Source organism: Bubalus kerabau, chromosome 20 (assembly GCF_029407905.1).
Source record: "Bubalus kerabau isolate K-KA32 ecotype Philippines breed swamp buffalo chromosome 20, PCC_UOA_SB_1v2, whole genome shotgun sequence".
Classification (NCBI taxonomy): Eukaryota; Metazoa; Chordata; class Mammalia; order Artiodactyla; family Bovidae; genus Bubalus; species Bubalus kerabau.
The window spans coordinates 19601368-19745546 of NC_073643.1; the positions used below are offsets into that span (position 1 = coordinate 19601368).

General features: G+C 46.7%; 1 protein-coding gene and 1 non-coding gene across 2 annotated transcripts; both read right to left on the reverse strand.

Moving 5' to 3' along the window:
* Positions 1 to 24189: 24189 nt before the first annotated feature.
* On the reverse strand, positions 24190 to 81323 carry LMCD1 (LIM and cysteine rich domains 1). Its single transcript, XM_055557949.1, has 6 exons — positions 81038 to 81323; positions 51700 to 51788; positions 45303 to 45558; positions 40340 to 40669; positions 26962 to 27177; positions 24190 to 24868 (listed from the first exon to the last, which is right to left on the reverse strand). Exons 1-6 carry the CDS (start codon positions 81077 to 81079, stop codon positions 24710 to 24712), a joined length of 1092 nt encoding a protein of 363 aa, XP_055413924.1. The 5' UTR covers positions 81080 to 81323; the 3' UTR covers positions 24190 to 24709.
* A 12165-nt stretch (positions 81324 to 93488) lies between these two features.
* Positions 93489 to 93561, reverse strand: TRNAG-CCC (transfer RNA glycine (anticodon CCC)). The gene has a single exon. It is a non-coding gene; the product is annotated as a tRNA-Gly (tRNA).
* Between the last annotated feature and the right edge of the window lie 50618 nt (positions 93562 to 144179).

Consider the following 144179-nt stretch of genomic DNA (forward strand, 5'->3'; position numbering starts at 1 on the left):
TCTTGTTCTCACGACCACAGGATCACTGGGATTTGGAGAATTATTCAGGAATCTTCTGCTTGGAGCAAAACAGTTAATTTGCCCATTCTTCCGGCTTCTTTGAATTGGGTACCTACTGTGTCCCACTCAAAATACTAGGAACTGGGAGTGTTGCCTGGAATAGAACAGATGTGGGCCTCCCAGGAAGCCTGAGTACTCTTTTACCGTGACTCCGGGTGTCACAGCCAACAGTCTCGGATGGTACCCACAGCAAGGACGTAGAGAAGGAAGGGATCAGTTTTTCCCATTTTCCAGGTGAGGAAACAGAGGTTGGAGAAGGTCCAGTGACAGTCACAAACCGGTATTGAAATTGGGTCTTCAAAGCCACAGTTTTTCCTTAACCCTGACCCTGAATGTCTAAACCAATAAGCTGTGCAAACTTTAGGAAAGGTACTTAATGTTTCAAAACCTCAGTTTCCCCTGTGATACGACAGGGTTGAGAGAATCAGTTCTGCAGAGTTGCTGAGATGATTGAGTTAGATGAGATAGATGGGTGCTAATAGATAGATATATATCTGTAGAAAGAGAGGAAACATAATAATATGCTTATGGCCCTTGATATACTGCTGAGAACATAAGAATAACCACCTTTATAATAATAATACTAGCTAATAGTTATCAAATGCTTCCTAAGTTCCAGTCAAATTCTAATATTTTCTCTCATTTTACAGTTGAGAAAAACTAAGTGTAAGAAAGTGAGGTAACGTGCCTAAAGTGACATGGTTTATAAGGTGATGAAGCAAATATTTAAGATTTACAATACATACAGATATATTATATATATCTCCTTTGCCTCTTATTTCTCCAGTGGAAAGAAAAGGCAATTATTTTGGAACCATGAGAGGAAAGGCTACAACTTTTCTGCAAATAGTTTATAATATACATCGATCTTCCAGTGCTGTGTGTAGGCTCCTGAAGGAAGACCAAGGCCTGTTTTCCTCTCTGTTCAGTAGGGATTGCTATAATTCTCTCAAGGTGGTTTTGAATATTAAGTGAAAATGCCTTGTACCAGATGTCTTGTCCAAAACACAAATTGCTTGTCTTCAAGCATTGCTTGCCAAACTCCTGGAACCACGACATTTTGTGTTCTAAATGGGTAACAGTGACATTTGACACAGAGAGAAATCATTCTTCTGAGTCTGCAGTCCGAAAGATGGAATCTTACTGGGGTTAAAGGACACCCAGCTGACCACCCTGGGAGAGTTCAAGGAACTATTGAAATTCAATTATTTCACCCTGGGCTATTGATGACCCACTGTTCCAAAGGAAGATCTAACTTTTAACTTCATTTTAAAAAGACTTGTTCAGAAACTGTTTTCTCTTTCTAATTTTGCTTTTAACAACCTCTCTCTTATCTTAAGGGCTTCCCTGAAAAGTCAGTTGGTAAAGAATCCACCTGCAATGCAGGAGACCCTGGTTCGATTCCTGGGTCGGGAAGATCTGCTGGAGAAGGGATAGGCTACCCACTCCAGTATTCTTGGGCTTTCTTTGTGACTCAGCTGGTAAAGACTCCACCTGCATTGTGGGAGACCTGGGTTCAATCCCTGGGTTTAGCAGGTCTCCTGGAGAAGAGAAAAGCTACCCAGTCCAGTATTCTGGCCTGGAGAATTCCATGGACTGTATAGTCTGCAGGGTGGCAAAGTGTTGGACACAACTGAGTGACTTTCACTTTTCACTCTTGTCTTAAAATAATGGTGTCACTTGGTGTCAGTATATTGAGGTACAAAGGTGGAAAAATAGAAAAGTAAAATTTCTTCTCAGGAAACAAACAAAATAGAAATGCTCTCTACTACTCCATCAATTTTCAGATGTGAAAGAAACATAGGGTAATAATTTCTTCCTATAGATTTTTTATAGAAGTATTCTTTTTTATTATGGTAAAACATGCATAACAAAATTACCATTTTAGCCATATAACCCAGTGACATTAAGTACATTCACAATATTGGACAACTATCGTAACTATCCATTTCCAGAACTTTTCATCATCCCAAAGACAATCTGTGTAACCATTCCACACTAACTCCCCATTCACTCTCCCCTCAGCCCCTGTTAACCTCTATTCTACTTTCTGTCTCTATGAATCTGACTGTTTGGGGTACCTCATATAAGTGGAATCGCATAATACTTGTCTTTTTGTGTCTGGCTTATTTAATATTTTCAAGTTTTGTCCATGTTGTTGTATGTTAGAGCTGAGTTTCGTGTCCCTCCTCCCTCCATCTGTGAAAATTTATATGTTGAAGTCCTGACTGTCAGTGCCTGAGAATGTAACCGTATTTGTGGAGTGGGTTTTTACGGAGGTAATTCAGCTGAAATTGGGTCATGTGGATGGGACCTGATCCAGTGTTACCAGTGTCCCTAACAGGAAAAGGAAATTTGGACACAGATTTATACAGAGGGAAGACCATGTGAAGATACAAGGAGAAGACCATCTAAAAGCCCAGGAGATCCTTTCCTCGCAGCTCTCAGGAAGAATCAGCTCTACTGACATGTTGATCTTGGCCTTCTAGCCTCCAGAACTGAAGAAAATAAATTTTTGTTGTTTAAGTCACCCAGTCTGTGGTACTTTGTTTTGACATCTCTAGCAAACGGCATGTACCAGAAATTCCTTCCTTTTTATGGCTGAAAATTACCCCATTGTATCTAGACCACATTTTGTTTATTCATTCATCTGTTGATGGACACTGGGTTATTTCCATCTATTGGCTGTTGTGAATAACGTCACTTTCAACATTGGTATACGAGTCTCTCCTTGAGTCTCAGCTTTTGATTCTCTTGGGTATATGCCCAGGAGGAGAATTGCTAGATTGTATGATAGTTCTATGCTTAACTTTTTGAGGAACTGCCAAACTTTTCAGCAGTGGCTGTGCCGTTTTACATTCCTACCAGCAAAGCACAAGGGTTCCAATTTCTCCACATCCTTGCCAACAGTTGTTATTTTATTGTTTTTTATATGTTTCTTTTTAACTTTTTTGTTCTATCAGAGGTGTTAAGATCAGTAAGGAGTTGCACTTATGGGATGGTAGACTAGGCTCTTAACCAGCTGATCCTCCTTCAGAGAATAACTATAAGCTCTGAATAAGATAGAAAATCAGGACCTGAAGACTCTGTAAAGTGCACAGAGTAAGTAGATTTTGAAGAGGGTCAAAACTTGAAAGAAGTGACCCAGCATTGAGTAGTTTGCAGCGTTTATGGCTTTAGCTTGAAGGTAGGGTGCAGTCATGGTGCAATAAACCGTACCTAAAACTCCAATAGAAATCCTGCCATATCTTTAGCCAGGGGATCAGAGCTTGGTTCTGGGGGCTACTGAAGTGTGACAATGAAGTCCTGGGCAGGAGAGAGAGCTGGAGGGGGAACCCCTACATTCTCCATTTTCTCCACATGTCTCTGGCTGAACAGTGGAAATGCATGTTCAGGGTAAATGTATGTGGCTTCCGGTTAAGGCTAATCAAAGTCAATTGTGTTTTTATGTATTGGCAGTAAACAATTAGAAAATGAATTTTAGAAATTATATTACCACTAACAATTTAGGAATACATTTCATTAAAATAGCCAAGACTTTTTACAATGGAAGTCATCTGCAATAAGAGAAAGAAGACCTATATAGAGTGGTATACCATAATCATGGTTTGAGATACTCATTTTTGTTGAGATGACAGTTTTTCCCAAAGTGATCAACATAGTCCCAATCAAAATCACAGCAGGCACTTTTGTAGGAATTGACGAACTGATTCTAAAGTTTTTGTGAAAATGAGAATGACCTAGAATCCACCAAAACAATTTTGGAAAAGAACAAAGGTGGGAAACTTAGCTCTTCATGGTCTCAAGACTTACTATAAAATTAAAACAATCAAGACAGTGTCGTGTTGGTGAAAGGTAGACATATAGACCAGTGGGACAGAAGAGAGTCCAAAATAGACACATGTATGATAACTGATTTTCAACAAGAATGCCCAAGCATTTGGACCAGGAAAGAATGGTCTTTGCATTCTATTGGCCAAAGTAGGTCCCAACGATAGTCCAGATTCAAGGAATAGGGAAATAGACTTTGTTTCTTGGTTGGAGGGTAGCCAAGTTGCCTTGCTGGGAATATGGAGACAGGGATACAGGAAGGACTGAAATCCTTCATAATGAAGGATGGATGAAGATCCGTCTTTAAGATTCATTGGTACCAACTCTATTCATGGGAGTTCCAGTTGAAAGGCCACCTCCTCTGAGAAGCCTTCCTAGATTGTTCTACCTCTGGGTGACCCACAGGTATTGCTTATCACACTGCCCTGTTCAGCTCTTTCATATCTCCACAGTCTCATTCATCTGTTTCTTTGTTCATTGTCTGTCTGCCCGGTTAGGATAGGATTATAGTTTAAGATGGCTCTGAAGAAAATAGAAAGAAATGAGGTCGGAAAAGTACCCAGAGGCTGGGCCATAGAGGCTTGGAATGTCCCAGTAAGGAGTTTAGTCATGAAGTTGTAGAGAAACAAAGAATCAGGAAGTTAGAGCAAGGGCATGACATGCTAACCCTGATATCTTCTAAAAGATTCTTGTGCCAAGGGCAGTGGGTAAAATTCTTTTCTGGGAGGTGTCTGAAGGGAGAGCTAGAGAGGGTGGAAACAGGAGCCTTTGAGGGTGTGACAGTCTGAGTGAACGTGAGCAAAGGGTCCGTGGAGTTGGAGAGGTGGGTCTCTGAACTCTGATAAGCGCAGCCCTTCTTCTTTTTTTTTTTTTTTCAGCAGAATATGGACATTTAGATGTTCTCTGTGGAATCTCACAATTTTTCATCATTGGCAACTCATAAAAATGCTTAAACTCTTGCTGGTGTGGAGGGGGTGCTATGGCCTGAGTCCCACTGGACAGCTCTCTGCCAAGCATAATATAGTCCTGATTTCAAAGGTGTAATTGTAGCTTAATTTGAATGCCTGGAACCCAGGTTATTGCGCCAAATGACTTGTGTGTGCAGCCCAAGGAGGGTGGGCAAGAGCCAGAGTGGGCTGTGGGCCCCACGGTGGGAGGAGGCCCAGCTCTCCATCCTGACTGGAGGAAGCCTGGATTCTAACACACGATGAGTGGTCAAAGTACAGTCCCGCCACTTCTTCACTTCAATCTCTTCCTTCCAACATAGAAACAGTAATCCGTCCTTCTCAGAGCTGGTTGGCGGAGAAAACAAGGGCAGGTGATTACATCTGTGGTGATGACCGTCTGCCACATGTAGCTCTCTGTTCTCTGCCTAAATGAATGCATTTAACACTCACAGCGATTCTCTGAGGTCATTATTATGTACTACATTTTATGTGGGTAAACTGAGGTGCAGAGAAGTAACTTGTCCAAGTCTGCACAGCTGGGACGTGGCAGAACAGGGTTTCCCCAGGCTTTGGTGCACGCACCCACCATGCTATCCTCTGAGATGTGGACGATCCTGACACTTCGTAGGCCCTCAGCCAAGTTATTCATTTATTCAGTTGATGTTTATTATGCTCCTGCTGTGTGCTGGGCAGTGTGCTAGGCTCTGGAGGTAGAGCAGTGGGGTGGGTAGGCGGGACTCCTGCCCCCGTGTGATCTTTGCATGGGGTTTGCTGAGTACCAGGCTCTGGTGGTTCAGTGGTAAAGAATCCGCCTGCGATGTGGGAGACCTGGTTTCAATCCCTGGATTGGGAAGATCCCCTGAAGGAGGGCATGGCAACCCACTCCAGTATTCTTGCCTGGAGAATCCCATGGACAGAGGAGTCTGGTGGGCTACAGTCCATGGTGTGGCAAAGAGTCAGACACCACTGAGCGACTGACACTTTCACTTTCACCTGTGAAATCAGCCCATGTGGTTCAGGGGGCGACTAAGCACAGGCTGTGTTTGCGGATAGGAGACTGTATTCAAATGTAGGTCATTACTATTTATGTGTCATGAGGCCAACAGATCAGGAGAGGACAGCCCTTGAAAAGAGAGTCTGTTGCTCATTCCCAAGAGGAGGGACTCATAATGCCCTGGGGGGCCATGCAGGGAAACACCAGGGTCCTCAGGAGGCAGGAAGAGAGAGGAGGAAGAGTGGGCAGGGGCCTTTATTGTGGTTTTCACAGGAAGGCATGGGAGAGGCAGGGTGAATAAGCTGAGCTGTCTAGGGCTGGGTAGTTTGGAGAATTTTATGTGAGCTCTGGACTTAGAGGAGAGTCCTTTCTCCAGTATGCAGCCTGGGGGTGACTTAGGGCAGGGGAGTAGTGTCTCAAATTGCAGGAGTCTGATCAAAGGTGATGGATGCGGGGCAGGATCAGATTGGTTTCCATATCAAAGGCCTGTTGTTTAAGATCTCTAAGGAGTGACCAGCCCTGGGAGAGACAGTCAAGAATACAGAAAGTAAGAAAATGCAGTTAATATAAAGACACCTTCTCTGAGAGAAAGAGATATGGTTCTGCTCTGGAGAAGCTTTCAGGCCAGGATGGGAGGACAAAACAGTAGCAAACTCGAATATAGGCTGTTCATTCCTCTGTCAAACAGGTATTCATTCATTCAGCCAGATTTATTGAGTGCCTACTATGTGCTGGACACTGTTGACAGTCTGAGGGATAAAGCATGAACAAGGCCCCTCTTTAATGAAGCTTACATTCTGGTGGAAAAATAAGAAGTGATGAAGAAAATAAACATGATCCACCACTATATGTTGTACACAAGAAAATAGATTTTTAAGTCATATAAGAAATACATGTGTCTTGGTCTCTGCTCCTGCTTCCTGACACAAAATTCCTAACACCCTTGGAATTTCCTAGGTGAGAGGAGATAAATCTTTGGTTCTAATGAGGCCTCCCTGGTTGGGCTCCTGAATGGGGCCGGTCAGCAGAAAGACCAAATCCTGACCAAATTAGTAGCTTGGGGCTTTCAGCTCCCTCCCCCAATCTAGAAAGAAGGGAGAGGGGCTGGAGGGATGAGGTCCAAGTGATGAAGCCTCCATAAAAATCCGTAAATCATGGGGTTTGGAGAGCTTGCAGAGTGGTAAACACATCCTGTGTCGGGCGGGGTGGGAGTGACGTTCTCCAACTCTGTACTTGGGACCCTTCCAGACCTCGCCCTGTGTCCCTGACTATTCATCCATATACTTTATTGTGTCCTGTAGTAAACCTGTAAGCTTTACTGAGTTCTCTGAGCTGTTCTAGCCAATTATCAAACCCATGGAGGCGGTCGTGAGAACCCTGATTTATGTGTGATTGGTCAGAAGTACAGGTGACAAGTGGGGACACGTGATTGGTGCCTGGAGTGGGTGCAGTGTTGTGGGGCTGAGCCTTTAGCCTGTGGGGTCAGTGTCAGAACTGAATGGTTGGACCATTCAGAGAATGGGTGAGTCTGGGAAAGACCCCTGCCTCTGGTCACAGAAGTGTGCTATGAATAGTGACCATACTGGGTTGGGCAGAGAAGGGTCTTCCCTTAGTCAGTGTGGAGAAGTTCTTGTGTCACAGGCAGGGTTGTGACATAGAGTGACTGGGGATGGGCCTTATGGATCAGATGGTTGGGGCAACGTCTCTGTAGAGCTGGCATCCGAGTCGATGCTGGATGGCAACGTGGAGCTGGTATGTGATGACCTGGGGAAGAGGCAGCATCCCTGAACCCAGCAAGTGCAAAGGTCCTGGGGCTGTTATAGCTCAGCACCGTGCAGAGGCCTGTGTGGCTGGAACCTAATGAGCGAAGGTGGGGGTGATGGAGGGTGAGATTCGGGAGGTTGGCAGGCACTGAATTATCCCAACCACAGAAAAGAGACTGGACTGGATGCTATGGGAGACCCCACCAGGCTGTGAGCAGGGTGGGACTTGGGCATGTCAGCACCAGCTGTGAAGCATGGGTCATGTGGGGACAGGGGTGCAAACCAGTTGGGAGGCAAGTGCTGGGTGCTAACCTGGGCAGTAAGGGCACCCTGGGATGGGTCCTCAGGGATTCCCTGTGTAGCGAGCAGAGAGCACTAGAGACCAGACCTCACAAACCTGGGACAGAGCCCCCCACCCCCAACACGTTGGCCTCTTCCTGGGGTTTCGGACCTGCTCTACTTTCCCTTCAACATTTCTGCTGTGAAACCAGCAAAGCTTCTTGTAAAGTGGCCCCTTGTGGAGCCTTGTTGAGGCGTGGCAGAGTCAGGCATCACCCTGAGTGCTGGGGAAGAGCCCATGATGGATTGTTCTGGACCCTGAGTTTCCCTGTCTGTGAATGGAGCGCCAGGACCCTGGCCCCTGCCTTGAGCCGGGGAGCGCTTCTAGGGCCGTGAGCTGTCTGTCCGACCTCCTCTTACACTTCTCGAGTGTTTCCCAGGCCAGCCAATATTTTAACATGGATTCTGTGAGAATGGAGGTCATATTTGCCTTGCAGTTCATTGAATTGCAGTTAAACCCTGATTCACACCGGGTTTCTCTGAGCCGGCAGGATCCAGGCCGTTGTGGATCAAACTAACCGGGGTGGCGGGATTCTGTTTGCCTTTAAACTGCCTGCCCTGCAGGCAAAATATATGGGCAGAGTTACAATAAAACAAAAATACGAGTGTTTGTTCAGGATCAATTCCTCCTTTGCTGGCCAACCTCAATTACCTTCTCTGACCTTAGGCAAAAAATGACAAGGAAAACAACAAAAATAGTGGCAAAAACAGCCTTAGTAACTGCCGCTTGCTTCACCAGTTACCAGCGCTGCTTTTACAGAGGAGGTGAAAGGCCTCAGGACAAGGAACCAGGAGAACAGGTGTCCAGTCCCAGTCCTGTTACTTCCCGGCTGTGTGGTCCCGAGGCCTCAGTTTCCACTCAGGTTATCATCAGCCCTGGTTTGCCAGCTGTCTGCCAAGTGGCCCTAGGCTTGTTCCATAACCTTCCTGAGCCAGTTTCATCCTGTGCAAAAAGGAGACGAGTAACCTGCAGTGCAGGCAGGACTCGGGCTGTGTGAGGGTCCCCAGAAATGCTGTTTCTCAGCTGTGTTATTGATACGATATAGTAATGTCCGCTTACTTGAACAGTCTTGACATTTCGCCCGGAATAATCTTCCTCGGCTCCACACTGGATATCTGGCAATCTTCAATGACAGTCAAAGAAATAAACACAGTGGTTTTGAGCTTGCTTTCCTAAGAGCCACAGAGTCAGTCGGTTTAGGGGAAAAGCAGGACAGAGCTAGTCCTTGTAGTGATGTACGACCGAGAGCCACAACCGTGTTTTGCGTTTAGGATCTGTTGTCCCCTGACGGAGGCTGAGGTAGGTCAGACAGAAGGGGGCACCCCCAGAGCAGCTCCAGGTCCTTCTCAAGGCTGGGTGCCTTCCTGACGTCAGCATCTCGGGTGGGCTGGGCCCCCGACCTTTACCTGCAGGACCCTGAAGCTGGCCTGGAAACCAGCTGCTCAGGGGCCATGATGCAGCTCCAACTGCTTGGCCAGTTAAGCAAATCGAACGTGTGGAAACTTTCCTCATTTCGCCTCCCATCCATCACCATGTGGGTTGTTTGGACAAGAGTTGGGGTGGTGGTTTCCACTTGCAGCATGTAGTGAGGCTAAGCTTGACAGAAACTGAAGGAGAGTCATGAACGTGACCTTTCCAACCTGGGCCCAGATTGCCAGCCTTGTCTCAGACCACTGGCCTTGTCAGAGTCCCCTGCCCCAGTGAACCCCTGTTTCCTGCCCTCAGACCTGAACTGTGTGGTCAAATAAATGGTCTGTTTTGCTTTCTCTTCCCTCCTAATGCCCTTCTTTAAGGAACTTCCAGAAGGAGGGGGGTCTGGCTTCTGCTCCTGCCTCAAGGATGAGCCTTAATGTGGAGAGCCCCTCCCCGCGCCGCCCCCGTGGTTCCTGGGAGCCCTGGGGTCTGTGAGGCGGCCTCGTCGGTTGCTGTCAGTTGAGTGCATACGTGGATTGGGGGGGTCTCTGGCTGCCTTCCCCCTGCTCGTGCTTACAGCCCTGCTTTCCTTTATTTCATGTACGAGGAAGCTGTATAAACTTTATTGACATAGAGCGTTTGGACGGTATTTGCACATGCTGAGTTAGGCCATCAGGGGCTGCCGAGAGAAAGCTCTTCTCAAACCGGATTAGCAGAAAGCCGATGTTTTCTTCTGAGAATGTCAGAGAAGCAGGCAGGGCATGACTAGTGCTCTTTACAATATGCACAGACCATTCCCATCCCACCTCTCATCCGGTCCGCAGCAGGGCTGAGGGGTGGGTGGAACGGATGCTCTCGGCCATCACCCGCCAGTTTTGCAGGTGATACTGAGGTGAGGAAAGCTCTCAGGGAGCAGGAGAGCCCAGGACTGAGCTCCAGCTTTCTGCCTTCTGGGCCAGTTTCCTGTCATCCCCTATCTAGAGCCAGCCTCTCAAGAAAGAAGGCCCTGACTAGAAAAAGTTTAGGTTAATGACATTTGTGGGAATACACCACCCCCAAATGAATGAAGTTCATGGAGAAGCAGCAAATGTAGGCAAACCTGTAAAAACAGGGCACAGGAGGAAATTTAGATTCACAAGAAATTTCTATTTGTGAAGATGATTCCCTGTCTCTATATTATCAGTGGGGGACTCTTTATCACTCTTATTCACAGAGAAAGCTTAGACTTGAACCTGCCTAACAAACCCTCCTAAACAACCCTAGTTTACTGTACTTTTGCTGGTTACCTTCCTGTAACTTGACCAGCTCCTGCATCTCGAAGCCCAAACCCCCTTTCCTTTGTTGAGCCTGAAATGTGCGCTAGAAATCTCATTCATCTAGCTGTCTCTTTGTCAACTCCTGGGCACAGGTATGCAATTAAAAGCTTTTTTCCTTTTGTTAATTTTTCTTTCAGTAGTTTGATTGGTGAGCCCCAGCCAACGAAAAAGAATTTTTTCCTCCCTGCACTAGCCTGCCAGCAGGGCCCAGATCCCAGGTTGCAGAGAGATGGGTGCAGAGTGGTGTCCTTGTCATCAGGAACCTTGCAAAGTTCCTCTTTCTATGTAACAACTGGGACTGACTCCTCTGATGGGTCTTTTGGTGCTAGAGTGTCATGTGCTTCCTCTTCTGAAGCTTTTTCTTGCCGCACTGCAGTGTCTGGCCTCAGGTTAGTACTGAATGCAAGTTCATGTGCCTGATGCACAGTGAGGCCATATAAACCGAAACATCATAGTTTGAGGTAGAGAAAGGTTTTTTGCAGGCCCATGCAAGGAGATGGAGTGGCTTGTGCCCTCCAAGCCTCAAAATCTGTGCAGGGTTTCAGCAAAGCCCTTTTTATGTCTCTAGCTATCTATTTTTGGTTGTGCTGGATCTTCGTTGGTGCATGTGGGCTTTCTCTATAATTGCGACAAGGGGTGACTACTCTCGAGTTGCAGTGCCCGGGCTTCTCATTGTGGTGGCTTCTCTGTTGCACAACACAAGCTGCACGCACGTGAGCTTCTGTGGTTGCAGCACTCGGGCTCAGCAGTTGTGGCCTCTAGGCTTAGTTGCTCCGAGGCCTGTGGAATCTTCCTGGACCAGGGGTTCAACCTGTGTCCCCTGCAGTGACAGATGGATTCTTATCCACTGTACCACCAGGGAAGTCCAGCAAAGTTCTTTTTAAGGGAGAACGAGGGAGGGCTATGGTCGGTTGTTGCAAGTTTCTTGATGTTGGAATCCTTTGTTCTTGCAGCTGTTTACCTGGGTCATGTCATGATGTTCCTGTAAATCTCCAACAAGACAAATGTTTTTCTCTGTTCTGCAGCTTTTTACCTCTATATGAATGAAAAAGTGTTATACCCTTGAGAATGGGTTATCCTGTATATTTCAGGCTATAGGTAGTTTTCTTAACTGAGGCAAAAGTATTAGAATACAAACTTTAAAGTAAAAGAAACAGATTCAACATGGAGTCAGATTTGTTCTTCCCTATTACAAAGTTGCTTCCCGGGTAGCACAGTCATAAAGAATGTATCTGCCAGTGCAGGAGACGGAGGACACGTGGGCTTGATCCCTGGGTTGGAAAGAGCCCCTTGAGTAGGAAGTGGCAAACTACTCCAGTATTCTTGCCTAGAGAATCCCACGGACAGAGGAGCTACAGCCCATGGGGTTGCAAAGAGTCGGACATGACCAAGAAACTGAGCACGTACCCGCACATTACACGGTTACCTGGAGTGGGTAGGGACAGGATGACGAACCGTCTTCCTCTTCCCCAGTGACAGGAAGACCAGTGGGGCCTGCATCTCTAATGTAGTTATTCATACTGCTGCCCAGGGGCCTGCAGATGACTTAGCCTTTTAAATAAGAGTCATCTAATTTTAAAGAATGATGGAAAATTTCTCTGGTTCTCCATTATAAATGGAACAGACAAGATCCACCGACTCTAAATACTATTCCTTTCCTCTTGGCAAATTTCCTGGCATGGAGGATACCACATGGCGTCCTAATGGTTGGAACTGGGTTTGCCTTCGGAACAGAAGGAAGTTTCTTAGCGTGGACAGCGCCCCGGCCCCAGCGTGAGATGGATCCCCACGTCGCTCTCTGTCTGAAGCCGATGGCTGGATTTCAGGGCCACGTGTGCGTACTCCTGTGGGATTCCCTCGCCAGGCAACAGAAGGCAGTCTTGATTTGGGCAAAATCTGGAAGATCTCACTCTGACTGACAGATGGACAGCCTGACAACAACCGAACGGAAATAGACGCGTGTACCCATCAGAAGGCACTTGAAACTCTGAATATGGAAGAAGAAATAAGAGTTAGAAGAAAAGCCGGCCTCCGAGGCCATGGCAGGCTGCCAGCTATTTTCTGACTTCACAGCAGTTCAGAGGACGTGTCTCTGGAGCCACGTAAACTGTTGTTCGTCCTTCCAGCATGCGGTGTTTTCATTTCAGGCTGTGGGTGTTTCATCTAGAATGCTTGGTATTTTCTTCCAGGCCTCTATTTTAATAATCTTTTGATTTTTTAAAAATGTTTTCTTTAGAAAACGATGACTACATAGGTATAATCACGCCTCATTCCCTCAGACCCACATGCTCATTTGGAATTTGTGATAATTCAGCTCCTACAGAATTGACTCCCTTTAGGGAAGTTGCATGCTTGCTCAGTTATGTCCAACTCTTTGCAATCCCATGGGCTATAGCCTGTCAGGCTCCTCTGTCCATGGGATTCTCCAGGCAAGAATACTGAGTGGGTTGCCATTTCCTCCTCCAGTTAGGAAAGTTACACCAGTCATATATGGTAGGGAAACCACTTTGAGGATAGTAGGGGGGTTTCGGGTAGTTGGTGGCAGGGAGACATGTAACTTCTGAAAGTAAATTACAATTTTCTTTTTTTAATTGGAGTGTAGTTGATTTACAATGTTGTGCCAATCTCTGCTGTACAGCAAAGTGACTTAGTTATACACATAAAGATATTATGGCTTATCATAGAATATTGAGGGTAGTTCCCTGTGGCATACAGCAGGACTGTGTTGTTTATCCGTCCTATATATAACAAAGGTCCGTCTAGTCAAGGCTATGGTTTTTCCTGTGGTCATGTATGGATGTGAGAGTTGGACTATGAAGAAAGCTGAGCGCCGAAGAATTGATGCTTTTGAACTGTGGTGTTGGAGAAGACTCTTGAGAGTCCCTTGGACTGCAAGGAGATCCAACCAGTCCATTCTGAAGGAGATCAGCCCTGGGATTTCTTTGGAAGGAATAATGCTAAAGCTGAAACTCCAGTACTTTGGCCACCTCATGCGAAGAGTTGACTCATTGGAAAAGACTCTGATGCTTGGAGGGATTGGGGGCAGGAGGAGAAGGGGATGACAGAGGATGAGATGGCTGGATAGCATCACCGACTTGTTGGACGTGAGTCTGAGTGAACTCCAGGAGTTGGTGATGGACACAGAGGCCTGGCATGCTGCGATTCATGGGGTCGCAAAGAGTCGGACACGACGGAGCAACTGAACTGAACTGAACTGATACAATAATTTATATCTGCCAATCCCAAACCCCAGCCCTTCCCTCCTCAACCATCTTCCCCCTGGGCAACAGCAATCTGTTCTCTGTGTCTGTGAGTCTGTTTCTATTTTGTGGACAGGTTCATTTGTGTCATATTTTAGATTCCACGTGAGTGACATCATATGATGTTTGTCTTTCTGTGACTTCCTTCACTTAGTGTGGCCATCTCTCGTTGCATCCATGTTGCTACAATTGGTATCATTTCATTCCTTCTCATGGCTGAGTTGTATTCCATCACATATAACATTTTCAGTCTCTGGTTCCACATGAATCCCATCCGTTTACCAAAGTTTGGCCATACAGTTTCTCCTAGATGGAAAAGCGCTGGTTGCCCTGACCTAGAACTCGGGCTTGTCACATCCTGCTGTGCTGTGATGGGAGCCAGAGAACACCGTGTCCTAGAGTAGACCCTCAGAGGAGGGTGTCCTCCACGAGTTGATCTGTCGTGTCCTCCATGGGTTTTTGTTCACCGCTCATACCATTCCCTCAACTGACAACTTTGTACGGGGCTGCGGGGCGGAACTCGACCACTTGTCAGCCCGAGATAAGTCCCCATCCTAGGAATGTGATCTTTTCATTTCATGTGTACTTTAGAACCAAGAAAGCAAGATAGTTAACCTCCACTGCCTGTCCCTGCACACGCACAGAGGACAGCACTTTACCAGCTAGAAAGATGCATGTTGCATTTTTAAAAATCCTCTTTTAGAAGGGATAGTTGGTAAAGATAGAGAGCACTCCCCCTGCCCCCTGACCCTGTTTGTGTAATTAGCTGAGTGAACGCTGGCTCCCTGGCCAAATCCAGCCTACCTCCAGTCAAGCTTTATTGGCACCTGGGGTGCTTGTTTGTTTCCGTGTTGTCTGTGGCTACTCACCCGGCACCATGGCAGAGTTGAGCAGTTGCAACAGAGGCCATGTGGCCTGCAAAGCCTAGAATATTTACTGTCTGGCCCTTTACAGAAACATGTTGCTGAGTCCTGGCCTTAGGTTGGGGCGATGCAAACTGGCTGCCTTCAGAGCAGTTGTAGCAACAGGTATGTTTTGTTGGTGTGTTAGACAGCGAAGTGACAGGCAAGCCACAGAAGCAGCTTGGCCCCTGCTGTTGGCATGTGGCCTGCCTCACGGATGTACCCCATCACCTGGTCCCTGCAGGCGCTGGAATCCCATCCCTGGTTAGCGGGTTCAGGAAGGCTGTTGGCTTTGAAGCCAGGAGACCTGGGTGGTGGTCTTGGCCCTACCTTGAGCTTGCAGTGTGACCCTGATAAAGCTCTTCTTTGCTATGGTCTCAGTTTCCTCACTTCTCAGGCAAGGGGTCAGGTTGCCTGGCCTCAGATCAGCCTTCGCAAGTCTAACATGCTCCAGCCTGGCTACACCAAGGGTGGTCCTTAGACCAACGGCATCGCCACCTGGAGCTTGTTAGAGAGGCAGCGTCTCAGGCCCTACCCCAGACCTACTGAATCGGCTGTTCAGTCGCTAAGTCGTGTCTGATTCTTTGTGACCCCATGGACTGCAGCACGACATACTTCCCTGTCCTTCCCTGTCTCTGAAACTTTGCTCAAACTCATGTCCATTGAGTCAGTGATGCCATCCGATAAGAACTGAATCAGAACCCACATTTAACAATGTCATTTCGATATATGGCAAAACCAATACAATATTGTAAAGTTAAAAAAAAAAAAAATCTCCCCAGGCGATTCTTCCAAACACTACATCCGAGAGGCCTTCCTCAAGAATGTCACCTTCCTGGTGTCAGCAGTGAACGCATGCTTAGTCGCTTTAGTCGTGTCCGACTCTCTGCAACCCCGTGGACCATAGTCCGCCAGGGTCTCTGTCCATGGGATTCTCTAGGCAAGAATACTGAAGTGGGTTGCCATTTCCTTGTCCAAGCAGTGAATACTGGGCTCCATGTTTTAAGTCAGAGGCCTTTGGGGATTTCAATTCCTGAGCTATTTTCACTCCTTGACTGAGTTAGGTGAGACATAAAATGTATGGCATTTTCAGAGGAATGTTTCCCCTACCTTTTCCCAGGTATTCCCTTAAGACTTCGTGGAACTCATTGTCGTGAGTCTGGGGGTCAGCAGAGCCACTCACTATTCTTGTTTTTGTTTTTAATGTTTAACTGAATTTTAATGTTTAAATGTTTTTGTTTTTAATGTTTAAATAGTTGATTTACAAAATTGTGTTAATTTCTGCTGTACAGTGAAATGACTAGTTATATCCATATTTGCATTTTTTAAAATATTCTATTCCATTATGGCTTATCCTAGGATATTGAATATAGTTCACTAAGCTCTACAGTGGGGCCTTGTTTAACTATTCTGTATGTAATAGTTTGCATCTTCTAATCTCGAACTCACAACCCATCGCTCTCCCCTGCCTCTGCCCCTTGGCACCCACAAGTCTGTTCTCCGTGTCTGTGAGTCTGTTTCTGTTCACAGATGAGTTCCTTTGTGTCTTATTTTAGATTCCACATGTAAGTGACATCGTGTGATATTTGTCTTTCTCTTTCTGACTGACTTCACTCAGTATGATCATCTCTAGGTCCATCCGTGTTGCTGCAGATGGCGTTATTTCATTCATTTTTTTGTGGTTGCCACTCACCATTCTTAAAACGTGCATGATGCAAGCACAGGGCAGGCATCACTTGGCTTTGAAAAGGTCGACAGGCTTCACTAGCAAAGAGGGGGTGTCTGCATTCCCAACTCTGTGTGTGTAGGTGTGGCAGGATGCCGAAATAGCTCTCTCAGTGGGGATGTGGGTTATATTTGGGCATTTACCAGATGGTCTCAGAGATTAGAAATAAGAAAAGGAAGTTTGCTGATGAACTTTAAAAAAAAAATTAGGAAAAAAAAATTCTTTCTAAGAGTAGAGGTGATTTCAGTTAAGCCATCTTCTTCCAGGGTCCACTGTTGGGTAATACAACCAACACTTAACTTAGTTCAGTAATTACTGAGCACTTACTGTGGACCAGGAGCTGTTCTACATCTTTTAATGTGCACACTCCCATTTAATTTTCAGAAGAGCCCTATAAAGGAAAGGCTATTACTACCCCCATTTTATAAAGGAGAAACTTGGGAACAAAGTGAAGTGACTTATCTAAGTGCCGCAGTGGAGGTGGTTTTAACATTGAGGCATCCAGCTGCCGTGCCCATGCTGTCAGTAGCCAGGCTGAGCTGCGGGACATGTGGGATCTATTTGGTGACTGAGTGAGGAGGGTCAGGCCTACTACTGGCCTGTTTTCTAGGAGGCTGGGGAGACCTTGGCAAGGAGCTCAAGCTGGAATTCTGCTAGGATGCAGGTCTGAGTGGATAATGGTGTTATTGGTGGCTCTCCTCTGATAAATTTTGACTCTGTTGGTGCAGAAACCATGTCTCTTTCATCCACTATTGTATTTCTAAGGCCTAGCACAGTGCCTGTTTCCTTGTAGGCATGGTGAGTGAATGAATCAAAGAATGAACTAATGCATGAGTGAGTTGCCTTTTCTGAAGACAAACGTGGAGTCTGACACATGGAGTCTGGTCAAAGGCCACGTCAGTTGCATGGTTATCTGAGACTCTGGACATCTGGAGGAACCAGCAAGGGCTTCCTGGAGGAGGGAGCATTTCTGCTGAGCCTTGATGTGGAGGTGGCAGAAGGGTGCCATTTGGGGCGGGAACAAGGGCTGAAAGCTTCGTGTTTGCAAGCCCTGGCCCAGATGTCACGGACACCTCTCCTGCAGAGGGGACCACACAGGCACCGTGTTGAATAAACACTGTCTTCCTTGGTCTGGGACTCTGGTGGGAGCATAGTCCTCTGTCCAGCTTTGGCACACATGGTCCCCTTGCATTGGCCAAGGATGTCTGCCCACCCGTCACCTCCTGTTCCCTCTCCCCTTATCAGCTGAAGATGAACTTCGTGGAGCTCTCCTGTCAAACAATGCACAAACTATTCCCTTGTAGGGCAAAGACTTGTGGATCTTTGCAACAATTTTTCATAATTTATATATTTGATTAAAAACCGGAACCTGTGCCAGCAGTCTGCATGATCTAGCATATTGGGATCATTAGCTGCTTGGGTCACTCTTCTATTTTAAAACTTTCCATATTTGAACTTGTGCATGTACATCCTTCACATTTATTAAACTTTTCCCATAAAAACAGCTTAGTAAGTCTCCATCATCTTTCATGGAATAAAAGAAAAAAAAAAGGTCCCAATAAAACCCTGCAGACATTTCCTTTAGGGAATACCATTTTATTTGGACCTTTAAAAACATTTGTCTATTCTTGCCAGTAATTAAAAAAAGTGCCAAGACAAATGAGAGTTTTAGTAGCACGATAATTGCTTCAAGATGAGCTCTGTGACTTGGCTTCCTCCCTGGCTCTTTGCTGTACTCCTCCCAGGAGTCTGCATTCCCCAATCCCGGATGGCCTCATCCTTAGATTCCTTGGCTTGGTTCTCTTCTAACTTCTTGAAGTGCTCCTTCTCTGTGATTTGCCCCTGTAGTTTTATCCACCCTCCCTCTCTTTGCCCAGAAGGATTTCCTTTGTCACCTCCAGTTCTAATGGGACCTGTCTTTTCTACAAGGGCCTGACTTATGTGATTTAGGGGTGGCTGATCCCTTCTCTTCCCCTCAGGGATTGGCTGGTTAATCAAGGCACTGCCCATCAAGGTACCCTGCCTGTCTGGGCATAGTCATTGGTCAAGGGACTAGTTACATGACCCACGTTGGGCCATTCCCAGAAAGCCCAGAAAAGGGAGCCCTTTCATTAGGCTTACTGGCTCCAAGGACGAATATAAGCTTTGTTGCTTCTGGGTGAACCTGCTTGAGCATGAAGTCGACACTGAGAAAAACAGAGGTGAGAGATGGAAAAAGGAAGCAGGTTAGTAGATTCTAGAATGTGGATTCCCTCCAATTTTTTTCTTTTCATTGTTGTTGTTTAAACTGGTTTGCGTTGGACTTCCCTCACTTGTGAGAGAAGCCTGGATAATATTTCTTCTGTCTGAAAGTCCAAATCCTTCCTGTTGTTCAAGAACCAAAGCTGTTCCAGACTCAGACCAAAGAAACTCATTATGCTGATACCCTCAGATTCTATCATCATAAAACCGAGGGAATCAGTCCAAGAGATCATTTTGCTTGAAACTAGTAGAATCTGGCTGAACACACATCGTGCTTGAGAAGAAGGAGCAAGCACACTTCTTCCTTCAACAGCATCATCTCCAGTCTCAGGTCAAAGGCAGGGAAGTGTGAATGGTCTGCATGCATGCCATGGCACACTCTCAGCTTCCATGGAACTGTCTCAGATTTGAAGCCAAGCTTTTGGAGCCAAAGTCTGATAACCTAGTGAGTCAAGCACTCATGTCACTATTGCCTGTGTTCCCCTGGACAGACTTGACTAAACGTCCAGATGAACCAGGGGGTGTAGTGGCTTCAGAAATGTGTCAGTCAAGCTGAAACGTGAGACATCTTGGGTACTAGTCACATTGTTTCTGGCTACAGTGAACAAGACCTCACTAATGAGAAACTGTATGGTGAGGAAAGGTATCACACAATTAAGGAATGTGTAGTCCAGCACAGAGTAGAAGGAGAGTGTCTCATGTAACAGGAAAGGCGGAAGTGAGTTCACTGGCTTGATGACGCAACCAAGGATCTAGGTACTGTTTAAGTCTCAGCTCCATCTCCCTCAGTTTATTAACTTGGTTCACGTGTCTCCTCATGGTTCTAAGATGGTGCCAGGAGCTCCCACCCACCAGCACCCAACTTAAGAAGATGGGACTTCCTGAGAAACTGCTGAATCCAAAGCTGGGGCAGGAAAAGCATAAAATGAGCTGAGAGCTCCTTGTGGTACCAGAATGTAAAATTATGTTCAAGGCATGATGGCAACCTGTAGAAAGAGTATAACAGCCTGCTTGTAAAAGTCTTTGTTGGCCATATTTGGGACAGTTTGAGCATCAAAAGTAATAATGAGAATAATAGATAATAAGCAATTTAATAAAATAGACATCTGTAACTCCAAACTGACAGAACAGTGAATAAATACATAAATAGGGAGAAAATAAATCTTTCCCTTATAGTAGAATGCTAACTGATAAATATGGAAGGAATGATTGAATTAGAAAAAAATCAGCATTTGGCAACTATTGTAGTGATAATTAAATCATTCAAGAAACCTCAATGGATACTGACAAGCAGTGGGTGGAATTTTGATGAGGAACCAGGATATTAACATAGTCTCAAAGTATCTTCCCACAAAATAGTCATTAAGTACAAAGAGAAAAGGAGTAACTTTATAATGAAAGAATCTAGTATAATCAAGTGTTGAAAATTAATATCAACACTAATGGAACAAATAAGAATCTTGTATTATCTTATAGGATGCAATGAAAGGAAAACAGCATCACTCCTGTGGGCTTCCTACCAAAAAAAGCATAACCTGAATCTAATTATAAGAGAATATCAATTCTTAAACCCAATTTGATGGACAGTCTACTCATTAAGTAACCTTTAATCATTTAAGATGTTAAGATGGTAACTGTCACGGCAAGAAATGGGATTATTTCCCAACTGAAGAAAGCTAAAAGGGACAAGTTAAGTTAACTGCAGTATGTAATCTTGGACTGGATCTTTTTGTTATAAAAGACATTATTGGAACAACTGGTGAAACATGACCAAGATCTGAGAATGAGAAGGTAGAATGCTAATCCCTATTTTTGATGTTATTTCATGCTTAGGTTAGAGAACGTCCTTGTGTGTAGGAATCACACGCTAAAATATTCAGGAGCAGTGGGGCATTGTGTCAGCCACACTCTCACGAAGTTCAAGAAGTCAAGTTCTTTGTTCTCTTTTTGAGACTCGAAGTTTGCAATTATATCAAAAGAAAAGGAAAGCAGGACTGTTTCCTCCAGAGCATCTCTTTTCCTCAAAGAAGAAAGTATTCTTAAGTAGCTTCCCTATGGCGAAGCCCCACTGGCCTGGCGCAAGTCACATGCCTGTCCTCCAGCTGCCAAAGAGGCTGGGAGAATGAGTGTATGTGTTGGGAATGGGCTGTCCCCACCAAGAAGAAGGAAGTGGGGCCAGCAACGTCTGCCTCAGACTGAAGTTCCCATATTTGATTTTGGCGCGTTTGGAACCCACTGCCATTAGCAACAGTGAATCATCCCAGGGCCCTCTGCAATTTGTTCTTTGATTTAGTTGCTAAGCATTATTCTAAGGATTGGAGACCAAAGGTGGTGACAGCATGTATTGTCTCAAGAAGCGCATAGGGGAGCCTTTCTCTAACTATTATTTAGAGCACAATAGAGTCAGTGCAGTGATCGCTGTAAGCCTAGGGGGTTTGGGGAACACGGGTGAAGGGGAAGGGCACCTACAGCGCTCTTGGAGGGAGGGTGAGGCCGGGGAATGGCAGTGATGAGCGTGACAGCGCTCTTCCTGCTGACATAGGGATAAACCAGGCATGAGTTGTAGCACTTTAGAGCACAGGTCCTTCCAATTCTGATGCAGAATCCCGTTCAGCTCTGGCAGCCCCATGGGCCAGGCAGTAATAGGGCGCCGTGTGGGGAACTCCGGGCAAAGGGAGCAGCCGGAGCAGCCAGCAGAGATGGGGGAAGCTGGGGTGTGTGCATTTGGCTTCTGAAAGGAAAGCGGGAAGTAAGGTGGGTTGGGGCCAGGAAAATTAAGAAGTTTGACTACAAAGCTAGGAGTGAAACTCTCTGTCATGTCCGACTCTTTGTGACCCCATGGACTATACAGTCCATGGAATTCTCCAGGCCAGAATACTGGGGTGGGTAGCTGTTCCCTGCTCCAGGGCATCTTCCCAACCCAACGTCAAACCCAGGTCTCCCGCATTGCAGGTGGATTCTTTACCAGCTGAGCCACCAGGGAAGCCCACAAAGCTTTCCACCTTCTCCTGTATGTGAACAAGGTGCCCCTGTTTTGTAGAGGAGACTGCATGGCGGGGCTGTGTTTCTGAAAGGTCTAGCTGAGCAGTGTGTGGACAGGGTGAGTTTGTGGCAGGAAGACTCACTAGGAGACCATTGTCAATCTGGGCAGAAAACATACAAGGTAAAGTACAGCCTTGGGGATGGAAGGAAGAGGTGATGGGAGAGAGGGCTGCATTGAGTGCCCATCAGAAGGGGGTGTCAGAGGGGATTCGGGTATTCCAAGTGCAAGGTCAGTGTCGTTAGTGGACACTGGGAAGGCAGGAGCATGCTCTGGGTGGTGTCCACCAGGGTCTGTGGGGGGCATCACTCCTGTCCACAATAGTGTAGACAGAGGCACCAGGACAAACTCAGGCAGGCATCACTCTGGGGCTTCATGTATCCCGTGGTCTCTCTGTCCAGCCATCACCAACCCCTGCTGAAAACTCTTTGCAGGCTTCCTATTGCTCTTAGGACAGAGACCGGTCTTGTCTGCTGCCCACAAAGCTGATAAGCCCCTTGTGCCTCAGCATCCGTGCTCCCTCTCTGGACCTGCCACACCTGTCCATGGACCGTGGTCACCGCTGTGTCTCCAACAGCAATAAATAGGTGCTGAATAAACTGGTGCTGCTTCAGCCACAGGGCCTTTGCACATGCCACCCAGGCATCCATCTTTAACATCTTCCTTTCCCTCTTCAGATCTCAGTTCACATGTCGCTTTTCCAGGAACACCTTTCCAGACATCCCTGATTAGGCCCAGTCTCTTTCATTTGCTTTATAGAGACACGTTTCCCCACCACCGCCTTTATAGTACCCATGAGTACATGCACGCATGCTCAGTTGCTAAGTCGTGTCTGACTCTTCGGCCATCTCATGAACTGTAGCCTGCCAGGCTGCTCTGTCCATGGAATTCTCCAGGCAAGAATACTGGAGTGGGTTGCCATTTCCTCTTCCAGGGAATCTTCCCGACCCAGGGATGGAATCTGCGCCTCCTGTGACCCCTGCATTGGCAGGCAGATTCTTTTCCACTGAGCCAGTTTTGAAGCTATAGCATCTATAGTAGCAGTAATTTTAAATCTACTTGTGGGAATATTTGCCCAAGGCCCATTTCCTGCACAGACTGTAAAGTCCAGGGGCGTTATTCTTTCTGTGAGCACCATCCCCACCTGTACTCAGCAGAGGAACTGGAACTCTATAGTGCTCAGTGAATATTTGTGAATGAATGAATGAGGGAATGTATGAGTGAATATTCCATTGGTGCTATAGGAAGGGCTGAGAAGGTTATGTTTCAGAAGCACCTTCTAGAACAGAATTTCAGTGGGGAGGAGTTGGCCTTCAAGGAACCAGCACAGAAAAGGGATGTGGGGAGAAGGGGAGGTCTTGATCCAGAGGAGTTTCCTGAATGTTTAAGAGAAATAAGGAAATTGAAATCTAGAGAAAGAAAGGTTTTAAGACCAGAAAGACAGTTAAGCCAAGTGTTGGAGGGATTTACATGTCAGGGTGAGGACTTTGTTCTTGAGAGGCAACTGGGAAGCAGGAAGAATGCATCTGGAAGCTTCTCTTTGAAAAGGTGGACATGGAAGAGAAGCAGGGTGGCTGGAGAGAGGAGCTGGACACAGAGGACCACCTGGGAAGGGCGTGGCCATAGCTTCATCGAGCTTGCAAGGCACGTGAATGGGGCTATTGTAGACAAGATGATGTGAGTGGAAGTTGAGTGATGAAGGTAAAGAAATTGGGCAACAGATGGGCAGTTTAAGAAAGGCCATGGTTGCCTTGACTGTGAGCTACTAAGACTCGGGTCTTTTTACACTTAAATCCCCAGTAGAGAGGGAAATGTCTTTTTTTTCCTGAAACTGTGGGAAGGAAATGAATTTGGAGGCTGTAAGTGCACCAAGGTCATAAAAGAGAAACTAGCCAATGAGCTAGTCTGTTTGGTTGGCAACATTTACAACAGGGAGTGATTTCTCATGAAGTCCATATAACTCAGGTTGGCCTGCACTGGTCACCATGTCCCATGTGGCACCCATCGGTTGAGCTTAGGTGAACCCTTAGGTGTTCACTCTACCTGGTCTCACTCCCAGAGGGGCTCACTCATCACCTGCCTCAGCTCTGAGAGCATTGAATTGCTGCTCCTAAGTTTCTAGGAGGCTGTTTTTAGGTTCCCGTGAAACACAGCACTCTCATTTCCATCAGTGCCCTGGGGCTACCTGGAACTGGGCCATGGAGGGTCCTGCCCTGAGGACCTACAGTCCCCAAAGAAGTCTGATGAGACACAGCTGAAGAAGAGGCACACCAGCATTTCCGGGGCCTTCTGCCACCAGCGCCAGCATTCAGGGTCTTGGGGCAAAACAGATGCCCTGAAATGCTGGCCACGTGGAAATAATAAGATTAAGGTGTATGCGAACTTCATAAAACTTTTATTGGTGTATTTATCATGCCAACATTATTTTTTTTATTTAAAATTCAAATTCCATTTGAAAAGGAGGAAACAAAAGATCGTTGGGATCCCAGGCTGCTCCTGGAGGAGCCTCCGCACTCACGAGAAAGTACGCACACCCTACAGCTACAGGATTTGATCACTCAGAGTTGCATTCTGGTAAACTCCTCCTAGAGAGCCCTGGCAGGATGCCTTTCATTGGTAGCAGGGAAACAACAACAACAACGACAAAACAACTGCATCCTAAGACTTCTCAGAACATCTTTGGCTTTGAAACTATTGACCCTGAAGGATCCATCACCACCCAACCTAGAATATATGTGTGTATATATATTCCCACTGAAAAAAAGATGACTGTTCTTGTTGCTGGCTGTCTCACCAGACCCTTAGGATGGCCTTGGTGCACTGGGCTCCCCTCCTCAGCAGGATCCTGTGGGTTCCGGCCGTGGGCAGTCAGCCCTTCAGGAGCGTTTGGACTTGCTGCATGTCGGGCACAGGAGCTGACCCTTGGTGACAATGTACGCCCGGCCACCCAGCTGCTGCTCGCAGCCCTCGCACACAAAGTGCTTTCGGTGCCAGGCCAGGTCTTCCACACGCTGGTAGTCCTCTGAGAAGATTATCTGGGGAGGGGAGCAGAAGACACGTACAACTCAGGTTCTATCCCGAGGAGACAGGGCATGTGAGATGGTGGTCCCTCCTCCCCCATTCTTGTTTTGTCCTTTAAATGCTTCAATGGAGAAATCTGACATAAGTCTCAGGCAGTTAAGTACAGTATTTGATGAAGATCATGGTTGCATCTTAGCATCTCGGATGGAAAAAAAACCCCACAACCCTCCGCTATTGGCAGGTTTTATGAATCTGGCATCTGTGATGCTCTGTGGGTCAAATCCAAAGCCCAGTTGTGCTCTGAGCTGGTGAAGACCGCCTCGCTACAGCCAAGTGGCCAATGGCCAGTCTGTAAGAGGCGGCACACCCAGCGGTACTTGGGCTTGGAACAAAGTGAACTTTGGAACATCTGTGCAATCTGGTGAGGAACCAGAGAGCGGAACAGCAAACTGGTTAAATGTGCCTTCTCATCTCGAGGTCAAACAGGGATCAGGTGTGAATGTTCATTTACATACTTAACAGCTGCATGACTAGGGGCAAATTTCTCAACCTCCCTGTGCCTCAGTTTCCACATCTGTAGGATGGGGATATAAATACCACCCAGCCCAGGGGGTTTTATGAGTGTTCCAAGTGTTGCTGCAGATGGAGTACTTGGAATGGTGACAGAGACAAAGTCAAGGCTGTGTGATTAGCACTGACCCCTCTGAGCTACACTTTTCCTCAGATGTCAAATGGAGATAGTGATTCCCTCCCCTTAAAGGGCTGTTGTAAGATGTAAACAGCACATCACGGAAAAGTCTACAGCACATTAGGACGAGGAGGGGTTACCACGAGCATACTGTGGTCCTTAAAATGTAAGCTGGGGCCCAGGCCTGCTCACAGCCCTTTTCCCTTCTTAACGCTCTTGCTCACACAGTTGCGATACAGGAGGATTACAGGGTCTTAACTTCTTACGGTGTTGGAGAAGACTCTTGAGAGTCCCCTGGACTGCAAGGAGATCGAGCCAGTCCATTCTTAAGAAGATCAGTCCTGGGTGTTCACTGGAAGGACTGATGCTAAAGCTGAAACTCCAGTACTTTGGCCACCTCATGCGAAGACTTGACTCATTGGAAAAGACTCTGATGCTGGGAGGGATTGGGTGCAGGAGGAGAAGGGGACGACAGAGGAGGAGATGGCTGGATGGCATCACCGACTCGATGGACGTGAGTTTGAGTCAACTCCGGGAGTTGGTGATGGACAGGGAGGCCTGGCATGCTGTGATTCATGGGGTCACAAAGAGTCCGACACGACTGAGCGACTGAACTGAACTTCTCACAGAGAGCAACATGTGGAAGGTGGGAGGGGAAGATCCTAGCTCAAAGTGAAGAAGGCATTTCTAACCCTCATGTGTGCCAAAGGTGAAGGTAGCGAGTTTCGCGTCACCAAGGGCATGCAGACAGTAGTTGCTACTGCCATAACTGTTCCTGTCACTATTCACACACCTGTGAGTGCCTCTAGTCTAAACCCATATTGGAGAGCTGCGCCCCTTTCCTAGCATCTCTAACTGTTGGCTTGTGTTATGCTGATGCTACACGTTACAATAATACTGTTGTCTCATTGTGTATTACCTGATTCTAAGAGTCATGGCAGCTTCTATTTTTTTAGTCACTAGGTCGGGCCCATGCCAAGCATTTTAGGGCACGATCTCGTTTGTCCTCACAGCAACTGCATGGGGTGGGCACTGTCACCCTCCCATTTTGTAGGTGATAAAACTGTGACACAGGAGTTAGGGACCCATATGCAGAGCCAGGTATGACCGTGTTCTGTCTGCCTCCGGGCACACCCCATGATGTTCTGAGCACTTACTAAGTGCCGGGTCTCCTGCCTAGGATAAGATTTGACAGGTGCTGTGTGTCCCACGCATCCCAACAGACCTGGGGGCAGGAACTAATTTCTGCCCATTTTGCAGATGGGAAAACAGAGGCCAAGAGTGTGAAGGGGGCTCTGAGCCCCAGTTTTCCTACCTGTGGATCACATCATTGGCGAAACCACACCCTCCTGGGCCTCGGGGTCCTCTCCTGCAGTCAGAGGTATGCCTACCCCACCGTCCACCCCTGCAGGTCCTCACCTCATCGCAGCCGGAGCACCGGGGCCGCAGGCTCTCGCAGTAATGACGGCCACACCAGGGCGCCCCGTCCTTCCAGAAGTAGATGAGGTCCACCAGCGGCTCGGAGCACTTGGTGCACACGAAACAGGCAGGGTGCCACTGCTTGCTGTAGCCTGCCCTGTCTGAATAGACCACAGGGCTGTCGGCAGGGGCCACGCCCTTGCAGAGCTCACAGACCTGGAAGGAAGGGTGGGGGCGGAGCCCCAGGACACAAGGTCGTCAGGAGTGCATCATGACCCGGGTTCCAGTGTTAACGCCAGTCCTCTGCTTCCTGAGTGATCTTGAGCAAGCTACGGTACCTCTCTGTCCTTCAGTTTTCTCACGTGCAACGTGGAATAATACTACTACCTACGTAGCAGGGAGTTGTGAGGACTGAAGTATTTGTTTAGTACAATGATTCTCACACATTTTGTTCTCAGGGCCTTTAGACTCTTAAAAAATTATTGAGAACCTCCAAGAGTTTCTGTTCATATGGGTTAATAGCTCATGGTATTTACCATATGAGAAATCATAACTTAGGAAAAAGTTAAATAACTACTTATTAATTCATTAAAAATAGAAAACCAACAACATGTCAATATAAATATTTGTAATTATAAATAACTGTATTTTCCAAAACAGGAAAACAGGAATTGAGTCAGAGTGTGGACTTGTTTACATTTTTGCAGACCTCTAATGACTGGCTCAGTAGAGAATTTCTCACTTTCTGTGACTGCTTTAGCTTTTCATCTTTTGCATTATGGGGTTTTCTGAGGAATTGAAAAAGGCATTTTTAAATAGCCCTTCCAGATAATTGAACTATTTTTCTTTGCTATTAATCAAAATTTGACAAGCGGCAGTTTCTCAGAAGCAAGTTAATGTAGAGTCTGAAACCATACCAACCAGACTTTCATCCCTGTTTTCAACACAGTAAAACCCACTGGTCCACCTTGCACTTTGAATGAATCTTTTACCTGCGCAGGGTTTGCCTTTTTTTTTTTCCTTTTTGATTTGTATTTCTTTTTTTTTAATTTTATTTTTAAACTTTACAATATTGTATTAGCTCTGCCAAACATCGAAATGAATCCGCCACAGGTACACGTGCCCCCCCATCCTGAACCCCCCCTCCCTCCCCCCTCCCCACACCCTCCCCCTGGGTCGTCCCAGTGCACCAGCCCCAATAATATCATGTATGAAACGAGTCGCCAGTCCAGGTTCGATGCACGATACTGGATGCTAGGGTTTGCCTTTTAATAGACTTAAAATTTTAGAAGTTTTCGATTTGCAGAAAAAATTGTACAGCTAGTGCAGAGGACTCTTGCAGACCCCACACCCACCGTCCTGTTTGCTTGGCATCTTACATGAATACGGTGCACTTGTCAGAATCAGGTAACCAGTACTGGTATGTTATTATTAACTAAAGCCCAAACTTTCTCCAAATGTGCTTCGATTTTACCTAATGTCCCTTTCCTCTTCTAGGATCCCATCCAGGATCCTGCATTACGGACAGCGACCATGTCTCCTCAGGCTCCTCTGGGCTATGATAGTTTCTCAGACTTGCCTTGTTTTTAATAACCGTGGAGGGGTTCTGGTCAAATATTTGGTATTTACCACAGAGGTAAATGGCTGTTCCCATCACATCCTATCCGGACGGCATCCTCAATCTGTAAAATCTCTCCAGTTGTTCTGGAGTTCTTGCCCACTCCCCAGAACGCCAGTGATGAGGGTGATACTGGTTGTCATCTCCCGGGGGCAGGTGTATATCCAGTATTATGCGTGGGTGTTTTCACTCCTGCTGCTGCTGCTGCTAAGTCACTTCAGTCATGTCCGACTCTGTGCGACCTCATAGACGGCAGCCCACCAGGCTCCCCCATCCCTGGGATTCTCCAGGCAAGAGCACTGGAGTGGGGAGCCATTGCCTTCTCCGTTTCACTCCTGACTGATACCCTTATGGAAACCCAAGATAGTTACTTTCCCTTCTCGAGTTATTTTCCTTTTAGGGAGACCTGTATGTCCTGCTCCCTCCCTCCCCCTCCCCCCCACCCCCCAAACACGGCAGAACCCAGGTTCACAGAGATTCAGTCACTGTCGAGTAGCAACGGTTGATGGGAGGCAAAGCTGGGATTTCAACACGGGCCCAGCCTGACCCAAAGCCGAGGTTCTTTCTACTCCACTGGGTGGTCTTTCCATCAGTGCTGGCACAACTGTGGCAAACACAGCTTCTGCCTGTTCTTGTAGGAACCATCAGCTTCAAATGCATCTTACGTTTGAACTCCAATTTACTGGCATGTTTTTCTGCCCCCGGAGAATTCCATTTTTCACGAGCAGGCCTGTGTTACAGACTGAATGGTTCACCTCCCCCAGTTAATATGTTGAAGCCCTAAAGTGTGACTGTATTTGGAGGTAGGGCCTTTAAGGAGTTCATTAAGTTTAACCGAGGTCATTAGGGTGGGACTCTAATCAGACAGGACTTGTGTCCTTAGAAGAAGAGAGACCAGAGATGGCTGGCTCTCCTTCTGCTGTTCTCTCTGGGTGTACCCACAGGGAAAGCCATGTGAGGAAACACTGAGAAGGGGGCCCTCTACAAGCCAGAAAGAGGGGTCTCACCAGAACCCAGTCGTGTCAGCACTTTGAGCTTGAACTTTTATCCTCCAGAACTGTAAAAACACACATTTCTGTTGTTTAAGCCCCCTGGTCTGTGATATTCTTTATGGCAGCCCGAGTTGACTAATACAACATGTACTGTAAAAGCCTGTCTTAATTATCCTACTTTATTTTGAATTTCAAAAAGTTGTGGACATTTATTTTCTCTCTTGCCACAAAAAGTTCTTATGTGATATCACTGATTTTAACTCTTGGCCCATAACACCTAATTAATTGATTACCTGGCCCTCTATAGAAATGCTTGTTGACCCATGGCTTGAAATGAACATACTGTCTTACTAAGCACTAATTATATGTCAGCCCAAATAGAGATATTTATTGTTTTGCTATGTAAAGATGAGTAGGCATATAGTCAAAGCCTAAACACTTTGTCTTATTTATATACTTTAATTGCATACTTAATATATTCTTTTAAATGAAGAAGAAATACAATTAAAATGGTGATAATCAGGGAAAGAAAACCAAGTGACAAAATAAGCCCATGTACTGAGAGTGGTCCCTAAGCACAGCTGTGGCTGAGCGCGTGCCCAGATAGGAACGCGTTTGATTAATTAGTCCTGGCTGCCTGATGACGTGCCTTGGACCATACTGGATTTGTGGTTTCATTTATGCCCACAAGAATGATGTGTGTTAGTTCCTCCCCAGAGCGAAACCCTGTCCCTTGCACGTGACTGAGCCCCAGCTCACCTGGAACTCATCAGAGCCTGCCTGTGTATGACTGCTCTGTCATGTCCAACTGTGCGACCCCACAGACGGTAGCCCGCCAGGCTCCTCTGTCCATGGGATTCTCCAGGCAAGAACACTGGAGTGGGTTGCCATTTCCTCCTCCAGGGGATCTTCCCCACCCAGGAATTGCACCTGCATTTCCTGCATTGGCAGGTGGATTCTTTACCACTGAGCCACCTGTGAAGCCTTATGGGAAAAACAGATAACGCATCCACATTCATTGATTGTCACATCTCTTAAGCATAGCTGCGAAGTGTCAGCTGTCTGGCGAGGGCTGTTTGAGAACCAAGTGAGTTTCCTATCCATCTGTCTTTCCATATTTCACAGAATGACGTGTCCAGCCCCTGTTCTCCCACACAGAAGGGCTTTCTGTCCATCCATCATGCCTGGTCAGGTATCACCAGGCAACATCAGTGGGGCTCCCAACTTCAAATTTCCAGCTGTTTTTCTAACACAGAGGTGGGAAAAGGAAGGGATGTAAATGCGCCCGGGTGTGCCTGGGGCGGGGGGGAGTGGTGGTGCTGGTAGGTGCCTGCGACCCACAGAAGGAAGCAGAGGGATGTGAGTCAGAGAGGCAGTCTGGGGTGATCACGGGTGACTCCGAACTGTGGGTTGGGACCTCACTCTGGAGGTAATGGGGAGCCCGTGCTGGTTCTGAAAGCCAAGAGTGCTGAGTTCTGGTTCATGCCGTGGGAGAATTCTGGAAGCACTGTCTGAGAGGGCTCTGTCAGGGCCTCTTTGGGGAGTGTCTTATCCCTCGTTGTCCCCCAGCATTCCTGCTCTGCACCCCATTACTACCAGTAGCCAGTCCTTTTTCTTTTAAGCCGATCCTTTTTAAAGCAAACAGTGTCACTGCCATTTTACGAAAACATGATGTTTGATTAGTAAGTCCTGTCAACATGCGTCAGGAACCAATTTCTTCTTGCCTCTGAACTGTTTTCCATGCCCCCTTCCTGTGGTCCCAAAGGATAAGAGATCTGATAGTGTCCTGGCTCTATCAATCTGGCGGCCCCTCAGCCACCAGGGGCATCCTGGCAACCAGGAGTCCGAAGGCCCAGCCTGCCTGGGTCCTGTGATCCGGGGCCTTTCTTTCCATAAACTTATTCTATCATCCTCAGTACTGAGGGTTACAGTTTCTAAACTGCAGTGGATGCTTGAGGGAGGAGGGGGCTAGCTGTGTGACCTTGGGCAAGTTAACCAACCTCTCTGTGCCTTAGTATTTTCCATCCGTCAAATGGAAAATACTACTAATGATACTCAGAACATCATAGGCCTGGTACATGGATTAAGTGAGATCCTAGAATAATGAACTTTATAACGGTTCAGTACTAATTAGCTAAAATCTACTTTCATCCCTACCCAGCCCTATTTATAAAAAGCTGAGGCCTGGAGGAGCTAAATCCATTTCCTAAGATGACAACGATGTCTCAGGCAGGATCTGCTTCTGGTTTGGAGGCTTGGGTTCCTTTCAGTAGGACCATGAGCACGTGGAGTGTGAGGAGGTCATTCCTCCCACCCGCGGGCTCTGTGTTTTTCCATGTCTGTTCTCTCTCTCTGTACAAGGCCAGAGAATTAAGTCAGGCGACTTCCATCCTGTCACTACCCCAGACTTGGCTACAACCAGTCCCTGGCTTGACAGGCCTGCTTGTCTCCCTCTCCCATCGTACCCCCTCTAAGACCGTGCTCTCCGGTTCCAGACAGGGAGGTGCAGCACCTCCCCAACCCTGCAGGGTCTGATGAGTAGATCTGGGGGTGGGGAAGGAATTTGCAGACTCCTAGGGGATGCTGGGGTAATCAGGGGGCCACAGTTCATGAACCACTGTCATACAGCATTTAAACATGACCTTATATATATAAACTCAGCAAAAATGACATCACCAGTTAGGTTCAGTTGGCCCAAAAGCCAATTTGAATTCCTGGGATGCTTCAGTTCTATACTGTTCTGAAGAAAGCTCAATATAGTCATTCCCAGGCGATGTCCCCTCTGGAGGAGACAGCGTGGTCCAGTAGAAGTCCTTTGGGACTGGTTAAAAGGAGCAGAGAAGAACATTGATCATTGGCATGTCAGTGGGTTCTCATTCAGACTTCCAACTGGCTATAATCAGAGCTTCCTCATGGGAATCCGTCCATGTTCTGGTTGCCATGTGACCTAGTTTTCAGACTGTTGTCCCTTGGGGAGAGGAGCTGTCGCACAGACCTCTCTTTTCTTTTTTTTTTAAAATATTTATTTATTTATTTGGCTACTCTGGGTCTTAGTTGCAGCATGTGGGATCTAGTTCCCTGAGCAGGGATCAAACCCAGGTGCTCTGCATTGGGAGCATGGATTCTTAGCCCCCAGACCACCAGGGAAGTCCCCAGACCTGTCATAAGTAGAACACACGTGACATTTCTCCCGTGAACGTCTCTTTACGCAGAAGGTTCGCCCTGTCCCTGTTCAAATGGTGAAAGTATTTATCACAAGGGTCTAAATGAGAGGCTTTTGTCTATCCCGTACTTCGGGTCTTTGTAAACACCTGCTTTGAGAAAGCAGAGGAGCATGCTAGGTTCAGTTGCCTCCAAAGCTCAGACCCTGTAGGGCTGGGTTCCGCCCACTGTGATGTGTGGAAATGATGCTGGTGGCTCTGTGCACCTTCCTCCCACCAGTGGGCGTCTGATTCCTTTGTTCACATGGGTCCTGCCTCAGTGACTCATTCCTGTAGAACCGAATGTGGCAGACGGGATGCTGTCTATTCCCGAGGCAGGTCATAAAAGGCAGCTCAGCTTCCACCAACTCTTCTTTGTGAGTTTAGGTGGAGGCGGAGGCGGGGGACTGGGAAAAATTCCCGAGGCCCCCTTTCTAGGGAAACTACGCAGAGAAAACACAGAGATAGGGAGAGGCCAAAGCCCCTGCTATAGTCCAGCCCCAGCCTTCTCCGTCTTCCCAGCATCATGGCTGGAGACAGGCTAGCCCGCTGAGCCCTACCCAAACTGCTGATTTGTGAGCAACACAGACATCAGTGCTCTGAGCTGCTGCATCCTGGGGTGGTTTTCTGTGTGGCCCTAGGTAACAGGTCCAGCTCATGCGGGCACACAGAGTCATTCAGGCTTCTGAATGGAAGTAACCAACACACAAAGCGTTTCAGGAAACAGCAGGTCCAGGCCAGTGGCCCCAGGTCCCATGGCCAGAGAACTACCTCCAGGGATGAGACACGCTAGCCTTCAGAGATGAGTCTGCAGGCACCGAGAACCTTCCAAACCAGCCACAGCCTCTCCGTCAGGGTGGCCAGCAGTTCTGTCCCAATCACGCCCTTCCCTTCTGGAAGGCTCTTATCCAAAGGCCTCCCCAGTCTAAACTCAGATTACCTCGTGAAAAGCTCACCACTATAACACAGTAAATATTAACACAAGGGCCTTGAATCCAGGCGCTGGCTTCCCTCCAACACAAATACTCAACAATTTATTCATAAACAGCATCTCCCCATTTCCTCTTATGGCGATTATTCACCATCTTGGCTTTGCAACCTTGTGCATCCCAGAGTAGTTTGGTTCCCCGCCCCGTCTCTCTGCTCTTTCCTGGCCCGGTGTTGTGGCGGGCATCTTCCGCCCCTTGTGCTCCAGGCCCCCACACTGTCATCTTCCCGGGCTCCTTCAGGTGCAGACTGCATGGGATGGTGCAGGCACGGTGGTCAGGGTCCCGGGCTTTTGTATGGAGTCCCAGCATCGCTTCCTCTTGGGGGCACCTTGGATGACTCAGCCACCTGTCTGAGCCTCAGTGTCCTCCTCTGTGACACAAGGTGGGCCCTGAAGCTGGCAAGTGCTTAGCCACCCCGTGCTTTGCCTCCCACGTCTTCTCAGCCCAGGTCCTTGGGGAGGGGGCGCTCTGCCAAGCGAGGTAGAATGTCAGGCGTGTAACCAAGTCTCCCTCACTGGTGGTCTGCTGAAGGGGGAGGTGGGAGCCACAAAGTCTTCTTAAATGCTACACTTGGAAGAGAGACTGTCGGCCTGGGGTGTTCTTGGTCCCCCTTTGACAAGCATGTCCTTACAGAGGGAGAGTAGGGACAAGGCTCACGTGTGGCCATCTCCACTGCAGCAGCCTCGCATGGTGCCCAGGCCCCCTGGGAGCTCTGGAAGTCAGGGAGCTCCCATTGTTTGGAGTCTGTGCGGGGTTTGGGGTGAGGCTGACCCGCGTTCCAGTTCTGGCTTCAGCGCTCACCAGTTAGACGACTAGCTAGGGGAGAGTCTATTTTGTCGAGTAATTCTTAGAATTGAATAAAACAGCCATGAGAAGCCCCTGGCGTGGTGCTTGGCATGACATAGGCCGTCAGTGAGTGGCAGACGACACCACCCTCCATGTCATCGTTGTCACGGAGTAACCTCCAACAGGAAAATGAAAGCCCTGTTTTAGTCAATGGACTATTACGCAGCCCACTTCAAGGGGGGTAGGGCGGGGCAAGATACTTGTGAAGCCTTATGTGGCAACACGGAGAAGTATTTATAGTATCAAAAGTGGGATGAAAGGAATTTTCTGTGGAAAAGAAAATCTCCTTTAATGTCATTAAAATATCTCCGCCGTAAAGGAGGAGGCAGGCGGATGTGGAGGAGCCTGGTAACCGTGGCAACTGGGAGGGCTGCCTCTTGGGCCTTTGACCCTCGGTCCTCAGCTCAGATGGGGCTCTTAGGCATGGGGTGGTGGTTTCAAGTGTGCAGAGAGAGACTGGCTCTCCTGCCAGCCCACAAGCCAAACATCTGCTCTGACCAAGCTTTGGAAGTCCCTTGCCCACAAATATGTCCCCGTCGGGGCTGGAGTTGGGCTGAGCTGCCAGCTGCTGTAAGTTTCCATCTGCGAGGCCGGCTCACGGGAGGGAGGGGACCAGGCCTCTGGTCCCTCCTCTGTGCATTCTTGTGGGGAAACGGGGTCGGGGGAGGTCCACTGTCATTTGGGACCTGAGGAACACATCTTTACGACTTCCAGAAATGTCTTCGCTTCTTTCAGTCTGTTCTTCTTTTAATCTTCTCTGGGACCATGGCCTGGCCTGTGAGGCAGGAGCTGGGGGGCTCCTGGCAGGAATGAAAAATACGGAAGGGTGGAGATGACATTAAATGCTATGTCCTGGCTTGCTTGCTTCTTTCTTCGGTTACAAGTTTGGGGTGTAGAGAAGGGAGGAAATTCCTGGGCAGGATGACCATGCCCAGGAAATCTGTATATTTAATTTCTGAGAACATATCCTGTAGGCTCTGTGAACGCAGGGCAATGGTCTGGTAGAGCCGTTCACGGTCAGTGCATCAAGGTCTGGTGTCTGTGGGATCCATCCAGGTGGGAGGGGTTGGGAGCTGGATGCGGGGCCCCGCCGTGCGGCTGTGGAGTAGTCCAGGCTGCTGGGGTGGGCAGTTTCCTGACCATGGGATGCTTCAAAGCGCCCAAGACCCCTGGGAACCTATGGCAGGTGGGATTGGAGTGGGGCAGACAAGCCCTTTCCTTGTTCCGGACCTGCCCCTAAATTCTTTGCTGGCTGGGCTGTGAGTCCACACATCTCCACTCACCCCAACAAACAGAAGTGCACATGCCTTTGCTTTGTCCCCACCCTGCCCAGACCCCACAGGGCTGGTGACGCAGAAGGACCTGGGCTGGAATCTCACTAGCAAACCAGTTAACCTCTCCGTGCCTCAGACTCCACATCTGTAAAATGGGTATAACAACCCCACCCTCTCTCACCGGTTGTTCGGGTGATTCAAAGAGATGAATGAGACTGCTGTGCAATACCAGCTCCCTTCCCCACTCCACGTACAACTCAGGGAGAGAGAGGGAGGCTGAATATTGGGGGGTTTACTTGGCCTCAGTGATTTAAAGGGCCTGCTTTGAGAGTGACAGCCGACAAGCTGGTACCTGGGATTTTCCTGTGTGACTTTTCCTCACGAAGAGGGCTGACTCTCATGGGCATTTCCCATGCTGCCACCTCTCCTAAGCACAGCGTCAGAGTGGCACTTCCAGGGACCTGCTGCTCCCGCCATGCCGCCGCTCTCCGGCTTCACCCAGCACTCAGCCCGTGGGCAGGGATTCCATACGGATGACTCCGAACAGGCTTTGGTGGGAATGCTCCTCTGGTCTGGTCAGTCTGGTGGAGGGAGGAGTCGGCAGTCCGACCCTGGCATCGCTGCGGTCCCGGCTCCTCCCAAGGTTTCCAAGGTAACAGGCTGCCCAGCCTCAGGACGGAGCCGAGTGAGCGCCGGGGAGGACCACCGTGGGGTGCAGGCTGTGGAGGCTCTGAGGGTGGGGCCCCTGGCCTCTGGCTGCTGAGAGCAGAGTGTTGTGAGCTCCCGGCTGGGGCGATCAGGGCCGGGAGAGAGCGGGGGGGCTGTATTATCTGCAAATGTTCCCTGAACTCCCCGTGGGCAGTTCAAGGAATTCAAGAGTTCTGACAGTGTTCTCAAAGCTGGACGCCGGAAGCTGGGCCGGGGGAGGCCAGACACGTCTAGAACACGTCCATGTTAGCATCTCGCGGACCCTCATTGGCGATATCGTTTTGGCTGAGCTTATACATCAGGTCATTTTCAATCCTCTATAGCAGTGGTTCTCAAAGGGTGGCCCCTAGCCCAGCACTGGCATCAGCCTGGGGACTTGTTGGAAGTGCTGGGTCTCAGGCCCCACCTGCACCCACTAGTCTGGGGTGGGACCCAGGCTGCTGGATTTTAGCCAGGGTGCCAGGTGCTTTTGGACATTGCCATAGTCTTCTGCAGGCTCTGAGAAGTCCAGCCTGAAAGAAACCCTGATGTCCCCTTTACACGGCCACGTGGCCCTTTAATAGCTTCATATCCATGAGCTTTCTGGGCAATAAACCTTGGGAAACAGGAAGATGGGCTTGGGGGCTGACAGAGGTTGGTTTGAACCCCACAGCCCCACCTCCTGTGGCTGGGAGCTCTACATCAGATGCTCCCTGCTTAGCACTGTCCTTGGTTCAGCAAAGGCCAGCGATGGCACTGACGCTCGCCATCAGGATGATGAAGCACGGTGTGTTACAGTCGTGCCATCAGGATGATGAAGCACGGTGTGTTACCGTCGTAGCGCCAGTGCACTGCGTGGCACATGTCCCTCCTTTTGCCTCCTCTTTCACACATCACTGATTTGGAGTGTCAGTTCTATGCTTCCTCCCTGTGCCCAGGTTCTTAGGTTGAATGCTCCGGTGGCTTCTAGCCAAGTTCGTTTCCCTCCTCAGGGGAGGAGGGTTTGTGCCTGACATTTGGCTTTGGAGGCTGTCCTGCTGCCCTTTTATGAGAACAAGGGGAGCCCGGCACACAGGCCGGCCAGCACCCACGTCCCCTTGATATGCTGCCCCCTGGGTTGGGGCTGCCAGGGACACAGTCTACAGCCTGGCAGGATGTTAGTTTCCTTAATAGAATTTGCTCCCTGGCTTTGAGGAGATAAACATTGAGTTAAATACAGATAACAGGCAGGGTTCTATATTCAGCATCACACAGTAGAAAGAGTATCAGATCCGGAGTCTGACCACCCCACTCCCCCCCAGAAACGATGGGGCCTCAGACAAGCTACCTATCGTCTCTGAATCCCTGAGTCCTCACCTGCAACACATGTGTGCATAGAGTCATGTCTGACTCTTTGCAATGTCGTGGACTATAGCCTGCCACGCTCCTCTGTCCATGGGATTCTCCAGGCAAGAATACTGGAGTGGGTTACCATGCCCTCCTCCAGGGGATCTTCCTGACCCAGGGATTGAACCTGCCTCTCTTGCATCTCCTACATTGGTAGGTGGAGTCTTTACCACTTGCGACACCTGGGAAGTCCCACCTGTAATACAGGGGTTGTGAAATCCACCCACCAGGTAACGGTCTGAATTAATCCGAGACCTGAAAGCGGTGAACGTAGCATGTAGCACACAGAAGATGATCAAGGCATGTAAACTTGAAATCTCATTGTCCTCTCAAGCAAAACAGCCACCCAAGTGGTCCCCATCTTTAGAGGATCAACTTAGTTTCAACATTCATTCATGCATGCATCACATAATTATCAAGCACCTTCTCTGTGTATTATATCAGTGGTACCTGCTGCAGAGATGGGGTGGTTTGATTTGTGGCCCTCGGTTACGGAGATGGACAAGACAGGACCTCAGTGTCTAGAGGGGGTAACGGATGTGGTCTACTAGTGACACAATTAGTTATCTAATGAAGATCGGGTTTAGGAAAAGGAAGGGGCTATGGTGCTGGAGAAGACTCTTGAGAGTCCCTTGGACTGCAAGGAGATCAAACCAGTTAATCCTAAAGGAAATAAATCCTGAATATTCATTGGAAGGACTGATGCTGAAGCTCCAGTACTTTGGCCACCTGACGCGAAGAACTGACTCATTGGAAAAGACCCTGATGCTGGGAAAGATAGAGGGGAGGAGGAAGATGGGGAGACAGAGGATAAAATGGTTGGATGGCATCATCGACTCAATGGACACGAGTTTGAACAAACTTTGGGAGATAGTGAAGGACAGGGAAGTCTGGCGTGCCGCAGTCCATGGAGTCACAAAGGGCTGGACACGACTTAGCGACTGAACAACAACTACAAGGGAAGGAAAAGTCTGTCTTCCCTAACCAGCTCAACCCACCAATATCACCTTCCTGTGGATTCTCTATTTACTGTCTGGTCTTGTTTAAATGCTTCTAAAGTTTCAGAGCCATTTCCTAGAGCTGACTGTTGCCAAGGACCTGGGATCTTAGGCTGCCTCTGCCCTACTTCCACGCTGTCCAAACATGTGGAATCCAGGATGAAATACGTTCTCAGATCAGCATTTCTCTCCTGGGAATGGCAACTGGGAGATGTCACAGACTTAAAGAAGCTGCCTTCCAATTTGGAATTCCACAGTACTTAGTTGTTAAGAGGCGATGGCTACTGGAGGGTGGATAGAGAGCAGGGCTGGGTAGGGGGCTGGTTTCTGAAAACATGGTCACTGCATGTAATTTTTAAAAATCAATTCCTGGGGTGTGAATTCTTCCTGAGAAACAGGTCTTTTCAACACCAGCACTAATTTGTGCTAAGGAAAATCAGTTTCATTCTTTTGTCTTCGAGTTCATCAGATGGCAATCCCAAATGAATGTGCCCATGGGGTGGGCGTTGGAAATGCAGGATGCAGGTTTCGGATAGCAAGTGTGAGTTACAGAGAAGAGAGACCCCTTCTTGATGTAGTGACAGCATCATTTGGGTGGGTATTTCCCTGGGGTTCCTGGCTCACGTGGGTGACTCTTGCCTGTTGCCAGCAAGGCAGGTGATTTGCTTGATGGACTGGGACTCATGTTTCCAATGTCACGTAGAGTCACAGGGCCTCTTGACTGATGGGGGTTGGGGTTGGGGGTCCCATGAAACTTAGCAGATAGCCCCACGTGGCCCCCAGTCTCAAGCCCACCACTGTTCTCTATGGCCCTTGGAGTAAAGTCCTAAGTCTATGACATCCCAGTATGGGGACAGGGTCCTCTGCTTGTTTAATTTCCTGGATCTCGGCAGACAGTACAGGCTAATGGATCCTTGAGTGATGGATGGATGGAGTGCATGACTCTTCAGGAAATGTGCCTCTGCTGACCTTGCCAGCCCCCCAGTACCACACCATCAGCCACCTGCCACTTCATTCAGTCCTTTGACTGTGCTGTGCTCTGAGACTCTCACCTCTTTTAGGGCATGCTCACCTCTTGAAGGCAACACAGGCCTCCCCTGAAGAGCCCAAAGGCCTGGGGGACTCCTAGTGACTCTTGCAAGGCCAGAGGGGGCCTCCCCTCCTCCCCCAAGCCCACCCTCACCATCGAGCAAGGAGAGATGCCCTTTCTCTGAGCTGGTGGGGTCTGCTTGTCTGTGACCGCCTCTGGACCATGACCACAGATGGATGCAGGAATGAAGGAACAGGGCCTGGAGCTGGGGCCCTAACCCTGCAGCCCTGACCTGGGCATTTTCATCCAGACCCGAGGCATGAATGGATGGATGGACGGAGGGGTGGGAGAGACTTACGTATTCCTTGGACGGGTCACCGATGCTGCCGTTGGTGGTCGGGGGCGCGGTCTCGGCTCCCTCAGGCTTCTCCTGCTGCTTCCCCTCCTCCTTGGGCAAGCCGCCCTGCCCGGGGAGGGCCACCTCGCCCACACCTAGGGCCTCGCTCTTATACTGCTTCACAAACTCTTCCATCACTTTCAGCTCGTTCTCCAAAAGTCCGCGGCAGCGAGAGGGGTCCTGATCGTAGATGGGGAGCTGGTGCATGAGCTGGCGCCGGCGGTAGAGGGCGCCCTCGGTGCCGGTCACTGGCTGCTTCTCCTTGGGGATGAGCTCCATGTACTGCAGGCCCTGGGGAGGGGGAGACCCAGCACCGTGATTCCCATGCACCCGGGCATGGGAGATCTGAGCCCTGGCAAGACCTGTGGTTTCCTGCAGGTTTCCGGAAAACCCAAGGATTAGTCTCAAGGAAGAAAAGGGGTGAATTTTGGGGGAACACCCAAGGGAGGCCTGAACAAGCTTCCACTCTCCCCCAAGCCATAACCACAGCTTCACATGCTTGATGAGAATGGGATAATTTCAGTAGACTTTCATTTTAGATCCGCCGGCTCTGCAACATGGATTTTGTTTCCTTAAAAACAGAAGATTTTTACCTCGTTTACCTCATGGCAATGCTTCTTATAAAAAAAAATTTTTTTTAAATCGCTTTTCTTAGCAAAGTATAATTAAATCCTTATAGGCAGAAGGCATTTCATGGTTTATTAATTTTAAAATATGCAAGGGCCCCTTCTAATAGTAGAATCGACAAGGTCTCAGGTCAATAACATTTCCACACTGATAAGGCTGGGATAGATGGTAGACCATCTGACTATAAATATGGCCATGGATAACTGTCCGATTGGCCTTTCATTAGTTTGCTGGCTTGCTTTTCTTTAAAATGAGTAGAAATCTTACACTTGGGTGGGTCCCAGGTATGGGGAGATAAAGGTCAAGGCCACACAGATTGAGAAAGTGTGAAACGAATATTGTTTATACTCTGCTACTGTTTGCCACCTCTGTGCCCAACCCTGACCCTAACCCTCCCACCGGATGGCCTGATGCCCATGGCCCGTGGCTGCTGCCTTCTGTGGAAGCATTGCCTGGTGCCAGGATGCCCAGGCCCTGGGTCTCTGTGTGGCTCCCACCTTCTAGGGCCTGCACCCCTCCCTGCTTGACTTTATAAATCAACCCTGTGTTTGAGACCGTGTGTGTGACCTGCAGAGCTAAGGGGTGCCTGGCTGGCATCCTGGAGACAGAGACCTACTTTTCCTGTTGCAGCTTAAAGCCCCAGCTGGGTACCAGCTCTCTGCCTTTGCACTGACAAGGCCCCAGCATCTGGTTGCTGCTGGTGTGTGTTTCGTGATCCTGGCTGACTTGAGGCCTATGCTACCACTCCCTACTCACTCACACATGGCAGACATTAATAATCAACCCCAATGAGGGTCTCAGAACCCACCTCAGCATAGCTCTCAGACAGTTGCCATCATTGGCATGGACTTGGGAAGGGGGCGATGGAAAGAGAGATTGGGTCAGAATCAGCAGTCTCCCTAGGAAGCCAACCAAGGTCATGTTCCCAAAACCTTTAGCAAGAGGCCTTTTCTCAGATCAGTTGGGAAGACTGCGTTAGGTCCTAAACCAATCTTTGGTGTAAGACTGGATGACCTTTCTGAATCATTTGGTGCTTTGCCCTCCGGTGGAGAATTCTTGGGGAAGAGGTTCCCAGAATCAGGCTTTACCAGGAGACAAATCAAGGATCAGAGAGAAAAGTGGAGGAGAAAGGTGCTCTTTCCCAGGGTTGGGCAGTAGGAGACACACGGACTCTGAGGTCAGAAGGCCCAGTCCCGATTTTGCTTTTCCTGATCTTCTCCAGCTGTCAGACAAGGACAGTAAATGGGCTTCACATTCCATGCAAATCCTGGTCAGTCCTGGCAGCCTAGAGTGCGGTGTTGAGAAGGATGCTGAGGTCCAATAGGGCTCAGTGGGAAACTGATCAGTGGGAGGCTGAGCAGTGGTGTCTGCCCTGGGTTCAGGGGCAGATGATGGCACACGAGAGTGCCAGGCCTGCATGGACTCCTCCACAGGCTCTGTTTGCTCCTCTGTAAAATGGGAGCAATAATGCACCCCCTCCCCCAGATGGCTCAGATGGTAAGGAATCCGCCTACCAATGCTGGAGACCTGGGTTCTTCTATCCCTGGGTTGGGAAGATCCCCTGGAGTAGGAAATGGCAACCCACTTCAGTATCCTTGCCTGGGAAATCTCGTGGACAGAGGACCCTGGCGGACCACAGTCCATGGGGTTGCAAAGAGTCAGACACAACTGAGCGACTAACACTTTCCGTGCATGTATAGCTCTTAGCATAGCGCCTCGCTCACAGTATGTACTCAATAAATACTAGCAATTAGGTTTATCATGACTTTAGTCTTTAAAAGCTCAAGCATTTCTCTGGTTTTTATTCTGGTTGGGAAGGGTGATAAAGAGCAAGATTCAGGCCATTTCCAAAATGTAATCTGTCCCGATCACTTGGTAATTTAAGGAAAAGTCGGAAGGGTGAGTGGGAGGAGAGTCATCCAATCTCAGAAATGCGACTTGCTCAGGCAGGCCAGACACAGGGCAGACAGAAGGGCCTTTATCCCGTGCGGTTTTATGAGCCGGCATTAATCACGGCCCGACGATGCCTTCCTCTGATTAGGCTGGGGCCGAAGCATTTGAGGTTTTCACCAGCCAGTTCCTGTCGCCCACAGCCGGCTCTTTTATGAGCTTCTTGCTTTAGTTTCCACTAACATCTTGAAGACCCAGTGATGGTTCACCCAGGCCCAGGCGCTGGAGGCAGACCTGTGTTTGGAACCACCGGAACCCGACACTGCTGTTGTTCAATGCCTCCCTCTGTGGCCCCCGACCTGCCCCTGCCTATCCCCTCATGCTGGCAAAGGGCAGTGAACCATTCTGTGTCCCCTCACAGGTAAACTGACCCCTACCTCACCGGGTGGCTAAGCTCAGGCACCTCATGCATGCTGAAGTGTTCTTTGAAAGTATGCTTCTCAAAAAGCAAAGCTTATAAAAAAAAAACCAAACTTTGTCTCTCTTTACTTTATCTAGAAGGGATTTCTGCACCCCTCCTTCCTTAAACTCCAGGCTTGAACCTTCTATGGTAAAGAATCAAGGTTTGTTTGGGGGTTCTGTTGGGTGGTTTGGATCGCAGGACGATCTGTGGGCTCACTGTGCCTGGTGAGACGGTTCTCAGGCCACAGGAGGCTGTGCACACAAGAGCTTTGTTTGGCCATCACGCACTTGGGTGTCAGTTGCCACAGAGGTTTCCCGATATTTATTCTCCATTCCCGCACTTCTGTTTGTGGGCCACTCACAAGGGTTTTTACGGAGCAGGTCCAGCCCACTCACTGACCACTTGTGGTGTGTCACTGGCTGGGAGGTCACGTGGGCATAAATACTCATCAAGCCCGCTGCACGCTCTGTGCAGTGTGAGGCGAAGGATGCACCATGCACAGGACATGTGTGCGTATGCTCTGGGTGATAATGAAGCATAGGCTTGCATGAGGCAAGGACAGCTTGAAATAAGAGCTTCTAAGGATATACCTATGGCTGTTCATGTTGAGGTTTGACAGAAACAGCAAAATTCTGTAAAGCAATTATCCCTCAATAAAAAATAAATAAATTAAAAAAAAGAGCTTCTAAGGATACCATGGAGAATGGAGAGAGAGAGAAAAAAATTTTAGTGGGATGAGTGACGTCAACTGTAGATGGGGTAGTATGGTGAGGCCCGTCTGAGGCTTGATTGACAGAAGGACCCAGCTATACAGAGAGCCAGGAAAGGATGTTTCAAGTAGAGGAAACAGCATGTGCAAACCCTGCGGAGGGCAGGAGCCTAGAGTGGTCCAGGGCAGGAAGGCAGGAGGTCAGCGCACTGCCCGGTACTGAGTGAGGGGGCAAGGCAGGAGCTGCGGGAGGAGCCTGCAGGGCCAGGGCCGCACAGGACTGGAAAGGCACTTCTTTTCTCCCAGGAGAGATGGGATTCAATGGCAGGTCTGCATTGCTAACCTTGTAGGGCTTTTTAAAATCTCATTAACCTGTAGAAATCACCCAGGTCCTTGCTACTTCAGATGTGGTCTAGGAGCTGGCAGCCTCAGCATGACCTGGGAGCTTGGCACACCAGCCCCGAGCCTGCTGGATGTGTTTCTGCAAGCTCTCCAGATAGTTTCTGCACTTGTGGAAATCTGAGGGGCACTAGCCCACTGCTCTGGGTCTTGAAGGGGCCTGCATGGGATGCTACCTGGGGCTTCATTTAAGTCCTCATGTCTGATGATTCTGACCCTGCTGTCTGGAGCTTCCCAACTTAACTGCCTGGGGTAAGGCCTGTTCACAGGGACCTTCCTTGGGTCCTTTTAGTTGGAAGCTGAAGGGGGGTGACTTGTGCAAATCACCTGCTCTCTCTAGGCTTTGTCCTTCTCTGGGTGCCATTTCCCCAGAGTTATGTAAAGTAAACTGGCATAACTCCCTTCTAAGCCCAGGAGTTAGGGAGAAGAGAGGAGTGTTCCTGTGTTCTCCCCTAGCCTTGCAAAGGGCACATCCCAGATCACTCTGAGGGAAAATGAACAACTTGTGGATGAAGAAAAGCACTCTGAGAATTCTGAAGGATAAAGCATCCTCTATTCAGAAGCAGAGAGCCCAAAGGGAACCATAAGCAACTGTGTAATGCAGCTGGAATTCCCATGAACACCTCTACCCATTTCATGGATGAGGAAAAATGAGGCCCAGATAGTTTTCACTTCAAGAACCCAGAGGTAGGAGCAGCTATGAAACCATAGCTATTCCTACCATTCTTATAACCTTGCACCTGTGTTCCCTTGTCTTTGACATTCAGGAACCCATGGCATGACTCCTATTTACAAGAGAAAGGAAATAACCACTTGGTTGCAGGAAGCTGTCTTACCAGTTTCTGGGTGACTCCAGGGGGAGCCCACTCATAGGTGATGGTGTCAAAGGTGGGATCTTTCCCTGTGGCAATGGGGTTGGTCATGATCATCCGGTTCCTCTTGTAAATCCGGATGCCGTCCCCGCCTTTCACCCGGGCTGTGAGCGTGGAATACTTGGAGTCCATCAGCAAGCGGCCAATTTTCCGATCATCTTCCAGGTCAGAGCTCAAGCAGTGGTCCTCTTGGCTGCATTTGCATGACTTGCATATTTTCCTGAGGGGTGGGATGGGGACAAGTGAGATCAACCTCCAGAAAAGAGAGGCAAAGTCTCCCGCTGGCAGCATCTACGCTTTGGAAAGCAAGCGCAAAGTTTAACTTTAGTAACTTGAAAAGGTTAGCAGCAGACAAATGGTAACTGGAGACCAAAAGGCCTTTGGAATCAGCACCTCAATGTCTTCCTATCAATCTGTCTCTGGGGAATTTGGTATGACTTTTGTTGGTAAAAAGAACAGCACAATTTTTCTCTTGAGAAATTTTCCACTGCATTGGGGTGGCAAAGGCTGGTTCATCATTGGAGATGTTCTAGGTCAGGAATCTTCACAGCCTGTGGGCTGAACCTGGCCCACAACTTGCTTCTGTAAATAAAGTTTTATTGGAACACAGCCATGCCTATTCATTTACTGTGGTCTGTGGCTGCGTTTGGGTGGCAGCAGCAAGTGAGTAATTACAAAAGAGATCAGAGGCCTGCAGAGCCTAAAATATCTGCTATCTGGCCCTTTATTTTAAAAAGTCTGCTGATTCTTGCTGTAAAGAATTATTGAAATTGTCTCCCAAGATTCATGAGTCTCAGAGCTTCAGCAATTTGTAAACACTTTAGCACTCATCCTGAAGTTAAAATACAGCTGGAAGTTTTCTTCAAGAAACTGGTGGACAGGACTTGGGGGGAAAGAGGATGAGCTTAAACCCCTCCGGCTGGAGAGATTGACATCCATTGGCAAGGCTTCGTCTTGGGGCTGGAAGAAGAAAAGCGTCCTGGGGAGGCTTCATAGGCTGACTTGAAAGCCTGATGCTTCCCTCTGACAATTAAAAACAAAAGCAGTTGGCAGCTTTGTGTCATGCTGTTAAGGTTTAGCTATCCAGAATTCCCAGAGTGAGAGGAAAAGCGCTCCCCTCCCTTCCTGGCCGGGTCCCCTTAGGCAGGCTGCATCTCAGATGCTGGAACACACGCGATGTAGATAGAGCTTGTTAGGTCAAGCGAACTGCATCACGACCTCGGTGGGGCGGGGCGGGGCTCAGCGGGGAGATGTCAGGGCAGTTGCCTGCGCGCTTCACAGCCAGGCTTGCTCAGAGGAAGCCTCCCTTTCTCTTCGAAATGCAGGAGATTGATGCATTTAATCAGTTAGCACAAATTTTGATTGTGGGGCTCTGGGAAGCTTACCTTGATGCTCTACATCAGTGGTTCGCAACCACGGTCAGAACTGTCCCCAGGGGGCATATGGCACTATCTGGAGACACTTTTTTTTTTTAATTATTGGAGTATAGTTAATTTACACTGTTGTGTTTCTGCTGTATGGCAAAGTGAATCAGTTATACATATGGATGGGCATATAGCCACTCTTTTTTTTTTTTTTTTAAAGATTCTTTTAGATTCTTTTCTCATATAGGCCATTACAGAGTACTGAGTAGAGTTCCCTGTGCTATACAGCAGGTTCTTATTAGTTATTTATTTTATATATCATAGTGTATATATATCAGTCCTAGTATCCCAATTTATCCCTCCCCCAACCTTATCCCCAGGTAATCATAGTTTGTTTTCTACATCCGTGACCCTATTTCTGTTTTGTAAATAAGTTCATTTGTACCTTTTTCTTTAGGTTCCACATATAAGCAACATCATATGATATTTGCCTTTCTCTGTCTGGTTTACTTCATTCAGTACAACAATCTTTAGGTCCGTCCATGTTGCTGCAGATGGCATTATTTTTTTATGGCTGAGCATGGAGACATTCTGGAGAAGGAAATGGCAACCCACTCCAGTGTTCTTGCCTGGAGAATCCTGTGGACAGAGGAGCCTGGCAGGCTACAGTCCATGGGGTCGGAAGAGTCAGACATGACTCAGCGACTAAACCATGGAGACATTTTTGATCGTCCCAATGGGGGGCTCTGGTGTCTGGGTAGGGGCCAGGGTTACTGCTAAACATCTTACAATACACAGGACAGCTCCCTCCACAGCAGACAACCATCCAGCCCCTACTGTTGGTAGTGCTGAGGTAGAGAACCCCTAGCCTGATATGAAGAGAAGGAGGCCCCATCGCAGCCTTCAAGGAGACTGCAGTGGGGATGGGAGAGAGAGAGAAGATCAGGTGGAAACTGTAACGTATGGTAGAATCAGGTTGGGCCATGTGAGTTGCATATACTCTGGGGTGGTTCTGCTGCCTGGACCAGTTCCCCCAAGAAGTCAGGATGTGGCACATGGAAAAGTGCTCATCGGTGATGAGTTTGGAGGACAGTGGGTTATAGAAAGTTAAACACATTTCTTCAGTGCAAGGCTTGCTTCTTGTTTTTAACGCACGGTGTGCAGTGTGGTGTTCAGGAGAAGAGAAGGAAGCCTTTTAAGCGTTATTTGGGGAGAAGCTTCCAGTTTGCATTCAGTGGGCTGCCATTTCAGTCAGTCCAGTTCAGTCACTCAGTCGTGTCCAGCTCTTTGCGACTCCATGGACTGCAGCATGCCAGGCTTCCCTGTCCATCACCAACTCCTGGACCTTGCTCAGACTCGTGTCCATCGAGTCAGTAGTGCCATCCAACCATCTCATCCTCTGTCATCCCCTTCTCCTCCTGCCTGCAGTCTTTCCAGCATCAGGGTGTTTTCCAGTGAGTCGACTCTTCACATCAGGTGGCCAAAGTACTGGAGCTTCACCTTCAGCATCAGTCCTTCCAATGAATATTCAGGACTGTTTTCCTTTAGGATTGACTGGTTTGATTTCCTTGCAGTCCAAGGGACTCTCAAGGGTTTTCTACAACACCACAGTTCAAAAGCAACACATCTTTGGCGCTCAGCTTTCTTTATGGTCCAATTCTCACATCCATACATGACTACAGAAAAAAACCATAGCTTTGACTATACAGACCTTTGTTAGCAAAGTAACATCTCTGCTTTTTAATATGCTGTCTAGGTTTGTCATAGCTTTTCTTCCAAGGAGCCAGTGTCTTTTAATTTCATGGCTGCAATCACCATCTGCAGTGATTTTGGAGCCCAAGTAAATAAAGTCTGTCACTCTTTCCATTGTTTCCCCATCTATTTGCCATGAAGTGATGGGACCAGATGCCATGATCTTAGTTTTTTGAATGTTGAGTTTTAAGCCAGCTTTTTCACTGTCCTCTTTCACTTTTATCAAGAGGCTCTTTAGTTCCTCTTCACTTTAAAGTGGTTTTATTTGCATATCTGAGGTTATTGATATTTCTCCTGGGAATCTTGATTCCAGCTTGTGCTTCATCCAGCCTGGGATTTTGCATGTCATTTGGGACATGTTAAAATCTGCACGCTCAATGATAACTTCAGGGAAATTATCTCTACAGATAAATTAGCACCCTAAAGATGGTAGGTAGCAAATGCAAGAAGGCTTTTCTTTTCATTCTCATGAGAAGGGGTTGCTTGTTTTATGTAACTGGAGCATTTTATTCATGATCAATGGGCTTCCCAGGTGGCTCAGTGGTAAAGAATCCACCTGCCAATGCAAGTGATGCAGGAGACGTGGGTTAGATGCCTGAGTCAGGAAAATCCCCTGGAGAAGGAAGTGGCAACCCACGCCAGTGTTCCTGCCTGGGAACTCCCATGGGCAGAGGAGCCTGGCGGGCTACAGTCCACGGGGCCATGAAGACTCGAGCATGACGAGCGACTGAGCACACGTGCACATGCGTGACCAACGGTGTTCTCTGTGAGCCAGGCGTGGCGGAGACTCCTTCTTTAAGGAGGCTGGTGAGGGCACTTTTGGTTTATGGGGGTGAGGTGGCAGCAGAGCCGGAAGTGGAGAGAGGAGGAAGAGGAAGGAAGGGAAGGGAAGCCCAGAGTCCCATGGGGTCCTCTGACATCCGCAAACCTTCCGTACTTGGATCTGGGGGAGGAAGCTGCCCTTTGGCAGTTTTGGTTCACGTAGATGCTCAGGATGCTATGAGAGGTGTTGGGATGTAGAATACTTTGAAACGGAAAATGCTGAGAAATATGAGATGTCCTTTGATTGTGTCAACATTATTTCTCCTTTATTTGTGCTGTTTTTGTTGCCAGACTCATTTCTGGGACCTTATAGATGAGAAAGACACCTCCTTGGTCCCATTCCTGCTCTTTCCAGGCATCCAGATTGAAGAGGACATCCATGCATCTAGAGAGATCCTCAACAATGCCACAATGGCCATTTCTTCAGGCTGTCACAGGCAACTTGAAATTGTGGAAGAGGCATGACATTGGGATATAATCTCAGCCTGAACACAAGCCTACCACAGGCTCCTGTCAAGCTTCTTATCTGTAAAATCAGGCTTTGTCTACATCAGGGGTTGGCAAAGTATAGCCCACTGGGCAAATTCAGTCCATCACCTCCTTCCATATGGCCTATGAACAGTTTCTACATGGTTGAAAAAGATTCGGAAGAAGGTGATTACTTGGGGACATAGGAACATGGTGAGAAAGTTGAATTTCAGTGGCCCTCAATAAAGATTTACTGGAACACAATGACATTCATTCATGACAGATTGTCTCCAGGGCCAAGTCAAATAGTTGTCATGGGAGGCCATGTGGCTTGTGTCCTGGACAGGCAGGACCTACAGGCTGAAGTCTGTATTTCTCAATTAAAGTTCACTTGATGTTCTGGGAACTGGTAGGATGATGAGAAAATGTCAGGATGGAAATGATCCTGAGAGGCTTCCGCTCGCAGCCAAGAGGAAGTGTCCAGAACTGCCCTCCTGCTATAAACAACTAGGAAACCAGAGAGAATACACCAAACACCCATTCTCAGAGGCCTGACAACAGGCAGCGTGGGCCTGTGCACCTTGAGAGGAGGGAGCATTGGGGCCCTAACTCCATGTGTACATTTAGGGAACATGATCCTCTGGGCCCAAGAACTCTGAAAGGGAGGCACCATCTCTTGTCTTCAGGGAGAACTGATGAAAAGCCAGCCTCATCCTCTGACACCCTGATGGCAGCGTCAGGACCGGCGCGGTGAGACGATGGGCAGGCAGACCCTCTTCAAGGCCAGAAAGAGCTCACATGGCCAAAACAGATGTGTGGGGAGAGGACGTCCTAGCTGTGGGGGGTAATTGGTGCAGGGGACGGGAGTTGGGATTGGATGACCTTGACGGTCCCTGGCATCCGGAAGCCAATACGAGCTCCTCTGAAGTGGGGAGTGTCTGGGAGTAGAGTCAGGAACAATCTTGGACATCAGGACTCTGTGTAGAATGGCTGGCAGCATGGCATGGGGCTTTACTCACAGACCTGAGTTTGAGGTCTGCTCCATAGTTGCCAGGCTCTCATTACCCACCCTCAGTTTCCTGATCTGTAAAATGGACATACTAACACCTCCTGCTCAGGGTTACTTCAATATTCAAGTAGAAGAGATTTAGCTCAGCTCAGTGTATATTTTTGTTACTGCCATCTCACGGTGGAAATCAACTTCTCGGAGACAAACGCCTCCTGAGATGGGTTCCCTCTCTGAGTGCCCAAGGCCACCCTCTGGCAGTGGAGACAAAACCTCCTTTTAAGCTGTCATGCCCTACAGAGCTTAGCCTCTCTCCCCCAGGGCTAGGGGGATGGCCCCCTCAGACTGTGCCCTGCACACCTCCAGGGGGTGCCAGCTACACAGATGCTGATGTGAACAGTGCCTGAGGCTTGTGTAGAATGGCAGCAATACCTCTTGTTGTGAAAAAAAAAAAAAAAAAAGAAACAAAACAAAAGAACAGTCTGCGAATCCAAGCCCGAGCCAGATCTCACCGCCCTCCCGCATGGACGTGAAACCAGGCCCTGGCTTTCAAGTGCTGCAGACACAGCGACTTTTATTTTGGTCCCTGGGGCACTCTGAGATCAGAATCCCAGGGGGCTGATGGTGCAGGAGGGGAGGATGAAGCCCACACACCAGACCCCAGGACAGACGGGTCTACCCAGCATGGCCCAGGCAGCAGCTAACGACTGCCCACTGCTTCCCCAAGCATCCTCGCCGCCACCTGGAAATGGTTTATAAAGCCTGAACTCCTTCTTCGTCTTGGCTCCTCAAGGGCTTTTCTGTCATTTCTGAATTAGGCCAAGCAAGAATGCGTTCACTCCCAAGCCAGTCAGCCAACAACCCATGCACCCTAAGCAGTCCCAGGGTTCCCAGAAAGGACAGCCAAGAAATGAAGGCAGGCAGAGCCTTTCCTGACAAACTCCGTTACCTCCATGAATGTGGCTCGAAGCCCGAACACGTCCCCTTGCATCTCAGACAAGGCACACCTCTTGCTGACTGCTGCTGGCCCAGAGACATCTGGAAAAGGAGACAGAAAAGAGGGTGTTTTCCTTCCAAACGTCTTGGACCGGAGATGCTTGACCTCTAAAGACTTGGCATGCTGGTAAAGCAATTGTGTGGGGTTCAAAGGGCTCGTGATGAATAAGCCATGGCTTTACTGTTTACCAGGAACAGAGGAGACCAGCCGGGAAAGTGGCCACAGGGTAGGCAGGTGTGGAAGGGTGGAGCCCTTCCCATAAAAATGCACTGGGGGTTCATCGGCTTCTTTCTCCCACCCTCACCCACTCCCCTGATCCACTTGTCACTGGAATGGAATCTTCCAGTGAGTGTTTCTTCTCTCTCATTTATTTGTGATTTATTGATAGGGTGTGATTAAACCAAAGCTACAGGCACAAACAAATGTTCAAGCTGCCAAATGTTTATAGCTCAAAGCATAACTTAAATATTTTGCTAAATCATGGACAGTCAGAAGCATTTGAAATCTGGTTATCCTTTGGAAAGAGAACAAAGTGGGAGACAGGTTTTATTGTTCATTATCAGCCAAAGGTAACCAAAGTGCATTGACTGCTATTGGCTGATGCATTTAGACTCCAAAATGGGATCTTGCATCACCAGAAGCTTGCAGGAAATGCCCCACCTCTGAGGGTCTTAGCCCTTTTGAATCAGAATCTGTATTGGAAGGAAATTTCCAGGAGGTTCACAGGAGGTGAAACTTGGAGAAGCAGTGGGTTAGCAAATGGATCTGCCAGCTGAGAAACTGACTTGATTCTGTGCTGGGGATGGGGACTGCCTTGGGGGTGGGTACCATGTGTACTAGGATTTTATAGAAGCATAGCTCCATCAACCAGTGAGATAAAGGGATAAGCTGCTCATCCCACAAACTGTGGACTCACTGAAGCATTTATTTAGCATCTGCTATGTGCCAGGCACAGGGATATACTGTGACTTGTGGTGCCCTGGAGGAACACACAGTCTAGTGGGAGGTGAAGAAACACACACTTCATGGAAGGGCTAAGTCTGAGGCAAGGGCAGCTGTCTATTTTGTGGTAGAAACACATGGACTTTGGAGCCTGAGAGACCTGGATTTCAAACTCAGCTTCATGATTTAGCAGCTGCGTGACCTTGGACAAACTAAGCCTCAGTTTCCTTACCTGTCAAATGGGTACAGAGATAATGCATGTGATGTCCCCAAACACCTTAGGCACTACAGATGGTAGCTGCTATTATTTTGCACATAGACTTCAGGAGCACAGAGGAAGGGTAACCTGAGTGGGAAATCAGGGAGGCTTCTTGGAGGAGGTGGCTCAGAATTGGGGCTGTGCAATGTATGCAGGCAGGAGAAAGGAGAAGAGAAATCCTAGCAGGAGGAGGCGGTGTGAAAGGGCAGAAGGGTACAAAAGGGCTGGATGCTAGGGTGTCACAGTCTGGCCATGCTCTTGAGGGCATGATGCCTTTACCCTTCTGCTTCTAAGTGGGAGAAAGACAAGCTGTGAGGCTACCATCATTGCTAGTGTTGGAGTTCAAAGACGGAAGGGAACGGTTACTCTTCACATTATTTCTCTGCTCCCCCACCAGTTCGTCTCATGATGATACCCAGCTCCACGCCACCTGCTTGGTGACTTGACATACCACGTCTTCACACGCTATGCTGTTCTAACACACCTTCACAACTCGAGGAGGAAGAGTCATGTGGCATGTATTTGGAGGGTTGCATGCTCATGTCTGTGCCTATTTGGTGTTCGATTCATGTTAAAATGGAAAACCAAGACGATGCTCACGGCCATCTCATTGTCTGAGCCAGGGAACTTTGATTCATGGGTGGAACTTTGCTCCCTAAAGCTGTTGGCATAGAAAACCTTGCCTCTCATTTCTGACCCATTGGATTCTACTAGTTGAAATACAATGGTCCCCTTACACTTAATATTTAAGTCATTCAAAGTTTTGGGCAGAGGTAAACAATTTATGAATCAGGCTTCATCACTGGATGGTTTCAGATCGACCCCTGAGGCAACAAAGCCTGAAACAGGAGAGCTCTGTGGGAGTGTTTCCTCTCTGGTGAATTACCCTGCCCGCTTGAGCACTGCTTTATTCTGGCTGATTTAACAGCCATCCTACAGGGGGATTAGTCCTAATGCTTGGCCAGGAGAGCTAACTGCTGGCTCAGGGTCTGGTTTAGAAACAGTGGTGTAAGGCAGCTCAGTGCAGCCGGGTTCTGGCCTACAGGGCAAGGGGCTGGCCCTCTGGTGCCAACTCTGACATTTATTAGCTGTGCAGCTAGAGGCGACTTATTCCCTGCCCAGCCCACATTAGTCCTCTGTGAGATGAGAAAACTGGCCTGGATCGGAGTGGCCCGTATCCTGTTCTGTGGAACCCTCATTGTGTGGGATGTTAGAGAGGGGCTTATGGCTGGAGGCAAAAAGGATGAAACGATCAAACCAAAATGGCAGACACTGGATGGACAGTGGTGTCCAGCGCCTTTGAAGAGCAAGGCTACAACAGAGACATGAAGAGAGATGAAGAGAAGGCAGCTGTTTCAAGTCAGGAGGTCCAGGCTTTGGGGTCAGAGGGCTGGTTTTGATCCCAGTTCTGTCCCTTTCTTTTGCTGGACTTGGGCCAGTGACTGCATTGCGGAGTCTGCTTCTTTGTCTGTGTCACGGGGACAGTAAGAACCCCCCAGGTGCGTGGAGTCACTGAGAGGGTTAAATGGGCTATGCACTCAAGGGCTTAGCATGCACTTATTATACTCTGAATGTTTGCTGTTGTCGGTACACCTTGTATAAACGTACTCTGAATCAGACATTCTCAAAAAATTTTTTTTTACCTGCTTCAGAGTTCTCGGGAACTTTAGAGGAACTACTTTTTAAACTGCATGCCTCATATAGTTTCTTTTTCTAAAATTAATTTTTATTGGAGTATTGTTCCTTTTTTTTTTTTTTTTTGGCCTCGCTGTGTAGCATGTGGCATCTCGGTTCCCCAACCAGGGATCGAACCCACACCCCTGGTATTGGAAGTGTGGAGTCTTAACCATTGGATCGCCAGGGAAGCCCCCACCCCATACACTTTCTTACTCCCTCCTTTGTTTCATGATTATAAACGTTGCCTCTCTCATGGTGCAGAAAGCAGGGTTGGCCTGCGTCTCCATCCTGCTAGTGAGATGGTTTCTATGGCAACAGAAATTCGTGGGTGAGAAAAATAAATGGCCTCGCAAGGAAGAAACCAATTTGGGCCATTGGACCACACTCACTGCCAGTTTCCTGGCTGCCTGTTCCACACAACGAGCAGTCATTTGTCCAGGGCAGGCATGCCAGCCAGCCAGGGGCCAGACAGATCCAACTCACCCCCAACACAGAAAATGATTCTCCTGTTTGTTGACGTGGGGGACAAACATCAACCAGAACAAGTGTTTCAAATGAGACATTCTGGTTTGTAAACAGTAGGTTTCTCTGATGTGGATGCAGTTGCAGATGAAAGATGGCAAAGTGGCTCACAGTAGCTGAGAAGAGAAGAGCTTGAAAGGAGCCACCACTTAAAAAAATGGGTTCTTGGAATGCGGCCTCCTTTCTGTCCTTTTTCCGGAGCAGGGGATAAAGTGTCTGGACAATTTTCTTTGGCTCAGGATAGCAGGATGTGGTTCACCTGATGCTGTGCCACTGAATCATGTCAGGGACTTAAAAGGACTGGGATGAGACCAGGAGCCCTCTGGGATATAAAGGGTGGGGGCCGCGGGTGCCTCCCTCCCTCCCTCCTTTACCTTTAGTGAAGCCCAAGGGAAGTCTGAAAAGAGACAAATGCCACTGAGAGCAATGAGGGGCTGAGACGAGAGTGCACTGAGAAGGCCAAGTGGGAGATGGAGTTTTGGGACGAGCGCCAGGCTCAGAAGTAGGAAGCAGGATTCTCCTCCTAGCCCAGCTTCTCTCTCTCCTTGTGAAACAACTCAGTTTTCTCCTCTGGAAACGGGTTTTCCCTGACCTTTTTGCCCCAACAGGGCCACTATAAGCATCATGTAAGTGAAGTGAAATAAGTATTTACCGAAATTGTTGAAAAAAAAAAAGAAATCCAAAACTTGGATATAAGGCAGAAACGGGGGTGGTACAGCCTTCAGTGTCCCATGTGGCAGCGTGATGGTGTTCCCCACTCCATCCCGTCCCTGCGAGGGTCTGGAGAAGTTCCCTCTGTGCTCTTCTTACGCTTGGCCAAGTTCCATGTTAACTTGTGGATTTTTGTCCAGTAGTGACACCCATGCAGATAGTTTTTGTCATTTTGAAAAAGACAACCCCAAAGGTTATGGTTCATTGTCATGTAGGATATCAACTAGTTCTATACCTATCGATCTTGCCCTGATATTAAATTGCTCATGAACCCCGAGCTCCTCAAATGCTTTTTGGACTGCTCTAAATATCTTATTGGTTCCTTCACTATATTATGAGTTGAGTATAATCTTTGCTAAGTTTCGTTTTATAGTTGCACAAGAATGCTGACCTTACCTTTTTGAAAACTATGTCTTAACACCATCACATGCCCTCCTGACTATCTGTGGGCTTGCTCTTTGAGCAGGGATGTTCTGAACTGATACTAAATTCTATTCCAAAGCAACTCCTCTGACTTGTCTTTTACAGGTAAGCTCTATAAGCATACCTGTGTTGTTATAAAACATTACTGGTCAACGTGCTTTGTGACTTAAAAACATCCCTTTCCCCCAGGGGTCCAGGACCCAGGAGAGGAGGTGGAGAGAGGATGGAGATGAGTGGGGAAAAGGTGAAGTTATGAGAAGGTCCAGAGAACTGAGATCATAAACAGAAACATGATCAGGAAGTTACTCCACTACCCTCAACAACCCCCAAGTAAAAGTAGCTCGACAGTCCACAGAGCGATTTCCCTATGAAACCACTGTCTTCCTCAATAATGCTGACAGCCCTGTGGGGGAGTCATATTCCCAGTCATCAGGTGATGGTAGGGCCGTGAGTCTGAGAGGAGAAGCACCTTGCCCATTCAGAATGCCCCTCTGGGGAAGGGTGTCCTTAGTTGATCCTTATTTGTATTACAACTTTAAGCTAAAGTGTTTTATTTTTCTGGGACTCCCCTTGTGGTCCAGTGGTTAAGACTCTGTGCTTCCAATGCAGGGGATGTGGGTTTGATCCCTGGTCGGGGAACTAAGATCTCACATGCCATATGGTATGGCCAAAAAAAAAAAAAAGATATATACCTTAAAAAAAAACTGTTTTATATTTCCTAATGAGTATGATTATAGCTAGCATTTATTGAGTATACCTTATGTGGGGGCATATGCCAAGTATTTGCATAATATTTAATTTAAGCTTCTTGATGAACCCACAGGAGACACTTTTAGTAACCTTGTTTTCAGGTGAGGAAACAAGCTAAGAGAGGTTTCGCCTCCCCTTCAAAATCCAACAGTCAGTAAGTGGTAGAGCTTGGACATGAAGCCAGGCAGGTCTTACTTCTTGACTATGCTCTCATCTCATGTTCTATGGCACAGGCACAGCACTTTACAGGTTACAAAGTGTATTCACATCCCTTCTCTCACTTGGTTTTCACAACCAGCCTAGGATGTCAAGATTTAGCATTTGGCTCATGAGCAAAACAAGCTCCCAGAACTGTTAGGATACACCACTCAGAGCATGATCCATACTCATGTCTTTGGATGCAGATCCTGCGGCTTCCAACCACACCAGGTGTCTCCAGACTCCAGACAGCCTCCCGCGAGTCTCGCCTTGACTCAGGGCCTTGGACTATGTGGGTCCAAAGAGGTGGACAGCATTTCTGTAGGGGTGGGATATCCTGGAAGGGTTAGGGGCAGGGGGCGGTAGGACAAGGTCATGATCACTCTGGTCCTAGGATTTCTACCAGCCAACCTTGTTCTGCGAAATAAAGTGTAGATGCTCAGGGCATTAGACAGGCTTCAGTGGGAGAGGTGGCAGCCAGAGGAGAAACTGGATCAGAACCATGGGCAGTGCCTGTGTGAGTGAAGCTCTGGGCACTGGCTTCCCCCAGTTTATCTGCCCTGTCCTGGAAGCTGGAAATGACTACAGGTCACAAATGGATAGGACCAGGCCAGGGAGCTGGTGCTTCTGCTGTGACCCAAGTTTACATTTCAATTTAACCCATACACTCTAGGCAGTGTCAAGAAACTATCTCTAGGTATTCTGGGGCCCTTACACTGACTTCCGTAATAACTCACACACATGAGCTGAAGCTCCAATACTTTGGCCACCTGCTGTGAAGAGCCGACTCATTGGAAAAGACCCTGATGCTGGGAGAGATTGAGGGCAGGAGGACAAGGGGACAAAAGAGGGTGAGATGGTTGGATGCATCACTGACTCAATGGACATGAGTTTGAGCAAACTCTGGGTGAAAGTGAAGGACAGGGAAGCCTGGTGTGCTGCAGCCCATGGGGGTCCCAAAAAGTTGGGCACGACTTAGTGACTGAACGACAACACTGACTTCTGTAATAACTCACCTGAATACACTGCTACAATTACAAATGCAGTCAATGCCAGGAAGACGGAAAGGCATGTGCCACAAGATTGTACTTGAGTAAGACGATTTGGCTTTGTCTCGTGGACCAGCGCTTCTCAAGTTACCCGACTCTCTGATTAGCACAAAGATCCCCTGAGATCTGGCCAGTGTGCAGATTCTTGTCTAGCAGATCTGGAGTGAGCCTAATATTCCATGGTACTCCCAACCTCCCAGAGGAGGCCAGTGCTGCTGGTCTGGGGGCTACACTTTGAGTAGCCAGGGGCCACATCAGTGGTTCCCAAACCTGAGTGCAGATTACAATCACCTAGTAATGAAGTGAAAGTGTTAGTAGCTCAGTTGTGTCTGATTCTTTGTGACCCCATGGACTGTAGCCCACCAGGCTCCTCTGTCCATGGGATTTTCCAGGCAAGAATATTGGAGTGGGTTGCCATTTCTTCTTCCAGGGGATCTTCCCAGCCCAGGGATCAAACCCGTGTCTCCTGCACCATGGATTCTTTCCATCTGAGCCACCAAGGAAGCCCCTAGAATCACCTAGAGATCTTTTCAAACTTCCGAAGCCTAGGCTGAATCCCAGAGCAACTTAGCTCCAATCTTGGGGGATGGGCCACAGGCTGTAGACATTTCGGAAGGTTCCCCAGGGGATTTTAACATGAAGACAAGTTGGGAACAACCGGGCCTCAGGACTGGGCCCTTGGCTATTCCAACTCGGACTTGAAGGCTCTCAGCTCCTTGGCTTAATGTATTCTTATCCTGTACTCCCCTTGCAGACCACCACTCCTCCAGGGTGAGGTTTTACGGGCTGCCTGACTTTTGTTGTCCCTTCATTTTGGTCCCATCTGCCCCGGCACAGGCCTGCCTCACAGACTTCTGTGCCCAAAGTGGTAACATTCTTAACAGCCAGACAGAAGGGAAACCACACCCTTCCTCTTCCTTTAAATTTCACTGGCGGCCCAACGCCCCTCAGGGGCTCTCAGGGATCCTGAGACCCTCTGCCAGGCCTGAGGTCAGGGGTGGTCCTCCCCTTACCCCACCCTGGGGCCAAAGCGGGGAGCGGGTGACGGTGCCAGATGGAGGAGCCCAGCCTGGCTGTGGCTTCAGATCTTGGCCATGAGAACCCTGTTTCCCCAAATAGGAGAGGAAAGGCAGGGCATGTGGAGCCCAGACCCTGGCAGGGTCTTTTATCCCCTCCTCCGCCTTGGTAGCAGCAGTGAGTGTGCAGAACCAAGTGCTGGCAGCCGCTCCCTTTTCCAAATTTCCATCCTGTGCCGTCCCACCCATACTCTCTACGATGACGTGTGTATCAACCATGGAGACAACTTTGGATAAAGTGCCTTCTAAAACCACAGAAAGTCCCCCCAGGCTAAAGCAACATCCTTGTCTACGTTAGAGGTCATATCTCGGGGCAGAGATGTTCTCCAGGGGGATGTGTGTATTCAAATCTACTGTTTCTCCCCCACATTTGCTCTTTGAGAATTTCTCTTCCTGTCTGGACAAGCACAAATGTGAAGAAATCTCTTGAGTTTAGACCCTCTTTTCCTAAATTGTGTAATGAGGCTAAAAATGTACAGACTAAACAAATTGAGATGAGCCCTACTGATCTAGTGCTTAGAATTCTGTGCATGGAAAACTTTTTTCTTTCTGATTATAAAGAGCAATCCTATTTAAAGTGACAGTAAAGGGAAGCATTGGGTGGGTGACGAGCTGATTGTAGAAGTGGCTGAGTAGTTTGCATTCTGGGGTAAGACTCAATTATTTTTCCTATTACATATGTGTGTTGAAATTGATTCCTTGGACCGGCTGTGGTTGGGAGAGTTCATCTGATGGCTTTAGTTTAGGATGTTAGGAGTGTCTGGCGTCCCAAAGATAGTTCTACAGATGCCCCTAAAGAGTACTTTTCACTCTCTATGAGAAATGGTGTTTCATTTGGGTTTTGTCCATTCAGATAGTTTGTATGGGTTCAGCTCTAGGAAAATTTGGGTTTGGGGCAAAATATACCATGTTGTCCTTTATTGTCCTCTTTTTTAGAAAGCTGAATATAGTTTCCTGTGCTATACAGAAGTACCTTGTTGTTATCTGTTTTATAAACAATAGTTTTTATCTGCTGGAACAAAACTCCTAATTTATCCCCCTCCCCTTTCCCCTTTGGTAATGGTCAGTTTGTTTTCTATATGTGTGAGTCTGTTTCTGTTTTATAAATAAGTTCATTTGCATCATTTTTAGATTGCCTATATAAGTGATATCATGTCTTTCTGATTTGCTTCACTTAGTATGATCATCTCTAGGTCTATTCACATTGCTGCAAATGGCATTATTTCCTTCTTTTTTATGGCTGAGTAATATTCCATCATATAAATGTGCCACATCTTCCTTATCCATTCATCTGTCAGTGGACACTTAGGTTGCTTCCATGTCCTGGCTGTTGTAACCAGTGCTCTGTAAACATTGGGGTCCATGTATCTTTCTGCATTAGAGTTTTCTGTGGATATATGCTCAGGAACTGTCCTTTCTCTCTCAATACATCATGTTTAACAGGTAAAATTTAGTTTAACTCGGGGTGGCCAGGAAGGAGAATTGAATTCACAGATGCTCCAGAGCTGCAGTCCCCAACCTTCCTGGCACCGGGGACCAATTTTGTGGAAGACAGTTTTTCCACAGACCAGGGGTGTGGGGGGCTTGGTTAGGGGATGATTTAAGTGCATTACACTTATTGTGTACTTTGTTTCTTGTCTAATGCTGCTCATCTGACAGGAGGTACCGGTCTGAGGCCTGGAGGTTGGGGACCCCTGCTCTAAAGTACGTGAAAGGCAGGCAGAAAGCCTGGTGGGTCCAGACCCTTTATGGGGTGAAGGGGCCTGTCGCTTCTGCATCTCCCCCACAAGCTGTCCCTGAAGTGTGTCCCAGGGGTCTGTTCAGGCTCCTCGATGAGCTAGAAAGTTCTAGAAACCACCATCCATTTCCTCCTATCGCTTCCTCTGGGAGGTTCTTGATTTTCCTAGACTGGGTCCTCTCTCCTGCCCCCCCTTAAGTTCCTAACCACCATACATAACCCTTTATGGCACATTTTTAATAGTTGTAATAACTTACATGGTTCTGTTCCCCTCCAGGGGAAGACATGATTTGAGATTCCCAAGGTTTACATCATGTGTGAACAAGGGTTAATCTGGCTAGGAAAACCAAGTCAGAAAGCAAATCCATATGTGGCCAGGGAAATGTAAAATGAAAGCCTTCTCTGTTTAAGGCCCAGCCTTTGCCTCCCCTGCCCCAACCCTTGTCAGACAAGCCTCATTGATTTGAGGTTGGTTCCAGAAAAGCAGGAATGCCCAGACCGCCTGCCTTTGGGGCGGCTGGTTCTATTGATGATACGGCAGCCGCCCCGCCGCCCCTGCACCCCAGCTGACCCCATGCTTAACCGGCTGCATCCTGGAGCTTTCCCCTGATTAAAAATGTCTTATGGCCATCACGGTGGAGAAGGAAATGGCAACCCACTCCAGTATCCTTGCCTGGAAAATTCCACCAACAGAGGAGTCTGGCAGGCCACAGTCCATGGGGTCGCAGAGTCGGACACAACTGAGCGACTGAGCACGCACACACACATTGCCATCGTGGGTGCCTGTTATCTGGCCTGCTCGGCCAAGTCTGTATGTAATGTCTGCCTGTCCCACATCATCACTTGGCAGCACAGAGTGGACACCGAGTGCTCGGATAGCCACGGTGGCGGATTATCTACCCCTCTTTTCTTCTCCTCCTTTCTGTCTGCCTTTTCCATACATTGACTCTTTTGTATTTTTAGCACTTTCGTCAAAAAAGAAGCTGAGAGGCCACAAGACTGAAATCAGGACATTTTTTTCCCAAGGGTTGGCAGCTCATGGAAGGGCCTGACAGGAGGGCCGTTTGGACGGAATGGCTGCAGCAATGCTATGAAGCAATTGGCGTGGCCGGGCTCCTCTCCAAGCTGGCACTGCCAGAGCCCTGGTAAGGGGGCAGCCTCGAAATACTTGAAGAGTATCTTTTACCTTTCAAAGGAGATGGAGCTTGGGGTCATTTTGAGAAAAAGGAGTACTCACTGGGGCAAAAAGCCCCATCTCCTAAGCTGAACCACCGATGGCTGGGTAGCTGGATCTACTTAGTGGCTACAGAAAACCTAGGGCATTGTCAGCCCCCACCCAGGATTCTGACTCCTTTGTTTAAGATTCCGTTGGCAGAGAGACAATGATGACGACCAGGGAGGAAAGCAAACCAGTCTCTTGGGCGGCCAGCTTTTTGTTGATAGCTGACGTATCCAACGCAGGTCTACAAGTCTTTGTATTAGGTCGGCCAAAAAGTTCATTTGGGTTTTTCCATCTGTAGCATCTTATGGAAAAAGCTGAACGAACTTTTTGGCCAACCCAATATGAGGAACCCAGCTGGACTCAAGTGATAGGTGTTTGTTTTGGACTGAATTCTTATTTCCCTTTGACACCGGCTCGCTTCGCACCAACTGCAGAACCTGCCTGGGAGACCGTGAAGAGAGCGCCGCAAAGCACAGAGAGGTCAAACCAGCCCGGGGGCACAGCCCTTCTCTCCTGTTTTTGAGAATCACCCACTTTTAGAAAAGCCTGCCCATCATCTGAGCAGCTCGCTCGCCTGCTTAATCAGTGTGTGTGGAGGGGAGAGGTTCCTCCTGTCTTCCTGCTCTGCCACCCCCAGACTTTTATGGATCTTCTGAGACACTCAGGTTCCCAGAACATGGGCACCGTTTCATCCACTGTGAAAGGGATTTCCACAGGGCAGGAGCTGACCTGGCATTTCTTTTCCAACTAAGTGTTTCCAGAAGCTCCAACAATTTTTTTTTTTCCCCTTGCAGTTGTCTTTTTTTCCTTCTTGGAAAGGCCCTGCCTGCTTTGGGGGAGATGGAAGTAAAGCCACCAGTCTCGCTCAGAGCCAGGAGTTATCCAGTCCTCCTGGGAATCTTATCTAGAGGTTTACCAAGTAGCTCGTGGAGTCAAGATCAAAGAAAATGAAGTCCCTGAATGGAGTATTTACCCGCCTACCAACTCCCCTCTTCTAAAGGAGAACAAGCCTGGTGTCCCGAGGTTACACTTGAAGGAAAGATCTCATTGGTTACATGGTTCTTAGGTTTGGACCCTTAAAAGACTCCTTCTCAAGTATAAAACTATAAGCTTGAGGCTGGCAATGTTTACTTATTATCTCTCCTCCCTTTTACTAAAGCACTTCTCATTTTAGAGGCCTGGTGTCTTAAGAACAGATTCCAGGACTTCCCTGGCAGTCCAGTGGTTAAGACTCCATGCTTCCAGTGCAGGGGGCATGGGTTTGATCCCTGGTGGGGGAACTAACTTCACTCATGCTGCTTGGGCAGCCAAAAATAAATGAAAAAGAACAGCCTTCTATAAGGATGTAACTTGGGGTGTGTGATTGTGTGCATCTGAATCCTGAAATGGCAGCATCACTGAGCTTTTCAAGGATAATACACTTTTATTGGAGTTCATTTTGGAAATGTGTGTATGTGGTGGGGAGGACTTAGCAACTCATATTGGAGAATTTTTTTATCTTGCCTGTCTGAATCTTAATATCTTGAAAGGAAATACGTGGTGTAAAGGTACAGCCCTGTTATTAAAAGTCTGAAGGCTTTACTTATATAAGTGATTCCTGCCGGGAATCTCTCAGTTAATGTATAAGACAAGGGAAGCATTGATATACAAACGTTTCCTTCAGCCAACACTGGGGCCTTGATGGAAAAAAGCACTTGTGTTTTAGGGTGGTGTCTTTCACAGGACATTTTCTTGGTTTAAAACAAGATCCTTCTTATAAATGACTTCCCTCTTCTGTCTTTATTGCTATCATATGTTTCTAAAACTAACATTCAATGCACTTTCAAATATTTCATCCTTTCCTTGATTTTCCAACCCTGCATAATGCACTAGTTGTCCATACTCTGTAGAGTTGAATGCAGCATTTAAGAAAACCTGAGGCAAGAAAATCACAGATTCTGAGAAAGGAAAACACCATAAAGGGGAGGTAGGCCAAGTTTTTCATGTTTATGAAACAGAAATTAGCAGATGTCATTCATTTTGCAAGTCATTCACTTTCCAGGTCCCACCTTTGAAGCTCATGGAACAGAATGAAAATGTAGGATTAGAGATACAGAAACCAAGTGCCCTGCCAGCAAATTATCTCTGGAGTAAATTTAGAATTACTCATGTAACTGTATGCCCTAGAAAAGATGCCAAATTCCTCTATACCTCTAAGCCAGCCCATAGGCACTTCTCTCTGCTTGGACCATCTTCCTTCTCTCCTCCCTTCACCTAACAAACTTCTACTCATCCGGCAGGTATTTAGGGTCTTAGAAAAGCCTGCATCTTGCATTTCTTTGTTGTATCCATTGTGATTATCATTATTTAATCATGGTATACCCATGATTATATACACTCTGATGTCATTTTTTCCTGCTGGGCTGTCAGTTCTCTGGGGGCAAGGTCCCTGTGTGTCTAGTTCATGCTCCATCACCAGTGCCTACGGTAGTGCCTTGCGCCTGGTATTGCCTCTGTAAACATGGGTATCAATAGCTTCCTCTGCAACAATTTCAGTTTTGCCTTTGAGCACTGCTTTTTGGTGCTTTCCAGGTGGCTCAGCTGGTAAAGAACCTGCCGGCAATGCAGGAGACCCTGGTTCAATTCCTAGGTCGGGAAGATCCCCTGGAGAAGGGATAGGCTACCCACTCCAGTATTCTTGGGCTTCCCTGGTGGTTCAGACGGTAAAGACTCTGCCTGCAATGTGGGAGACCTGGGTCCAATCCCTGGGTTGGGAAGATCCCCTGGAGGAGGGCATGACAACCCATTCCAGTATACTTGCCTGGAGAATCCCCACGGACAGAGAAGCCTGGTGGGCTACAGTCCATGGGGTCATAAAGAGTTGGACATGACTGAGCGACTACGCACAGCACAGTGCTTTTTGGTGCAGTAAAAGCTAACACATAATAGTGATCTTCCACCTGAAGCTGATGTCTGTAGTTTGAGTTGGAAGAAGAAAGATTGACCTTGGTTTCCTGTTGTTTCCAGAATTCTAGCCTCCCCTGATCACCCCACCTGCCTGGCCAGCCCTTGTGTGCTTCCCTCACTTGCTGCCCTCCCCTTTCCTGGGTTCTAGTGCTGGGCTCTGGTCTCTCTTTGGTTCTCAGGACGCTTCTGTCTTAGGCATCAATCTGCTCAAACTCTTCCCTCTGGCTCGCAGCATCATCCTCAGGAGTGTGTTCTGCTCCTGCAAGCTCTTCCTGGATGGACTGATGGAAATGCCAACTCACCTCCTTGGTCATCCAACCCCACTGGCTGTCCCATATTTACGGACTCCCTGCCCATCCAGTCACCTGGCCCTGCAGTCTGAACCCTGGTCAACTGCTGGAAGAAATGTCCTTCTTCCTGGGCAGAAGCTGGCTTTTCCTCTTTTATAGTTTGTGTCATCCCTTCCTTAGTGGACCCCAGAAAGTTGGACATGTTCTTCTAACAGGAGAACCAGTTTTGGAACCGTCTAAAAAGTGAGTCACTAGCAAGAGAAAGTCAGGCTTCTCTAGAAAAACTAGAATAGAGCAACTTTAGGCTTGTCCATGAAATAGAATGTATACAATCACTGGGAACTTATAAAACTCAGGCCAATCAAGAGAGTCATCAAGTTCTACAGATGTTCTCCGGCATTTTGGGCCTTGATTAGTTGCCTTGGAGTACCCCTTTATTCCCTCCTGCCCTGACATGATGTGCTGGCAGAACACTGGAGGAGACACCATGGATCTTGGACTTGACCCTGAGCCCTGGGTGCTTCTTCACTGTCTGTGTGACCATGGGGAGCCGTTTCTGCTCTCTGAACCTTGATATTTTAAACGGCTCATCTTTGAAATGGATCATAATCCCTAACAGCTTCATGGGGTTGTGGTAAGAATCCAGTGGGGGTCATTTACATAAGAGATGTTGCAAATTGTAAAGCGCTATAGAGATCAGGGATTATCAAGTATTAGATGTTTATGAAGCCCTATGTTCCTCTTTACTGAGTCCTATCCTCAGTATACCATCTCTGTGGTTATTTACTTTTAATATTTCTTCAAAGAAATCACTTTTTAAAAACATATTTCTTGAAAAACCCTTTTTCCTTACACTTTAGAAAAATAGGAGGTAAGCCATAGACATAGAAAACAAACTTCTGGTTAACAAAGGCAGGGAAGGATAAATTAGGAGTTTGGAAATAACACATGCAACACCATTATATATAAAAGAGATAAACAACAAGTACCTACTGTATTGCACAAGGAACTATATTCAAAATCTGGTAATACCCTATAATGGAGAAGAATCTGAAAAGTGTATATATGTATATATACACACACACGCATATGTGTATGTGCATGTGTGTGCACACACACACACACGCACGTTGTATAACTGAACCACTGTACACCCAAAACTAATACATTATAAATCAACTATATTTCATTAAAAAGCCGCTTGTTTTGAAAAAATAAGAGGTAATGATAAAAATACAATAAATATGAACCAACACCATTAAATTCTAGCTAATACTCTTGTTTTAAAGCTCTGAGCCTGAGGACTGCTCTCTATCTGTTCCAAGTGCCGCTGGGCAAGTGATGCAGGCATTAAGGCCCTATGAGCACCAGGTGGAGACTTTCTCCTGGTTATAATCCAAAAGGTGCAAGGACTGAAAATGGAGACAAATTCTGACTAACGTGGTTCCACACTGTTGATGCATGTCTGGGTACCAACTTCATTCATCTTGTGACCAACAAGTTCATGGCCCAACATTGTGGAACCCTAGAAACATGTTTGGTGTAGATGAGAAATGGTTTAGAGGGAAGGGGGTTGCTGAGGACTGAACTGTCTACATTTAATTCCCATTCATCACATTAGCTCTGTCACAGTGGCAATTTACTTCATCCCTCTGAACCTTAGTTTACTCATCTGTAAAATGGGATTTATGTAAAGAGGAGGGAAAAACCCTATGTAGCCCAATGTCTGACACACAGCCCATGTGTGGTAAGTACAGGTCATATGCCAAGTACAGCAAGGCTTCTATTTTTGCTCCTCATACCAAGAGCATAACTGGTTCAAGTTTCTGGTGTTTTGGTTCTGAGGAGCATGGAATGACTAAAAAAACTGAGGAGAAAATCTGGGGCCATTTCTCTGCAAGCAAAGTAAAAAGGAGAATTAAAGTGATGAACTGGGCCATTCAGATTTTCAAAAGATGGGGAAAATGTCAACCAACAAAACAATCTCACCCAGCAGAACTTTGAATAGGCTTATCCGCTCTTTCAAAAAAGTGGTCATGGTCAGCAGGGTGTCAAAGACTGGCCAAAATTATAAAGCACTGAGAGGTGTTGATATTATGCATTTTTAAAGAAGGGAGTGCCAACTCTGAGTCTGCAGGATAAGAAGAAATATGATGGGTCCAGGGCCTTTTCAGAATTATTCTTGCACTTCAAAGAGCATGTACTTGGCATCGATTCCACCACTTTCCTGAGTTTGGTCAACGTGGCTGAGGAAAGGCAAAACTCTTAAAAATCCACACAGATGGAACATTTCCACTGGCCCTATTTTGGTATAAATATTCATCAAGGACTAGAAACTTTAAGTAGATATCGGTGTGAGCTATGAGTGCTTTGGACTAAATTTCAGCCAGTTTTCAGTCGTCCTGCTGTATCTTATCTCTCAGGAGGGCCAACCCTTCTGAGATGTGGCTGCTGTTGTTTAGAGATCCCAGCCAATCTGTCTCCCCGGACCAGGGAAATCATGGGAGTTTGTTCTCAAGAGGCTTCCCGCCAGAAACAGGGGGCCCGCTTCAAGGTTCAGATGGAGGTCTGTGTTAGCTGTCTGAAGGCAGGAAGCACGTCAAGGCTTGGCTCCTCTGCCACCTTGAAGTCCACCCTTGTGTAGATGAGTTTGAAGGAGGATGATACAATTCGGCACCAGACATGGAAAATTCAGGCTGCTCTGGGAGGGTGCCTTTCTGATTCCCCCCTCACTTTCAGTTCCTTTTCATCTTAGGATCCTTCCTAAATACTCTCTAGGAGTCTTCCTCCCACTCTTCTGGCCCCTTTCCCATCTTGCCAGTTCTGACTGTGGCCCACGAATCAGAAGGTTTTAGATTAAGCAGCGTGTGTGGGGCTTTGGGAGAGGTTGCTGGTCCAGACTACTCTACTCCATGTCTCTCCATGTCCTCTGCCCTGCTCCTCTCCGTCTCCCTGTCTACCCCTCAGGATTCCTTGTCTCTGCCAGGAAGGAAAACACATTTGCTCTTACTTCTTTTGATGCCTCTCCTTCTCTCTCCTGTATCCCAATTCCATCTCATTTCCTTCTCACTCCATTCATATTTTTGAGCCCTTCCTGTATGCCTGGCTTTCCGGGGTGACACAAAAGAGAAGTAAGGCCTTGTCTCTGCTCTCAAGGAGCTCACGAATGGAGGATGTAGACACAAGAAAGATGTCATGGGATAGGAGTTAAATGGCCAGGAAAGAGCTCGTTGGAAGAAGAGCTAGGATTAGAACTCAGGGTGTCTTAGCATTTCAGATTCAGAAAGACTTAAAAATGATTTTGTCCAAGTACCCCATCCCACATTAAATGGGAGATGGAACACGTGGCCAGATGTTGTGAGAACCACTTATAAGCACTGAGACCTCGTCAAAAGATCAAGTTTTTTTTTTTTTTAATTCCTTTAATTATTAGACAGCTCTTTCTTATTTCGAGCTAAAATCTCTCTCTCTGAACCTAACCTCCCTCTCGCCCATTGGTTCTGTTTCCTTAGTTCAGGGATGCAATGGCTACTTTTTTCTCATATCTGGTTCACCATCCAAGTCCTACATATTGGTCAAGATTGAGGTCAGAGCATGTTTCTCGGGTGACTTCCTACCTGCTGGGAGGCCTAGTAGGGTTCAAGGGAGGTACCCGGCAGGTGGCAACAGCCCTTCTAATTAGTGTGAATCTTGGTACAGAGTGTGTTCTCCCAGTGGGCTGTTTGTGCCTGTAGGCTGTGAAAGAGGGCAGACTTGAGGAAACCCAGCTTTTCCATCAAACCTCACCTCTTTGTCAGATCCTTGCAAACCCAGGGGCGGTCCCCATAATTTCATTTTCCAGATAATTGGCAGGGAATCATCTGTCTTCCCCCGACCCCAACCTGTTTAACATACCATCTGCAACTGACACAAATCAACTGCCCACAATTTTTCCAGTGGCATTTCGATATACAAACCACGCGGTTTTCACTGTGCTGCATTACCTGCTCAGAATCATGGCAGGAAGGGGCCCCACAGTCTCAGACCAAGTCAGAAACCTGAAGGAATTGTTCTGATGCAAGGGATCATTCTTACTCAGGTTTCCTGATTTTCCTTCTCATAGTTTATCAAGGAATTCTCTGTGGAATTTCTTTTCCTCTAATTACTAGCTGAATGACTTCAGAATTGGAAGGTGGATAAAACTTGGGGTACACACTCCATCCTTTGGTCCTCACAATTGTGTTTTCACATTCTGCTCACAGGCAGAGTATGCTGGATTTCACAGAGGGTGTGTGAGTGTGTGTGTGTGTGTGAATGTGTGTTTCTCTCTCTTTCTTTCTTTCCATATATGTTGCATATCCTCAGTTATTATTATTTTTCCCTTCAATCACAAATCTACATCTTCCTGTAAAACTTCAAACTGAGTGGGGATGAGCTTGCTGTAACTCCTCTGCTGAGCTTGGGAGTCTCAAGCATGCCAGCTTGGCAGGCTGTGCTATCCTATCATCCCAAGGGTGTTGGTTGAGAGGCGAGAGCGACAAGTTCTCAGATGAGAAAGTTACAAGATGTGCCTGATGGATGGATGGATATGTAGGAGTGTATCTCTGTGTAGTTGAAGATGGATGATATTTCTCAAGTTAGAAGTCAACTAAAACTGAGAACATGCGTGTCAAGACTTGGAACTCATAACACTGGCCTGTGACCCAAGCATAATATTCATTCATCCTTGTCTTTCAACATTCAGCTCAGATGTCGCCTCCTTGGTGAGCGTTCCCTGACCTCCCCAGGTCGGGTTAAGTACTTCCTCTCTGATCTCCCTCACTCCCTCATTTGAACCTCTGATCAAGGCTTTGATTCTCTGGTGGCCGGGCTGGCTGTTCCATCTCTCGAACTATCAGCTTCTGGGACTTCTTTCCTTTTTACTTCTCTGCTTCCCAGCTCAGCCCCTGACTTATAATAATTACATGGAATATGTGTTTGCACAGAATGAATTCTTAAAGTTGGCCAAATCAGAGGGAGGTGATGAGTTTCACCAGAATAATGTTTGCACATTTTACTTTCATTGGGTCTTTCAATAGTGATGATGACTCATGTGTAACACACACTCAGTTCAGTTCAGTCGCTCAGTCGTGTCCGACTCTTTGCGACCCCATGAATCGCAGCATGCCAGGCCTCCCTGTCCATCACCAACTCCCGGAGTTCACTCAGACTCACGTCCATCAAGTTGGTGATGCCATCCAGCCATCTTATCCTCTGTCGTCCCCTTCTCCTCCTGCCCCCAATCCCTCCCAGCATCAGAGTCTTTTCCAGTGAGTCAACTCTTCGCATGAGGTGGCCAAAGCACTGGAGTTTCAGCTTTAGCATCATTCTTTCCAAAGAAATCCCAGGGCTGATCTCCTTCAGAATGGACTGGGTGGATCTCCTTGCAGTCCAAGGGACTCTCAAGAATCTTCTCCAACACCACAGTTCAAAAACACACACTCAGGAGCTGTCAAATGCTGTGTTAGGAACTTTATAGGTTATTGTCATGAGGACAACTTTTAGGCCCATTCAATAGATGAAAAAACTGAGGCTCAGAGGTAATGGGATTTACCCAGATAGGAAGCAGGTGACAGAGCTGGGATTTGAACTCAGTGTGTGTACTCCATCCCAGAGCCTCAGAACTCAACCCACATGTGTGTGTGTGTATACATATGCATGTATGCAAATATTTGTGTGTGTCTATGTAGAGTATTGTTAGAGCTTTTTTTTGACTGAAGTCTTAATCTGTTTGTGTCCTTTTGTCTGATATGAAAGTGTCCCTTCTTAGAACCATGTTCTAAAAGCACAAATGAAAATATGTAGGATTACAAAGAAAATGAATATTATGGAAATAATATCAATATGTAAAAGCTAATCTGTAATTTAGTAACATAACATGCCTTTGTTAAATTAATTAACAGCACCAGTCATGGATTTAATGACTGTTATTTCAGAATAAGCATGAGTATGAGCAGTATGCCTGGCATCTCTCTTGGCTGTAATAGTATATGAAAATATCAGATTTCCGTAGGTATGAAGGACACAGGGCCTGTAGCCAGTTATCTTTTTCTAACTTAAATGTCACATTCAATAGCTTTATTTGCTTTAAAAAAAAAAAAGGCACAGAGGATGCTACACTGCCAGGGCTTTTGTTTTCATTTATAATGAAAAAAAAAAGAAATGTTTCATTTTGGTTAGAGGTTAGGTATATAAGGATGCACTATTTTTCTTCATTTCTGTTCCTGGATAATATCAATTCTATCCACAGATCCCTGTTTAAAAAAAACCCTCTCCTCTGTTGATGCTAACAAGAGTAAAAACCAAATCTCCCTCCCACACTTTCTCTAAAATAAGCCTCAAATGCTGACCCCTCACCCCATCAGAGCCAGACCCCTTAACAAGGACACTGGTGACCACAGGGCCAAAGTGGGGGTGGGGAGCACAGGTGTCCCTCGGCAGGTGGGTGGCTCTCCTCCAGGATGAGGGCAGGGCTGGGCTCCATTCCCCTCCGACTCTTTAGCCAGAGGACTAGCTGGGTCAGTCACCTTGGTGGTCAGCCGTGAATCAGTATGTGGAAATGCCTCTTAGTCACACCGCCCAAATAGCTGTTACCTTCCTAAGGCAGGTTTCTTATGGGGCATTAGTCAGCCAAGAGCTCTCACCCTGTGTTCTTGCTCTTTGGTGCCCCTGACACCAGCATCTGAAAGGACAGAGCCTGGGGTGCTGAGCTGCCTTGGAGGACATGGGCTGAGCACAGACAACTGGTCTACCACCGTGTGTTTGCAACGGGGCTGAAGGGGCCACTGTTCACTGGTCATTGCCTTTCCCAGACTTCTCTTCACTCAATGCCCTATTAAAATGCAACAACCGGGAGCAGAATTGACATACGTACATCACTTTGATACTGTAGAGATGACTGGGGTTGGGAGTGGCTCAGATGTGTGCAACGCTCAAATCCGAGGGCAGACAGTAAAGGAGGAGAAAAAGAGCGGTGTGTCTGTGTGTCTCTGTGTGAGATGGAGGAGGTCAAGGAAAACACAGAGTAATAGAACCTGACATGATTTGGCTCTTCCCTCCCATGTGTGCCAAGTTGCTTCAGTTGTGTCTGATTCTTTGTGAGCCCATGGCCTGCAGCCCACCAGGCTCCTCAGTCCATGGGGATTCTCCAGGCAAGAGTACTGGAGGGGGTTTCCATGCCCTTTTCCAGAGATCTTCCCTCTTCTCATACTTTCATGTGAAACACAGTCCACTGGACTCAAGTCTGCAAGGCAGGGACTAGAACTTTCTTATTCATTGTCTTGTATTGAGTGCTCAGCAGAGTGCCTGGCATGTAATAGGTATTAAATAAATATCTGCTAAATCAAGAAATGGTGACTATTGTGCTGTTTTAAAAAGCAAGACATCCGAGGCTTGGCGTGGCTAAGTGCCTGGGTAAAATCACCTAGCTGGGACCAACGAATGGTCTCCGTGAAGAGGACTACTTTTTACAAGTGTAGCAACAGGACACCCAAGGCACATTGTTGCCATTGTCCTGATTTTTGCAGATGCTGTGACCCGGGTCTATTTATGGCCAGGTCTAAGTTTAGCTACAAAGAGAAGGTCCTGCAATCTGATATCTCAGAAGCCACCTGTGACGTCAGTAAGATGAACTTGGTTTTCCACGTTCTAGCACTTAACTTCCTATAGGATTTCTGTGCTGGGGCTGATGAGAAGAGGGTACCAATAGCAGCAGGAGGAAATGTTATTTTGAGAACATGCTATGCATCCAGGTGCTTTACATGCTTTCTCATTAGACTATTGCTTAAATATAGAACTATTATTAACTCTCTTTCTCAGATGAAGAACTAGAGGCCCAGAGAGGAGTAAGCCCAACTGGGTTGCAGACCCATGAAAAGGCAGAACTACATATCACATCTAGGTCTCCATGCCTGCAAAGGTTGCATGTTTAACCGCTTCTCAAAATGGCCTTTAAACTGTGTGGCCAAAGCTACATTCACAGCCAAAATGATCACCTGACCTTCTGAGCTTTGAGGGTATGAGGGTGACATGAAGTCAGGGGACCCTTGGCATGGAAGTGATGAAACAGAGAAGATACCTTTTTCTTTATTCTTTCAAGATGCTGTGAGCCAGTGCCTCTCTGCTACATCACATGCAAATTTTGGATATAACATTCTGCCCCCATGTCCCCTCTGCCACCTGAAGGGACTGACCAAGCAGATAAGTAGATTCTTCTCAGCTCTTTTATCTAATGATTCCTTCACATTTTCTCCAAAGATTTATTTTACAAAGGAATCCATATTCTAAAATAGGAGGAGGGGGAAAAATCAATACATACACATATCATATGGATTTAAAACAACTGCCACGGGCTGGACCCTGGCGCCAACTTTGTCCTACAAAAAGAGTGACTTGCCAAATAGAGCCTTTGGTTTCTTCTCCCTCAGCAATCTTATTTCCTTTTAAAGCATGTCCTGGTGGGGGCTCGGGCTATGTTTTACTTGGTCCTGATTCCTGTGTTATTGGGTAGACCGTGAGTCAGGCTGACCAGGCATGTAGAGAATACGCATTCCAGAGGCCAAGCTTATCCCCAGGATAGAATTTCCTGGAAGCTCTGGAGCTTGGATCTCTAGGATTTTTTTTTTGTCCAGTGTCCTTGCTTCTTCAGTAATTTTTGGATACTATTATATGATCCCTTAGATTGTCTCTCTACCAGCCTCCTCTCTAGACAGTTCTAGCAGACTTCTAGAAAACCAGGAAGGAACAGATCTAAGAAGTCTTTCTTTTCTACCTGGGAAATGGCTTTGACTTGGTGTGGATGACAGCATATACCTGGTTGTGGCCAAGAAATATCAGAGAGGTACAGAGGCCTGGTAACCTTTGGCAAATGCTAGGCCATCCCTGAATCACCGTCAGCAGTGGGCTGACCTTCATCTGTGTGTGAAGCCTGAGGTAGTAATCCTAGTCCTTCTCCACCAGACTTCTGCTTCTGACAAAAGCCTTCTGGTGTCTTCCTGCAGTGGAAAGGGCTTCAGTTTTAGAGTCAGAGAAAAATGGGTGTGAGTTCTTAATCTGTCATTATATGATCTTAGGCGAGTCATTGAAACCCTCAGTCCTCATTTATTCATGTGTAAAAAGGACATCATTATGTTTGCAATGTAGTCCTAAAGACTAAATGAAACAAGCGAGAGAAAACTTCAGGCATCCTGAGTGTACTCAAAAGATGTCTCTCTTTTTTCCCTTCCCTTGCCTTTCCCCAAACTTGTCCATCCTAGCAGAGAACAGATGAATCTTTGTGCGGATCTCTGGGGGGACCAGAGTCCAAATGGATCATGAAAGTAAGACCAACACAACCTGAGAAAGCAGGTAAGCACTTCTCATATAGAAGAGCAGACAGTGAACAAAGGGTTGATTTAGGGGTTTTCCAAAGCTCTGTGATTGTACTATTATTTCTGCTTTTCTGAAAGCCCAACTGAAATTCCACATCAAATATTTAGGCCTAAATACCAAATACAAGTTTAGGCCACTAGAATAGTCTAGGTCCACACAGGAGACTAGACTTATTTCACTGTTTCTTGAAAAGCTTTATAGAAGACAGTTCTGGAGCTTCTGCAGATCTGGGCCATTGATACACTCTAAGCTCTGAGATTTAAAGATGCTTGCTTCTTGGAAGAATAGCTATGACAAACCTAGACAGTGTATTAAAAAGCAGAGACATCACTTTGCCGGCAAAGGTCCATATAGTCAAAGCTATGGTTTTTTTCAGTAGTCATGTATGGATGTGAGAGTTGGATTATATAAAAGGTTGAGTGCCAAAGAATTGACACTTTCGAACTGTGGTGCTGGAGAAGATGTTGAGAGTCCCTTGGACAACAACGAGGTCAAACTAGTCAATTGTAAAAGAAATAAACCCTGAATATTCATTGGAAGTACTGATGCTGAAGCTCCAATACTTTGGCTACCTGATGAGAAGAGCTGACTCACTGGAAAAGACACTAATGCTGGGAAAAACTGAGGGCAAGAGGAGAAGGGGGCAACAGAGGATGAGATGGTTGGATGGCATCACTGACTCAATGGACATGAGTTTGAGCAAACTCAGGGAGATAGTGAAGGACAGGGAAGCCTGGCATGCTGCAGTTCATGGGGTCACAAGGAATCGGATATGACTTAGGGACTGAACAACAGAGCTCCAAGAATGGGTTCAGGACTGAAAGTTGCATGGGAAATGAAGGAGATGGTATGACCTTGAGGGTCTCCAGTGGAAGTGGTTGGTGGCCCTGCACCTGGTGCGATCACAGCAGCAGCTGCCAGCCAAATCTTCCTAGTCAGCAAATGAAGGAGAAGGGGGACTCTTTGCAAATGAAGGCACGTAGAGAGCAGCAGCTGTCTCTTCCCCGTGGAGGTCTCAAAAAGCTCTTCCCCAGTTCTGCTCTCAATGGAATGGCGTTTGTGTCCTGTTTTCCCATAATCATGTGTTATTTAGGAGACAGTCTGGGGTCCAGAAAAGGTCAGTGGACGGCAGGAGGAACGAAGTTTCCAGCCGTCATTCAAAGTCAGCCCCTTCTGAGGAAAAGCGACCTGTCCAAAGTCACCAGTAAATGCTTGCCGTTACTTTGACAGCTTGTCCCCTTGCCAGAAAACTCTGCTTATCATACATATTTCAGTGGTGTTGGATGAACATGGGGGAGATAAGGACTGCCAAGGTCTGTGCTTTCAGGACCGATTTCCACTTTATTATAAACACACTATTTTGAATGTGCAAGTTGAAAAGAAAGATTTTCCCTTGCAAAGGCAAATGGCATCTCTCTGTTGGAGCCCAGCTGACCCTAGAGGGTGCGTTACAAGAGGTACTATTCCCTGACTTCTCTGCTCCTGATCTAACCCTCCCTGGAAGTGGCCAGGGCAGTGGAGGGAAAGGAAGATGCCCATGTGAGTCTGTACATTTGCCCCTCCTCCTGGTCCCCAGCCTTTGCTGAATCCAGCTCATTCTTTTTCTCCCTCATCACCTCTGGCCACTTAACATGGAGAGGAGATCAAACTGTGGGATCTTCAGAGGGGAATGCCAAAGTCACTCCATGCCCTGCTTGTAGAACTGTTGGTCAGCTCTGGGCCAGGAGAAGGTCTTGGAGCTGAGATGGCTAGAATAAAGCCTAGAGCTGATCTGCAAGATACCTTTCCCTGCCCCCCACCACCTCAGGGGGCAGATGTATTGGTGCGAATCAATTGTCATCCCTAACCCCACATATTTGAATACGTCTGTGCGACATGACAAGCATCTTCAGTGTATGAGCAATGGCTTCGGCCATCTGTCTGGGGAGAGCTTTCAGGACTTGGATAATTTCTTTCTTTCTTTTTTAATATGGCTCTCTTTGGGCCAAGTTGCTTATACACCTATGGGCATGTCTCCAATGATTTGGCTATTAAAGTCTTTAAATGACAGCTTAATATATTTCTAAGATGGAGGGAGCCAAGGACAATTCTCGAGGAGCTGTGTTGACATTGGATCGGCTCACCCAGGCGGCGTGCCAGCAGTTTTGCACACGGCAGGAACTGGAGGTGAAAGCAGGAAGGGCTGAGTACGGGGGGGAGGGTGAAGCTGGAGGACAGGAAAGCCAAGAGGGACGTGATGTGGAGAAGGGTGGAGGGAGACGCCCAGCTGACCCTGGCAAAGCACTTGGACGAACCATCCTTTCATGCTCCTCAGACATTGTGCTGAGGGGTGAGAAATAGAACCCTCTGGAGCCGGTCCACTGGCAGGCACACAGGCAGCAGTGAACATGCTCTCAGATCTCTTTGTTCTAGTCCTTTCTAAATTCCTGCAAATGGTTCTTTGGCAGCCAAGAGCCTGTATTCTTGCAGAGCCTACTGGGCCCCGGCCCACCTTCTTAGCAGTCTCAGAGAAAGGACCTGACTACTCTGGGTCTCGGTTTCTATATCTATAAAGTGAGAAGAGCTCCATGTCTCCTTCTAGGCCTAACTATTCCAGGATTCCAGAGTGAAATGCTCACTGACCGATGATCTCTGTTGTGTAAGCAGATTTTGTATGTGTTAGGCTAGAATGAAGACAAGGTCATCGGTCATTGTTCTAGGTTATCAAGGCCGCTGGCTTTCATTCAGTTGAGTGAAAATTAGTTGCTCTTCAGATGGGCCAGTCATCTGAAGAAGAAAAGTATGTCCTCATTCACCAAAAGACTCCATTCAGCAATCACACGCTCACTGAAATATACAACCACCACCACCGACAATAATAACGGCCAAGTCTACTTGCACTCAGGTGCTGAGTCCTTTGTATACATCAGCTCATTTAATGATTATGGGCCCCTTGGAAGGAAAGTTAAGTACTTTGGCCACCTCATGCGAAGAGTTGACTCGTTGGAAAAGACTCTGATGCTGGGAGGGACTGGGGGCAGGAGGAAAAGGGGAAGACAGAGGATGAGATGGCTGGATGGCATCACCGACTTGATGGACGTGAGTTTGAGTGAACTCCGGGAGTTGGTGATGGACAGGGAGGCCTGGCGTGCTGTGATTCATGGGGTTGCAAAGAGTTGGACACAACTAAGTGACTGAACTGAACTGAACTGAACTGGGAGAGAGATGCTTTTAGTGTCTCCTCAGTTTTCAGATGAGGGCACAGACTCAGAAGTTAATCAGCTTGCACAGGAGCACAAAGCTAGTAGGTGGTGGAGCTGGGATTTGAACCCCAGTCTGGTTACAAGAATACTGATGACTTAATAAACCAGAGAAGAACACACCCACAGTGGTGGTTGATTCCATCAAGAGAATGGCATTTGATCTTCCAGGCTTTTTGTTACCAGGGAATGTTGGCTAGTTCCTGATTCTCAGGGAACAAGATCTCCATGCTAGGAAACTTTTTTCCCAGTAGAAAAACAAACCAGGGTTCAAGAGTAACCAATGGGAGCATCTGGCTCAGTGCAGATGGGAGGAGGGAAGGGACTGTTTCTATACCCTGGCATGAACTAAGGATGGGACCCATGGCCAGTCCCCCTGTCTGCCTGGAATTGGGGAGATAATCTCAAAGGCTGCCCCAACTTGGGGATTTTAATGTTTTCTCTCTCAAAGACTGTTTTCTGGCTTTCCAGCTCTTGGGATTCCCTGTGGCCCCCCTCCCTTTGGGTGCAGGGCAGCGGAGTCCTCATGGAGGCCATTTGAAACCATTTCTCATTTTGTAAATCGGTCCCTTGCAGCTCTAAGAGTCTATGAAATTGCTTCAAAATGCCTAAGTGTGATTATGCCTCCTGAAGCCAAATGTTAGCAAACCCACCACTGTTGCAGATTTAAAAAGTAAATATGCCATAAAAGCTCTGCAGCACGCTGTTGATACAACCCAGCATTTAACTGCTGATACACACCTCAGCAAGGAGAGATTTCCCCCATTCCCTTCCCTTCCCTCGGCTTTCTGAGTGGAGGACCTGGGTTCATCACCCATGTGGTGATCCTCCTTCTGATTGTCACAGTCCCAAGGGGTAAAAAATATCCGCCCTTTCATCTATACCCACCACATTCTTTCACTAAGCCTGTAATTGGATCTAAATGGAAAATAAACCCTTTGCAGGGCAAGGAAGTTGGCACTAGAGGGTGACAAGTAGGAGACTGTGTTCCACCTCTAATCCAGATAATCACACTCTCCCATGCAAAGGAAAATAAAAACAAGGCTTCCTCCGAGTGGGGACCTGGGCTGTGCTGAGGAGAGAGGTTCCGTGTCTCCTGTCTCCCTTCACACATTAACTGTCCATCAGCTTGTAATAAAACCACCCTGAATCATCCGATGTACCACTGGACAATGAGACACTGCCCCTTTCGCTCTGAACTCTTTTACTTTGGCTGAATCTGGGGAGGCAGTTCAGACACACAAATATGTTGGAGCTGCCACAAGTTAGAAAACAGTAACACATAGACTGTACTGTCTGCGAACACTATGGTCTTAGCTGGTTCACTCGTTGAGTCATGCTGTGCGTGGCAGCCTGCGTCGGAACAGAGATGAGCAAGAAAGGTTTGTCCCTCCAGGAATTTAGAAAGATGGGTAGAAAAGTAAGAGCAGTGCGTGCCTGACTCATTAGTAGGTAGAAATTAACAGGACAGGTAGCTTACTAAGGTCTAACATGTTGTGAGAATTCCAGAGAAGGAGAGATGACTGGATTCTGCGAACAGTCTGGCAACTGTGAAGCGGGGGTGGGGGTGGGGGGCAGGAACATTCCAGAGAGATGCTCTCTGGATGAAGTCTGCCCTGGTGTACACATTCAGAAGGTCCGATGGACTCTGTGTGGGAGTCTGGGGCAGGTCAGCCTTGCAGTGGTACAGTCGTAAATCAGATGCGTAAATCCTGCACCTCTAAGTGGCTGACTTGCATTTTGATTTTGACATAGTTTTTCTTTTTCTTTCCCCCTCTCATTCTATCCCGCCTTGCCCAGGTAATAGCAAATGTTTACAGGGGACTTTGCCTTGAAAGACCAAAACTCTGATTTTCCCTGAAATCAGAGTTTAAGCTTAAAAATAACTACTTTGGGAGAGAACACTACGGGGTACCATAGCTATTATTGCTGCTGTGAGGGAGGCGGGGCCTAACATCCCTCTATGGGAGATAAGGGAACTGAGGCTCAGAAAGGTGATGGACGTGGTTGGTCATTGTGGTGCAGCTAGAAAGTTGCACAGCTAGAAAGTGGCACAGCTGGGGTTTCCCTGCCTAAGGCTTTCCTATAGGCTCCACTGCCTCCCTGAACCAACTCTCTGTGACCCTGAGACTCAGTTTCTTCACTGGTCTAGGCTGTCTCTGGGCTTCCTTCCAGTTCACAGGTCCTCTTAGCCCCTAGCCTGTGACAACCTCCCCCCTCCACGCCCCCGCCCCCCACTGTCTGCAGGTAAGTAACCATCAGGGATTGGAGCTAAGGGCACAGCTGCAGGCCCCTCGGGCAGTCATTCACCCATGACCTTCTGGGCTCCCAGCCAGCCCTTCTTGAAAGGGAAAAGTGAAGACCCTGGGGACAGAAATTAGTTCCCGTGTGCTGGAACTGTCGCCACTGCCAACACCAACTAAAGAAACTGGTTTCTTTGTATGTGTGTGTGAAAAACAGAAAATGTTGGGATGAGAGCAAAGGGGTAGATTCCTTGTGAGTAAATATTACCCCTTCCCACCTTCACCTCAATCACTGGAGGAGGAGGGTAGGGTTCCTTGCCCACTCCTCCAAAAGCACAGAGTTAACATTTAAGAAAAAAGTTTTACCTTATTTAAATTTTAATTAGCATCATCAAAGAACCAAGATCCTTTGCAAATACTTTACACAAAGGCTTTTAAGAGTAGCATTTGGGGTATGTGCCTGTTAGCTCAAACCTGTATTCCCAACGATTCTATTTTCTATAAAGTCTTGGAATTTAGTGAATTTTTTTCTCCATACATCTACGAAAGCCTCTTCAAACAGGAGAGGGAAATGGGAAAATAAGGAGTCTGCCTAAGTACAGACAGATCTCAGCTCACCTTCTGAACTCTCGGGTTGAGGTCCTTGGCCACCTTTGCCATCCTCTTCAGACAGACAGCGCCTGGCTGCTCAGGCTTAGGCGCGAGGGCGTGCAGTGGGGACAGCTGTGCTTGAATGGCTAAGATCGCTGGCCCAGGGAGAGCTCTGTGCGCAGCCGGGTGCGGCGGGGCCCTTTAATTGGAGAGCGGGACTCCCTCTAAAACCTCGCCAGCCAATCGGCGCGGGCGCTTGCACTTGGCCAGCCAATCCCAGCTCGCGGGTACCCCCCCAACCCTTCGGGTGTTCGGGCCCGGCCGGGCGGCTGCGGCCGATTGAGCGCTTCCCTGACGTCAGTGAGGCCGCGGCCCCTGCCTGTCCGGGTGGCGCACATCTGTCCCTGAGCAGCAGGAATCCGTCCCCACGCCCTTCTCCTTTAAAGGACAATGGGTCGAGGGTGGAGCGGGCCGCCGGGGCCCTGCGATCCATTCAGGTCAAAAGGGAGAGTGATCAAACAGGGAGGCTTGGGGTATTTTTAGTGAGCTGGGTCCAAAAATAAATGCTGAGCTGTGTTCTCCTGCCCACCCTTTCTGCCCTGTCGTCTGGAGGGTGTGAGGGGAGCGGGGGTGGGCAGGTTGTGTAGGCGGCAGCTTGACTCAGCTGGTTAGCTTTTCCCAAACCTGGGCAAGTTTGCCAATCACCGGAGAGGAGGTGAGATTCCAGTGAGTCGTGATTTCTTTAAAATTAATGTTTGTAAAATATTCATCTGCCTTTTATAACTTGCTTTCGTGTAAATCGTCCCGATTCAGGGAGGGAGAGAACACTGTCCTGATTTTATAAATGCCAACATATACATCTTCACTCCTGGAGTCCTATTTTCTCATGACAATCTCATAATTATCACAAGTGTTATTATAACATGATGATGATGATGATCACTCCCATTTAAGAGATGAGGGAATATGATCAGAGAGGGTCAGTGGTTCAAAGCTGGACTTTTCAGTGAGGCTTTAACCAGGGAGAGGGAGGCTGAGATTTCACCTGGGTAGAAGGTGCTCAGGATAATGATCCATAAACTAAGAAATTAATTTTTTTTTTTTTTAGATTAATTGGGTCATGCAGGTCTGGACAAGCAAGTTTTCTCATATCCTTGAGATGAAGTCTTTTGCAACATCTCACAAGTCCTATAAGTCAAAATCTACCAGGACTCACTGTGCCATGCTGCTCGCCTATAAACCCACATCTATTAAGCCAGTTCTACAGACCTGGGTTCCTAGAGCCATTATCCTAGCCTAGACAGAGGATTAAACACAGTCCCTTTTCACCTTTTTTCACAGACAGAATACTGTTTGTCATGAAGTTTTCTTCCTGTCACCCTCTGCTGAAAACCACGGCTCAAGTGGACTAAAACCTGGGTTGTAAGGAGACTGCCTGGAAAATCCCATGGATGGAGAAGCCTGGTGGGCTGCAGTCCATGGGGTCGCTAAGAGTTGGACACGACTGAGTGACTTCACTTTCACTTTTCACTTTCATGCATTGGAGAAGGAAATGGCAACTCCAGTGTTCTTGCCTGGAGAATCCTAGGAATGGGGGAGCCTGGTGGGCTGCCGTCTCTGGGGTCGTACAGAGTCGGACACGACTGAAGCAACTTAGCAGCAGCAGCAGCAAGGAGACTGCAGAGTGGCTTCACATGCATGGTATGGCCTGATGTGAAGGGAATGGGGAGCTGCAGGTCACTACGTAGGGCTTTTTCTCTTCTTGGAGGTGCTTTCCTTAAAGACACCTTCCATTGGTTCTTTTCTTTTTCTTCTCTTTTGGCTGTGCTGGGTCTTCATTGCTGCATGGGTTTTTCTCTAGTTGTGGTGAGCGGGGCCTGTTCTCTGTGATGGCTTCTCTTGTTGGGGAGTATGGACTCTGCTGCTGCTGCTAAGTTGCTTCAGTCGCGTCCGACTCTGTGCGACCCCAGAGACGGCTGCCCACCAGGCTTCCCTGTCCCTGGGATTCTCCAGGCAAGAACACTGGAGTGGGTTGCCATTTCCTTCTCCAATGCATGAAAGTGAAAAGTGAAAGTGAAGTCGCTCAGTCGTATCCGACTCTTAGCGACCCCATGGACTGCAGCCTACCAGGCTCCTCCGTCCATGGGGTTTTCCAGGCAAGAGTACTGGAGTGGGGTGCCATTGCCTCTTCCGGTATGGACTCTAGGGCACTTGAAATTTTATAGTTGCAGCTCTCAGACTCCAGAGCACAGGCTCTATCAATAGTTGTGGCTCATGGGCTTAGTTGCTCATTGGCATGTGGGATCTTCCCGAATCAGGGATGGAACTTGTATCTTCTGCATTGGCAGGCGAATTCTTTACCACTGAGCCAATAGGGAAGCCCTCTAATTGGATCTTAACACATCATCATCTTCAGTGATCCCAAATCTGATTTTGGGATCCCATGATCCCTAATTGTGGCTCCTTTTTCACATTCTGGAAAGGGCTTTCTATTTATGACTCCTCTTTTGCAACATGAAGAATGATCTTTTTCTTCTTTCATGGATTTCTGCTATTGTCAATGTTTGTCTCACTTGCCCCTACCTGTAGCTCTGACACCTAGCACACGAGCAATGCTCAGAACGTGTCGGTGGAATGAATGGAGGTTGGCTTCTGGCTTTTAATCAGCAGTCAGTTGGCAAGGTGGGACTAGGAGAGATGGCAAAGTGCCATCCCTGGTCTGGTTTGTCCAAACTTCCTAGGTGGGCTGCATGATTAAGCCAGGGTGTAAGTAACTGGTAGCCAACGGAAGCCTGGCCTGGGAGAGGTTTCCATGTGAATAGCCCTTTCAGTGGCAAATCCTAGGAACAATGGTGTTGAAACTGGGATGTTCTGCCAGAAGCCTTTATACTTCAGAGCTACAGGGAACAGAAGCCAGGAGAACAACAAAGGCAAGCTTTATCCTTTGCAAACTAGGCAGAAGCCTGCCCAGTGAAGTCATTTCCCACTCTCTTCCCAGCCACAATCTTTGCCCCATCTTGAAAAATTATCATTTCATGGAAAAATTTGACTTTTATGAGCTTTAACAACGAATCCAAATAAGACCCTCTTCTCCTCTCCTTATTTTTATCCTTGGCCCCAGTTTCAATCAAGGAGGCAGATATTGTGGCTGTTTCTGAGAATGTAAGAATCAAAAGCTACTGCTTGGATGGCCTTGTCTTTTGTGCCTGCTAAGTTGCTTCAGTCGTGTCTGATTCTTTGCAACCCTATAGACCAAAGCCCACCAGGTTCCTTTGTCCATGGGATTCTCCAGGCAAGAATACTGGAGTGGATTGCCATGCCTTCCACCAGGGGATCTTCCCGACTCAGGAATCAAACTCGTATCTCTTATGTCTCCTGCATTGACAGGTGGATTCTTTATCTGTGAAGCCCTCTGGCCTTGTCTTTTTTTTCCTTTTTCCTAGTAAAGAACCTGTCATGGGCAGAAAGCTGCTCCCTGCTCCTCTTGTTCTGTCCCCAGCTGAAGAGGCTGACTCTGACTTTTTAAATCCTACTCTCAAGCCAAAGTTTTCAGGGGATCTATAGTCAGTTTTGTCTGGACACCTGGACAGACTCTTATAATTGGGATTCTTCTAGAAGATGGAGGAAATAGGATCCATTACATCTTAAGCCTCACTCCATGGCTAGGATCCTTTTGCTTCTGTTTGGAGGAAAATGGGGTATCTGAAAATAGGGTATCTTTTCCAGGTTGGGACAATGGAAAGATCTGATTTCCCCAAGGTCATTGCTTTGTGATGCTGGGGATTTTTAGACACTTTATTCATCCATCAAGTAGTTTTGGGGCGTCTGCCTTAAACCAATCCTTGTTCTAGGTGCTTAGGACACCCATGTAAATAAAAGAATCCTTCCCCTTCAAGAATGTCTTGGTCTGATAAATATCACTGGGACTCTTAGACTGACAAAGCTGTCATCTTACTTGATCTTCAAGACAACCATGATATGATTCTAATTATTTCTTAATAATTCTAATTATACCTCTGGGAGAAAATAGAGATTTGGGACAGTCATGGGCTTCATACAGGGTCCCACTCCAGCAAGTGGCAGAGTTGAAATTCAAACTCAGGGCTTTTAGCTTCAGACTGTGTCCTTTTAGTTAGTACACTGCCTCCTATAGTGACTGTAGAGGATTGATTACAGGATAAGAGTCAGCAATCGAAGTGAGATGGTGGTGTCATCCTCCACGTCACTGGGTTTGTCCTAAGTGGAATTTTTGTCTCTGAGTTTCTTGCTCTTTTCCCTGTTCATTCATGCATTCAGCAAACACTGAGCTGAGAACTATAACTGGTGGAGCCCTGAGCTGAAGATGCAACACTGACTGTGTGAGACCAGAAAGCGTCCTTCCCTCACACAGCTGCTGTTCCCCTGTGGGGAGGCTGACACGGAACAGACAGATCATCATATGAGGTAGCTAAGAATGGGGGTGAGAGCCTTGGAGGAAATGAGGAGTGAGTCACTGAATGTGTGACCCCTTGAGATCAGGTGGTCCAGAAAAGCCTGGCTGAGGTGATGTGTGAGATGAAATAGAAACAGGGAGTTTGAGTCAGCATTGCAATGAGTAGAGCACCATGGAAGGAGCATTCCAGAAGGATGATGTCATGCATGAAAAGACCCTAAGGCGGGCATAGGCTTGATGTGTCTGAGGGATCATAGGGCCACTGCAGTTGGAGAATAATGAGGGACAAGGAGAATTTGTGAGGAAACCTGGGGGGACCAAATCACCTTGGATACTGCTAAGGAGTTTAAATTCTTTTCTGAGGACAGTGAGAAACTGTAGATCAGTGCTTTCCCTCTGAGATATAACGTGAGCCACATATGCTATTTAAAAGTTTCTAATAGTCACATTAAAAACATTTACAGAAAGGTAATCTGTTTATATTTTATTTAACCCAGTATATCTGAAGTGGTATCATATCCATCTGTGCATGCTATAAAACATTCCCTTCTCCAGGGGATCTTCCCAACCCAAGGATCTAACCCAGGTCTACCCACATTGCAGGTGGATTCTTTACCAGCTGAGCTACAAGGGAAGCCCTAGAATACTGGAGTGGGTAGCCTATCCCTTCTCCAAAGGATCTTCCTGGCCCAGAAATCAAATCTCCTGCATTGTAGGTGGATTCTTTACCAAGTGAGCTATCAGGGAAGCCCCTATAAAATATTATCGAGATGTTTTCCATTCTTTTTTTCATGCTACATCTTTGAAACCTGGTGTGTGTTTTATACTTCTAGGACATCTCAGCTGAGGTCAGTCACACGGCAGATGCTTAATAGCTCTGTGTGGGGAGGGGGGTTCAAGATGGGAAACACATGTACACCCATGGCTGATTCATGTCAATGTATGGCAAAAACCACTACAATATTGTAAAGTAGTTAGCCTCCAATTAAAATAAATAAATTAAAAAAATAAAAGTAACTGTTAAAAAGGAAAAAAAAATAGCTCTGTGTGGACTCTGGCTACCATATACGACAGGGTATTACACAGAGTTTTAAGCAGGGGCGTGCGAGTACCTGATTTACTAGTTAACTCACAAGAAGGACACCCAGGAGGTTCTAAGAGAAACCCAGTTGGTAACTAACAAGGCCGAGGGGCGGGGGGCCCACAGCTGAGTGTCTGCTGACCTACGTGTGTTTCAAGCAGTGAGCTGGGAGGGGAGAGTGCTTTCCTCAAGATCATAGAGCTAGAAATGAGGCCAAGCAAAACCCTGAACCCAGATCTCTTTGTTTCATGCCAATTTAGAAAATCCGCAATCATCATGGCTCAGGAAGATGATGTTTTTACTGTGTTGCAAGTATGGCTTAGTTGTTTCAATACACAAACATGAGTGATGGCTTCTATTTGGTTATGATTGTTCTCAGCATACTGTTTTCATTAAAAACAACCAACACTTAAGAGTAGGTAGATATCAATAATCCCTGAACCACACAGTATATTTTAATATGTATTAATTGATATAAACATACCATGAACCACATAATACCTTTTAATTGTATCAGCTTGGCCCATCATTTGTACAATATATATGTGGATTGTTCACAACTTGAATTTTTTTCTTTCCTGCCATTCTTATAGTAACTTTAATTTTAGAATAACTATCTAATTTTCTCCAGATTTTTGGATGGACTCCTAGATCAAGAAAGGCTTTGCCTGTGAGGCCAAGTCATTTGAATGAGAAGAAAACATGATTCCTGGACCCAGAAATTCTCTTGCCTTCGAGCCTGTCTTTGACAGGGACAGTGAAAGGCACAATGAGATCTGCCCATTGTGAAGGAGCACTGAGTCAGGAGTCCAGAGCCCTGCATTTGATTCTAGCTCTGCTAAAAGCCATATGGCTGCCATCGTGCACAAGGCCACTTGCAACTCATTTATCATTTACTGGGATCAAGTGATCAATAAGCTTTGAACATCAGCTACGTGTCCCACTTGATGGCGCAACAGAGCCTTCCCTTCTTTGCCAGTTTGAAAAGTGGAGGAGAGAGAACATGATTTTAGATGCAGAAAATCTCCCTGTGTGTTTCAGCTTCATCACAGAGGCGAGCTTATGATTTGGGTAATATATTTAAGAGTCTCTGAGTCCCTGAAAAAATGAGGTTAACCATCTTTATTCCTCTTACCTTACAAAGCATATCCTTACATTCATTTATATGTCTGTACTGGGCAGAATTCTAAGTTACTGCCAGGTTACCCGGGCCCATGTATAGTCCCCTCCCTGTGAATGTGGGTGGTACTTGTAACTTTCTTCTAACCAACAGAATGTGGCAAAGATTGTGGGATTCTGCTCCTGTGATTCTGCTGAGTCTTGTGGCCAAAGTGAAGCGATCTTACAGGTGGAATTAAGGTCTCTAATAGGGAGAGTCTCCTGGGTGGGCCTGACCTAATCAGGTGAGCCCTTCGCAGGCAGAGCCAGCAGTCAGGAAATCTCTACCTCTGACCCACTAGCCTTCAAGAAGTGAGCTGCCACGAGTTCAATATCTGTAAGGAAGTGAATTCTGCCAACAACCACGTGGCAGGATGATAAATGAGGATTGTTCTAAGTTGCTAAACTTGTGGTAATTTATCATGCAGTGTATTGACAAACTACATTCTGTCATCCTAATCCTTGGATCTGTTTAAAAGATTTACTTCTCTGCCATTTCTTGGGGTGAAGATGTTGGGTATCCGTTTTCAAAAAGAGATACTTCTGCTCCCCTCAGTTCTTAGCACTTCTTGGAGCATTAAGTTACAGGAGTTGGGTGAGTCCTTTGGGAAGCAGCCTTTACCATGGACAAGTGTCTAGTTACTGTCCTGGAGGACTGAACCATATCCACATTTAATTTCTGTAGGTGTACTATTTACTGCTATCCTCAGTGTGTGTGCGTGTGTGTGTGTGTGTGTGTTCACGCCCACATGCGTTTCTGGATGCGTGCGTGCGATTCCCGGTGCGCACGTGGCTTTCTCTGAGCGCACGTGGCTTTCTCTGAGCACACGTGCCTTTCTCTGCAGGCACCTGCACTTCTGCGCACATGCATGCGCGCCTGTCAGAATAGCGGGGAAAGATGAGAACAGGTGCGCGGGATTTGCTCTGTGCAGTCTGCATTTCACATGGATAAGCCTTAAGACCACCCCCAGGTAGCAGGTGTTGTTAATCCTATCTGCAGATGAGCAAGTGAAGCTCTGCTGTGTAACGTGAGCTGTTCAAGCTCTGAAGAGCTAGTTGGGATCCACACCCAAGTGGGGTTCCTCAGGAGAGGCCTGGCTTTGGAGAGAGGGCTCAGCCCGGATGACGGCGGAGGGACAGGACTCCCGGTCGTCAGAGATGGTTCTGGATGTTCCTGGTGACCCCTCCTGCTCTGGGCCTGGGAGGCAGTGGCTAAGACCTGAGGTGGGTGTCTTTAATCTCCCGGCTTCCTCCTGGCTGGCCAGGGTGTTGGATGGTCGTTTTCCTCCACCTGTCGCCACAGCTCCTATCAGCCCGGGGCCCGCTGTCTCCCTCGGCCCCTTCAGGCCGGGCGGGGTCCCGGAATCCCGGGTCGCTAGCCCGGGGGTGATCCCTCCTCCCCTCCCGAGTGGGTTCAGGCCGCTGCTGTTTCCTCATTCGTTGGTTGCCCTTTCGTTAAACTCTCTTCAGTTACTCCTTCGAGTGTTTCCAGTCAGGACCCTGACGCGTCCGGGAGCAAAAGTGGGCTTTAGGGAGGACTCCTCCCCTGGTTGTGGAGATGGACGTCGCCCTGCGGTTTCTCACGTCGTGTTTTTGGCTCTTGGCGTGTGAGTGAGTTAAAAGGCTTGGCAGTTCATTAGGATGGGAAACCCAGAGAGAGGAGCTGGGAAAGCAGGACAGGAAGCTGGCGACCCTCTCGCGGAACGTCTGCCGGCCGCTCTTGAGTCTTGAGGAGAAGACTGAGCATGCAGGGCTCCTTTGGCGGGTGACAGTGACTCGCGCGGTCCGTCAATCCCCTGCGCCTCCGGTACCTGGTGTGTGAAGACGGCGGCTGTGAGGCACGGATGCTGGGCTGCGGCCTGCACCGCCTTTCCAAAGGGGCCTTGTTCCTATGCCCGCCCAGCTCACGTGACTCTCAGTTCAGTTCAGTTCAGTCGCTCAGTCCTGTCCGACTCTTCCTGACCCCCATGAATCGCAGCACGCCAGGCCTCCCTGTCCATCACCAACTCCTGAAGTTCACTCAGACTCACGTCCATCAAGTCAGTGATGCCATCCAGCCATCTCATCCTTTGTTGTCCCCTTCTCCTCCTGCCCCCAATCCCTCCCAGAATCAGAGTCTTTTCCAATGAGTCAGCTCTTCGCATGAGGTGGCCAAAGTACTGGAGTTTCAACTTTAGCATCATTCCTTCCAAAGAAATCCCCGGGCTGATCTCCTTCAGAATGGACTGGTTGGATCTCTTTGCAGTACAAGGGACTCTCAAGAGTCTTCTCCAACACCACAGTTCAAAAGCATCAATTCTTCGGCACTCAGCCTTCTTCACAGTCCCAGTCTCACATCCATACATGACCACAGGAAAAACCATAGCCTTGACTATATGGACCTTTGTTGGCAAAGTAATGTCTCTGCTTTTTAATATGCTGTCTAGGTTGGTCATAACTTTCCTTCCAAGAAGTAAGCGTCTTTTAATTTCATGGCTGCAGTCACCGTCTGCAGTGATTTTCGAGCCCCCAAAAATAAAGTCTGGCACTGTTTCCCCATCTATTTGCCATGAAGTGATGGGACCGGATGCCATGATCTTCATTTTCTGAATGTTGAGCTTTAAGCCAACTTTTTCATTCTCCACTTTCACTTTCATCAAGAGGCTTTTTTGTTCCTCTTCACTTTCTGCCATAAGGGTGGTGTCATCTGCATATCTGAGGTTATTGATATTTCTCCCAGCAATCTTGATTCCAGCTTGTGTTTCTTCCAGTCTGGCATTTCTCATGATGTACTCTACATATAAGTTAAATAAGCAGGGTGACAATATATGGGCCTGATGTATTCCTTTTCCTATTTGGAACCAGTCTGTCATTCCATGTCCAGTTCTAAATGTTGCTTCCTGACCTGCATACAGATTTCTCAAGAGGCAGGTCAGGTGGTCTGGTATTCCCATCTCTTTCAGAATTTTTCGGTTTATTGTGATCCACACAATCAAAGGCGTTGGCATAGTCAATAAAGCTGAAATAGATGTTTTTCTGGAACTCTCTTGCTTTTTCCATGATCCAGCAGATGTTGGCAATTTGATCTCTGGTTCCTCTGCCTTTTCTAAAACCAGCTTGAACATCAGGAAGTTCCCCGTTCACGTATTGCTGAAGCCTGGCTTGGAGAATTTTGAGCATTACTTTACTAGCATGTGAGATGAATGCAATTGTGCAGTAGTTTGAGCATTCTTTGGCATTGCCTTTCTTTGGGATTGGAATGAAAACTGACCTTTTCCAGTCCTCTGGCCACTGCTGAGTTTTCCAAATGTGCTGGCATATTGAGTGCAGCACTTTCACAGCATCATCTTTCAGGATTTGAAATAGTTCAACTGGAATTCCATCATCTCCACTAGCTTTGTTTGTAGTGATGCTTTCTAAGGCCCACTTGACTTCACATTTCAGGATGTCTGTCTCTAGGTCAGTGATCACACCATCGTGATTATCTGGGTCATGAAGATCTTTTTTGTACAGTTCTTCTGTGTATTCTTGCCATCTCTTCTTAATATCTTCTGCTTCTGTTAGGTCCATACCATTTCTGTCCTTTATCGAGCCCATCTTTGCATGAAATGTTCCCTTGGTATCTCTAATTTTCTTGAAGAGATCTCTAGTCTTTCCCATTCTGTTGTTTTCCTCTATTTCTTTGCATTGATCGCTGAGGAAGGCTTTCTTATCTGTTCTTGCTGTTCTTTGGAATTGCATTCACGTGACTCTAGCCTTGAGTTTTTGGAGATGAGGTTCTTTTCAGGAGATGCTAGGGAACCCGGAGCAGTTTGCGGAGCTGGGCCCTCTTCCTAAGATGAAATCCCTGTAATTCGCTGACCTGGATGGAATTTGTAACCACGCGGTAGCAAAATACTTGTATTCCGCCGGGTCCACTGGGAGGGAGGTGTTGGTATGACTCACTCCAGAGAAAGGCTGTTGAATGCGATGAAGAGACAAACCTGCAGTTCTGAGTTCCTAGCCTGAGAATGATTTTGATCTTTGGGTGAGGGGTGGACTTGGAGGTGGTGCAGTGGAGGGTTTACCATGGCCTGTCCAAGGAGGAGCTGCTCAGCTTCAAGGGAGGTGCTCAGGATAATGGAACCCAAGTGCCCTTTTGGAGCTCCCATCAACAAGACTCTGCCAGACTTTGTCCCTGAGCCATTCCACAGTATCCTCACAACACTTTCCTGAGGTGGTGGTCTTGTCACCCTTTGACCGAAGAGCAAACTGAGTCCCAGGGATGTTATATAATTTCGCCAAGGTCATGTAGCAGGTTGCAGAGACTTAAATTGGACCCACGTATGTCAAACTCCAAAGATGGTAGGAATAGAAACTACAAAACAACAACTAAAGCACCAGCAACCATTTCTTGGACTGTTCCCCATATGTCAAGCTAAATTTCATCATGTTTAAGTACTCTGCAGTGTAGCATCTCGATCCCTAGCATAGATGTAAAAAGCATTTCAGCCCCCGACCCCCAACACACACTTAACACTGGTGGTTGTCTAATTGTAAGTAACCCTCATGATCTAATTATGACAACTATTTAGAATAAAATCTGTTTTTAAATTTTTTGAAAACTTTTTATTTTATATTGGGGTACAGCTGACTATGTGGATCACAATAAACTGTGAAAAATTCTGAAGGAGATGGGAATACCAGACCACCTGACCTGCCTCTTGAGAAACCTATATGCAGGTCAGGAAGCAACAGTTAGAACTGGACATGGAACAACAGACTGGTTCCAAATAGGAAAAGGAGTACGTCAAGGCTGTATATTGTCACCCTGCTTATTTAACTTATATGCAGAGTACATCATGAGAAATGCCAGACTGGAAGAAACACAAGCTGGAATCAAGATTGCTGGGAGAAATATCAATAACCTCAGATATGCAGATGACACCACCCTTATGGCAGAAAGTGAAGAAGAACTAGAGAGCCTCTTGATGGAAGTGAAAGTGGAGAATGAAAAAGTTGGCTTAAAGCTCAACATTCAGAAAACGAAGATCATGGCATCCGGTCCCATCACTTCATGGCAAATAGATGGGGAAACAGTGTCAGACTTTATTTTTGGGGGCTCCAAAATCACTGCATATGGTGATTACAGCCATGAAATTAAAAGACGCTTACTTCTTGGAAGGAAAGTTATGACCAACCTAGACAGCATATTAAAAAGCAGAGACATTACTTTGTCAACCAAGGTCCATATAGTCAAGGCTATGGTTTTTCTAGTAGTCATGTATGGATGTGAGAGTTGGACTATAAAGAAAGCTGAGCGCTGAAAAATTGATGCTTTTAAACTGTGGTGTTGGAGAAGACTCTTGAGAGTCCCTTGGACTGCAAGGAGATCCAACCAGTCCATTCTAAAGGAGATCAGTCCTGGGTGTTCATTGGAAGGACTGATATTGAAGCTGAAACTCCAATACTTTGGCCACGTGATATGGAGAGCAGACTCATTTGAGAAGACCCTGATGCTGGGAAGGATTTAGTGCAGGAGGAGAAGGGGATGACAGAGGATGAGATGGTTGGATGGCATCACCAACTCAATGGATGTGGGTTTGGGTAGACTCCGACAGTTGGTGATGGATAGAGAGGCCTGGCCTGCTGCCGTTCATGGGGTCACAAAGAGTCAGACATGACTGAGCAACTGAACTGAACTGACAGCTGATTAACAATGTTGTGATAGTTTCAGGTGTACAGCAGAGTCACTCAGCCATTTAAAAAAATATTTATTTGACTGCGCTGGGTCCTAGTTGTAATTCCACATGGAATCTTTGCTCTTTGTTGTCCCACGCAGCATCTAGTTCCCTGGCCAGGGATCGAACCTGGGCCCCCTGCATTGGGAGTGGAGAGTTTTAGCCACTGGACCACCAGGGAAGTCCCTAAAATCTATTTTAGAATAACTTTTACACACTAGGGATAATGGGGAAATTCGGCCCTGTTCAGCCCATCAGGAAGTCTCTAATGAACAAGAGATTGGGTGGGTGCCTTGTAGCACCCAAGTTTCCCAGGAGAATTTAAGCAGCAGAGAGGAGATAAAGATCAGTATAGTTAAAGCTGTCATTAACATCTTTTCCCATCATCATGTTTTCCATTCAGTTTGCCATATTGGCATTTTAATTTTCCAAAGCCTTGCGAACCCATTTCCTGTTAATATTTTCTCTTGGCATGTTGAAATCATTCTGTACTCTGAAAAAAAAAAAAAAAAAGGTAATTGTGCTTTTATATGTTATCTTTAGGAGCAAAGTTGACACATGCAGGCTTCATTCAGATTGAAGTGTCTGAGGTCCCGTCTGTGAACCTGTGTTATGGGCAGTTTGGAACCAGTTGTATAGCTTGGTCTCAAGGCCAAAATGAGACTGAATTGTGAAGGAGGTGATGTCTGGTTTGAGCCATTTCCTGTTTCTTGTCTTCAGTGATTAAGTTGGCCTGTCTGAACAGCCCATTCTGACCTACTCCCCATGTCGTACTCTACACAGCAGCCTTATCTTTCCTTTTCTGTTCGTCACAACCTACCTGTCCTGAGAACTATGCTTTCAGAGCTCTGCCCAATCCCCCCTTCCCTGAGTTCAGTATGTACTTTGAGTACATATTGAATTGATAATTCCAATTTTCACATTGTTATTGGAAACCATATTAATAAGTTATTAATAATATAGTTTTAGTTATAATAAAAATAATAAATAAATAAAATAATAAAGTTTTAGTTATTCCCATGCACAGTATGAAAAAAAAAACTTTGGAGAAAAGAGAGATGGTTTTGAAATAAGGCATATCTGAGTCTGAACCAATTATGAGCTGTGCAGCCATGGGCAAATTAACTCTTAGATTGGTCTAGCTGTGAGATAATCATGAGGACCCTACTTTGAGAGGGTGGTACCTGCCTTTAATAAAGGAATGTAGCAATAACACCCCACTCCAGTACTCTTGCCTGGAAAATCCCATGGACGGAGGAGCCTGGTGGGCTGCAGTCCATGGGGTCGCGAAGAGTCAGACACGACTGAGCGACTTCCCTTTCACTTTTCACTTTCATGCATCGGAGAAGGAAATAGCAACCCGCTCCAGTGTTCTTGCCTGGAGAATCCCAGGGATGGGGGAGCCTGGTGGGCTGCCGTCTATGGGGTCGCACAGAGTTGGACACGACTGAAGTGACTTAGCAGCAGCAGCAGCCAATCTATTGTAAGCAATACAGTAATACCCCCAGTTTCCTTCCTCTCCCAATAATTTTGTCCCTTCTCATGCCCACCCTCTTCTTCTTTGTTTATCACAAATAGATTCAGAATAACAGTTCCCCATCATTGCTTCCTTTCTCCTGCGGGAGATGAAAGTGTCACAATGGACCAGTTCTGCATAGGCTGTTTTAGTTGCGTGCCTGTGGCAGATAACTGCAAGGGTAAGTTTGTCAGATGGTTACTAAGCATCTCCCCAAAGCTAACAGAGGGACCTCTGAGCTATCTCCCATCCCCTCCTCTTTGGCACCCAACAGGACGTTTGCTGCCACCTGCAAGGACTCTTTCTGTGTCTGAGAGACCATTCTCTGACCAGACCCAGCAGTTGGGGACAACACTCATTGTTACAAGGTGTCCTGCTACCTTGGGCTGCCATCTGCCTTCTGGGCTGTCACTCATCTATTCTTTCCAGCCTTTGGAATCTCGTTGGAAGCCTCTCCTTTAATCACGTGATGGCAATAGATCAGCTAGCAAACTGGTCACATGTTCACGAGGTCTTCTCTGCCTTCTCCCCTTTAGATTTTAGGCACCACTTTATCCTTCTTAAGTTACACTCAACTCTTCTGTTCCACTTTGTTGGCAGTCACCTTTCCCTCCTATCTCAGTGGGCTGTGGTTCAGCCTCTGCAGGGGTAGGAGCACCAGCTTTGAAATTAGATCTGGTTCATATATGTGTTGACACGTACTGGAAGCCTCAGTTTACCTGTCTGTAAAGTGGAAACAGTAATACCAATGTCATAGAACTACCATGCAGGTTAAATGCTCTGCTGTCTAGAAAGTGTACAGTCTGGTGCATGGAATGGAGAAGGTGTTTGATACCTGGTGGTTGTGTAATTATTATTTAATTATTAGGCAGTTATCATTTGTTCAGTTGCAGGTAGGTAGTCATCATGTTTGGTTCTCTTAGGAAGTCTTCCCAGGGACACTTAAGATTTTGCCCAGTCTGGATGTGGGTGTTCTTTCCTCCCTTACAACAGGAAAGCGACCTTACGTAGTGTTTCTGTTATTTTCTTTATACTCACAGATTCTTGGGAGGATAGGATCATCAAAATACCGTCTGATGGTCATGTTAAGTACCTTAGTTTGAGGCAGGTTATCATTTAAGAACAGTTTGCATCTTCTTTGGCTGCGTATGTCCTAAGAGGCTCCCTGAGAATGCAACACGATGTCCAGACGTCTGTGGGCAGAATTCCAGAGCTTCTGAAAGATGAGCCTGTCCTGTGGCTGATGAACAAGGTATGAAGACACTAAATCCCCCTGAGCGAGTCTAGCAGGGCCTTGCCCCTGACTGGCCTTTCTGGAAAGATGGGATGAGTTCGCTCAGAAAAAAAGGGATTGGGGGTGTTTTCAAGGAAGAGTCTTCCTTGTCAGAAATTAGACAGTGAGAGATCTGGGGTTTTCTGTTGATTTTCCCAGTTGTTCTCACAGCCCAAGACACATGGTTTGGCCATGATGTCATCTGACATGGATAGACATGCCACAGCCAGAAGCTGTCAAGCAGGTCCTGGGTTATGATGGAGGGTGGGAGGGATGTGCAGTTTGAAGGCTACGTGAGTAATGTTTTCCAGTAGGGTATTATCACCCGTCCCATCACTGATGGAGGGGATAGAATTGAACTCCTTAAAATACTCAAAACCAGCTTTTCTGTATCGTCCCCAAAGACCCTGATTTTCCAAGTTAAAATCCTGTATTTAGCAGTCTTGTCTTTTGTCATGCTAGGAAGTATTTTCAGATCATCCAGTTGAATGTAGATGATGAATTTCAGTCATTTGTCTATTAATTCATTCAATCAATGGATCGTTCAGTCATTTGGTCTGTGGTTCAGTTGGTCATTTGGTCTCATTCCATTGGTCCATTGATTTTTCAGTCTTTCAGTCATTCAACAAACAGCCACTGCAGAACTCTGTATCAAGAGCTCTGTGGGTGTGGGGCATCCCACAGTGATTAAAAAAAAAATTAACAGGATCTTCTGCTGGGAAAGGCAGACGTTAAACAAGAAATTAAAGCCAAAGGTGATGAATGAGGAGCACTGTGATAGGAAAAGCAAGGGCCCTGAGGGAAAGGATGACCAGTTTGGCTGGATATTACAGTTCTCTGTCATCTAAAACATCAGATTCCCGTGACTTAACTTCCAGGGTATCTAAATAAATAACTCCACACAGCCCTCCACTAGAAAGAATTAGAGCTCACATTTGTGAAGCCTTTGATATGTGGTCAGGCCCTGAACTAAGATGAACTAAGATGAACAAAGATGGTCATAGTTAATCCTCGCAATAACTATAGGTTAGGGACTCTTAAGTATCCCCATTTCACAGATGAAGAAGCTGAGGCTCAAAGAGCATTAGCAACTTGTCTGTAGTTGCAAAGAGTGAAGTGGCAGAGCCAGGATTGAACCTTGTTCTCTCTGCTTCCAGAGCACGTGGTGCTAACCACAGATGCTTTTTTCCTACTCGTGCCCAGTAACTGGGAATCCTGTAACAAAGGGAGAGAACCCAGGGCAAAGAGAACCTCAAAGAGAACCCAAGGCAAAGAGGACCCTTCCTAGCTTACTTCTAAAGAGCCAAGTGCTCTGCAGTGAGGCTAGCAGCCCATGGAAATAAGAGCAAGGACTTGGGGTGACAAGTCAGAGAACATCTTGGGGTGAGCTGTGTTCCTGCATCCCAGAGAACCTGAGAAGTCTTTACAGGAAGCTGTTTGTAACAGCAGAAAGACCTTAGGCAATCCAGCCCAGAAATAAATCAATCTTATGCTCACGCATGCATTTTAAATGTAGCTAGAGTAATACAAACTGAATCAAGAACCTACTGCCCACATGACATCTTTATTTGGTTGTAAAACACTCTATTACACACACTTGTTTGTTTTTTCGATGATCAGAAAAAGAAAGTCAGTCAGTCATTTCTGCAGAAATAAGTCCTATGTTTCAAAAGAAAATAGTTTTCTTAGAGAACACAGCCTTCTTTCTATTTTTTCCCCATTCCTATGTCCCCTCCTCCCATTCAGTAATATGTATCTCCTGTCCAGATGTTAGATGACTTTGAACTAATTTGGAAGTCTTCGTGCTTAATTTAGAAGTGATTCACATACACACTGAGTAGTATCTGAGTTTGGCCAGAGATAGAGATAGTTGTGGTGATGTGATTCAGGCTTGCCAGTGAGAGGTCAGCCTTCTATCACTTGAGATGTGACTGAATCACTATGGTGACTCAGCTTGAGTCTCTACAACTGTGAACATAATGGTGAGCCTGCTCAGCAGCTTCTTTTAGTGTCCGCCACGTGGTATGAGTTGATTCTCTGCTAATGGGCACATGTTCTCAATGGAGATGTGAGTGGGTCATGTTTCCTCATCTCTCTCTGTCCATTTGGCTTGGTATCTGCAGGTACCACAGGCTTCGTTCATCCATCATTCCTTCCCCAAAGAGATTCTTTTACCTGATGTCTTACTATCCTTAAAGACTGTGTGTGCTCAGTCATGTCCAACTCTTTGAGACCCCATGGACTGTAGCCTGCCAGGCTCCTGTGACCGTGGGATTTTCCAGGCAAGAATGCCGGAGTGGATTGCCATATCATTCTGCACGGGATCTTCCCAGCTCAGGGGTCAAACCTGTGTCTCCTGCATTGGCAGACAGATTCTTTACACAGAACTACCGGGGAAGCCACATCATTAGAAACCGCTTCACCATTAAAGAGGAATAAATTAGGAGTTGGGGATTAACAGGTACACACTATTGTATATGAAACAGATAAAGACCTTTGGTATAGCACAGAACTATATGTAGTATCTTGTAATAGCCTATAATGGAGAAGAATCTGAAAAAGAATATATGTATATAAATGGCCACCCACTCCAGTATTCTTGTCTGGGAAATCCCATGGACGAAGGAGCCTATAGTCCACGGGGTCACAAGAGTCAGACACAATTTAGAAACTAAACAACAAATATATATACACACACACACATATTCACACACATATATACATACACACACATGTTTATAGGTATATACACACACATATATAACTGAATCACTTTGCTATACCACTGAAACTAACACATAAATCAGCTAAACTTTAAAAAAAAAAAAAAAGACAATTCCTTCCTTTCCAGAGTCGCAAACAGTGAGCATCAGAATCCAACTAGTCGGCCTGAACGCCATCTAACTACAATGGTACTGTCTCTGCTAGCGCAGTATTATGACTGTTACCACCATCTGCACTCCTGTTAGTACCAGCAGGTAATACAGTGTAACACTTACGAGTTACAGCCGCTGGTTGAATTCTTTATATGCTGTGTCTCTATTCATCCTTGTACCATTCACATTCAGAGGGTGCTATTTGGATCCCCCCTCTTCTACTGAAGAAGCAAAATGCAGGGTCAGATAAGCAAAGGAATTCACCTGAGTGTTAGCCATGGGTCAACGGCAGAGGTATTTTGTAAACCCGATTAACTTGACACTGTACTGTAACCGCCTCATCGGTGTTTTCCACCTTCCTGATCTTTTTCACCACCTCATATCCAGTCACCTCTGTGCTGTTGTTTACGTGATACTGGTGGCTTGGCACTCACCATGCTCAGAGGAACAAGGCGGCAAGAGCAGCAGAATCATTTCCAGAGGTCACAACTTTTAACCTACTGATACTTCAGCTACAGTCTGCCTCATCCATCAAAGAAGATCCCCGGAAGGAAAGCAGAAACCTGGATTAGCACGGATTCTGCAGGAAGAGCTTGTTGAGCCTCTCTGTGATACTTTTCTTATCAATATCCGGGCAAGAGAGCCATTCTCAAAGTACTTTCTTTTTGCCTCATAGACTTTTTTCCCCTTATCACACTATTATTACAATTTTGCTTCCTCTCCTGAGGATTTTAGCTTGTTCTTTGTAGGAATAGTCTAAGGTCATCTAAAAGGTTTTGTGCAAACTGTGTTTCCCTGGATTGGTTGACTCTGATCTCCACTCAGGAGGACCTGATGGTGTGTTTGGACACTGGAAAGCATTCCATGGCTTCTAATTTCAAGGTGGAGGGGTTACTCCCACAGGCAAGAGTGGCTCCTGTCCTGGGGACTCCACCCTGGCTTCCTGGTCACCCAGTCCTTCCAGGCCAGGTTTAGGTTCCTTGGGCCCCAGAACTCCCTGCTCGAAGGAGCTTAATCCCATTTTCAGAGCAGAGCAGGTCTCTCCTCTGGGGCCATTCTCCTCCATGGAGAATGGTGGAGGGAACCAGGAGGTGGCTGCTTATGGGGTATGGATTGAGTTTGAGAATCTGCACATGTGTGAGTTAAGACAGCTTAGAGTGTGGGGTGGAAAAGGAAGATGGAAACATACTAGAAGCCAGAGGGAAATCTAAGAGTTTGGAATCCAAACCTAGCCTTCCAGGTAGTTTTACAGACATTTATCATGGTAGGAAGATAAACCATATTTTTATTGAACAGTGTGTTATCTGGGTTTATAACTTCTGTATATTCAGACATATACTATGTAAGCCTCTGCTGGTACCCTTTCCCCTGGGTTCTTCAAATATTAGGAATAGGCCTTTAGCTACCACTAGGGTGATCATTTGTTCTATTTTATCTGGGATAAAGGGGTTTCCCAGAATGCCAGATTGAAACTGCTAATGGAGAAAGACCTAGGCAAAAAGTGAATTGATCTCTTGAGAAACTCACTATCTGTAATATACTGACTGTTCTTGGTTTGTTTAACTAAACAAAACTCAAGACTTCTTCTTTTTGGGGCTAGAAAGAGCTTCTATTTACATTTTCATCATAATAGCACACTAGAAATTCCATTTAATGATAGACCTGTTCACAGAGTCAGGAGAAAATTAAAGGTCATTTAACCACAGGCAGGCCTCCTGTCTCCAGGCAGGATGCTGCCATTAGCCGTGGCCTTCGTAAAATTGCCACCCAAATCATCAAGAAGTGTTCAGTGACCGCTAAAAGAAGAAACGTCATAAGAAGGAAATCAAAATAGGTTTTTTATATCTGGGATGGTCTTATTTTCTCCACGAACAAGGAGACTGGACTGGTTCCACCAGCATCATTCCTATCCCATTTCTGACTGTGATGTCTAAAATGACTCCATGCCAGAGAGAGCCTACAGGTAACCAAGGACTGTGGACATATTGGGGGTATTTGGCGCCTGAAAGAAGACTAGATGGGAGCATCTTTAACCAGACAACTCTCTAGGTGGTATTGAGAGGTAGACGAAGCTCATCTTTACTCAGATTGCTGCTTCTACTTTTCCTGAGTTCCTGGGAATAAGACATCCTTTCATTTATTGAATGAGGCCAATAGGGGTAGCTTTCCAAGCAAGGGGAACTGCAAGAGCCAAGGCTCTGCAGCAGGAACATACTTACTTGAAAATCTAAAAGCAGACGAGAGGGGTGGGCTGGCAGAGGGGAACTATGGGGCAAGATGGGATCTTAGGGGCGGGGAGGGGCCAGGTCACCTAGGAGCTAAGAGCTGCAGTAAATGTGTCAGATTTTAACAAGGGTGGTGGAAGCACAGCGTGGTAGGCTGAATTGTGAGTCCCCCAAAGAGATCCACATCCTGTCCCTGGAATCTGTCGCAGACAGAAAGGGGCTTTGCAGATGTGGCGAAGTTAAGGATCTTCAGGTGGGAAGATGACCCTGGATTGTCTGGGTAGGCCCTGAGTGCAACTCCACGTCTCCTTGAGGAGGTGGAGGCAGAGGGAGCATTGTCACAGGAGAAGAGAAGCAGTGTGGTCGATCAGGGAGTGGTGGAGTGATGGAGTCACAAACAGGGAGTGCTGACAGCCTGCTGAGGCTGGAAGAGGCAATGAGCAGATTCTCCTCTGGAGCGCCTGGAGGGAGCCACGATGACTGCAGCCCAGGAACACCGGTTTGGACTTCCAGCCTTCAGAACTGTGGGGCAGGAGAGTTTTTCTATAAACCACCATGTTTATGGTGATCTGTTACAACAGCCAAAGGAAGTGGATACAGTTACTGCTTAACTTTAGGCTGGAGTGTGATTTGATGGGTTTTGCATCTTTCGGTGACCACGTTGAGAGCTTTGTGGAGCAGAGAGCAGAGGCAGGCAGAAGTGGAAGCAGAGAGACCAGCATCAGAGTTCCCGAGTGATGCTGACGCTGCTGGCCTCTGGACCACACTTGAAATAGCATGATGTAGGGGTCACTCTCCAATCTGTAAGCCCCACATGTTAAGGATGAGCCTGACTCCAGTTTGGATGTGAAGCTGCGTGTAGCAGAAACAAAGGTAGCTGGACGCATGATGAGCCCTGTTGTGCAAGGGCCCAGCTGTGATGGGGGTGCCACCCCTTCTCTTCCGAAAACCAGGGGCACTCGGTGTTCTCTCCTGCTGAGCTCACAGAGGCTCCTTGCCAAACCCAACAGGGACCAGCTTCCTGGACTGGGCTGTGAGGCTGAGGTCTGCCAGGCTCACCCCTTCCAGAAGAGCCAGGGCCAGACGACTGCCTCAGCCTGGTGCTGTCCGTCTTGCCTGGGGCCCCGTGAGGGCTGGCTCGCGGTCCTCAGCTTACTGTTTGTCATGCACAGTCCTGGCCATGCTTCCTCCTTACTTCAGACCCTGCCCTGCTCACTGGTTTCCCCGTAGTTCCACTCCTATCTCCAGCCTCTACAACCCCGCCGGATATCAACCCCTCGCTTCCTCTGTTCACTTCTTCTTCTCTCTAGGCCTGAGGGGTCACAGTTTAACTCAGAAGCCATCCTCATACGATGGAGAAGGATATCTGTGGTGATGAGAGAGAGGAGCAGGATCTGGGCCTGAAGAGAGACAGTGCAAACTGGTGGCTAAGAGGGTAGATTTATCTCAGTATAAATCCCAGCTTGGTTGTACCTCATCTGGGTGACTTGGGACATTGGTGGGACCTGAGTTTTCCAATCAATAAAATAGGGGAAATAAAACTTGATTCTCAGGGTTGTTGTTGTAAACAGTCAATGAGCTGATGCACTTTTAAAATTAAAAGGCTTTATTCTGCAAGGGGCACGTTATAACGGCAGTTCAGATTAGCTACTGCTGTTTGTCCTTCCCTCTTCTCTCCTAACCTGGCTATCATCGCCCCTTCTCTCCTGGCTCTTAGAATCTTGAGCCTTTAGTTGAGGTACAATCCTCAGCATGTCCTCCAGGTGAAATTCCAGAGGTAGGAAGAATTGATTGTATTCCAGAGACCATTTTTTTTTTTTTAAATTGCCCCGTGGGCATGGTTTGGGGCTACCCACTCCCCTGGGCTGGCCACAGCCCTTTAAAAGGAAATGAAGGGAAGTACTGACAATTCCGGCCATTAGTCCAGACTTGAAACAAACAGGAATCTCTAGGTCCAAACATTTCCCCTGTACAGCTTTGTTTACCTTAGAGACCAACAGCAACACAATTAGGTTTCAATGTCAGCAACAAGGAAAGGTTTGCGGTCAAGGGCAGTGGAAGTCTTTTAAAAATCTAGTGTCTGGGACCAGAGTTAATGCCTTCCTTCCTAGATGGGGAGGTGGAGACATTTCAGGGTTGCCCCATCATATTAAATAATGAGGAGGTGACATTAGGTTTGATGTATGGTCTTCCCTAGATGTTTGGAAGAGACTCTCTGAATCAGTGCAGTTGAGGCCCCAAGATGAGCGTTGGCTGGAGCCCTGCCTCCTCCACGGCCAGCCAGAGTACACATTGTTGTCCATGGGCCACTGATGGAGAAGAAATAGAGGCTTTGGCTGGGTTTCATTCACCTACATGCATCACCAGATGTTCCTCAAGTACCTGGTACACATCAGTGGCTGGTGGAGAGGTGGTGGTACAGCTGTGAAGGAAATGCAGAAATCCTGGGCTTCACGGAGCCTGCCTTTGGTACATGTTTAAGTCTTAGAAAATATCTGTTTGCTTCAGCCTGAATTCAGAGACATCAAGGATTTCAGAACCTGGGTTTGGTTGGGAGAGCAAAGATTATCTCGTCTATTGGTGCCTTATCTTTCTTAGGGTCTCTTGAGCTGCACCCCACAGGCCTACAAACCCTGTACTTGACCATCTTCAGGAGCAAAGAAAGAGTCAGAGTCAGCAACAGAGGCATCCACGGTTTAATGGATGGGGGAGCTTACATGCCTGAAGCAAGGTCCCATAGCGACACTGCTGTGCGGTGGAGAGCAGGCAGGATGTGGTGCCAGTCTTTGCTCTGGTGTCAGGGAGGGGAAGGTTACCAGTTATAAGGGGAATTGATGTCAGGTTGGCTCATAGGTTACCAAGGAAATGAGCAGAGGAGCATACCCCTCAGCATCCCTTTGTTAAGCCATCATGGTGACTAACCTTAGACCAGTCACTAGCCTGGGGCAAGCATGTAGGAATGTCAGTCAGGTGAGTCGGGTATAAGTGAGGCAGGCACTGGTCCAGCAGGCGATGTTCAGAGAGCCAGAGAATGGCCATCTTGAGTTGCATACTTCTATGAGAATATTAAGGAGCTGTGAGCCTGCGTTCCAGTCTTGAAAACTTCTGTCTTCAGTTTCAGAAAGTTTTTATTCCATCCTCTCTTCCTCCCCAACTTCCAGCTTCTGATCTGGTTCCACCAGAACATTCCTCAGCATCTTTGCTAAGAGGGGCTTAGCACAAAGTGTGTGTGTGTGTGTGTGTGTGTGTATTTTTTTTTTTTTTAAGACATGGGAACTTGCCGCCTTTCCAGGCAGCTCATTTCATTTTAGAACTGTGTAGACCATGAACCAGTTTCTTCTTTCACCATGTTCTCTGCCTCCAAGCCCTGAGACTGAGCTGCTGCTGCTGCTGCTAAGTCGCTTCAGTCGTGTCTGACTTTGTGCGACCCCAGAGACGGCAGCCCACCAGGCTCCCCCTCCCTGGGATTTTCCAGGCAAGAACACTGGAGTGGGGTGCCATTGCCTTCTCCCCCGAGACTGAGATCTGCCACCTTAATCACCAGTGTCCTGATTTTTACTTCTACTAACCCTTCTGGGATTGGGGGCTTTTATGGGCTTGACTACTGTCATTTTCCCTGAAAGGGAAAGACTCCAGTAACGTTTCTTCTCCTAGTCTCTCCATAAAGATACTGGCCTGGGATAGGCCTCCTTAATCTCCTCCACCCTCTGTTTACCTTCTTATCTGAAAATATGACTGGATTTGCAGATTAGCCAAAGGAAACAGAGACATGTTTTTAAGGCTGGCGACTTGCTTTTTAAGCCTGCCGGTATTTATAAAAGCTTAAATGACTTCTCTGTTCCTTGTGTTGTGTGGGAGGAAAAACTCTTACCTACAGCAGGCTGGGAGAGCGGTGTCAACAAGCTCCCCCAGCCCCCCTCCACCTCTTTCCTGCTGAAAGCCAGTTTTCTTTTTAACCCAATGTCCAGGCTGGGTGAAATCCTTCAAAAGGAGAGAGCCAGAGACTCAACTAGGAGAGTTCTTTCAGAAGGGAAAGTAGTGCAGGCAGGTCACAGCCCTTTAAAAGTGTTTTTACCCAAAAAAATGTCAGCTGAAGATTTTGAAAGTAACTGGGTCTCATCATCTACTGGACAAGAGCTGGGTGGTGTTCAAAAGCACCAGGCCCAGCAGAGTGGAAAGGCTGCATTGATTCATAGAGTCGGTGGAGCCGTGAGGCAGAGGGAGTTGGAGTGGAAGGAATTTTATTTTCTTTAGCTCACTTGAAGCTGTTTTCCAGCCACATGCACACCATGAGCGTGCGCCAACCACCACCCCACAGAGGATGCCTGTGTGCTGGGTCCCCACGGCGTCCCCGCTGGAAGGGACCATTGTCATCCTTGCCATCGGTCCTCGGCATCTCAGGATTGGACTAACAGTGATTCTGAGTTCATGAAACATGCGAAAGCTTACACATTTTAACAATGCAGGGACCACTCATGGCCTGAACTTAAAGAAGCGCAGACACTAACTCGCACCTCATCGCGGGAGTCCCTTCTCCTGGCACCTGGGATGCCCCTTGGAGACAACCATTGTTTTGAACCCCATTCCCACCACCCTGAGCTTTGTCTGTTTATACAATTGTGTGGCCTCTATGTACATTCATATATATATACACACAAATGAGTATTTCATTTTAGTTTCTTTTCCTTTGTATCACAGGCTCTCACACGCTGTATAACGTGAGGGGCTTGGTGTTTCCACGTGATACCTGGCTGAGGTCATCTGTATTGCGCCCTTCTCCTGGTGTATCCATAGTGATGGCCGTAGCAGATCCCACCGGGGGAGTATCCACGGCTGATTCTTTCACTCATGTGCTCCTAGGTTTTGGGTGATCACCAGACTTTTGTTCTTGTTAACAGTGTGGCCTTTGAACATTCTGCTGTGTCTCGGTTTTCCAAAGTGGCCCTGTCCATTTACACACTTATCAGCAACGTAGGAGAATCTCATTATTATTCTGTGAGCTGGGGTTTCTGGTAGCTACTGACAAGAAACCAAGCTGTGTGTTTTTCACATACAAACCTGGCCGTGCTGTGAGAACTTTTTGAACATTTTTTTTTTAATTGGAGTGGAGTTGCTTTACCCGAACTTGGGCAAACTCCGGGAGTTAATGAAGGACAAGGAGACCTGGCATGCTACAGTCCATGGCGTCGCAGAGAGTCGGACACGACTAAGCGACTAAACGGCAGCATGGTTGCTTTACAGTGTTGTGTTAGTTTCTACTGTACAGCAAAGTAAAGCAACTGTATGTTACATATATTCCATCTTTAGGTCATGACAGAGCACTGAGGAGAGTTTCCCTGAGCTATACGGGGGCTCTACATAGTATCAGTAGCATATGTGTGTGTGTGAGTCCCAATCTCCGAATTCACCCCCCCACCCCCCTACCCCTCTAGTATGCAAACCTGTGTTCTCTTCACCTGTGTCTCTGTTTCTGTTTACACAAGGAGAACTTGAGTTTGCCTCTCATTTGGCAGAAGGGGCTCACAGAATCAGGACTCAGACTTCCCGTGCACCATCTCCCCCTACCCCCGAACCCCCCCACCCTCCCCTTCACCATCCCCACCCGCCATCCACCAGAGCTGCACTGGCAGGCGAGGAGGACTCTCCTCTGGCAGCTTCCCTACAGGCCTCGGACTCCCTCTCAGTGGCCAGACTGAGCTTCAGGTCCTGATCCAGTTCTTGTAGTTGGCACCACGGAATATGCCAGTAGATGAGACCTGGCTCCATCAGGTGCCCTTGGAACTGAGAGTGGATTCTCCACTCCCAGACTCCGGGAACCCAAGTGGGAGATGGTCATTCCCCTCCAAGAAAATGAGACTGATGCTCCCAGGAGAGAGGAACGATGCTAGGCAGGCAAAACCAAACCAAATCTAAAAGGCAAGTTTTTAGAAATAAAAATGGTTCCATTTATTATCATATGAGCTCAGGCAGGGAGCCCCTAACATGTCCATGTGGAAACCTCCTGTATGTCTCTCCGAGCTCATAAAAACCTGGGATTAACGAGGGAAAAACAGTTCTAGAACCTGGATCTTTGTGTTTCTTCCAGTTTATCTCTTTTATCTCCATTTTTGGATATTTTCAGGCTGGGAAATGTGACCCTTTGGAATACATTTTTAATATTGTTTCTCATCCAAGAAGGCCCTTGCTATTATAGCTGCTCATGCAAATCTACGGCTGTCATTGTTTTCATTCTTGCAGTTGCCAAAGGTGAGTTCCAGAGACTGGGTCAGGACATTTGCGAGAGAGGGTAAAGTTCATTCCCAAAATATTATTGAAGCTTCAGGGTTGCCATAGTTGCAGATGTTAGCAAGGTTACATGTCTCTAAGAGGTCTGGGGTGTCTCTTGTGGCTTTGAGAAATCTACATTCTTTAGAGAATTCTTTTCCCGACTTAAACCATTTCTCAATGGGCAGGGCTGGACCATAACAAACAGACACCCACAACCCAAGGAACAGGCACCTGATTAGGGATTCAGACTTGCAGTAAGACTCGTGTCCAGATCCTGGCTCTACCCCTTTTTAGCTGTGTGATCTTAGATAAGTTGCTTAACCTCTCTGAGCTTTACCTTTTCATCTGTCAAATGAGGCTAACACTGGTGTTGAGAAGACTAGATGAGACCGTGTATGTTAAACTTAGGTCAGGGAGAGAACAGACCCTGTCTTTGTTCTTAAGAAGTTAATAGTAAAATGATTATTAGTACAGTAGACAAGTCCCTGTAGTGTGTTACAGCAGGAATGCCGGTGCTGGCTTCTAGCTCAGTCTGGATCCAGCCCTGGCTAGCCACTTAACAGCTATGCGACCTTACCTCCCTGAGTTTTATTTACCATTCTTGTTTGTAAAATGAGGGTGAGGATACCACCTCACGGGATGAGGATGTGAGTTAAAGCAGTTTCCGTAAACCACTTGGTGTGATGCCCGGCACAAAGCAAGTGCTCAGCCAGCAGTGTTACCCTTCCCCTTTTCTTTCTGAGACACTGGAGCCAGCCCCTGTCCCTGCAGTGAGAGCAGGGTGGCTAATGTTATAGCACAAACCAGCTGAATTCAGTGGGGCTGAGAAGAGAGAGTGTTCACAGCCTGCCTCAGACACTGGCAGTCCAGTGTGGAGAACTGCCAGATCCCCACCTCTGGGTACTCAGGGAGTGCTCATTATGTTACTTCCCCTTTTACAGGGTTTAACTTATAGAACAACTGCCATTGCTGTGTGCGTGGCAAACATCATTCGAGACATGGGGAAGCATGGTCCGATGACCAGGGGGAACCTCGGCTGTTTGTGTGTGGGCAGGGCTGTCCCCTGGTAGCTAGCCGGTTACACATGCGGCCTGAGGGCAAAGAACCGTGTGGCACTTTACTGCTATGACCCCAACTGGAGAATGCTTTGGGAACAATTAATTGTGGTGTAAGAATCTGGGTGGGAGTGCTTGGCTTCCAGAGTGAATAATTCTCTGAAGACAAACCATCCCAGGCTGCCTCCTGCCAAGAGAACACTGTTTCTCGTTCTGGCACTGCTGTAGCCAGGCTCGCTGAGCAGGAGCCGGATGACAGGCAGGTCCGATCAGAAGCAGGAATACACAGGAATGGATTTGCCCGGAGCTGGGAGACTTACAGATTCCCTTTGGGGGCCCTCGGCAGTGGGACATAGTGAGGATATACACTGATGCTTGTTGCTGGTCGCCTTTTTCTCTCCCTAACCTTCTGTCTCTTTTCTGTTTAAACTCATTCCTGTCTTCCCTTCCAATATGTTTCCAACTCTGCCTTCTGTGTCTTTCTCATCGTCTGACCCAACAGTGTCTTGCAGGGCAGCCCCGCTCACAGTCAGCTTGAGAGAAGTGGAGAGCTCTCCATCTGCCCAAGTGATCCCCTTAAAATGTATTACCCAATGTCTCCTTGCAAGGGCCTGAAAGTCTTACTCGGCCACGTGACACTGGAATTTCAGAAGGTCCGTATTGTAGGAAAAATTGATTAACCAGGAGATTAGTACCAAAATCCACTGATGCCCAATGTGCTGTTCAGCTATTGCTGGATAACAAATAATCCCAGAATCTTAGAACAAGGAGTGTTTCGCTCATAGCTCTGTGCATTGACTTAGGTTGTACTGGGCTGGCTTTGTTCCACAGGGCTTCATTCTGGGGCTTAGTGGAGGAGTCTGCGTGTCCCCGGGGGAACCCATTTCATGGGGATGGCAAATGTCAGTGGATAAGCGTAACTGCACAAGCACATCTCAAGCTGCTACTTGTATTTAATCTGCTAACATCCTGTTGGCCAAATCAAGTCACATGACCAAACCCAAGGAGAAGGGAAAGGGTCATACAACTTGCCTAATTGTGGAGGAACTTCACGGCTGCATGGCAAGGGGCACAAAATGCAGGGAGAAGTGAAGAATTGAGGCTGATAATTCAGTTTGTGACTGCCAATAACACCTGAGTGTGAATTAGGTAGCTTAGGCCAAGAAGAGCAGGAGAACCTGGCAGGTAGGTCTCATACAGTTCTATGAGGGGAGGTGAGAAGAACATAAATAAAGCCTGTTTGTCCTCGAGATGTGGCAGAGATTTGGGGCCTGAGGACAATGTGAGGCCATTGGATAACTAGGAGCTGTGTTCTCAAACTTCAGCGTGTATTAACCTGGAGAGCTTGTTAACACAGACCTTTACACTGTCCTTCCAGAATTTCTGGGAGCACAGAGTTTGTACTTTCAACAAATTCCTAGGTAATGTTTATGCTCTTCATTCAGGAGCTACATTGTGAGAGCCACTGCCCAATGGATATGGATATGGCTGATGGCCTTTCCTCTCCCCCTGGATTCCATGCCAGTTCTGTTTCCTTCATTCCCACTCATCTCGCTCTTGATTCTGTGCCCCCTTTTCTTACCCGAGTGCTGTCCAATCCTTCTCCTTCTCCCTAACTCCTTGACATGTGTTCCCCTTTTCCTTTCCCCTGAAGACACTAGAACCCAGTGTGTGTGTAGCTGGAGTGTGCCTGCCACACACACCAGACAAAGCTTGGCAGCTGAGTCACAACCACCTGGAGGAAAACACTCCATGTTTTGGATGGAGATAACTATTCAATACAGAGATAATAAATATCCCAAGGAGTATATAGGTCCCTTGGTTCTGTGATGACAGTTTTTTTTTGCATCTGTGCTACATCATGTATTTGTACTTTCTCTTCAAAAATATGTGTTTGGTGCCTGGTGTCGGCCATCACAAGGCACTTGGCTATAATGACTTCTGAGGGATGAAGATGGTCCCCATGGGACCATAACAAATGTGTCATGAAACTTACCTGGGATTTTGGGAAGTGGTTGGACCTCAACCCAATTCACGCTCACAACCCAACTCACCAGCACCATCATTAACTCCCAAGGAGCCCAGCTCAACCTCCTGGGCTGAAGTGCATAGTGGCCAAGATGACGGTTGCTTCAGCATGTCCTTCCGCTCTTGTCTGAACAAGTCAGTGATCTAGAGATGTTAATAGCTGGTCCTCAGAAAAAAACAGAAAGATAGAAGAGGAGGCAGCTACTATGCAGGAGCCTACCAGTGGCTCCTTAATGGCTATGCACCCCTTTATAACTGGGGCCTGGGTCACACACAACAAAAAATTCTCTTTCTTCTTTTTCCTGTAGACCTCAGGGTCTCAGTCTGCTATGTCCTTGGCCATAACACACATCATCCTTTGGGACTTTCTGGCTCCCAGGCCTGGCTGGGGGTGGAGCAGTTCTCTTTCTTTCTCCTGCTGCTCCAGAACACATTCCCAAAAGGACATTAAAGTCAGTTTAATGCTGACTACCAGAGGACATCACAGTCATGTTGGCCAGTGGTTTACAGATTTTGTCTCTGAAATAGTAAATAAAAGCATCATGTTCTTTATTTTCTTGGTTGCAGGCCCTATAAATTCTGACTGCTTTCAGTTTGGCTTGAGTGCAGAAGGCACCTTTAGTGGAGGTGACTTTGTTTCTGTAAATGATTGAATGACTTGAGTCTTCTCAGTATTAGTTTTCTACTGCTGTGAAACCATTTACCACAAATTCAGTCATTTAGGACAAGACAGTTGTTGATTACCTCAAAGTTACTGTGGGTTTGATGTCCCAGCACCGCTTAGCTGGTTCCGCTCTCAGTCTCACCTGCCAGCTGTCCAGGCGTCAGCCAGGGCTGTGGGCTCATCAGGTCAACTGTGGAAAGAATCACCTGTGAGCTCCCTTGGGTAGTTGGCAGACCCCATCTACTGGGGTTGTAGTACCGAGATCCCTGTTTTCCCTCTGGCTGTCACTGGAGGAGCTCTCTCAGCTCCTGACCACTCTCAGGACCCTTTGCCACCTGGCCCTGACCATCGTCTGTCTCACAACACGACGGCCAACAGCAGAGGGCAGACTTCTTTCACTCTGGTTGGCCAAGGCAGAGTCTCACATGATGCTGTGTACGGGTGAAAGCCCACTGTCCCTGCAGGTTTTGTTTTCATCATGTGTTTTTAGTTCATTCAACAAATGAACTAATAGCATTTTTTTAATGTTTTTAAAAAATTTTTATTGGAGTATAGTTGCTTTCCAATGTTGTGTTTCTGCTGTACAGCAAAGTGAATCAGTTATGTGTATACAGGTATCCCCCCTTGTTTGGATTTCCTGTCCATTTGGGTCACCGCAGAGCATGGAGTAGAGTTCCCCATGCTGTACAGCAGGTTCTCATTAGTTATTTATTTTATACATAGTATCAATAATGTGTGCATGTCAATCTCAATCTTCCAATGCATCCCATCCACCCCCATTCAACAAATACTGATGGAACACCTATCAGATCCTGGGCACCGTTTCAGGCACTGGGGAAACAGTTATGAACTTTACAGGGTCTCTGTTCTCATGCAGTTTTCATTTCAGTAGTGGAGAGAAACAGTAAACAAAAATGTATAAGTAAGTGACAAGTGCTGTGAAGGACATAAAACGTGGCTGGAACGTGCCAGAGGAATACTTTAAACGGGGGTAATGAAACAAGGTGTTATCCAGCAAGTGGTGTTTGAGTTGAGCCTTGAATGATGACAAGGAGCCACCCTTATCATCATTTGGAGAAAAAAAAACAAATTAAGGTAGGGAAAGAGCGAGTGCAAAAGGCCCTGTGGTTCAGAGGAACTTGACCTGTTTGAGCAGCTGAAAGGGAAAGCCCAATTGGCTAGAGCTGGAGGGACATGAAGTTGAGGATAATGGCTGTGGGCTGATCTTGTGGGGTCTACAGGGGTACGAGAAAGGTTTGGATTTGATTCTTGTGTGATGGGCAGCCACTGGAGGGCTTCAATAGGGATGTCATGTACTGTAATTTGTACTTGATGGTGTTCAGTGTGGTTGCTTTAAAGAGAACAGAGTTTAGGGCAGCAGACAAGGGAGACTGTAGGACCAGCCCATCTGGAGTCTACTGCAGTTTTCCAGGCAGTGAGACCATTAGCTTGGGCTGAGGTCGCAGCAGTGGACTTGGGAGAAGTGATGGGAGTTGGAATGTCTTTGTTGCTTCATTTACCTCTGAAACATGCGAGTTGAACACACTCTGGTCATTTAGTTGGTAACGACATTAGTCCTCAAATTGAAGATGATCAGTTTCTTCAGTTTCGTGAATGTTTGCACATTTCCCTGATGAGCTGAGGAGGTGATGGAGGCCTTTCCCACGTCCCACTCCAGCTGTCCCGTCGAAGGCTCCAGCATCCATTTTCAGCCACAGGAGGGCTTGCTCCAACATGGAGACTCACAAAGTAATTAGAACTTCACTGACTGAAGAATTCCACATGCTAGGCCCTTGTGCAAACTGACTTCTGCCCCTGTGGTGTGGCTGTGGGGCATCCATAAATATTTCCCCTCTGCTTCAAGGAAGAGAAGAGAAAGGGCCACTAAGTTCCCAGGGCAAAGGAGGGAAGCAGACTGTGCTGCAGCTTGAAGCCAGTGCTTCCTGTTAACGCAGAAACACAGTGTCCATTCATGGCCACGGACTCAGAGTCTAGAGTGAGAATGTCTGGGTAAAGTCCCTGTTCTGCTGCATCACTCTGAACTACTTGCTTAGCTTCCCTCTGCCTTGGTTATCTCATCAGTAAAGTGGGAGTATAATAAAACCAGTTTCATTGGATTTAACACATTCACACTTGTGAAGCACCGTTTCAGAGTAAAAGGAAATGCTATAAAGGTGTTAGCTAAATTAAAAGCAAGTCAGACATTGCTGTTGTCTTTAAGACCTTCAGGATATAGAAGGAGACTATTAAAAATGCAAGGTGATTTTTCTTCCTTTAATGTAAATGTCACTGTATTTATTATGGAAAAAAATGTGAGATTTGGTGTCAGATGGAATTGATTGAATCCCCAAACCCTGCCATTTACAGACTATGTGACCTTAGGTAAGTAACTTCACTTCAGAGCATTGTTTCCTTCACTGGAAAAAAAGAAAGGATAATTAGAGAGGTGTTCCAATAAATGGCTGATGACAAGCTCTTGGCTAATAAAGAGCTTCTGTTTGTAGTTGGCTGATTACTTTGGAGTAAATGCATCACGGGCAGTGGGCCTGAAGCTGTCTGTGTGATGGCACGAAGAGCAGAGGTGGTAGGAAATGTACATGGTCTGCTCTTGGGCCAGCGTGTCTGCTCCTGCTTCTGAATGAAAGCACTGCCTGCCATTTACTGATCGCTTAACATGCATGGGCTTCCCAGGTGGCTCAGATGGTAAAGAATCTGCCTGTCGTGCGGGAGAACTGGGTTTGATCCTTGGGTTGGGAAGAACCCCTGGAGAAGGAAATGGCAATCTACTCTGGTATTCTTGCCTTGAGAATCCTTGTGCGCAAAGGAGCCTGGCAGGCTGCAGTCCATGGAGGCACAAAGACTTGGACATGACCGAGTGACTGACACCAACATGCATGCAGATCAAAGCCGATATCAAGTGAAAGAGAATACTTCACTTCATCTTCAAAGCAGCTTCATGATGAAGGCATCACTGTGATCTTTGTTTTACAATAAATTCCATCAAGGCATAGATGGGTAACTTGCTCAAGGTTATACCCCTGGTAAGGATGCAAATTGCTCAGTTTAGTGCCTGGCCCCTGGGAAACACTCAAGAAGATATACACATTGATATTAATTGCTTCTGTGACCGAGGGAGAAATACTTAATAGTCGGTCATTTCTATAATGTTCCATTGGTTTTCATAAAATCACCCCCGATTGTCATACTTCTGAAGGAACTATAAGTTCATTCTTTCCATTGACAATGAGAGTGTGAGGCACAAAGAACTACTCTCTTAATTATTTATTGATAGACAAAAGCTGAAGATTTGACTTTGCTATATACTTGGTAGAAGGATTAGGGATGGAGAGAAGATGTGGATGCTAACTGAGTACCTACCAAGTGCTTGGTGCTTCAATGCATTAAATTGTCCTAGAGGTAGAAAGAATTATCCTTGCCCTGCTTCCCATCCAACAGATGAAGATACTAAGGCTCAGAGAAATGCAGTGACCTGCCCAGTTTTACATCACGATAAGTGTCTGTCCTGGGATTTGAACTCAAGCACATGAGCAAAACTTGGTTCTCTTTGCTGTACCATGCTGCTCATGCTTGGGCTCCCCTGTTGTGTGAACTTCGACGGGACTGTTTACTAGAACTCAAGTTGGAATGCTGTGAGATAAATAGAGCCTTGCCAGTTACAGAGCATCTTCTGGCAGCTGGCTCAGCCCTTCTCCCTCTGACCACCATTAGTAAGAGCAGGGCTCAGCGAATGTCACCGCCGGTGGCTAGAAAAACACAGGGGCCCTGCTGTGGGCCTCTGATAGTGTTTACATGAAACCGTTCCATCCATGCCCCTGTGGTGCCCCAAGCTCTGGCCGCTTGTTGAGGGAAAATATCAGCTAGTGCTCCATTTCTGGTTACCATCTGTACCCATTCCAAAAACGAGCGCTCCATTTTAGCTCATGACCAAGTCAACTTCGAGACTGCAGATCCACAGCCCTACTTGTCACGACTCACATTCATCTGTTTGCTTTGGGTCCAGAGCCAGTGTCCAGAGCGGTCCTGAATTTAAGTTCTTATCTTCATGGCCAGAGGGCTGAGTGGATGAGATTACATAAGAAGTACCATCGGAAACATAGACAAAAATATTACTGCTGTAGTATCTGGGGTTTTCTGACCCAACAAATTGAATGGGAAGGGTTTTTTCCTGCTTAAGAGGGGTTGCAAGCCCATGTATTTTTCAAGCATGACAGGGAACCCTAGAATGTCCCAGTGGAAAGGGTCTCCATTTCCCATATTCAATCATTCCATCACTCATCAGATGTTATTTGAGCATCTTCCGTGTTTCAGAAACTGTTGGGTGTCCAGATTAAAAGGTGAATGTGGCATGATGCTCATTAATATGAAGCTTCTGGTCTAGGTGGGGAGGAAGCTTCAGAAACAGTCCTATAAATACATCTAAAATTGCCACTGTGAAAAAAATTGTATGAAAGGGAAGAACATGGTCCTGTGAAAGCACTTAATAAAGGGTCTTCATGCAAACTCTGGGACCCTGGGCGGCTTCCCCAAGGAAGTGATATTTGAACATGGAAGATGGAAAATGATGGCTGAAATGGAGGGAAAACTCCAGGTAAGGGAATAGCATATGCAAGTTCTGGACGTTGAAGACAGCATGCTTGTCCAAGAGTAGAAAGAAGGGCAGAGTGGCTGGACCATTGAGATTAAGTGGGAAAGAGGGATAAGCTGAGACTGGGGAGCCAGGTGGGGAGGGACTTGTCTCTAGGTTAAGGATATTGCTCATCTCCCGAGAACCAGGGGAGGCATTGGAGGTTTCCAAGCCCCATGGTGATGTGATCGACGCTGTCCTTTCAGCAGAGCACCTGTGGACAGTAGTTGGAGGGAGGAATAGGTGGGTGCAATGTAGGGATGAAAGGTTCAGATACATCTTTTCAGGTGATGAGGGAGAGAATGATGGTGGCCTGACCTGAGACAGTGGTATTAGGTGAAGGGGAAAATGAAGACATTCCATTCCCAGGAAATTCAGGGAGCAGGTTGATAGAACTTGAAACATTTTTTTAGGAAGGAGGGCAAGGGGAAGAGGTACCAGAGGTAAATTCCAGATTTATAGTTTATGCGGATAGATGGATGTTAATCTCCTTTACCAATGTGGGAATATGTAAACTTTTTTCCAGGTGTGTGGAGTTCATTAGTTAGTTTAGGCCGAGGTGTGTGAAGGTAACAAATGACCCCAAAATCTCAGTGGCTTGCAAAAATGGAGGTGTATTTCTTGCTTATGCTCTTTGGCCACAGTGGTCAGCTGCATTTCCGTTGCATGTCCTCTTTGGGATCCAGGGTGTTAGGACAGAGGCTATTCACAGGACCAAGGGAAAAGAAGGCAAAACCAGTGTTCTTAAAGCTTTGGAGATGACACACCCCATGTCTTAGTTTTCAGACGACAAAGCAGGTCACATAGCCATGCTCGAGCATATAATCCTCCTACAGGCAGGGGTAGACGACACATGTTTGAACAGCATAAAAGTCTTCAGAAGGAAAATTAAAATTTCAACTTCATCATCTGTAAAACCTGGATGATGACGGTATTTACTTCATAGGATTCTTGTGATGATTGAATGAATTAATGCAGGGAGAGTGCTTAGAGAATGCACACAGCATACCCCATGTCTTAGACAGGAGAAAGAATCTGCCTTGGAGTCCTGTTTTTATATAGACCCACTCCACCTATCTCCCAGCTATGTGGTAAAAGTTAACTTCCACCTGAGAAACACACACTGGGCATATACTACGTGCTGAGCTGAGATTTGGATAGGAACACTTCTGGAAGTAGTTTGTGGGATAATAGGGCAAAAGCGTGTGCCAACAAATGTTAAACCCAGGGACCGTGCAGCAGTGCTAAGTCAGAGTGGTCAGCTCTGGGACTTCCATTTCTTCTTTGGTTGAGGAAACACGTCTGAAATTCCCAGGGTGTCTCAGAGATGGTGGTTCTTGACCTAGGTCTTGAAGCCTTGAATAGTTCATCAGATGGGCAGTGTGGAAAGGGAGTGGCGGAAAGAGGGAACGGTACATGCACTCACAGAGCCGCAGCTGCGTCATGTGTTTGTAAACTCTACACGGTGAGTGAGGAACGTCCACACCTGTCACTCCCTGGCCTGGGCTTCACCACGAGTGCCCGGGTGTCAGGGTGTGTCTGATGAACTGACTTCAACTTTTCAGCTAGCTGCCTGGCCCTTACTTTGTTCAGTGAATATTTGAGCTGAGGGTAGGGTGAGGAGGGGGAGTTAACTTCAGTTGGAGAACAGTTTTTTTTTTTTTTTTAATACTTATTTATTTGGCTGTGCCAGGTCTTAGCAGCGGCATGTGAGATCTAGCTCCCTGATTAGGGATTGAACCCAGGCCCCCTGCATTGGGAACGTGGAATCTTAGGCACTGGACCACCAGGGAAGTCATTGGAGAATAGTTTTGGTATCAAGAGGGGAAAGAGACAGTTGACAGTTATCATAGGGAAAGGAATTTTGAGAAAATATTTTTTAAGGGACATTTGGTGAAATGATGCATGGTCTTAATCCCCCTTTTTGGCCTTCTCTCCAGAGACCTTCAGTAAAATTCTGCTTTATGGTCTAACTGGTACAGATGGTGGATTTGTGTGTCTATGTATATGTGCATATGTGTGCATAAGCACATGTGTGTTTGAGAGAAGGTGATATGTTGACCTTGACTATATTGCCTTCGTGAGCTGCCTGTGAAAGTCCAGGTACATTTGGGTCCCAGATAAACAGCTTGGTATTGTTAGCTTGTAAAGTAAAGTAGAGGCACTGGTAGGGTATGAAAATGTGGAAGCAGGCAGGGTCAGTTGTAAATAGTATTGAGTACCAAGCTAATATCTTGGACTCTAGCGCTCAGAAGCAAAACCTAGTTACAGGTACACAGGATTGATGGTGTATGGGGGACTAGAGAAAGACTATAATCGCTTGGTGAAGATATGTCCTCATATGCCCTCAAGAGAGTCTGCCAAGACTGGTGTGATTGTGGAGTGAGAGAAAAAAGGGGAGAATTCAGTTCAGTTTCAAGATAAACAGTATTTTTTTTTTAAGCCAAACCTACCATATCTCCATGAAGTGTTGCCATGGAAAGAGCTATTTTTATCGAATGTGAGAGCAGGAAGCCGCATAAAACATAGAGAAATGGCTAGAATGCAGGCTTGAAATATCCCTGGGCTGCCCTAACTTAGTAGCGTTTTTAGAGAGGGCAGTTTCTTCATGTTTATATGACTGGAATGACAAAAATGTAAGGTCTCAATGACCTCTTCCTTCCATTTTCCCACTGAATGAGAAAACATGCCTAAAATTCATGGAACAGATATTCCAAATAAATGACGACTTGCTGAATGAAGAATGGTTTCCAGATGGCACGTCTGGGATCACATGCCCATCACCACCTCCCCCTCCCAACACCAGTACCATCTTGGAACGACGTAGCGGATCTTGTTGCTTCCCTGTTACACGTCTGCATTGAAGAGGTCCAGGCAGTGGCGGTTGACTTTTTAAGGGGCATATTATGCTCCAGTGAAATCTGGAAGGCCATAGTGAGGACATACAGATCTTTCCAAGAAAAATATGTTTTAAAAAAGAAGCATATTCATAATGTTGGATGAAAGGAAAGCAGAGTCAGAACTTGGAATGAAATTCTGGAGCCACCTTAGGGGTCTGGAAAAATGATCAGTGCCCCATTGAATGGTGAAGTTAGGGACCAGGACAGGAATTTTCAGAGTCTGGGGGACTCTGGGAATTGAAGGCTCCTGTCAAACACACCAGAAACCAGGGAAGCAAATCATATTTTGTTAGCATGCCTGGCTTCTCTGTGACCCTGTGGTCAGGATCTTAAAGTTGACAGAGCCCTTGAGGCTAGACAAGGGAAGAATTTGCAATTTGACGCAGCAAAAGACTAGGACATTAGGTCTTGTGTTTTTTTGGACAATTTTGGCAGGGGGGAGGGGTAACAGACCTCTGCTTGAGAAGTGGGTGTGAAGATGGATCCATTTCAGAGAGAGATGAGGCCCAGATAACAACCCACCCAATGTCACTTCCTGCTCCTTCTGTGCAATCACCCTGATAAACAGGGGTTAGAAGGGCAGAGTACACACACTCGACTTTTGAAAACAATTCTATCTGGTGTGAGAATGTGGGGCAAGATTACTTTCTTATGGCTGGCAGCCTTTCTTCTTAATGTTTTGCTCAAGGCACGAGTCATATGGATTTGCCTTCTCTGGAGAGCTGAATATCAAGGAGTACAGAAGCCCCTCGAATGCCCGGGTCAGGTTGGAATGGCAACCAATTTAATTTGCAGAATGCAGAACATTTACTGAGCACCTACTGTGTTTGAGGCAAAATGCAAGACTTTAGAAAGCAAAGAGAAACTGCGTATCTTTCTCCCCTTGAAGAATTCACAACCTGTCGATACACACACATCCACAGATCTATGTGATTAATGCTGGAATCCTAAAAGAGTTGAGTGAGATGCTGGAGCTGGACCTTTCATTTTCTGTGTGCTTGACCCCATGTAACCCTCCCAGGAATTCTGTTAGCTGATGCTATTCTGACCATTGCTGTTCAGATGAAGAAACTGCGGCCCAGAGAAATGAACCGTTTTCCTAAGCACCCATAGCTGTAAGGTGGGGAGCCAAGATTCATGAGATTGTCCAGGGATGTGGAGGCAGAGGAGCAAGGAGTCAGCTATGGTCCCTGTCTGGGCAAAATGTCTAAGGGATGCCGGTGATAATCGATCCATCTTTCACCAGTGCCAGTTGCTGGTGGAGGCACTGGCCACACAATGACAACCAGAACTGGAGAGTACTCTGTCGTATGGAGCATCCTTAAGCTAGGACATAAAGAAGTCTATGAATGTGCCAGTAGACCACAGACACATCAGCTACCGAGATGCTGAGAATTCACATCACATTGGGAAATTGGTCCTGTGGTCAGGCCTCTGTGATGAAGTAACATTTAGGTTGAGGTCTGAAGACCAGGGGCTTCCCTGGTGGCTCAGTGGTAAAGAACCTTCCTGCCAATGCAGGAGATGTGGGTTCGATCCCTGGGTCAGGAAGATCCCCTGGAGGAGGAAATGACAACCCACTGCAGTATTCTTCCCTGGGAAATCCCATGGACAGAGCAGTCTGGCTGGCTACAGTCCATGGGGTCACAAAGAACTGGACACGACTTAGTGAATAAACAACAACTGAAGACCAAGTACGAGCCAGCTGCACAGAGATCATGGGGAGGGGCAACTGGAGGGGGAGCAGTCAGTAAGGGCAAAGGTCCCTCAGTGGGAAAATTGGGTCAAAGAATCTGTCCCCACCAAAGCTACGTCGCGGTGTGTGCTTACTTTTGTCATGTGGCCACATGATGATGTTTGATGCCTAGTAGAGGCTCATGCAGGATGGCTCCAGTTTGGAAATTCTTCTGAAATTAGTGCCTTGATTGTGGGTTCTGAGTTCCATAGAACCTACTCACGTGTGTTATGTGTTCAGTCATGTGTTTTATCCAACTCCATCTCCAAGCAGCCAGCCAGCTCAGATGATTCTTTAGGCTGTGTGCTGTTTAAACGCGCCTGCTGGGTTGGTTCTGCCCTGGCCCTGTCCCCACTCTTTCCCCTCCGAACTAATCTTCCAGTGATTAAATTGCCACATTTTAACTAAATGGCATCAATTACGCTCCCCTCTCTGTTTTCACTGTGGCCATGAAAAGCAAACTTCATTAATAATCTCCCGAGTGTTCCCGTTCTAAACCTAGGCTAAATGAGGTTTCTACCACTGAGATCATTTGAAGACAGCCAGTTTCCGTTAATTAAACATGAACTTCTTTTCCCAACCACCTACCCTGCACTTGGTTTGGAATGATTCTTAAAAGTCATTTTTGTTGTTCAGCCAAGAGAGGAGAAACTATTGAAATGCACAGACTGGTCACTTGGTTCCTACCTGCCAGGGAAAAAATTAGGTGGAAGCTGTGAGTAACATTGGAAAACGCCAAAGGGAGGCAGTAACGTGACCCAGACCTGGTGGGTATGTGACTGGAACTGACCAGTCAGCCTCCCTCTGGACAAAGAAGTTGGATCGGGGTGGTACCTGGTCTGAGGCAGGCCATCGAGCATCACATCAGGGACTTGGGCTGGAAGACTGGGGAAGACGGTGTCCTTTCTCCTGGGGTTGTTGAACTGGGAGCTCTTGGGCCTGTGGCTGCCTTTGACCATCCCATGAAAAGCAGAGTCCAGAGATGAACTGAGACAGGTTCCTGAAAATATTATTTGAATACCTGGATACAATACAGCCATGTCTCAAAGCCAGTACAACATCAGACTTCTCAATAATGGGAACCAGTAAAATATACTTAATCTTCTCTGAGACTATTTTCAATGGGTGCCTATTGCTTCAGACTCAAAGGATTATGTTGAAGATGTGGCCACAGCGGCTCTGCTGCTTCAGCTTTGGTAACCGTCTTGATTTGCTTGTTCCTTTTCCTCACTCGGAAACATTTATGGAGCTCTTGCTGTATGCCAGGGGCATGACCACTGCAGCAGACCATTGACCAGTATCTGTTCCTCACCTGCCACCTCCTTTCCTGGCTGGCAGAGTCCCTAATAATTCACTCCTGCCCTTTTCCATAGAGCTGTGCACCAGGCACAGTGATACTTTCTTCATTCCCCATAATGGATCTAGTCCAAGCAATTCTCTTTTTAAAAAGAAAAAAATTTTTACTTTTGCCTAATTGTAAGGGTCTTGGGACCAATTTCTGGCCAATGAAATATGAAGGGAAATCATCATGGAGAGGGGGCGCTTTGAACAGTAACAGTAGGGCAGGAGAAGTCCCTTTTCTTGTGATGAATCGTATTTCCATGTGAGACAGTGAGAGTTATAGTGAGACCATGGCAGAGCAAAAGGTTGGTTGCGAAAATGTGGCCCAGGATGCCATCACTGAGCTGCTGAATTGACTCTGGGTCCTCTGCACTTCCTAATGGGGGGAATAATGAGTGGCTTTATTGTTGAAGATGTTGGATTGTGTCTTCTGTTGCTCACAATCAAAAGGATTCTAATAGGTACAGATGCTCATACACAGCGATGCATGAATTCACAGCAGTGTGCCTCCTAGAGAGGTTGTCTGATCCAAGCAGATGGTCCCATGGAGAGTGAGGGCACTGTGTCTTTCTTTTTAAAATTTTTCTTTGTTGAAATACAATTGATTTACAATGTTGTATTTGTTTCAGATGCACAGCAAACTGACTCAGTTATATATATATATATATATAAAAATGTGTGTGTGTATCTATTCTTTTTTCAATTCCTTTCTATTATGGGTTATTGCAGGACATTGAGTGTAGTTCCCAGTTTTATACATTAGGTCTTTATTGGTTATCTATTCTAGATACATAGTTGTGTGTATATTTTAATCCCAAACTCCCAATTTATCCCTGACCCCCTTTCTCCTTTGGTAAACATAAGTTTGTTCTCTATGTCTGTGAGTCTATTCCTGTTTTGCAACTAATTTCACTTGTATCATTCTTTTTGTTGATCCCACATATAAGCGATATCATGATACTTGTCTTTATCTAGCTTACTTCACATAGAATGATCATCTCTAGGTCCATCCACATTGCTGCAAATGGCATCATTTCATTCTTTTTAATGGCTGAGTAATATTTCATTGTATACGTGTGTGTGTGTGTGTGTGTGTGTACACGCAGACAGCTCACATCTTCTTTATTCGTTCATCTGTCGACAGACACTTAGGTTGCTTCCAAGTCTTGGCTGTTGCATATAGTGCTGCTATGAACATAGGGGTGCATCTACCTTTTTGATTTATAGTTTTCTCCAGATATTTGATCTGGAGTAGGATTGCTAGATCATATGGTAACTCTGGTTTTAGTTTTTTAAGGAGCTTCTGTACTGTTCTCCATAGTGGCTGTACCAATTTACATTCCCACCAACTGTTTAAGTGTCTTCAGCATTTATTATTTGTAGACTTTTTGATGGTGGCTATTCTGACTGCTGTGTAGTGATGGAGAAGGAAATGGCAACCCTCTCCAGTACTCTTGCCTGGAATTCCATGGACAGAGGAGCCTGGTGGGCTACAGTCTGTGGAGTTGCAGAGTCGGCCATGACTGAGTGAGTGAGCACATTCTGACTGCTGTGTGGAGATGCCTCACTGTAGATTTGATTTCCATTTCTCTAGTAATCAGTGATGTTGACTATCTTTTTATGTGCCTGTTGGCCATCTGTGTCTTTGGAGAAATGTCTGTCTAGATCTTCTGGAGGGCACCGTGTTCTGTGTCTGGTTTTTTATTATGTGAGCTTGGACACCTGGGAGACTGGGCCCAGGGGACTGACTTCCTGGTGATGACCAGATTCACTTAAGATCCATTAGGTATTAAAAAGAATTGGAGAGTCAGTTTATTAATGTCCATTTGAAACGTAACTCCCGTCTGAACATTCTCTCCCTATAGACAGATCTTCATCAGAAGCCAGCGATAACTGGAGAGCAGCTGACTGAGCTTGGAGGTGGAGCCACAACCAGGGGCTTAGTTTTCCATTGCCTGACTGTAATGACGCTTGTCACCCAGCTGCCAAGACTGAGGCCTCTGTTGCCACCGTCTGTCCAACCTGGTCTTGCAGCTCCCCATTCTTGCCTCCCCCTCTGTTTCCTCCAGACATGCCACTGTTTCTGTATAGGACAGTTTCCATAGCCAGCTTCACTCACCTGGCAGACTTCTGTTTGTCCTTCAGATAGCAGCTTGGTGTCACCTCCTCCAGGAAGCCTTCCTTGACTATATTCTCCCTCCTTCTAGTCCGTATCGTTCTCCTCCCAGATTGCTATAGTTCCTTTGTGTTAACCTAAATGTTTCATTTCTCCTGATGAATTGTAATTCTCTATTGATTTGCTGTCTACTGTTCAAGTGTGAGCTCCTGAGAAGGCAAGGACCATGTTAGTCTTGGTTCCCATTTTATCCCCATTTCCTTTGGCTTTGCTTGGCACTCCAGGTGATCAGTACATGTTTGTTGAATAAACAATGAGTGAATAATTGTGAGGATATTTCCAGAGCCAGTCCCATCCCCAGTCTTACTTGGTGGGTACTGGCAGAGGCCTCTCATGACTGTTTTTTGATGGATTAGTTCTTCTGTAGTTACTTAAATTCCCTTAGCTGGTTAATTTCAGCTACTCCCAGTCAGTCTGGGAGCCCTGCTTTGGATTCAAACCTGTGTTTTAAGAGCTCTCCTCTGTCATTTACTTGTGATCTTGGGAGATGTTCTTAATGCTCAAGAACTATAGTTTCACATCTGTAAAATGGGGCTGATGGCAATACTCTGTCTTATAAGTTACGGTGAGAATTAAATGGAAAAAATGCCTATGAAATGCTTTCCACAGCATCTAAAATACACTAGATGCTCAATTTACATTCTTAGTCATTATTATGAAGCTTGGTGGCCCTCCTTTGAACTCGGGCTGGAAAGGGAGTGTTTCTCCTAGGATTATTGACCCCTGACATTCTCTGCCCTTCATAACAGAGGAAGACAGAACTAAGGACTTCCACCTAGCATTTCCAATGATTGTATTTGTCCATAAATGTTTAAAAAAAACCACAAAACACAGTGTAAGAATGAGTTCAGCCCAAGAATGTACGTTATGTTCTTTAAAAAGGAAATGTCAACAGAGTGTTGGGTGACAACCAGTCTCATGCAGATCCTTCCAACAGCTCGAAGAGGGCATTCCACAGAAAATAGTTCTAGAGGGCCTTCTCCGAGGGAAGTTAGTTTTAAGTCAGAGGACAAGGAATCAGATCATGAGATGGAGTGAGACTTCTGGAATGAGCCTCCATAACAGCCAAAAGGACCTAGCCACTCCCTCTGGAGCACCGTGTGGGGGCAGCCTGGCCTGGCAGGGGCGCTCCAGTGGTAAGGGACACATAGGCTGCATGGTCCAAACTCTGCCACCTCCTTGCAGAGGCTGACATCTCCAAGCCTCAGTTTTCCCATCTGTAAAATGGGCATAAGGATAGGTAAATACCTAATGAGAGATGTTGGGAGTGGAGCAGTGTCAGAGCCCTTTCTTGTTCCTCTGCCACCTCCCTTTCTCTGGAGCCAGACCAGAGAGGTGCCAAGAATGTCAGGGTGTCAGGGCAACAGTGACCTTTGGTGCTGGCCCTGACTCCGAGCCTGACCCTGCGTGACGGTGGACACAGTGAGCAGAAGTAGCACACGGTGGTCGTTGTGGCCAAGCCTCAGGTCGCAAAAGAAGAAACTGGAGCCCAGGGAGGTGAATGACTTAAGACCAGTAATGAGAGCACTGACTCTGGAGCCAGCTTGCCTGGGCTTGCTTACTGGCCGTGGGCTTTCTCCATGCCTCCATTTCCTGATCTGTGACCATGCCCCTAATTCACTGGATCGTGATGAGCATAAATGTGTGAGCATGCGTGAAGCACATGGAGTGGTGCCTGGTGCCTGGCTAGTGCCCTGTAACTGCTAGCTCCTACAGTTGTTATTTATTGATATCATTATCTCACCGGATCTCACAGAATCTGTTCATTCTACTTGTCTGACTTTGCCCCGCCAGCCCTGCTGTTCCATCGGACACAGGATGGAGTTTTCTGGTAGCAGATGAGGAGGTGTTTACAGGTGGTTGTGACCTTCCTTTGGGGCCAGCACCAGTGAGAGGATGGGCAAGGAGCAGAGGGAAAGCTGAATGGCTCTCCAGGCTCTTCAGCCCCTCAACCCCCCAGGGGCTCAGGAGGTGTTCCCTGTGATGCAGAAAGGGCCAGGCCTTTATACACATCCTAACTCAGTTGTGGGCTGCTCCTGGAGCCTGGAGCTCCTGGGAACAGCCCTCTGCAACTGAGGCGGACCACTCCCCATGAGCCAGGAGCCAGAGACAGCACCCTCCTCTGAAGGTGGATCTGGGGAGCACAGCTCTGGGTGTGTGGGGCCATGTGCTGGCTGGATTTACAGGTTGCTGTGATCTGTTGATCACTCCATACAGGGCTTCTCTTGAGTTCCTCCGAGAAAGACTGCAGAGCAGAGAATGCTGCAGCTGGAAGAGGCCTGCAGCCTTCTGGTCAGGCCCTCCCTTCCTTTATTTTCTGATGAGGACTCTCCAGTGAGGGGATGGGATTTGCCTAAACCAAACCCCTGAGCTGGGATTAGAAGCCAGTGGAACCGAAGACTGGCATTTTAAATTTTAATTTCAAATAATACATATTCAATATATTCATTTGAAAAGTGGCTGCTGTATTCAGACAGCGTGGTAGCCTTAGCAGAAGGCATCCTGTTAATCTCCCAAGAGCCCTTCATGTCATCGCTGGACAGGCTGCAGAGAAGGCAGAGACAGGAAAGTTTTGTGACCTCTCTTCCCCTCCCACACCGAGACCAGTGTTCTGCCCCTCTTCTCAGTCTTTCTTGGTATCCTTTGATTTCAGTCTATTCAAAGGACTTTGCAAAGATTGTGAAGATTGCTTACTCTCTTTCCCTCATCTCTGCTATTTACAAATACGTAATTTGCTTACTTGCAGACTAGTAATCTCTTACATTCCATTTGTAAGGCATCACCTTGCCCCTCAGGTGCCCTAATTTACACCAGGAACTCTAAATTCAGCTCCCCAGGGGTCCACACTTGGGTTTCTCCTGTGCCTCCCTCCATCTCACTTCTGTGATTAAGCACCGTCATTCGCCCTCTGCATGGCCGTCTCTTCAGGCCTGGATGTGCTTAGCTGCCTCTCCCAGTGTCCGCAGGGATGCTTTGTGGTGCCCCGCGGCTGCGATGACTTTGCGGGTGTGTACCAGTAATGATCAGAAAGCGGCAGTGACCTGCTGTTTGTTATTAGAAAGCGTCTTGGAGCCTTAAGTCCCTGGTTCTGCTTGTGAAGATGAGGATGTGGTTCTAGGTAACAGACAGCCAGCAGCCCACCCATCAGAATCCCATCAGGGCTGGCTCGGTTTCTGGGCACTGCTTCTTAGCTGATTTAGATTCTGAGAACTTTTCTTCTTGCCTTCCTTCCTTTCTCCTTTATTTATTTTCCCTTTCTCTCTTCCCTCTTTCCCTTTCTTCTTTCCACCCTCCTTCCCCCTGCCTCCTCCTTTCTTTAAACTATTATCAACTGTGGAAAGCTTATTAAGTACCTTATAAATAAAGACCAGTAAGATGAAGGCCCTCATTACTTCATCATTTGTGAGGGTCTCGCTTACCTTCCTACAAGTCTCAACTTTCTAGATTTCCACTGAAAGGTGAAGTTCTTTAGTTGTAATTAATTTAAAGGAATAGCTTTCATTGCTTTGTGAATTCAATATTCTTGACCTGATTATCCGTAACCATAGCTGCTGGCTTTAATGAGTACTCATAAAGGATTCCACATCAGAATGAACACTTCTTATTTTTTTCCTTTTAATCCTCAAGTCCACCCTGTGAATAGGTACCAACATTGTGCCCATTTTACAGATGGAAAGGGAGAGGTTGAGGAAATAACTCGTCTCAAGCCACACAGTGGGGGAATCAGAGTTTGAACCAAGGTTTGACTGCTGAGCTCACGCACTTGACCCCTGCCACCCAGTTACCTGTCACGCAGTGAAGGGAGAGGTGGAAACCCGGGTGGGAGGGCTTCCGTGGTGGAGGAGGTGTGTTTGGTGAATCGGTGTTGTTTTTGACTCGCCAGCAGTCTTTCCCAGCCTTTCTTTTGGTAACACACCTTGTCTTTAGGCCAAGTTTTCTGAAAGCAAACCCTGAGAGGGGATTTGGGTACAAATTGAGAGGGCTCCCCTGGTGGTTCAGCAGTAAAAAATCTGCCTTCAATGCAGAAGACAGGTTCGATCCCTGGATTGGGAAGATCCCCTAGAGGAGGGCAGGGCAACCCACTCCAGTATTCTTGCCTGGAGAATCCCGTGGAGAGAGGAGCCTGGAGGCTATATAGTCCATAGGGTTGCAAAGAGTCAGACATGACTGAAGCGACTGAGCATGTACACATATGAGTTGTTAAAAAACTGTTCCCAGGAGACCCTGAGAGAAAGTGGGAAAGTAGAAAGTGCCAAGGAAGCTAGGTCCCATCCTCAGCCAGATCCTGTGGGCACTCTGAACTGTGAATTTCAAGTCTGTTTCTAATGTGAGGCAAGAGAGCTGGATTTCCCACCCCAGTTCAGGGCTGTCCTTGGGGGACGGACATTCTCAGGCCCTGTCAGCTCTCTGAGCCCATAAGTGGCTCCCACAGCTCGAGGACCATCCTTTGAAGGAAGTGGGAGGTGGAAACAGTAAGCTGGGTGAGGGGAAAAGAGAAATGGCCAAAGGGCCTCAAGAAATCTAGGCAGAGCAGACAGTGGACATGTCCTCTACACCCTCAACTCTCCATTAAGGACATGTTCCTTTTGCATTCCTGTTGGACCAATGAATCAAGACTGGAGTAGTAGTGTCTCAGCTTGGTACTACCGATATTTGGGAAGGAAGGGTCTTTGCTGTAGGGGCTGTCCTCCTTATAGGATATTTATCAGTTCCCTAGTTGTGAGAACCCATGGATGCCCTGGGATGTGTCCAGATAGTGCCAGATGTCTCTGGGAGGAAGGGGAGAAAATTGCCCCATGTTGAGAACCATTGGTCAAGATGACTTGCTTTCCCTGGCTGAGAGATGGACATTGGGTCCAGACCCTTCCTCTCAGGAGTTTCACTCTTGCTGAGTGAAGCAAAGCATACATGTTTGGCATTGATTAATCAAGAAGGCAGTGTCATGAAGAGACTCTTCCGGCCTCTTTCTTGCTCCCTAGATGCTCAAGATGCCCTGACTTCTGGCTTTTCGAGGACTCTTCTTTCCTCCCAGTTTTTCTCCTATTCTATGAGTCATCCCACATGCTTCAATGTATTTCTTCTCTGCTTAAGTTAACCTGAATCAACTTCTGTTGCCTCTGATGAAAGACTCTGATTAATCTATTAAATTTTATGGCATGGTAACTTAAACCAAGAATTTGAAAGTATCTGAAGACCCAGAATGGAGTGGAAAACTCAGCTAGACCGAGTTCACATCTCCTTTTTTTCTAAATCTCCACTTTCTCCCTCTTTACTACCCTCGCACACACTGTTGACAATTTTCCTGTCATTCCAGGTTTGTTAAATAAAAGAGCCAACAATCCCCTTGAGAAAGCCTCTTTCTTTGTTACTTCACCATTCGTTGGCTACAGAACAATCTATTGCTTCAGGAGACATCATCTTCCTAGGAGACATAGATATGGATTTTTTTCCCAGGATTTATCTTGTCCAGATCTCACATATAGTTCTTCCCCTGCAAAAAAAGGAGGTGTTCTTTGCTTTTTGTTTTTGATTTGGAGACTATTCTTTCTGTATTACTGGAAAGTTTCCTAAGGCACTGGAATATTTCCACTCACAGAGATGTATTGTATAGATTGTTCTTGACGTTTGAGTGTAGCTCTTTGGGGACTGGGTCTGTGACTGAAGCTCCCAGTTTACCATCTTATCTAACTGCTGGCTTGTACCTTTCCGTCTTTGCATGAGGCTGGACTACTGTAAAATATTAGGGAATAGCATTAGTGATAGACTGGCAATTTTTAGAAGAACTTATCATATTCCTGTATTTAAATCATTGAAAGATTTTGATCATTTGGAAATGTTCTTTGGGAATTGGCCACTAGGGAAAAACCTTTTCTTTACTTTTTGTGAAGAATCACTTGTCCGGATCCTAAGAAGTAATGTAGCGTTTCGCTTTTTCTTCTGCCTGCCAGAAAGCTCACAGTGAAATCTGATGCTGCTCATAGATTCTATGTTATCTATGCCACCGCGTTTCATTTCCTTTCTCCTCTTTTCCTTTGTCTGTATTTATTTTACTAGACTTGTCATACTCTTTGCTGTAGGCGCCCCTAAACTTTTAAGAAGTAGGATATGAATAAAAAGTAGTTTAACACCAACTGTTGCTCCGGTGAGATGGATGAGACTGTGCCAAGTATCTCCGTGTTGTAGACTCTGATGTTGCCCTCGTGCTACTTCTCCATCTTTGAATGGAGTGAATGGAGCAGCCCCAGACATATTCAGTACTTGGTTGGTTGTTTGATTTTTCATTGTCTTGTTCATCTTTGGCTCTTTGGATTGGAAAGGATCATGTACCAGGATGCTTAGTTTATTTCAAAGTGAGGGGAAGGACATAGGAAGGGACATTTTGTTTGGTCTGCTTAATGTTTTAAGAGCCGACATAACGAGGCAGGAGTTTCATTTGATTGAACAATAGGCAGCTCAGCTCTGTCACCTTGCCCTCACTGGGGTTCAGCATTTGATGATGCCTGTTTGGCTATCATGGTCACTTACATCTGAGATGCCTGCTCTATGATTATGAACCCATTTTACCAGTTGTTAACAAAGGTGTAAAAACAGAATTAGGTCCTAAATGATAAGAAATGCCCAATATTGAAGTCATTCCAGATTCATGTTGAATGAATGCCTATTTTGTGTTCTTTTTGCAAGCTCTGACCCTGGAATTTTAATGGAAAAATTTGTCCAGTGCTGAAAATCTAATTTTGAATGCATTAAATTCTGTAGATGTGTTTTATCTTTGAAAAGAGGTAGCTTTGTATGGGTGTATCTCAGTGTCCTTAATATTCCACATATGAAATGGCATCACCTCTTTGTGTATATTTGCACGTGCATGTTGGGTGTGGGGGAGTAAACTCAGTGTTCCCTCAGTCCCTTCCAATACTGGTGAGTTCACACGTGACCTGAGAACAGCTGCTGTAACCCTCGGGGCCTCAGTTTCTCTGAGAACTTGTGACTGGCTGCATTCATGGCCCATGTCTGTTATCAGCCTGTGTAGTCCTGTCATCGCCTTGGAATCGAATGAAGCTTCAGAGTGGTGTGGCCTATGGAGAGAGTAAAGAGACAACCCACAAAGTGAGACAAGATGTTTCATCCTGCATTTGATACTGATCTTCTATCAAGACCACATTAATATCTCTTAAAGTGAAGTGAAAGTCGCTCAGTCATGTCCGACTCTTCACAACCCCGCAGACTGTAGCCTGCCAGGCTCCTCTGTCCATGGAATTCTCCAGGCAAGAACACTGGAGTGGGTTTCCATTTCCTCCTCCAGGAGATTTCCCCCTCCAGGGATCAAACCCTGGTCTCCTGCAACTCAGGCAGATTCTTTACCCTCTGAACCACCAGGGCTCAACAAAAAGACAAATCAGTTAAAACATGGGTAAAGGACTTGAATATTTCTCCAGAGAAGATATATAAATGGTCAGCAAGTACATGAGCACAAATGAGGCTCATGTCATTAGCCATTAGGGAAATGCCAAATCAAACCCAGAATGACATACAGCTGACACCCCCTAGGTTGGCCACAACAATAATGACAATGACAAAAAAACCCCAAAACAAGTGCTGGTGAGCATGTAGAGAAATTGCAACTCTTCCACATTGCTGATTGGAATGGAAAATGGCACATCCTATGGAAGACAATAAGGCAGTTCCTCAGTAAGTTAAACAGAATTATAATATGACCCCCTCCTACATGTATACCTCAAAGAACTGATGACAGATGTGTAAACAAAAGCTTGTTTGTGTGTGTTTATCAAAGCACTAGTCACGGTAGTTAAAAGGTAGAAGCAACCTAAATATCTACCAGCTGATGAATTTGATCAACAATGTAGTCTAGCCACGCAGTGGAATATTATTCAGCCGTAAAAATGAATGAGAGACTGATGATGTTGCAACACAGATCAGATCAGATCAGTCGCTCTTGTCCGACTCTTTGCGACCCCATGAATCGCAGCATGCCAGGCCTCCCTGTCCATCCCCAACTCCCAGAGTTCACCGAGACTCACGTCCATTGAGTCAGTGATGCCATCCAGCCATCTCATCCTCTGTCGTCCCCTTCTCCTCTTGCCCCCAATCCCTCCCAGCATCAGAGTTTTTCCAATGAGTCAACTCTTTGCATGAGGTGGCCAAAGTACTGGAGTTTCAACTTTAGCATCATTCCTTCCAAAGAAATTCCAGGGCTGATCTCCTTCAGAATGGACTGGTTGGATCTCCTTGCAGTCCAAGGGACTCTCAAGAGTCTTCTCCAACACCACAGTTCAAAAGCATCAATTCTTTGGCGCTCAGCCTTCTTCACAGTCCAACTCTCACATCCATACATGACCACAGGAAAAACCATAGCCTTGACTAGATGGACCTTTGTTGGCAAAGTAATGTCTCTGCTTTTGAATATGCTATCTAGGTTGGTCATAACTTTCCTTCCAAGGAGTAAGCGTCTTTTAATTTCATGGCTGTAGTCACCATCTGTAGTGATTTTGGAGCCCAGAAAAATAAAGTCTGACACTGTTTCCACTGTTTCCCCATCTATTTCCCATGAAGTGATGAGACCAGATGCCATGATCTTCGTTTTCTGAATGTTGAGCTTTAAGCCAACTTTTTCACTCTCCATTTTCACTTTCATCAAGAGGCTTTCTAGTTCCTCTTCACTTTCTGCCATAAGGGTGGTGTCATCTGCATATCTGAGGTTATTGATATTTCTCCCAGCAATCTTGATTCCAGCTTGTGTTTCTTCCAGTCCAGCGTTTCTCATGATGTACTCTGCATATAAGTTAAATAAACAGGGTGACAATATACAGCCTTGACGAACTCCTCTTCCTATTTCATGGATGGACCTTAAAAACATGTTGCTCAAAGAAAGAAACCAGACTCAAAAGGCCACATATTATATGATTCCATTTATTTATGTATTTAAAAATATTTATTTATTTATTTGGCTGTACTGGGTCTTAGTTGTAGCATGTAGGATTTTTTTAGCTGTTGAATGTGAGTTCTAGTTCCCTGATCCCAGGGATCAAACTCTAGCCCCTTGTGTTGGGAGCATGGAGTTTTACCCACTGAACCATCAGGGAAGTTCCCTATATGATTCCATTTCTATGAAATGTCCAGAATATGTAAATCTATATAGAGAGAAAGGAGATTAGTGGTTGCCAGGGATTCAGAGAAGCCAGGAGTGGGAAGTGATTGCCCCAAGGGTGTTAAGTTTCCTTTTTTGGTGAGAAAGTTCTGGAACTAAATAGTGGTGATTGGTCCACAACATTGTGAATGTGTGAAATACTCACTGAATTGTATACTTTAAAATTATTAAAATGAAAAAAAGAGATTAAAATGGTAAAATGTTTTGTACTGTGTATTCAATACAGAACTGTAAAACATCCAAAGCGTGCAAAACTTTTCTGGATTAAAGGAGATTTAAAAGACGAAACAACCAAAAAAAGGCATGGCCATTTTTGTTTCAGTAGGATTTGTATGGATTCTTTATATGGAGGTACATTAAATAATATAGAATAATACCAGTTTTACACCAGTGTTACTCAAAGTGTGATCTGCAGATGGGTGATGTCTACACCGTCTAGGAGCTTGTTAGAAACAGAAATTGCCAGGTGCCTCCCAGACCTATTGCATCTGATTCTCGTGCGCTCCAGAATGGCTGCTCTGATCTCTCCAGGCAGCTCTTCTGCAGGCACACTCAAAGAGCATGGCTTTAAGTTCATCAGGCCCGTGGGGATCAGTTTTCATCGTGGGTCAGAGTCATCTGGAGATCCTGCTGCACATCCTCTCTCCTGAGTCTGCAGATTAAAATTCCTTAGATGTGGGTGATGCTCAGAAACCCTGTTTCTAACAGGCATCCAGGAGATTCTAATGCAGGTGGTCCAAGAACCCATGGTCAAAATAATCGTGGGAGAATTGATTTGAAAACTTTACTGGGCATGAGTATCCCCTAGGGAGTTTGCTGAGAATGCTGATTGCTGGGCCCTGCTTCCAGGCAGTCTGGTTTTAAAAATCTAGGATGGGGGCCCCCAGGAACCTGCATTTTAAATAATCACCTCTGTTAATTCTGGTTCAGGTGGTTAAGAAGACCACAATTTGAAAAACACTGCTCCAGACAGCTCTTTGAGGACAGATGACAGCTTTTAAATCATCTTTCTGGAATAGAGCTTTGACCTCAGTCTAGTAAAATAGGATTAACTGGGATGGTTGACAAATCCAGGACTTGAATCTGGATCATCAATTATGTCAGTAAAAAATGTAGGACATGTAGCTGAGCTGTAGTTGATGTAAAAAAAAAATAAGGAAAAAAATCACTTTGTGCTTTTATTCAGTGGTAGATACTAAGGCAGCTTGAGGCTTCCTTACCAGAAATGAGGGAGGTGATTATCTCATACATAATAATATAGTGTGCAGACCATCCTGAGACAATGTCTAGTTCTAGATGTCACACATTATATGGATAACCTGCAGTGGAAAGTGAAGGCACTGTTTATTAAGCGCCTCCTATATGCCAAATGTACATTTCCCTTTTTTGTTAACCTATGTTATCTCAATGAATGCTCCCAGTGACCTTGTCATGTGTAGATTATACCCATTTTAAAGGTAAGCATAATTGAGGCCGCCAGAAAGGGGAAGGAACTTGCCCACTGATTTCCCACTTCTTTCCAGAATAACTTCACATCTCTTTAGCCAGTCATACCTCCAGTCTGGAAAGACTCCATGCTACAAGATACTATAACTGTAGCAAATTGTAGAGATGCCCCATTGCCAGCCCCATTGAATTGGGAGATGGTCCTTTGTAGCCTGGGAACCAAGCCGCACCGTTTCCAAGTTCAACATTGCCTCCTGGAACTCTTCCAGCACGGCATTGGGATGACTTACTGTTTGCTTTGTGTCTCTGGTATGTGCCTGGTGTAATATTTACCAACACGTCGGCTCTGTGGACACAGCGGGCCGTGAGACTGTCTGTGTTTGCCCCACTCGGCTTCCTGGCTGGGCCCGTGTCCATGGTAACGGCCTTTCCTGTCAGCAGCCTTGAGGAGAGGTATCAAAGAGCACACTGTTAGGCGTTGTTGTCTGGGGCCTAATGGGGTCAGAGTTTTCTCTTGGATCCTTAACAAGGAAAGTGGCTTAAGTCTTGCTCTTAAGCATCCCCACTGCATTTTCCTGTGCCCTGAAAACTATCTTCTCAGCTTTGTGCTCTGCATCAGCCAGGGAGGTTAGATGATGTGATTGGGTAGTGAGCAGGGATTTCCCTCCGGAGGACTGTAATTGGATCCTATGTCCTTCCCCAGTGCAATGTCTGAATTTCACCTGCCAGGGATTTTCTCTTCTCCTAAATAGCTCTCCCAAGTTCCCCCTGTCTCTGCTTTGTTCAGATCTAAACACGTCTGCTTTAGGAAATTGTAATGGCCCCCAGAGAGCCCTCCCAAACCACAGCTTCATCCCTCCCATCTACAGCCGCCCAAGGTGTTTCTGAATCCTCAGTGTGCTGCGTCGATCCTCTGCTGCAAACCTCTGGTGACCCCCTCTTGCTGCCAGAAGAGCCCTCGGGATGGCATTACATGCCCTCATGAGATAGCCCAGCACTGTCCAGGGTAGCGGTAAGGAAAGCTGCATTTGCCATCTGGAATTTTCTACTAGCCACGTTAAAATAGCAAAAACATGCAGGCAAAATTAATTTCAGTAATATATATTTTATTTATTTAACTCAGTACATCCCAAATAGTATCATTTCAACTGAGGAACAGTATAAAAACATTAATGAGGTGTTTTGCTTTCTTTGTCTCCCCTGAGTCTTCACAGTCTGCCCTGGATTTTACACGTGCAGCACATCTGCCTTCAGACCAGCCACATTTCAGGTCCTTGGTGGCTCGTGGGCCCTGACTCCCCCTCCAGTCTCCTCCTGGTCCACCTCCCTAATTTCCTCACATTTCCCAGGCCCCCAGGCCCTTCCAGACAGTGAACATTTGCCATCCTGTGAACTTTTCTTGCCCTCGACCCCCTGTGCCTTTGTGTCCGCCCTTACTATTGGTCAGCATCTCGTCCTGTACCTGAACTTCTATTCAACTTGGAGGTCCCACAGTGTCTGGCATCATTTCCCTCAAGCCTCTTCTCTTGTCCCTGCTCTCTTTTTTCCCTCCATGTTGTCTGAATCTCCAATGCAGCACTGGGTGTGTTGTCTATGATTTCTCACTTAGAGGTCTTCATGGTGGGGACCGATCCTAAAGGGACAAGGGTGTGCCTTGGCTGCTTCTGTGGCTCCCAGGACATGTTCAAAACAGGGAACAAGTGTGTCATTGGGGTTTTCTAGCTCCTCTTCTACATGCAGGATCCCGCTCCACTCCCTCTCTTGTTTACCCTAGACTTGGGAGAGCTCAGTGTGTGAGTGGCAAAGTGTGAACCTCGCTGAGCTTTCTAGGCATCTTCCATGATGTTTCTCTTTCTGTCTGCTTCCTCATCCACTTCCTATATCAGACAACATATCCTCTCAGATGAATATTATCTCATGCCACACAGTTTGGGGAAGATAAATAGGTTGATTAAAAAACAAGCAAGACCCTCCCTCATTTCTCCAAATAAAATGCAATGTGTGAAATATATACAAATACCTCAAATCTTAAAAAAAAGAAAAAAAGTTCTGTTGGTTGGGATCATCCAGGCTACCATTCCAGATGGAGTGGTACCAACCAGCTGTTGTAGAATCAAGCAGAGATGTTGTATTAGGAAAGTGGAGTTACTGAATGAAGGAACTGCTCGAGTCTGCCTTTCGAACCTCATGACTCACTGGACAGGTGACACCATGTTATGTCCCTGGGTTTATGTCACTGTACAGGTGAAAGAGCCCAGATGCAAAGTCAATCCTAGAGACACTTCCAAGCTATGTGAACTTGAGTCAGTAAGTGCCTTTCAGGCTGTCAGTGTTCTCACCTGTAAAATGGGCTAGCAGTGGTCTTGCCTCTTGGGGTGTTCTGAGGCTTCACTGAGACTCTGTACATCTGAGATGCAGACACCAGACCCCAGAGTTGTGGCGTCACCTTTAGAGATATTAGGAAAATCAGTCCTCCTTGACCTCAAGTGACCTAGGTGTAGTATTCCTTAGCTTTAAGACTTTGCAGGGACCGAGTCCAGGTTATTTTTAGGATTGAGATTCCCTGGCTTTTTCCTTAGCCTCGTTTCTAGTGGGTTTTGCGTTTGGTGACACCTAGTGGTTGGATGAGGTAGTTGCCAAAGGCAAGTGCAAGGCCTCAGATTTGTTTTTCCCTCCCAGCTCTGCTCTCCCCAACCTGCCCCTTTCCCCTCCACCTGCCATCTCCCTGTCTCTGTTCCTCCATCCCTCTGGAGCCAGGCAGCATCCTTCCTGCAACATCCCTTACCAGTAATACAGAACTGATCCCATTCCATCCCCTCTCCTGCAGAAGGGCACTGCTGGGAGAACCAGAGCTAAGGTTCAGATGCTGGGCTCCCCTCTGCCTAAAGCCCCATGATCATCCTCTCTGCTGGGCAGAATCATTCTTCATACTTCAGCACTCACAGCCACCAGCTCCATGAATGGTCCCTGCTCTGCCCCAGCCATGCCAGGCACTTTCTTCTCTGGTGTTTCTAGACATTTATCTATTTGAACTCCCGCGTCCGAGGTCAGGGGCGGCGGCCGGGAGGAGCTACCCCATGCCCCCATGCCCCCATGCCCCCACGCCCGAGGCCAGGGGCGGCGACTAGAGGAGTTACCCGGAGCCGTGGCTGCGCGGGCACATGAGGGCCTAGAGGAGCTATCCCACATTGAAGGTCAGGAAGGGTGGCGGTGAGGAGATACCCTACGTCCAAGGTAAGGACCAATGGCTGCGCTTTGCTGGAGCAGCCATGAAGGGATACCCCATGCCCAAGGTAAGAGAAACCCAAGTAAGACGGTAGGTGTTGCAAGAGGGCATCAGAGAGCAAACACACTGAAACCATACTCACAGAAAACTAGTCAATCTAATCACACTAGGACCACAGCCTTGTCTAACTCAATGAAACTAAGCCATGCCCATGGGGCAACCCAAGACGGGCGGGTCATGGTGGAGAGATTTGACAGAATGTGGTCCACTGGAGAAGGGAATGGCAAACCACTTCAGTATTCTTGCCTTGAGAACCCCATGAACAGTATGAAAAGGCAAAATGATAGGATACTGAAAGAGAAACTCCCCAGGTCAGTAGGTGCCCAATATGCTACTGGAGATCAGTGGAGAAATAACTCCAGAAAGAATGAAGGGATGGAGCCAAAGCAAAAACAATACCCAGCTGTGGATGTGACTGGTGATAGAAGGACGGTCCAATGCTGTAAAGAGCAATATTGCATAGGAACCTGGAATGTCAGATCCATGAATCAAGGCAAATTGAAAGTGGTCAAACAAGAGATGGCAAGAGTGAATGTCGACATTCTAGGAATCAGCGAACTGAAATGGACTGGAATGGGTGAATTTAACTCAGATGACCATTATATCTACTACTGTGGGCAGGAATCCCTCAGAAGAAATGGAGTGGCCATCATGGTCAACAAAAGAGTCCGAAATGCAGTACTTGGATGCAATCTCAAATACGACAGAATGACCTCTGTTCGTTTCCAAGGCAAACCATTCAATATCACAGTAATCCAAGTCTATGCCCCAACCAGTAACGCTGAAGAAGCTGAAGTTGAACAGTTCTATGAAGACCTCCAAGACCTTTTAGAACTAACACCCCAAAAAGATGTCCTTTTCATTATAGGGGACTGGAATGCAAAAGTAGGAAGTCAAGAAACACCTGGAGTAACAGGCAAATTTGGCCTTGAAATACGGAATGAAGCAGGGCAAAGACTAATAGAGTTTTGCCAAGAAAATGCACTGGTCATAACAAACACCCTCTTCCAACAACACAAGAGAAGACTCTATACATGGACATCACCAGATGGTCAACACCGAAATCAGATTGATTATATTCTTTGCAGCCAAAGATGGAGAAGCTCTATACAGTCAGCAAAAACAAGACTGGGAGCTGACTGTGGCTCAGACCATGAACTCCTTATTGCCAAATTCAGACTGAAATTGAAGAAAGTAGGGAAAACCACTAGACCATTCAGGTATGACCTAAATCAAATCCCTTGTGATTATACAGTGGAAGTGAGAAATAGATTTAAGGGCCTAGCTCTGATAGATAGAGTGCCTGATGAACTATGGAATGAGGTTCGTGACATTGTACAGGAGACAGGGATCAAGACCATTCCCATAGAAAGGAAATGCAAAAAAGCAAAATGGCTGTCTGGGGAGGCCTTACAAATAGCTGTGAAAAGAAGAGAAGCAAAAAGCAAAGGAGAAAAGGAAAGATATAGGCATCTGAATGCAGAGTTCCAAAGAATAACAAGAAGAGATAACAAAGCCTTCCTCAGCGATCAATGCAAAGAAATAGAGGAAAACAACAGAATGGGAAAGACTAGGGATCTCTTCAAGAAAATCAGAGATACCAAAGGAACATTTCATGCAAAGATGAGCTCGATAAAAGACAGAAATGGTATGGACCTAACAGAAGCAGAAGATATTAAGAAGAGATGGCAAGAATACACAGAAGAACTATACAAAAAAGATCTTCACGACCCAGATAATCACGATGGTGTGATCACTGGCCTAGAGCCAGACATCCTGGAATGTGAAGTCAAATGGGCCTTAGAAAGCATCACTACGAACAAAGCTAGTGGAGGTGATGGAATTCCAGTTGAGCTATTCCAAATCCTGAAAGATGATGCTGTGAAAGTGCTGCACTCAATATGCCAGCAAATTTGGAAAACTCAGCAGTGGCCACAGGACTGGAAAAGGCCAGTTTTCATTCCAATCCCAAAGAAAGGCAATGCCAAAGAATGCTCAAACTACCACACAATTGTCCTCATCTTACACGCTAGTAAAGTAATGCTCAAAATTCTCCAAGCCAGGCTTCAGCAATATGTGAACCGTGAACTTCCAGATGTTCAAGCTGGTTTTAGAAAAGGCAGAGGAACCAGAGATCAAATTGCCAACATATGCTGGATCATGGAAAAAGCAAGAGAGTTCCAGAAAAACATCTATTTCAGCTTTATTGACTATGCCAAAGCCTTTGACTGTGTGGATCACAATAAACTGTGGGAAATTCTGAAAGAGAGGGGAATACCAGACCACCTGACCTGCCTCTTGAGAAATCTGTATGCAGGTCAGGAAGCAACAGTTAGAACTGGACATGGAACAACAGACTGGTTCCAAATAGGAAAAGGAGTACGTCAAGGCTGTATATTGTCACCCTGCTTTTATTTAACTTCTATGCAGAGTACATCATGAGAAACGCTGGACTGGAAGAAACACAAACTGGAATCAGGATTGCCAGGAGAAATATCAATAACCTCAGATATGCAGATGACACCACCCTTATGGCAGAAAGTGAAGAGGAACTGAAAAACCTCTTGATGAAAGTGAAAGTGGAGAGTGAAAAAGTTGGCTTAAAGCTCAACATTCAGAAAATGAAGATCATGGCATCCGGTCCCATCACTTCACGGGAAATAGATGGGGAAACAGTGTCAGACTTTATTTTTCTGGGCTCCAAAATCACTACAGATGGTGACTGCAGCCATGAAATTAAAAGACGCTTACTCCTTGGAAGGAAAGTTATGACCAACCTAGATAGCATATTCAAAAGCAGAGACATTACTTTGCTAACAAAGGTCCATCTGGTCAAGGCTATGGTTTTTCCTGTGGTCATGTATGGATGTGAGAGTTGGACTGTGAAGAAGGCTGAGTGCCGAGAGTCCATTGGACTGCAAGGAGATCCAACCAGTCCATTCTGAAGGAGATCAGCCCTGGGATTTCTTTGGAAGAAATGATGCTAAAGCTGAAACTCCAGTACTTTGGCCACCTCATGCAAAGAGTTGACTCATTGGAAAAGACTCTGATGCTGGGAGGAATTGGGGGCAGGAGGAGAAGGGGACGACAGAGGATGAGATGGCTGGATGGCATTGCTGACTCAATGGACGTGAGTCTGAGTGAACTCCGGGAGTTGGTGATGGATAGGGAGGCCTGGCGTGCTATGTTTCATGGGGTCGCAAAGAGTCGGACACGACTGAGCAACTGATCTGATCTGAGTCTTCTCATTTCTTTGAAACTATTTGCTGAGAATCTGGGCTTCCCTGGTAGCTCAGATGGTAAAGAATCTGCCTGCAGTGTGGGAGACCTGGGTTCGATCCCTGTGTTGGGAAGATTCCCCTGGAAGAGAGCATGGCAACCCACTCCAGTATCCTTGCCTGGAGAATCCCCATGGACAGAGAAGCCTGGTGGGCTACAGTCCCTGGGGTTGCAAAGAGTCGGACATGACTGAGGACTAAGCACAGCACAGCTGAAAATCCAGTACTTATCAAGCCCTTGACACATGAAACTGTAGAAATATAGTCACACACCCATGTCTACCATTAAATATTGAGACCCCACTCCCCAACCCCCTCTTTGCCCTCACTCTCACTTTCTTTCTCTTTTATGGTCTAGGCACTAACATACGATGGGCACACAGCATGCTCTAGGTAACGTTTTTTTTTTTTTTTTTTTTTTAAATACCTTTTTTTCAGTATTACACACAAGAATCATCAATGCAGAAAATGTCAGTCCCCTTGGCACCTGAGATGGGTAATATTTTCATCCAGTTGGAACTGGCCTTCAGATTACCACCCCCTCCAACTGCTATGTATCTTTTTTTTTTAAATTTTATTTTATTTTTAAACTTTACATAACTGTATTAGATTTGCCAAATATCAAAATGAATCCGCCACAGGTATACATGTGTTCCCCATCCTGAACCCCCCTCCCTCCTCCCTCCCCATTCCATCCCTCTGGGTCGTCCCAGTGCACCAGCCCCAAGCATCCAGTATCGTGCATCGAACCTGGACTGGCAACTCATTTCATACATGATATTTTACATGTTTCAATGCCATTCTCCCAAATCTTCCCACCCTCTCCCTCTCCCACAGAGTCCATAAGACTGTTCTCTACATCAGTGTCTCTTTTGCTGTCTCGTACACAGGGTTATTGTTACCATCTTTCTAAATTCCATGTATATGCGTTAGTATACTGTATTGGTGTTTTTCTTTCTGGCTTACTTCACTCTGTATAATAGGCTCCAGTTTCATCCACCTCATTAGAACTGATTCAAATGTATTCTTTTTAATGGCTGAATAATACTCCATTGTGTATATGTACCACAGCTTTCTTATCCATTCATCTGCTGATGGACATCTAGGTTGCTTCCATGTCCTGGCTATTATAAACAGTGCTGCAATGAACATTGGGGTACACGTGTCTCTTTCCCTTCTGGTTTTCTCAGTGTGTATGCCCAGCAGTGGGATTGCTGGATCATAAGGCATGTCTATTTCCAGTTTTTTAAGGAATCTCCACACTGTTCTCCATAGTGGCTGTACTAGTTTGCATTCCCACCAACAGTGTAAGAGGGTTCCCTTTTCTCCACAGCCTCTCCAGCATTTATTACTTGTAGACTTTTGGATCGCAGCCATTCTGACTGGCGTGAAATGGTACCTCATAGTGGTTTTGATTTGCATTTCTCTGATAATGAGTGATGTTGAGCATCTTTTCATGTGTTTGTTAGCCATCTGTATGTCTTCTTTGGAGAAATGTCTATTTAGTTCTTTGGCCCATTTTTTGATTGGGTCATTTATTTTTCTGGAGTTGAGCTGTAGGAGTTGCTTGTATATTCTCGAGATTAGTTGTTTGTCAGTTGCTTCATTTGCTATTATCTTCTCCCATTCTGAAGGCTGTCTTTCCACCTTGCTAATAGTTTCCTTTGATGTGCAGAAGCTTTTAAGGTTAATTAGGTCCCATTTGTTTATTTTTGCTTTTATTTCCAATATTCTGGGAGGTGGGTCATAGAGGATCCTGCTGTGATGTATGTCAGAGAGTGTTTTGCCTATGTTCTCCTCTAGGAGTTTTATACTTTCTGGTCTTACGTTTAGATCTTTAATCCATTTTGAGTTTATTTTTGTGTATGGTGTTAGAAAGTGTTCTAGTTTCATTGGAGAAATATACCATGTTCATGGATTGGAAGAATCAATGTAGTGAAAATGAGTATACTACCCAAAGCAATCTATAGATTCAATGCAATCCCTATCAAGCTACCAACAGCATTCTTCACAGAGCTAGAACAAATAATTTCACAATTTGTATGGAAAAACAAAAAACCTCGAATAGTCAAAGCGATCTTGAGAAAGAAGAATGGAACTGGAGGAATCAACCTACCTGACTTCAGGCTCTACTACAAAGCCACAGTTATCAAGACAGTATGGTACTGGCACAAAGACAGAAATATAGATCAATGGAACAAAATAGAAAGCCCAGAGATAAATCCACGCACATATGGACACCTTATCTTCGACAAAGGAGGCAAGAATATACAATGGATTAAAGACAATCTCTTTAACAAGTGGTGCTGGGAACTCTGGTCAACCACTTGTAAAAGAATGAAACTAGAACACTTTCTAACACCATACACAAAAATAAACTGCTATGTATTTAACCAATGGTCAGAATAGACAAATGTATGGCTCAACTGAAAATATAACAAAATAAATAACCAGATAGTTGCGGGGGGAGGGGGGAGGGGAAGTACAGTGGGTTTTCAGGGTGTGTAAAGCCAACTGTGGAAAATTCTGAAAGAGATGGGCATACCAGACCACCTGACCTGCCTCTTGAGAAACCTATATGCAGGTCAGGAAGCAACAGTTAGAACTGGACATGGAACAACAGACTGGTTCCAAATAGGAAAAGGAATACATCAGGGCCATATATTGTCACCCTGCTTATTTAACTTATATGCAGAGTACATCATGAGAAACACTGGGCTGGAGGAAGCACAAGCTGTAATCAAGATTGCTGGGAAAATAACAATAACCTCAGATATGCAGATGACACCACCCTTATGGCAGAAAGTGAAGAGGAACTGAAAAGCCTCTTGATGAAAGTGAAAGTGGAGAGTGAAAAAGTTGGCTTAAAGTTCAACATTCAGAAAACGAAGATCATGGCATCCGGTCCCATCACTTCATGGGAAA

Coding starts and splice junctions, on each gene's coding strand:
- LMCD1 (XM_055557949.1), bottom strand. CDS start 81,079: ATGGCAAAGGTGGCCAAGGACCTCAACCCGAGAGTTCAGAAG. Junction 45,559..51,699: donor TTCGAGCCACATTCATGGAG/GTAACGGAGTTT, acceptor CCCACCCCTCAG/GAAAATATGCAAGTCATGCA. Junction 27,178..40,339: donor GTGACCCGTCCAAGGAATAC/GTAAGTCTCTCC, acceptor CCTTCCTTCCAG/GTCTGTGAGCTCTGCAAGGG.